Source organism: Elephas maximus, chromosome 5, assembly GCF_024166365.1.
Source record: "Elephas maximus indicus isolate mEleMax1 chromosome 5, mEleMax1 primary haplotype, whole genome shotgun sequence".
Classification (NCBI taxonomy): domain Eukaryota; kingdom Metazoa; phylum Chordata; class Mammalia; order Proboscidea; family Elephantidae; genus Elephas; species Elephas maximus.
The window spans coordinates 124,784,502-124,908,856 of NC_064823.1; the positions used below are offsets into that span (position 1 = coordinate 124,784,502).

General features: G+C 38.7%; 1 protein-coding gene across 4 annotated transcripts; it reads right to left on the reverse strand.

The window, feature by feature from the left end:
• Positions 1–28,375: 28,375 nt before the first annotated feature.
• DTHD1 (death domain containing 1) lies at positions 28,376–114,151 on the reverse strand. 4 transcript variants are annotated; one of them, XR_007517686.1, is made up of 11 exons: positions 113,746–114,151; positions 110,385–111,000; positions 105,631–105,961; positions 101,902–102,081; positions 98,654–98,898; positions 68,465–68,629; positions 66,703–66,992; positions 61,088–61,332; positions 38,843–38,998; positions 34,000–34,057; positions 29,334–29,363 (listed from the first exon to the last, which is right to left on the reverse strand). XR_007517686.1 is itself a non-coding variant. In XM_049886376.1 (10 exons), exons 1-10 carry the CDS (start codon positions 114,014–114,016, stop codon positions 29,062–29,064), a joined length of 2,703 nt encoding a protein of 900 aa, XP_049742333.1. In that variant the 5' UTR covers positions 114,017–114,151; the 3' UTR covers positions 28,376–29,061. The 4 variants fall into 4 exon arrangements, 3 of the variants coding, with proteins under 3 accessions (XP_049742333.1, XP_049742334.1, XP_049742335.1); XM_049886376.1 differs by lacking the exon at positions 38,843–38,998 and having other exon boundaries at positions 28,376–29,363; XM_049886377.1 differs by lacking the exons at positions 29,334–29,363; positions 38,843–38,998 and adding an exon at positions 31,838–32,363.
• Positions 114,152–124,355: the final 10,204 nt, after the last annotated feature.

A 124,355-nucleotide genomic window follows, 5' to 3' on the forward strand; every position in this document is an offset into this window, starting at 1 on the left:
TGGCAGAAATTATACATGTAAAGTAACTGAAATGCAAATAATAAATGTTAGTGATTATTTTTATGTTTGTATCATCTTTTCAATTGATGTCAGGTGAATATGGGTTTTTTGTTTGTTTGGTTTTTATCCTAGTAAACTAACACAGTAAATCTCCAGTTATACAGTGACCAAGTAATTAGAAAGTTCAAAACACTTGTTTTCTTCCCAAGAAACACATAATTTATTTCCAAAATGGTGATTAATGTATCAAGAGGCCCATGGACCTTTTGAAACTTCACAGAAAGATGCAATCAATTTAGCAGTGGTAGTGTTGTTTCTACTTTGTTCCAGCCTAGTTCTTGAATGCTGTTATTGGAATTGGAATACCAAGGCTAAAGAAGAGAAAAGTACCCTAAAGAGGACAGTAAAGCTGGAATGACATGTTCTTGCCAATGTATCCTTGGAAGAGAGAAAAAATATTTGTTGTTAGTACACTTCTCTCAATAAAGGGGTGGGTAATGCATGCGAGAGGGTATGACAGACCCAGGTAAGGAAACCCTTCTAAGTTTTACAAAATTCTGACAAGGCATTGTCATGGGCAAAACCTGTTACAACATCTTGTATATTAGACAAGGGGTTGGATAAATTACTCTGTATCCTTCTAAGCCCTCTGACCAAATAAATGTTCCTCAAAGGTTTTTCTCATTTCAAATACCGAAATACAAGTAGTCCCTGACTTATGATGGGATTCCATTCTGGCAATTTCACCCCAAGTCAGTTCTGATATAAATCAAATACCTCATTTTTCTTTTTAGTTTTCATTATTATTGCCTTTTATTATCAGTATCTTTATAAATCCAATCTTTATTTGTTTTCAGGGGTTGAAAACATTACATATAAACTTTCAGATGTATTTTAATACATATAGGTATGGGTTTTGGGTATACAAAAAAAATACACAAATCATAAAAATTTACTCCAATAATGAAGAAGAGTTGGATGACATTGGCATTTTGCCAGTTGTGGCAATAACTCTACCTGTAGAAGGTTCTGGATCATCTGGATTGCCCCTGGGAATGGGGATGGCATTTCTAGTCAGAAAATTAGTGGGGATTGTCTTTATGGTCTTTTTTCTTTGCGTATTCCACAGTAACATCTCACAGCTTCCTGAATCTGCCTATTGACTTTAGCAAAGTGATCAGCATTTGGGCCCATGTGTTTAAGCAACTGAAGCCCTTGATTTAATTTATAAAAATACCCAGTTAATCCTTTCACCGTAAATTTTTTTGGCAATTTCTTTCCTTTCTTTTCTTTATTTATCTCTTCCTTCTTCAGCATTTCTTTTCTCTTCAAAACCCATTAAGTCCTGATCTGTCCATTTTCCTTCTTTGTGATCTATGAGCTGCTCCACATTAGTGATACCAAGTTCTAAATTTAGTGTTCTTGCCCTATGGATGATTTTTCCACTGATCTCTTCCTTCATATTACCCTGATGAAATACTTCAAACATGTTCGCATAACTCAGCATTTTTTCCACTTTCCCTGCGTGCATTTTCCCTTAACTTCCTCCCAGAAAGATACAATGTTCCAGATACATTGAGGATGGTAAGTATGCTTCATCGTAACTCTAAAATGTGGCAAATTGGGGACTACCTGTAACTTCTTAAATTTGGAGCCATAGCAAGACTGCCAGATGGGAATCAACTCATTAATTTATTTCTTTAATTGTACAACAAATTTATATTGTGAAGTTCCAGAAATTATTCATAGAAACCAAAAATAGGACAAAGGATACATGGGCCCAGATGGAATTTTGTATGAGTTTGCTTGCTGCTCCAGCTGGCTCTTAATCTGTTTGATCCAAACAACAGATTTTTCTGAGCTACCTAAGGTCAGAAAACCCTGGTGGTGTAGTAGTTAAGTTTTACAGCTGCTAACCAAAGGCTTGGCAGTTCAAATATGCCAGGCGCTCCTTGGAAACTCTATGGGCCAGTTCTACTCTGCCCTATAGGGTTGCTATGAGTTGGAATCGACTCGACTGCACTGGGTTTGGGTTTTTTTTTTTATTTTACCTAAGGTCATGAGGTGCTTCTGGTATTGATTCTGTTCCTTTTCCATTTGAAGGATTTTTTAAAAATGTGAAAGTATGGTCCCTGATCCCAAAAAAGATTATGATTTAGGTGGAAAATGAGATATGCACACCTGGAAAAGCTAGCTAATAGTAAATGACTAATGCAAAGGCTTGCAATGCAATGTATGGTTAAACAGACACAGGAAGATAGCTAGGAGAAGTACAGTGAGTACAGATCACTGTGAACTGGACAAGCCACGAAGGAAGAAAGATCTGAGAAGTATTTTAATTGACTAGAAGTCTGAAGGGAAGAGTATATTCCAGTTAGAGATAATTAGCATGAGTAATAGGCTGCAAGGGCTGTATATGATGTGTTTGTGGATAGCGAGGAAAGCAATTGGGCTGATCTCTTATTTGGAATTTTCTCCTCTCAAACTTATGTTTGGATTTTTATTTTAGTTACCTCATGAAAAGCTTTCCAGCTTTTCCAGTGAAAGAATTGGAAGAAATCATTAAAAACAGCCATAGTTTTGTGTAAATTTTTTTTTTTTTCATTTTATGCATGTCACTTGCTTGGCATGACCTCTACTTAAAACATGTACTAGCAGGTGTAAGATAAAGGAAACCAAATTGCCACTTCCTGTCCAGATTTGCAGGGATGCCAAATGTATGGGGAAAAGAGAGTCCGGTGGAAGGAGAATTTCATGTAAAAAAATCTGGCTGTGCTAGTATTCTTATCTATATGTAGGCTCTTCTTGTGCTGTGACATGTCATTTTAATGTGAACAACAATGTACCTTGAAAATAAGTTACTGGTAGAGAATATAGTCAGTGAAATCAAGGTGGGATATTTATAACTTTTTTTTCTAAGTTTTTTTCATCAATTTGCTATCTATAATTATACTTTCCAAAATTTGTTTTCTATTGTACTTACTTTAGTTTTCAGCATAGTATACTAATATGACAAATATATATCAGATTAGTCAATTCACTTAACAACCTTAATTTTCAAGGCAAAGATTGGCTGTGACTCCTTACCCATGTAGTAAAGGAAAAGGCTTCTTCCATTCTCTCCCTGACTCTTTAGTCAAAAATTATAAGTCATCTTCCTGGGAAAACTTAGCATACTCTTCCAAATACAAGTCATAGACAAGTATTTTCAGCCAAGAAATAAAATAAAACTCCAAAAGCATAAGGGCACAGACCAGGGCAAGTCTAATTTTGTTTATTATTATATCTTCAGAACCTAGAAAAGTAGATATACACAGGAGACATTCAAATGATACGTGATGAATGAAAGAATAAACGTATGAAGGCTGTTTGAGAGGATGAACTTTTTTTTATAGTTGTAGTCATAGTATCTAGCACTACATCTGACCCAGAGCTGGTTGGTATCTGGTAGTAACTTAAACGAAAAACTTGAAGGACTGACTGGATGAACAAATGAAATGATCTGCACTGAAAAGAGGCATAGATGGTCAAAAGGATGAACACACTTGTATTTTCTTCTGATGTTTTCTCTAACAGAAAGGAAATCCAAAAATTTTAATCTATATACTGACTCTATCATCCTAATCTCTATCATTCTAACCTATTCAAGTGAATACATTCCCACTTTGCCTCTTGAACAGAGTACAATGGAAGCCCAAGGCTGCCAACTGATGAATGGAGAAGTACTTTCCCTTTGATGCTTTCAAACTGTGCAGGACAGGTCTAGATTTGCATCTGTTACTGCTGCTCATCATGCTAATACCACTGTAGGTACACTCCCAACTTTTCAGTTGCCAAGGAAAGTATCTTGGCAGAGTCCAGGAAGAGATGAATGTGTTTTCAAGCATCTCTCTGGTGTTCAATTGCCAGATTAGTGAACAAAACAGATTTATCATTTCAACTAAGAGAAAAATGATAGAGTGGATGTCCTTCTCCAAAGCAAAGACCACAATCCATCAGTCTCATGTTTCTGCCAGAGCTCAGGAAGAGACCCACTCCTGTTCTTACTTACTTGGCTTCAATATTGATCCAGGTGCTTCACATTGGATAGAAATAATCATTCAATTGTAGTGCCCTTTACAAAGTCAGCCTTATGCTCCCTGTACTTAAGCTCTCAATTTATAGGAAAAGCCTACCCAGAAGTGGCATTTTTTTTATAAATGCATTTTTTATTATTGTTCTTCAATATTTTTTTCTCTGTACCCTGGGCAAATACTTATTGTACTTCTGACCTATCTATAGAAAACCGATGTGGAGGGAGAGCTATGCTCTTGTTAGATACCTTTACGAAACTGAAGGTCTTGAAGCATCCTAATTTAATGTCATATTATCCCATGCCTCCATGACTTTGCATAGGATGATAAGTCTAGGAAGGAAGCCCTTCCCAATCTTGTCTGCCTGGCAAACTCCTTGTGCTTGATTCATGTTAATACCATGTGCATGATCTCCTTGATGAGAAAAGGACTATTTCCCTCATTTCTACCCTTAATACACCTTGCACATCTCTCCCTCTTCACACTTAACACATGGAACATTATATTAAAATTTTTGTTTGAAAATCTAACATTGTGTGTAGGACAGTAAAGAGCGAAGTAAATAATATTTATGCCTGGAATGGATATACCTCTTCTTCTGGTTTGCTTTTATTGTGTGGGGAAAAAGGGAGAGAGTGAATTCAATACAGCTAAGTGTTGAGCTGGATTTGGTTTTTGTTGCTGCAATGCTAACTTTAGTGCAACACTGGCTTTAATATCCTATAGTGTACCTAGGAGGCCTTGTAGCACAATGGTTAAGCATTCCGCTGCTAACTGAAAGGTTGACAATTTGAATCCACCAGTGGCTCTGAGGGACAAAACCTGGTGGCCTGCTTTCATAAAGATTGTTGTTGTTAGATATCCTTGTGTTGGTTCCGACTCATAGTGACCCCATGTACAACAGAATGAAACACTGCCCTGACCAGCACCATCCTCACAATCCTTGCAATGTTTGAATCCATTGTTGAAGCCACTGTGTCAATCCACCTCACAGAGGATCTTCCTCTTTTTTATTAACCTTCTGTCTTACCAAGAATGATGTCCTTCTCCAGTGGCTGGTCTCTCCTGATAACACGTTCAAAGTATGTGAGATGAAACCTCACTATCCTTGTTTCCAAGGATCACTCTGGCTATACTACTTCCAAGATGGATTTGTTCTTTCTTCTGGTAGTCCGTGGTATATTCAATATTCTTCGCCAACACCATAATTCAGAGGTATCAATTCTTTAATCTTCCTAGAAAACCCTAGAGGGCAGTTCTACTCTGTCCTAAAGTGTCACTATGAGTTGTAATTGACTGGAAGGCATACAGCAACAACAACAGTTGTTACCTTGTGCTAAGGATGGGAATTGCTTTGCTGAAGGGATTTTCACAGTGTTCCTGCTCTATCCTCAGAGAGGACCTCTGTCCAAGTTTTCCCACTCCACCAGCAGAAGATTGTTGTTACTTGTTTACTAGGTGCTTGCTAGCCCAATGGTGGTGGGCAGCAGGGTTCTCTGTTGTCCTGATTCTGCCAGAGTCTTAGAAAGGCTCTGTATCACTGCATCTCAAGGGTTTCTCAGTGATCTTATCCTACCTCAGTGGTAGATTTCTTATAGTCTGGACCCAAGAGATTTCCTGTCCCTCCCCAAAATGTAGAGGGTAATTTTGTTTTCCCTTTGCCCAGCCATAGAGGGTCTAAACTAGTGACGTGAGTGTGGCAGAGTTTGTTGCCTGTCCCTCATTGATTTAAGGCTTTTTTCTACTGAGAGAAGGAACCAAGTGAGTTTTCTGCTTTTCCTGCAGCGGTAGTCATTCCCCTACTCCATGACTGAACCATGAGGGAATCCTTCTCTGTTTTAGCACCTGCCCCCAATCTTTCCCACCAACACTTAGTGGAGAGCTGTGCAAAAGAGCCCGCAAGAAGGGGCAAATTCCCTTTCTGTATTCGGCTCCCAGGGTTTCTATACTCTCATATTTACCCACAATCCAGTTGTACCTAGTTCTTATTAAAAATTTTAACTGAATTCTTCTTACCAACTGGCATGAAAACCTCATATTCCATCTGCTCTTTCACAGGTAGATCAGTGCTTGTGGCCTTTATCTCCTTAGATACACATACCTGTCTTTCCATAGATTTCAGATTAGTTGGCTGCCCATGACCTCAGCTCTCTGATGGATTCAAGAAAACTTATGATTTGTAGATTTTCCTGCCTTTTCTGGTTCTTAAGGTGCAAGCAACACTGTCCCCAGCTTTCTACATCCTAAGCAAAAATCCAGAATCCTTGATACATTTTACCATGAATACATAGTAATTTTTCTAGTGTTCATCATATGTACCTGGAATTATCTAATTTAGCACCAATGTTATAAGTATCAGACTTTGGGAAATCCTACCATACTGAAAGAAAAATGGACTGAATATCAAGAAACCTGTATTCTACCTCTGCTTTGCCAGTAATTGGGTGCATAGTCTATGGAAGTTATGTAAACACTCTGGACTTTGAATCACATTGATACCTAAGATCCTTTCCAGCTCTAATTTCTATTATAGTTCAAATTTTTGGTAAAGAAAGGTATATTTTCACTTGTTTTTAGTTGAGTGTAAATTCTTAGCTGAATAGAGGGTTGAAATTAGAATTTAGAGAGACAAGTTTTCCCCGTAACCAAACTACTTCCTGGCAGCAAGTTAGATACTTGAGATATTGCACTAAATGGTGAGTGTTACTTTAGGGAGTGAGGATATTAAATATCCCCTAACGAGCACCTGTGCTTTACTGACTAAGGAGTCCATTAATTTCAACAACTAATCAAGTTATTGGCAAAATGCTGATCCAGATGGCAATCATAGTGATTCTACACATTAAAGTAAAAATGAGTTTTTTTCCCCTAAATAATACCCATAGATCCATACCCTCAGATTTCTGAAAGAACTCTTCAGTTTGTAATTCACGTGAAAATTCAAGCTATACAGAATTTGGATATTTTAATAAAGTAGATGTATTTATGTATTCATTTTATTAATCCTTTTTTTTTTTTTATATCTAATAAAGGGAGCATAGTGCTAAAAGCTACACTTATTTAAGTGTAACTCAATGCCCGGTTAAAGTTAAATGTTCTCAAGATTTCAATTTAAGTTGAAACTTAAGTCATAAATAAAAATTTGTGCTAGCATATTTATTCTTTGGCTTGCCATCTGACTGATTGTCTCCAGAAGCAATATCAATTTTTTCATCTACATTTGTGTCTTCTTATTCTCTAACTATATTTGGTAAGTGTTGACACGGAGTTTGCACAAATGCCAAATATTACATGTTAGAAATATATCCATGTAGGTTTTTTTTTTTTTTTTTAGGTAGGTAAAATACAGGTTTGAAATTGAGCAAATTCCTGAGCTACCATATTAAACATTCCCTGTGGTTTCTAGGTGAAATGTGAAGCACATATCCCTCAGCTTCCAAAAGCAGCATCAAACTTCAGGAGACTTTTCAGATGACCTCAAACCCCTACCCCTCTCTTTTGTAGTCTTGTGTCAAACCCAAGGAATTCCTTACATTGTTTATCTTTTATGTCTTTTAAACAAATTTACTGCAATCAAATTTGTTGAGTGCACACTATGCACAAAATAGTAGGAATATATTTCAAATATTGCACCATACATTTTTGCAATGCTTTATAGAGATGATTTTGAAACATAACTGATTGTTGGAATTACCTGAAAAATCAGAATCTCCACCTTTGGGCCCAGGAATCTGGATTTTTAGAAGCTCCCCAATGTATGATGATCAGTCAGGTTCAACAGTCACTGCTTTAGTGGGGCAGCTCTACTCTGTCCTAGAGGGTCACTATGAGTCAGAATCAACTCTACGGCACTGGGTTTGGGGTTTTAGAGTGTAACAGGGTAAAGAATATTTTGTTTGGATATTTTTTTCTCCTGGTAACATAATCATAATTACACAGAGGGAAATACCTTAATTAATATTTAGGTGTAGAAGGAAGGGGAGCCTCACACCCAAGGCTGGGGCATTGATGTTACCGTTCACTGAGCACCAATTATGTGCTTTAAGGGAGAAGAGAGGATGCTCAGCATTTGAATGGCTTAGTGTATTGATTCCTTTTTTTCTTTGCCACACTGAGTGTTCCAAGCAACCCAGATCTAAGCCAATCAGCCCCTGTAACTCTCCATCACTGCATTTTTCCAAATACTGTGAGGCGAATGTTCTTGATCGTTGTTGTCTTAAGCTGGGTTCTCTAGAGAAGCAAGACCAGTAAAGTGTATAAGTATTTGTATATACAGAGATTTATATCAAGGAAATGGCTCACACAATTGTAGAGGCCAGAACGCCCCAAGTCCATGGTCAGGATAGAGGCTTCTCCTGATTCACATAGCTGCAGGAGCTGGTGAAGCCAAGATTGGCAGGTCAGACAGCAGGGCTCTTGCCCATAGGCTGCAAAGATTGATGATCCCCAGATCAGCAGGCAAGACCACAGGTAAGCTGATAACTCAAGTCCCAAGAGACAGAGGTCAGATGAACAGGAGCTAGCTACAGGATCCAGTGTGAACAAAAAGCCCTTGAAACTTGCCAGAATGTCTGCTTATAGTCAAGGCAGACCACACACCCAAGGAAACTCTCTTTCAACTGATTGGCTACTCATAGCAGATGCCATTATGGGAGTGATCACATATCAAATCTCAATAGGGCAGTGATGACAACATTATATGACTACCAAAATACTGAAAATCATTGCCCAGCCAAGTTGACACACAGTCTTAATCATCATAGTCCACTTGGCACCTATACACATCTCCTTAAACAATATATAACCTCTAAATAAATACATTTATAAAGTCATACCTGCACCTAACATGATTCAACAAACACATATACAACTAAAAATGCACTAGTTCTGTTTACATCTTATATTTTATAAGTGAAGAAAACAAAAATATTTGATGAACGCATACAAAGCAAAAATACTCCTAACAATTACGGTCCTTGTTTCTTCGACTGGTCACTGGGCATAACCAGTATTTAGAATTACCTTCTTCCACCACTCATTCTATATTCCCTTTGCCCTCAGCAAGCACCTCTGCTGGTTGTGGTTCTTTGCCTGGTGAGGTGACCCAAACCTTCATTCCTGAAAGATCTGGGCCATTAGTAGTCATGTCAGAATTGGGTTGCTATAGTTTTCTATTGACTTTAATCACAGGGCATGGTAGTACTAAGAGATCCCTGAGAGATCTCCTCCATGCCAGACATACTCTTCTTTACCTCCATTACGTTATATCAATTTGATTTCCTCTTAATAATCAGGATCAATTACACCAGCCAGTATGGTAATTCACTTCTTTGCCTGTTGACCCAGAGGCATAAGGAGCCCAAAGTGGCCAGGTGGTATTCTTAGCTCCAATTTAATGAAATCAATGATGTGTCTCCAGGTGGGAGCATTCCTCCCCTTGGAACTGAGACCTCTAGTCCTGTGCAGCATAAGGTTTAGAGGACAGGAAGCAAAAATCTTGCAAGTGATGACATTCCCATTTACACCCTTTGATTTCTGGACCCATGAATCCTGGCTATGGGAGAAACAGCACCTCATATCGGACACTAGCTTAGAGCATATACAGCCTCCTGGGGAACACTGCAAGATATTGCACCTAGCTGGTGCTGTAATTGTGTCTTTAGAAGGTCGTTCCATCATCCTATCAAGTCAGCTGCTTCAGGCTGATGAGGAACATGGTAATACCAGTAAATTCCATGAGCACAGGCCCATTGCTGCACTTCATTTGCTGTGAAGTGAGTCCCTTGATCTGAGGCAATGATGTGTGGGATACCATGATGGCAGATAAGGTATTCTGTAAGTCCACGGATGGTAGTTTTGGCAGAAGCATTGTGTGCAAGGAAGGCAAATCCATACCCAGAGTAAGTGTCTATTCCAGTACGAACAAAACTCTGCCCTTTCCATGATGGAAGTGGTCCAATATAATCAACTTGCCACCAGGTTCCTGGCTGTTCACCTTGAAGGATGGTGCCATATCGGGGACTCTGTGTCGGTCCCTGCTGCCAGCAGATTGGGCACTCAGCAGTGGCTGTAGCCAAGTCAGCCTTAGTGAGTGAAAGTCCATGTTGTGGGGCCCATGCATAACCTCCTTCTCTGCCACCATGGTCTCTTTGTTCATGAGCCCATTGAGCAATGATGGGAGTAGCTGGGCAAAGAGGACAAGTGGTTTTCACAAAACACATCACCCGATCCATTTGATTGTTAAAATCCTTCTCTGCTGAAGTCACCGTTTGGTGAACATTCACATAAGACACAAATATCTTCACTCCTTTGGCCCATTTGGAGAGATCTATCCACATATTTCTTCCCCATACCTCCTTGTGTACAATTTTCCAGTGATGTTCCTTCCAAGTCCCTGACCATCCAGCCAAACCATTGGCCACAGTCCTTGAATCAGTATATAATTGCACATCTGACCATTTCTCTTTCCAAGCAAAGTGAACAACCAGGTGCACTGCTCAAAGTTCTACCTATTGGGAGAATTTCCCTTTACTAATTTCTTTCAGGGAGTTCCCAGAAAGGGGCTGTAGTGCTGCCACTGTCCTCTTTCGAGTGGTGCCTGCATATCATGTAGAACCATCTGTAAACCAGGCACAGGTTTTCTCTTCTTCAGTCAACTGATCATAAGGAACTCTCCATGAGGCCATAGGTGCAGACTGGGAGATTGAATGTAATGGGACAGGAGTGGAGACCACAGGCATTTGGGCCACTTCCTCATGCAACTTACTTGTGCCTTCAGGTCCTGCTCAGACCCAATCTTATATATACCACTGCTGTGCATGTCCAAATATATGACTTTCTGGGTCAGACAACACCCAGCTCATGATGGGCAACACAGGCCACTTGGTGACTTGGTGTCCCATTAAGTGTCTACTAAGGCCCAGTAACAAGATAAAATGGTTTCTCAAGAGGAGAATAGTTACCTGCACAGGATGGCAGGGATTTTCTCCAAATCCTAAGGGTTTGCACTATGATTCATCAATAGGAGCCTGCCAAAGATTCCAAATAGCATCTCTCTCTGCCACTGACACTTCAAGCAGCATTGGATCAGACAGATCATATGGCCCAAGTGGCAGAGCAGCTTGCATGGCAGCCTGAACCTGTTGCAGAGCTTTCTCTTGTTCTGGGCCCCACTCAAAACTAGAAGCTTTTAGCGTCACTTGATAAACAGACTGGAGTAGCACACCCAAATGAGGAATATGCTGCCTACAAAATCCAAAGAGGCCCACTAGGCATTTTGCCTCCTTTTTAGTTGAGTTGGTGTTGTAATTCAGCCACTCTTACAATAAGACTCTGGGTTTGGTTTCCGGCAATATCAGCTCTGTTACTATAAGAAATAAGGTTTTCTTTCAAAGCACAAGTGGTAACTTTGAAACCATTTATGTGGCACTTGAGCTTTGACCCTGAAACCCTGAGCACATCTCTTTCTTTCACCAGTTTGTCTAGCTAAAGTGGGACCAACCATCCAGCTTCCTTTTACTTCTCATTGTGACAAAATTGTAGAAAGGTATCACACATCCATTCACTCAGAGCCTTGCCTTTTACCCATGCCTGATCTATTGCTGGTGATATTTTATGTATTTATAATGCCACCTCATGCCATGGATTAGCAGTGCCCTCTTTACAACTGGAAGCAGGGTCATCAATATCTTTAAGACTAACCAGACTTGAGAACCAATTTAGAAAACTCATCCTTACAATTTTGTTTCTCTAGAACCACTCTCAGTACCAAATGTCTTAGGCTGGTTCTCTAGAGAAGTAAAACCAGTAAAGTGTACAAATATGTGTACATAGAGAGATTTATATCAAGGAAATGGGTCACATGGTTATAGATCCTGGAATGTCCTAAGTCTGTGGGTCAGGATAGATGCTTCTTCTTATTCACAGGAACTGGTGAAGCCAAGATTGGCAGGTCAGACAGCAGGGCTCTTGCTCACAGGCTTCAAAGACTGATGAATCCCCAGATTAGCACGCAAAACCACAGGTAAACTGATAGCTCAAGTACCAAGAACTGGAAGTCAGATGAATAGGAGCTGGCTGCAGGATCCACTGCAAGCAAAAATCCCTCAAGACATGCCAGAGTGTTTGCTTATATTCAGTGCAGGCCACAAGCCCAGGGAAACTCTCTTTCAACTGATTGGCTGGCTACTCATAGCAGATCCCATCATGGGGATGAGATAAAATTTCAATAGGGAAGTGATCACAACATTATACAACTCCCAAAACACTGAGAATCATGGCCTTAACCATCACAATTGGTTTGGGGTTAGATTCCTCTTCAGGTACACATGTAGAAGAAGCTGCCATGCTATGACTACTAGAAAAGCCAGCCTGTGAGCAGACAACCTATGATAATTGTGGGTCTGAAAGAATCACTGAGAATTGGTATAAAAGCTCCAATGCCTTATTTACAGGAGAGAAGAGGGTCTACATCTCTCCCTACACATGCACTTACTAGTTGCGTGAGCTGATAAATTCACTTTAATGTCTAAACTAGTTTGAGTTAAATTTTGTCTAAATTAATCTAATCAATTTACTCATTGAATATTCATTGAGCATCAATTATGTGGCAGGCACTGCTCTCAGAACTTAAAAAAAAAAAAATCCACTGCCGTCAGTCGTTTCTGACTCATAGCTACCCTAAACGACAGAGTAGAACTGCCCCATAGGGTTTCCAAGGAGCAGCTGGTGGATTTGAACTGTTGAGTTTTTGGTTGGCATCCCAATGCTTAGCCACTGTACTATCAGTGCTCCATTCTCAGAACTTAGGATATATAAATGAACAAAACAGAGAACAAAATCTATGACTTCTTGTTATTTACAGTTTAATGTCAAAAAACAGGTAATTAAAATAAACATAATTGCAAGATATATATACATGTTACCAAAAACCAAATCCATTGCCATCCAGTCAATTCTGATTCATAGTAACCCTATAGAACAGAGTAGAACTGCCCCATAGGGTCTTCAAGGAGCACCTGGTGGGTTTGCCCTGCCGACCTTTTGGTTAGCAGCCGAGTTCTTAACTACTGTGACACCAGGGCTCCTATAATAATGAAGTTGCCTTGTATTTGCTCACAGTGTTTTCATAGAAAAAGTCTGAGTCTAACATAAAGGGAAGAATTAAGAAGCCTAGTCCAACTACTGAAGAGAATTTTTTGATCATGACAGATTTTCAAAAATGGAAAAATCTAAATTAAATGACTCTTGGGCCTGGAAATTATTTCATGTTCGAAGTCATGTATTATGAGTGGATCACAACTGCCACAAACCCTCACCCAAATCAACAAATAACTCAATTAGCGTATTTGCTGAAGTTAATAAAACTTGTAGAAAACTTTGAAAATAAGGGACTTGAGAGATCATAGAATCAGAAACTCTAGCCATAAACTCTGGGATTTGGAAAGAAGCTTAGGGATCCTATATTTGTTAACATCGCTCATCACTTTCATTTTCTTTTTGCTTGCGTTTTACTGACTGAACATATTTCTAAACTCTACCACCATACTTCCTTACCACCTTAAGCAAATAATTCTGAACATAAACTAGATTTTTATTAATGACTAAAGTTATCAGCCTAGAGAGAGTGCATTAGTCTTCTGTTGTGTGTACCAAATTATCACAAATTTAATGGTTTACAACAACACCCATTTTCAAGCTCGTTGTTTTCATGGGTCAGAATTTGGGCACTTTTTAGCTGGGTCCTCTGTTCACGATCTCATAAGGCTGAAATTAAGGTGCTGGCTAGCTGCGACCTCATCTGGAGGCCCAGCTAAGCAAATATCTGGTTATGATTCCATCAAGTTGTTGGCAGAGTTCATTTCCTTGCAGTGGTAAGATTGATGTCCCCTCATCTGGCTAGCTGTCAGTGGAGACTGCTGTCTTCTCCTACAGGCTACTGTCAGATTTTTGCCGTGAGACTCCACCTCAGGAGAGGAGAATGCTCCTCACCTCAAATCTCTTTTTTATTAGTTTTCCAAAGCTGTGGTAACAAAGTACTGCAAACTAGGTAGACTTAAAACAACAGAAATTTATTGTCTCGCAGTACTGGAAGCAAGTCCAAAATCAAGTCAACAGGGTCAGGCTTTCTCTGAAGGTTCCAGGGGAAGAGACATGTTAAATATGAGATATCTAAGATGATACTCGCCTCTTCTGAGCTTCTGGCGGTTTCTGGCCTTCTTTGGCATACCTTGGCTGGCAGATACATCACTCCAATCTCTGCTTTCATCTTCACATGACTGTCTTGCCTTTGTGTCTGTCTCTTCTACTCCTTTTACAAGAACATCATTCATGTTGTGTTAGAACTGACTCTACTCCAGTGCATGTTAATAAATAACACCATCAAAGACCTTATTTCCAAACGAGGTCACATCCACAGGTACCAGGGGTAAGAGCTTCAACATATCTTCTGGGGAGTGGAGAACACAATTCAATAAATAATATCTTTCATGCTTCATGTCTCTGACTTCCCCTTCTCAGACCAGAGGAAGAAAACCAAACCAACCAACCTACCCAGTGCTGTCTAGTCGATTCCGACTCATAGCGGCCCTATAGGACAGAGTAGAACAGCCCCATAGAGTTTCCAAGGAGCCCCTGGTGGATTTGAACTGCCGACCCTTTGGTTAGCAGCTGTAGCACTTAACCCCTGTGCCACCAGGGTTTCCAGAGGAAGAAGAGGCTCATGTAATTAGGCCTCTCCTCCTCCTCTTCCCATTGATATCAAGTTGATTCCAACTCATAGCGACCCTATAGGACACAGTAGAACAGCACCACAGAGTTTCCAAGGAGCACCTGTGGACTCAAACTGCCGATCCCTTGGTTAGCAGCCATAGCACCCAACCACTAGGCCACCAGTGTTTCCATAATTAGGCCAGGCCCTCGTTAATAATATCCCTATTTTAAGGTCAACTGTGCCATATAACATCACTTAATTTCAGGACGTAGATTCACAGTATTCATAAGCCCAAGGCTACTTTCAGTTGTGCTCATTTTTGTTGTATGTGCAGGAGCTGTTTTTTTTGCCATCATAACACTTCTGGCTTGCATAGCTTGGGATGCTTTGTGGAAGGGGCAATATTCAACTTTGTTTAGAATTTGTCTTAGGACATATATTATTTTAAAATAACGATAATATTATTCTGAAAAAATCACCTGATTATTTTTAAAATAATAAGCCTAATTCAGAAATCAATTTTTAATGTATGGTAGCCATTTCTGTTTATTGACAAACCATAGCAACACCCTGTTCAGAACCTATCAAAATATAAACCAAAAAGCCAAACCCAGTGCCGTCGAGTGGATTCCGATTTGGTTAGCAGCCACAGCATTTAACCACTACGCCACCAGGGTTTCCTTTCAAAATATAGAGGGTAATTATTTAGAAATCATATAAGTCAGTCAATGGCATTTGCTGGAAAATGATGTGAATCCAAAGAACCTTTATCCTATAGTACTGTCAATAGGTTATACTTCCAGTTTCTGTTTGCAGACAATTTCAAAGAAATTACACATACCAGTTCTGATGATAATGGATTGCATTATAATTTTAACTGACTTGATAAAAAAAAAAGCTCAGAAGACATAATGTAAAAAAAAAAAAAAAAAAACATAAAGAGCTCCGTAAATTCAGCAATTTCAAAATATATTTGTCTCTTCCTATCAAAATGGAAGTGGGCATTTCAGAACATTAGAGCAGAAGGTAGCCACAAAATGATGTACTATTACACTAAACTATGCTACCATATGTCAAATTATGCCCTTTACCCTAAAATGACTTCATAAAATTGAAGCAGGGACGGGGAGGGGGGCGAAGTTTTTTGCAAAATAGTTCGATGGCAACTTTAAGGAATTTCTAAGGTTTTGAGCATTTCCTTGATTTTATCAAAGACACAGAGGCCCCCTTGTGGTGGCATGTAGGCATTGCAGAGACCATTTCTAAAGAACTTCAGCTTGTCTGGCAGACATGGCCTTTCAGCTGAAGCAAGACCTGAGTTGCTTCCAGTTGTGGAGTCCCTCAGCCTATGTAAAAATTAACAACAACAAACATATATCTATATGGTGTAGAATATATTACAGAGCATTTTAAATGTTTGTTATTCAGTAAATTAACTTTTAACACACAAAATATAATACAATGTAAATTACTCTTTAAATGACTGACAATATCAAAAACATTGTACAATAGGGTATGTAGTCTATTAATGAGGTCATATTTAAAGGTGTATAATAAGCATCTTATAGGTCAGTCAGTTCTTTGTGATTGTGGTATGCCTGTTCTTACCTAGAGAGGTTGCTGAAACTCTAACTTTGAGTTCCCTTGTAATGCGAGTCCTGGGACAACATTGAAGACAATTCTTTGAAATTCTCTCCCTCAGCTGTTCCAATCCCCTGCCTGTGCGCCCCTCCCCACCCAGCTTAGGCCTTGGTTTGGGAGCAGATAAATTGTCTTAAAAGACAGCTCTGAACTAAGAGAAAAAGCCTTTGTATTCAGCATAGCACAGAGCGTGCTCTGTTTCCTTCTCTTTTCCTCCTTCTTGGTTCTGTGCACCATGAAACATAAAAATTGAAACAGTGCTTTAGAGAGGAGGGAGAATATAGTAGGCAATGTCTTTAAACTTCTCTGTGCATAAAAATTACTTGAGATACTCACTAACAATACAGATTCCTCAAATATACAGTCAAAGACTCTGATTCAGAGGGCTCAGTTGTGGTCCCACGAAATTGCATTTTAACAGCCATTCCAGGTTTGTCTATGTTAGAGGTAGGCCATTTGGTTAGAAGAGTGACTCCTAACCCTGGCTGTAATCTAGAATCCACTGAAGAACTTTAGGAGTCTCTGGGTGGTGCAAAGAGTTAATAGGCTCTGCTGCTAATCAAATGGTTGGAGGTTCAAGTCAGCCCAGAGATGCTTTGGAAGAAATATCTAGTGATCTCTTCCAAAAATTCAGCCATTGAAAACCCTGTGGAGCATAGTTCTATTCTGACACACATGGGGCTCTATGAGTTGAAATCGACTTGACGGCAAGTGGTGAGGAATTTAAAAAATGCTGATTCCCAGGCTCGACTCCAGATGAATTCAATCATAACTTCTGGGGATGGGTCCAGCCTTCTGTATTTTAAGTTTGACTGATAATTCTAATCTGCAGCCAATTTGAGAAGTGGGCTTCAGCACAGGAGGGCCCCATAAGTGTCCCAGCCCAATCAGCCTAAGACCACCATGTCACATCTGAAGTTAGACAAAGTGGGGCTTGTTGACTTTTTGCAATGAGAGAGACTGCACACCAGAGGAACGGTGGGTGCCTCATTAAAAAAAGGCAAACAGAGTTATTTTAGCATTTAGGGGAAGAGCAGAGTTTAGCATTTTCATATGTTCAAAGCAAAGCAGAGCTGTGTGTACAGGGGTCAACGACAGACCTGCCCTGCAAAGTGGACCCAGGGTCCTGTTTCCTTGGCAACATTAAGGTTAAGACAGATGTGCGATGTTGTATTCAAAGACCCTTTATCTGAACCTCTGCATCTGGTTGTAAATCGAGAGTACTTTCCTGTGTCAAAGTGACCTAGAGCCTCCAGGCAAGAAAGGGATATTTCATTCTTACTGTTATGATTTCAAATGGCGAGGTTTCTGATAGCCTATGAATTTTCGAGAACAAAGTTTCTCAGTGTATAAGAAAGCATCGGTCTCTCAAAGAAGGGGGCACTTTACTGTCACAGTGTGCCCTTGGGAGGAATATCGATTCTTGCTAACTTTGCAGCTGCTTTATCTGTGTCTGGTATTCCAGCTGATGAAATGTCAGGCAGATTTTTGCAGTCCAAGGTAATTTTCCTTTCTCCTACATGACACCTGCACCCAATGAATTGTTTCCAAAAGAAAGAATATGAAAAGAAGACTCCAATAGCATATAGGAGTATAGATGTTAAACAAACAAACAAAAACCCATTGCCTTCAAGTCAATTCTGACTACAGCAACCCAATAAGACAAAGTAGAACTGCCCCAGAGGGTTTCCAAGGAGGAGCTGGTGAACTAGAACTGCTGACCTCTTAGTTAGCAGCCATAGCTTTTAACCACTGCACCATAGATACCATGTTATCATGTATTAATTCACAAATAATTATTGAGGACCTACTACGTGCTCATTAGTGAAAATAAGGGAAAACCTCAATGAGATAGAGCAACACAATAGCCACAACAACAGACTAAAACACACGAACTATCAGGAAGATATTCAACCATTTCAAGAGGTGGCGTATGACCAGGAACAGATGGTGCTGAAGGAAGAAGTCCAAGCTGCTCTGAAGGCATTGGCGAAAAACAAGGCTCCAGGAACTGATGGAATATCAATTGAGATGTTTCAACAAACAGACACAGCGCTGGAGGTGCTCACTCGTCTATGCCAAGAAATATGGAAGACAGCCTCCTGGCCAACTGACTGGAAGAGATCCATATTCATGCCTTTTCCCAAGAAAGGTGATCCAACCAAATGTGGAAATTACAGAACAATATCATTAATATCACACGCAAGCAAAATTTTGCTGAAGATCATTCAAAAACGGCTGCAGCAGTATATCGACAGGGAACTGACAGAAATTCAGGCTGATTTCAAAAGAGGACATGGAACCAGAGATATCATTGCTGATGTCAGATGGATCCTGGCTGAAAACAGACTACCAGAAGGATGTTTACCTGTGTTTTATTGACTATGCAAAGGCATTCGACTGTGTGGATCATAACAAACTACGGATAACATTGCGAAGAATGGGAATTCCAGAACGCTTAATTGTGCTCATAAGGAGCCTTTACATAGATCAAGAGGCAGTTGTTCGGACAGAACAAAGGGATACTGATTGGTTTAAAATAAGGAAAGGTGTGCAACAGGGTTGTATTCTTTCACCATACCTATTTAATCTGTATGCTGAACAAATAATCCAAGAAGCTGGACTATATGAAGAAGAACGGGGCATCAGGATTGGAGGGAGACTCATTAACAACCTGCGTTATGCAGATGACACAACCTTGCTTGCTGAAAGTGAAGAGGACTTGAAGCACTTACTAATGAAGATCAAAGACCACAGCCTTCCGTATGGATTACACCTCAACGTAAAGAAAACAAAAATCCTCACAACTGGACCAATGAGCAACATCATGATAAACAGAGAAAAGATTGAAGTTGTCAAAGATTTCATTTTACTTGGACCCACAATCAACAACCATGGAAGCAGCAGTCTAGAAATCAAAAGACGCATTGCATTGGGCAAATCTGCTTCAAAGGACCTCTTCAAAGTGTTGAAGAGCAAAGATGTCACCCTGAAGACTAAGGTGCGCCTGACCCAAGCTATGGTATTTTCAATCGCATCATATGCATGTGAAAGCTGGACAATGAATAAGGAAGACCGAAGAAGAGTTGACGCCTTTGAATTGTGGTGTTGGTGAAGATTATTGAAAATACCATGACTGCCAAAAGAACGAACAAATCTGTCTTGGAAGAAGTGCAGCCAGAATGCTCCTTAGAGGCAAGGATGACGAGACTGCGTCTTACATACTTTGGACATGTTGTCAGGAGGGATCAGTGCCTGGAGAAGGACATCATGCTTGACAAAGTACAGGGTCAGCAGAAAAGAGGAAGACCCTCAGCAAGGTGGATTGACACAGTGGCTGCAACAATGAGCTCAAGCATAACAACGATTGTAAGGATGGTGTAGGACCAGGCGGTGTTTCATTCTGTTGTGCATAGGGTCGCTATGAGTCGGAACTCACTCAAGGGCACCTAACAACAACACCACCGACAACAACATGAAGATAGCACAGGAACAGGCATTCTGTTATACATAAGGTAACCACGAGTCAGAGAAAATTCAGAGCAACTAACAACAACACCTACTACGTTTTGGGCCCTGGAAAATCAATGGTAAACAAAACTCAATCCCTGCCCTCAAGGAACTTACAGACTAGCTAGAGAAAAATACAGATAATGATGCAATTATAACAGAATATAAAAATGTTACCACTGAATTTTAAAACAGAGTGCCATGGATGACTTGGGGACTCATCCAGTCTTGGAGATTAAGGAACCTGGATACTCATTACCCCAATGTTGTGGAAGAAGGCAGTGGGTGACAAAGTTGGAAGTGTAAGAACAAGGGCCTTGGAAACAGTTATCCGGGTTCTAACCCAGGCTCTACCACTGACTGTGTGTCACTATAACTGAGCGGTAGTCTCCTCATCTATAAAGTAAGAATAATAAAACAGACAAACATTTACTGACTCCCAGACAGAGTTCTAAAAGAAATACCTCAGGAAACAAAGGAGAAAAACACCCTGGTAGAGCATGCACTCAAGTGGAGGGGTTTACAAAAAACAAATAATAACCATAATAAATAAGCTCTTTAGTGTGTTATGTGATAAGTGCTGAGTGGGGGAAATTGGGAAGGGCAGTGGAGGAAGCCTAGGAGAGAAGGTGAATTGAGAAGTAACATCTGCCAAAATGCCTAGAGGGAGCACAGGGCACTCAGATGAGGTTAAACTACAGAAATGATGATTAATTAAGCTACAGTGCAAACCTAGGGCTCTGTATCCATCACGAATCTCCACATTTGACCTCACTTAATAGTTTCCTCTTCTTCTGACCTACTGCTCTTCCCACTTCAGGGAGACTGACTTTTTCCTTAGACAAACTTATTGTTGTATAACACAGCTCTGGACCATAACTCAGAGGGGACTCCTCACTGAGAATATTTCTGAGCAAGTCATCAGATAGCAATTGATATTTCTTGCAAACATCTATAACAATTGGAGAGTTTAAGGTGTATAACTCTTTTGCTTGTAACGTTCTAAATTTCCCTTAGGTTATACTGCCCCCTGTCTTTTATGCCCTGCTTCAAGCCAAAAGTTGATGAAATCAGTTACTCTGAATATTCCTTTCTTTGTCCCCTGCGCTTATGATTGGAGCAGGACAGAAAGGATTTTAGTTGCCACACTTACTATGGTGAGGGAGTGCTTCGTGCCCTTGGTGGGCAGATGTCAGGGACCCGAATGTCTTGCAATGCATGAGACAGTCCAGGCTAAGTTTTGGTAAAATATCTCTATTTATTGGTGACTAACTCTCCCAAGGGGCCTAATATTTATGCATCACCAGCGTACTTAAGTCATTTGCAATATGATCTTAACTTGTCAGTCTCTTAAACAAGTCTAAGAGCATTTAACTGATGTCAATATCACATACCTTCTTCATCTCCCATCTCCGTTCCCAAAACCAGTATCTATCTGCACCATTAATATGAATTGTAAATGTTGTTTTTCAGGATAAGGGGTAGGAATAGGGAAAGCCTAAAATAATGGGTAAAATGGAGATGTCCATTCTCCATTCTTCTCCTGAGCCTGGTGGCAGCATGATATGGTGAGAGCCAAACCAGTAGCCTACATTTGAATCCTAGCTATATCACTTGCTCACTTGTGACCTTGGGCAAGACACTCAGTCTTTCTCATCCCCAGTTTTCTCTCCTGTAGTATAAGGAGGTGTACCTTTCTCACAGGACTGTTGGAAGGAATAAATAAGCAAATACATACATGTAAAGGACTCAGCGTAGAGCATGGCTCGTAGCAGGCAATAAACAACATGGTGATCTCATTCATTTACTCTTCCTTTAAACAGAGAACATACCTCTAGGGAGACTGTCTCCTACTCATTTTTGAGTTTCTAGTATTGCACACATTGCTTGCCCCGTTGAATTTAACATTCCTTTAATTGGAATTTAATTATATTTTTATTGTTGTTGATAATATACATAGCAAAACATGCACCAATTCAACAGCTTCTGTGTGGATAATACAGTGACATTGATTACATTCTTCAGATTGTACAGCCATCCTCACCCCCCTTTATTGATTTATATTTTGATACCATAAGCTCTCTGATATCCTGGAATCTGTCCACATGACTGCTATATTATTTCTCTTCTGATACTTTTTTAAAACAGTAAAGCCAATGGAACATACTCGATTCATTATAAAGGTAATACTATAAAATTAAATAAAATAAGCCAATATATTTTTTTTCTTTCAAAAGAGCAATTGAAGATTTTCCAGGCTTACCTAGGATGTAGAATTTCATGTTAGGTGCCTCGAGTTAATTCATCCTTATGTATACTTAAAAATATTTTTTCCTAATCTGATGATTAGAATACTAAATGGCGATTTGACAATGTATATCAAGAGCCTTAAAATGTTCATAGTAAGTAATTGCGTTTCTAGGAATTTATGCTAATGAAATAATTATTATTTATTATTTATGCTTAAAAATTGTCATCTCAATATTTTCCCTTTTTCCGTAATCTATTCCATTTTCCCTGTTGTTGTTGAGAGTATACAAAGCAGAACACACACCAATTCAACAGTTTCTACATGTATAATTCATTGACGTTGATTACATTCTTTGAGTTGTATGCAACCATTTTCATCCTCCTTTTCTGAGTTGTTCCTCCCCCATTAACAGAAACTCACTGCCCCCTAAATTTCCTATCCAATCTTTCAAGTTGTTGTCAATTTGATCCCATATAGATAGATCCTAAAAGAGCATAATGCTCAACGTAGGCATTCTTACTAAAAAATTCTTACTAGTTAAGCTAAAATATTCTTTGGTTTTAAGAAGACTCCAGGGGATATTTTTGGTTTAATGTTTAAAGGTTATCTCAGGGCAAGAGTCTCAGGGGTCCATCCATTCAATATTACTTTACTGAAAAGGAAGGAATCTACCCGAACACACAACAAGAGGGCAAAGGTTAAATCAACTATGGCAACAAATTATTCTACTCTTAGGTATACACCTGGCAGAAATGAATACATATGTTCACCGAAAGACATATGCAGAATGTTCATAAGAGCACTATTCATGGTAGCTCCAAACTGGAATTGGCTCAATTGCCTATCTGTAGTGGAACAGATATACAACTTCTGGAATATACCAGTAAGGGAATATTATCCATTAATGAGAATGAACAAACTCTTGCCACACCCAGCAACATGAATGAATTTCAGCAACATAAAGTTGAACAAAAAGAGCCAGACCCAAGAGTACACACTGCATCGTTCCATTCTGAAAATGTTCAAACATAAGTAAAACTAAGATTACGGTATGGTCATGAAATGGGATATCATGCTGCTATTAAAAACACTTAAAGACATTGGTAAATGCTCACAATTTAAGTAAAAGAAAAATTTAAGCCTCCACATATACTTTATGACCCCCGTTCTGGATAAAAGCGTGTGTTGAAGTTGTTATGGATCTCAATAATAAATATATGAAATCCTCAATTAAGATAATCAGACTGGGCTTTATCTTAAAAAAAAAAAAAAGTGGGCAGGGTATAGGGGAAGCACAAGGGATAGGGCAGTTACTCTGCATAAATAGCAGTGGAGCTGTTATCACTAGTAGACCTGAAGAGACAAAAGGAGGTACAGTTACCAAAACCCAGGAGAGAGTTGTCTAGCGTGGGCCTCCCTGAGAGGAGAGTGACTTTTGAGTGAAGGACTGTCTTAGTTGCCTAGTGCTGCTATAATAGAAATACCAAAAGTGGATGGCTTTAACAAAGCCAAATTTATTTTCTCACAGTAATGTAAGCTAAAAGTCCAAATTCAGGGTGTCAGCTCCAGGGGAAGACTTTCTCTCTCTGTCGGCATTTTCATCAATCTTCCCCTGGACTAGGAGCTTCTTTATGCAAGAACATCGGGTCCACCTGGTCCAAAGGACGCGCTCTGCTCCTGGCACTACTTTCTTGGTGGTATGAGGTCCCCATCTCTCTGCTCACGTCTTTCTTTTATATCTCAAGAGATTGCCTCAAGACACAACCCAATCTTGTAGGTTGAGCCCTGCCTCACTAACACAACTGCTGCCCATCCTCCCTCATTAACATCATAGAGGCAGGATTTACAACATATAGGAAATTCACACAATACCAGGAATTGTGGCCCACCCAGTTGATACACACATTTTTGGGGGGACATAATTCAATCCATGACATTCCATTCTTTGGTCCCCAAAAAATCACATCTTTGTAACATGCAAAACATATTCACCCCATCATATCATAGCAAAAGTCTTAACTCCAAGTCCAAAATCCAAAAATTCCTCTTCATCTGTGAAATCTAGAATACAAGGTATCTGCTTCCAAAGCTGTGATGGCAGAACAGGCACAAGATAGACATTTCCATTACAAATGGGAGAAACTGGAGGGAAAGAAGGGATAACAGGCACCAAGCAAGTCAGCAGAACACATTACATTAGCCCTCAGGCTTTGAAAATAATCCCGTTTTCTGAGATAATTTACACAATGGCCCTGCCCTCCAGACTCTAGGTATTGGCCACACTTTTCAGATTCTGAGTGGGGGCCCCTTGGCCCTGGGCTTCAGCTCCGCCTTCCAGGCCCCGTGGGACAGTGACTCTGCTCCCTGGACTTTAGGCATACCATTCTTCTCATCCAAGTGACAACTCCACCCTTAGAAACACCAGAGGCCATGGCTCCACCCTTTGAATCCCCTGAGGTCCTGGCCATGCCTTTTGAGACAGAGGCAGCTCTGCTTCTTGTGTTCCTTGTCTCCTCAGCTTCTGCTTCCTGGTTTCTTGGCCTCTCAGCTCCTTGGGCCTCATGCCCCCACCTGCCCTTTTGAGGCAAGTATGCCAAAGCTCTGTAACTCCACGGATAAGTACCTGGAGGCACCCCACTCTGCCAGGAAGCCTCCTGTGCACAGGCACTCAGCTGTCTTGCTCCATGGGTCTGCAAACCTTGTCTACTTGTAAGTGCCCAGGGGCGCCCCACTCCACCAAGAAGCCTCCTGCACATAGGCATTCAGTGCTCTGGCTCCGTGGGTCGGCTCCAACACCTTCTCGCACTGGTCTCCTGGTTCTGCTGCTGCTGGTTCTCTGCTCTTGTTGCTTCTCTGTCACTACAGGTTCTATGCTGTGCTGGTCCTCTGCCGCTGTGGCTCCTCTATCCATTCACAGTTTCAAAACCACTTCCATGTTTTAGATATCTGTTAGAACAGCACCCCACTCTCTTGGTACCAAATTCTGTCTTAGTTACCTAGTGCTGCTATAATAGAAATACCACAAGTGGATGGCTTTAACAAAGCTAAGTTTATGTTCTCACAGTAAAGTAGGCTAAAAGTCTAAATTCAGAGTGTCAGCTCCAGGGGAAGGGTTTCTTTCTCTGTCGGCCTTCTCATCAATCTTCTCCCAGACTAGGAGCTTCTTTGTGCAGTAACCCTGGGTCCAAAGGATTGCTCTGCTCCTGGCACTGCTTTCTTGGTGGTGTGAGGTCCCCCCTCTCTCTGCTTGATTCTTTCTTTTATATCTCAAGATATTGTCTCACTAACACAACTGCTGTCCATCCTCCCTCATTAACATCATAGAGGCAGGATTTACAACGTACAGGAAAATCACACAATACCGGGAATCATGGCTCACCCAATTGATAAACACATTTTGTGGGGAACATAATTCAATCCATGACAAGGACCTAGAATGGTAATAATGCACGCACAGGAAGGAAGAAAGGGGACTGGTCTAACTCACTCTCCTTCTCTTAGTCTCCTGCTGGGGCTCCGCATTAGCCAAACCCAAATAAAAGCCAGATGAATCACTGATGTGGTCCATACAGGTCAACCTACGAGACAGGCAGCAGGGTGCACAAGGGCCGGACATTGACATGAGGGTGTTAAATGGCAGGTTTCCAACACGAGATGCACACATCATCCATAGGAATGATTTCTTTGACTACCTAAGGGAGTGAAGATACTGAGGGATGTTCAACCTTTATCTTTTTGTATCTTTATATTTTTTATTGGTATACTAATATATGCATTTATTTTTATCCTGGAAAACAATGTGTGTCAGAGCATGTGTGAAGGGGTGCGTGCATGTGTATGCATCTGTGAGGGTATGTATGCGAATGAGTGTGTGTGTGTACGCACGTATATGTGGAAGTAAGGGGTGTGAGGAAGTGTGTTTGTGACAGTGTATATGATGATGTACAGGTGGATGGAGACTTTGAGTGTAAGGGGTGTGTGTGTGTGTGTGTCTATGAGCATATGAATGTAAATTACTATATGTGTGTGAAGGTTCAGGATGTGTGTAAAGGAGTATGCTTTTGAGAATGTGTGCATGTATAAAAAAAAAAAAAAAAAAACCAAACCTACTGCTGTCAAGTTGATTCCGACTCATAGTGACCCTATAGGGCAGAGTAGGACAGCCCATAGAGTTTCCAAGGAGCGCCTGGCAGATTTGAACTGCCAACCTCTTGGTTAGCAGCCGTAGCACTTAACCACTACGCCACCAGGGTTTCCTGTGCATGTATATGAGGGTATACAATGCATTTGGAATGCTATGATTGTGTCTATCTATAGTGCTATGTATGTGAATGTGTATATAAGAACTGGGAGTGGGGTGTGTTAGGGCGTGTGTAACAATGTAGTCATGTATCTGAGGGTGTACAAGAGGAGGTGATACTGTGTGTGTGTATAGGAGAATGTATGTGTGTTTCAGGTGTGTTCATGAGAGGTATGTGGGAGCGGATGTGTGTCTGTGTTTGCGAGGATGTGGGTATGAGTAAAGGAGCCCTGGTAGTACAGTGGTTAAGCACTTAGCTGCTAACTGATTGGTAGATGGTTAGAAGCCACCAGCCAGTTTGTGGCAGATAGATGTAGTGGTCTGCTTCCCAAAAGATTTACAGCCTAGGAAACCTTATGGGGCAGTTCTACTCTGTCCTACAGGGTCACTATGAGTCAGAACCTACTCAACGACAATGGGTTTGGGTTTTGGGGTGCATGAGTGAGCATGTGTTTGGAGGGATGTGAGGACAAGTGGAATTTGTGTGACAGTGGGTGAGGTATTGTATGTGAAGGTATACTTATATGTTAGTGTGTGTGCATGTGAGCACACATGTGAATGAGTGTATATACAACTATATGCACATAAAGAGAAACACCTCCTTCCAGGAAGAGAAACTGGAAGAAAATACGTCAAAATATTCTTAAAGGAATCTCCAGCGATAGAATGAAAGGACAATTTCATTTTTTTCTTGAAAATTATTGTATTTGTGGCAACCTATGAAAAGCAAAAATCTTGACTAATAAATGTTTCTTAATAGGAATGTGTTTGGAAATTGTTGTTAAGTGCTGTTGAGTTGAGCCGGCTTTGACTCATAGCAACCTTATCTATAACAGAACAAAACATCGCCACAAGCGTTTGCTATGTTTGAGCCCATTGTTGTAGCCACTGTCAATCAATCTCACTGAGGGTCTGCCTGTTTTTTGCAGACTCTCCATGGAATACTGGAAACCCTGGTGGCATAGTGGTTAAGCACTATGGCTGCTAGCCGAGAAGTCGGCAGTTCAAATCCTCCAGGCGCTCCTTGGAAACTCTATGGAGCAGTTCTACTCTGTCCTATAGGGTCGCTATGAGTCCGAATCAACTTGATGGCAGTGGGTTTGGTTTTTGGATATGGCATAGTGGTTAAGAGCTAGGCTGCTAACCAAAAGGTCAGCAGTTGGAAACCACCAGCCTCTCCTTGGAAACCCTGAGGGGCAGTTCTACTCTGTCCTATGGGTTCGCTATGAGTCAAAGTCAGCTCAGTGGCAATGGGTTTGGGTTTTGGCTATACTTTACCAAGCATGACATCCTTCTCCAGAAATTGGTCCTTCCTGATGACATGTTCTAAGTAAATGAAACAAATCTTATCATCCTCACTTGTAAGGAGCATTCCGGCTGTACTTCTTCAAAGACATGTTTGTGTTTTGGAAATTGGAACCCCCCCCCACCTTTTTCGATATACAACCAAATATATACCTAAGTCCCTGACTAATTTGTAGAAGAAAATCTTTATTTAAATTCGGGAGACATATAAAAGCTTAATTTTTCATGTAATTTCCTTAATTTCCAAACATCCAACAACTGAAACTAATTGGTACTGATGTTTACAAGCCAAAGCTCTGCTGGTTTTGCACTAATGACCTTGTGAAACTAATGCAATGCCCCGTTTACATCAAACTGCTTCAGGGAGCTAAAGTGCTTTAGGTTTTCTGAAGATTCAAAGCTTATACAGTAAGACATTAATATGGATTATCAATGGATAGAATGGTTTGGGTAATTTTTTTTTCCTTTAGTTTTTTGGTGTATTTTCTTACAGTATGTGTTTTTTTTTTTTTAAGGATGAACAGCTAAACTTAGATAATAAGGTTTCTCTTAAACTGATTTAAAAAGCAGGTTGTATTCCTAAGTAGTTTAAGTAGGCTCTAATTTTTTTCACTGACACTTCATTTTTCTGCACAGCCTCGTTTCACTAATAATAAAAATATGAAATTATTCCCTAACCCAATCTAAATTTTTATAAAGGGAAAGTTAATGGCAGTAAGTGGCTGAAGTGTTATTCTATTTTTCATATATTTCAAGCTGTTTCCTTAAAGTATCTCATCAACAACAGGTAGGTATCTGCTGTCCGATTTGTTCTGTATTGCCGGTTCCAGGGTATCTACATAATGTGAATACTTTGTGGATAACTAGTTTAATTTTATGCAGGTAATAATTTTTAAAAAGTGATTCTGTATATCGTATCTTTCCTTTTCACTTAGAAAGCAACCTCAGCTATTAAACCGTAAACAGGGCAAACTCTATTACAAACGCTATTACATTTGGGGAAACTCAAGACAATCATGCCTGCAGAACCTATATCGCTGGACCACGAAGGGGCACTCGAAACCAGGAATGCCTTTATTGTCTGATTAGAGCTTTTCCATTTGTCTCAATTGGTTTCTTAATAGCGTATCTATCAAATAGATTTACTTTAACCCATGCTATTTAGAAACTGCTAGTAAAATGCTGACAGGGACAACCTTAAAAACCAACCATGACCATTTTTCTCTGACAAAAGTACAGAGCGACACAACATTTACTCTACCATATCAAATCACTGCTGTTGCTCAGTGAAGACTTTATTTTCCCACTTGAACTTGAGCTCCTCTGAAAGATCACCCCTGCCAATCTTGCGGAGATGACGTGCCAAAAGGCGAAGTTTATCAGTGGAAGTTGGAAGCGATTTCTTCCAGAAGCTAAGAATTTCATGGATCTGTTCTGTGAGATTGTCAGGGTTCTTCAGTTTGATGAGCTGAATGGTGCTGCAGCGAAGAGGGAGGGATGAGGACAGAGACACGGCGTTGTCTTCTGAGAGCTCCTCTGCCAGCCAGTACAGCAAGTTATCCCACAGGACTTCTGTCAGGCACATGTTGAACACTTAGTGTTAGGGGCTATTTCTTGGAGGGTGTGCTTATCTAGCTCACCACACCTGTTTACAGGCTATCCAGGTGCTGTCTGGTTTGGTCTCTGAATGGTAAGCAAATTTGAGACAACCAAGATAGACACTTGAGAGCCTCTGCTGGAGTCACCTCCTCAGGGTACCACCTATTGCAGAGGGTTAGAAACACTCCTCAAATTTTCCCGTGCCTGAGAACCTCCTGATGGCTTGTTAAAACAGTTAGCAAGCCCTACCCCAGAAAGTCTGATATAGCAGGACTTGGGTAAAGTCAAAACTTGACATTTCTCACAAGTTCTCAGATGATACTGATGCTGGGGTCTCCAATCAATAGCTCTGTGTTAAAGAAGGAAACCTTGGTGGTGTAGTGGTTAAGTGCTCCAGCTACTAACCAAAAGGTTGACAGTTCAAATCCACTAGGTGTTCTTTGGAAACTCTATGGGGCAGTTCTACTCTGACCTCTAGTGTTGCTATGAGTTGGAATTGACTCCACAGCAATGGGTTTGGTTTTGGTTTTGGTGTCAAAGGATATTTTTAGGTTCAAAAGGATACTTCCCTTAATTAGTACTAATCTGCTATATAAGTTATGCCAGCAGCTAGTCAATCCTCACTCCCCAACTACACACACAAACTCACCAAGATTCACTACCCAAAGAGTAATTCTATAGAAAGTCTTTTACACCAACATATTACTCAGGCTTCAAGACTACTTGTTGTTTCTAGGTGTGGTCGAGTCCTTTCTGACTCATGGTGACCCTACATACAACGGAACAAAACACTGCCTGGTCCTGCACTATCCTCACAATCATTGCTATGTCCAAGCCCATTGTTGCAGCCACTTAGACCCACAAATATCTCCTATGACTCCTGCCTACTTAAATCTATGATTCCTTCTTTCTGTTGTTATTGCTTTTGCAGTATAATTCAGATATATCACTCTCAGTAAAACCCCTATGCACTACTCTCTCTTCTCCCATTGGCTTCATGGGATCCCACAACACAGCTACTTTTTTCCACTATCCTACTATCTCTCTCTTTCCGTAGACCTCATGGGATCCCATATCACAACCATTTTCTCCCGCTACCTTCCTCACCCCTGTGCCAGGTACCATGATCTAGTGTGAGCGCAAGAATCTATAGTTGTCACCGTTCACGCAACTACTCACTTACTTACATAAATTGGAATCTAGTTTTATACTATGAGGTCACCTTTGTCCTTTTCCTAAGGCTACTCACTTAGGTAAGGAGGCCACACATCTTTGCCCTCCATTGTCACTTTCAAACCAACATTCTGCTACCTCTAAGTGGCATATTCATTTTGCAGCCCACCCTATGTGGGTAAGACCTTCCACTCCTCATTTATATCATCTATCTCCTGCCATCAGCAGGCAGCATCTTCAGCGTCTTTGTTGATAATCATTCATATCCCTGCCCATATAGTTCCTTAATCTTGTCTGTTCCAAAACTCTATATTAGAAACTGACTTTCATGACCAATCTTCATGAATTGTCATCAACCAAAATTATTTTGCTTCCGTGGCCTCTGTTTCTCAAAATTCACTGCTGGCTATAACTACCTAAGCTTCTCTGCTTCTTTTCCTTTGCTCTTGCTTAATACACTATTTGCTCTCATCACTAATATGGCTATTTTCTGATGTCCTCTAGTCATTCAATCAAGGAGCCCTGGTGGCACAATGGTTAAGTGCTCAGCTGCAAACTGAAAGGTCAGCAGTTTAGATCCATCAGCCACTCCACAGGAGAAAAGTCCTGGTGATCTTCTTCCATAAAGATCATAGCCTGGGAAACCTTATGGGGCAGTTCTACTCTGTCCTATAGGATCAGTATGAGTCACAGTCAACTCTACAACACACAACAGTAGTCATGCAATCACTCCTAATAGGTCTCATATTTTGCACCTCCTCGATGGCAGTGGTGGGTTACCCATACTATGTCAATGATTACCTTGCTTCCACCTTATACTGTATTGTCTTTTTTTATCTTTCATTGTTCTCCATTTGTCAATTCCCAATCCTGATTTGCTCACAGAGCATTCAATTTCTGACCTGTCCAGCCTTATGAAACTAGGCTGGATATGATCAACAAACACTATGCTATTTTCCATCATTTGAGCCCTTAAAAGCCTACAAATCAGTTTTAAAATCTTTTTTTTTTTTAACTGTATTTTCCAAAGCAATGACCCTAAACTTTCCCACCATTCCTAAGCTGCGATTTCACTCTCAGACTTTTTCACTCAGTGTCTGTTCCTGCTACCCAGAACCATTGGGCCTCAGTTCTCATAACCTCCCTTCCATTTCAAAATCACTTCTTTACAAAATCTCATTCCTCTGTATCTCCTTCCATACCTTCTTGCAGTGTTTTTCATCAAGGACTTCTCCTTCACACCTGTTTCTTAATTGCTCCCTCCCCACAGGTCCTTTATATGTTTCTTACAAACACTGTCAGTTCTTTCCTTGCTTCTGCTACTATTTCAAGTTATCATCCTCTCAACTTCCCTTCACCATGAAAACTTTTAACGTCTGTTGTAAACTTGACACCTCAGTTGCCTCACTATAAACTATCTTTTTAATTAAACCTTTGATTTGGGGGTAATATACCACCTTCTAAAACTCTATTGCAGCCTTTCTTTCAAACACTCTTAGCTCCTTCCTTGTTACTACTTACAGCGACTGTTTTTCAGTCTTCGTCTTCTCTGAGCCCCACAAAGCACTTTCCTCCTTTCCTTGGGTTCCATGACTCTGCCTCACCTGGTTCTCTTCTTGGCTCTTTTGTCACAAACCTCTTTTCCTTTCACTGGCTTTCTTTCTCCTGACCCCTCTGAATTATGTGCTTACTCTTAGGCCTCTTCAACTCATTCATTAACTTTCACCACCTTCACATCTCCTCTCGGTGAAATATTTCCAGATCTTCTATGCATTTATCTTTGGCTTTGCTTCCCAAATCCTAGGAAATTTGAAACATTCCACTGCTAATCATTTTTACCAGTGTATAGCACAGCCAATTCAAACTCCACATTTCTAAAATCAAAATCATCAACTCTGGCCTTTCTTTTCTTCTACCTGATCCTTCACCCTATTCGTTTTCTGAGTAAATGTGACCACTCAGTTGAATAAGCTAAAATATTTAATATTATTCAAGATTATTCAAGTCCTATTTCTTATCCCCCCACTTCCAAGTTCTATTGGTCCTAACTCTAAACTGTTCCCCCTACTTTCCCACCTTACTGACACAAGCTTAATCACGTCCTATCTCTTTTCTGAAGTATTGTAGGAGCCAAAGTTCATATTAGTATCCCTGTTGTTTTGCTTCACTTTACTTTATCCTCCAAACAACTGACAGAATTTTTGAAATCCTAGTTTAAGCTTGTTGGTCCCTATTAATGAGTCTCTCTTAAGATCCCCCTATTGTCTAAACTTCTTTACTTGGCATTTAAATCTTTTCATAGTTCTATCCTGTTCAAAATGTCTAACTTCATCTGTCGTCACCCTTTCTACAGCAGCACTAATGGTATTGGTCATGAGGGAAGATTCCCATGTGGACAAATATCTCCCAACCTGTGTTTCTGGGCCCTCCAGATACAAGGCACAGTCACCACCTAGAACTCCTAGTACACATGGGAAGGATCATTATACATTTGCATCCTACAGTGGTTATTTACAAAGGTAGCAATTGTGCTTTAATTTGAACATAAAATTCTTCAAAATTTAATAGCCGTTATTAAACTTATTGGGCTTTTATTTATTGCTGTTGGATTTATTTGTTTGTTTTGGGCTAATGTCACAAGCCCTCTCTTTGAAAACAGTTGTATTGTGCTTGAAAAAGTACATAATACTAGGTTTTATTCCCATCCTACTCACTTCCAATGTAGCTCATTAAAACCTACACAAATTTGTGTGCAAATCCACAAAGGTAACCCCTGATTGAAATTCCATGCCATCAGTGGTGGGCCTGACACATTAGTGAAAGAAAAAATAAAAACCACACTTCACTGATCTCTTTGGAGGACTAAGTACTATAATAGTTGATGCTAATAGTGCTAATGTGAAACCAAAATGAATAGTTTCAAAGAGTAAAATAGAATAAAGGTCAAGTTCTCTCCATGAAACACACATCATTGTTATATAATTGAATTATGCATAATTGTGACCAAATGGTAAACATTGTCTTTTTTGTTTTATCTAGCATATCTTTATTTAAAATCTATTGATCTCAAATGTAAGTGTGAAGTGACTACACTATAAGATTTAAAACATAACAGCATTCCAGAACGAACTATGGTTGTCGGTTTACCAAATTAAGCAATTACTAGTTGTGCAAGTAAAATAACATTTAACAAGGTTCATATTTCTTATAGGTTATACCACAACTTTAATTAGTCCCACTTTCAAGAAGTTATTTGTTTTATATGTGTGAGACTTCCCCAAGGACAATTCATTTATTAGGCTGACAAACCTAATAATTGTTTAATTGCAAAGTCATACTTTCTACTCTTTTTCCTCTAAGGATTCACCAATACACATATAAAATATAAGGGAGAAAACAAAACAAATGTAATGAGGACAGAGCAAATATTCCTTACCCAGAGGATCTGTGGAAATTCTTTTGGTACTCTGTGGACGGTGGATTGATTTTTCATGCTATTGGGGAAAGAAGGCATAGAATAAGCTGAAGAAATCATTAATTTGTGAACAAGTTACAAATAAAAATCCATCTGAACTTCACCTCAATTTGAAAAAGTGCAGAGTTGCTTATCTCGCAAAATTAGATTGTGTATTTGTGCATGCATACTCAATAATTGCTTTCATAAGATAAGGCAAAGAATATTAATCCAAATCTGTCAATATAAACAAATTAAAGGATATGTATTAAAATATTAACAGCACTCACATTAACTCTGAATAAACATTTTCCAACTAAAATTTAAAATTGTTTTAAAATCAACTAATATACAGCAAGCTACCTCTAAGCTATAGATATGGCATTTTGTAAAAGCCCTCTTTGGGGGCACACACCTTGCCTCAACACTCCGCAGCGTAACTGGCACACATGGGTACACAAGCAATAGCTTTGTGGATGAATGAGTGAAGGAATATGCATATGTAGTGATGGAATGGCTCTGTATCTCTACTGGGGTGGTGGTTACACAAACCTAAGCACAGAATTATATGAACACATTGTACCAATATCAGTTCTCAGGTTTTGATATTGTACTATAGTTGCATAAGACAAAACCACTGACAAAAATGAAGTGAGGGGTACACGGGATCTTTCTGTATTATATTTCCAATTTCCTGTGAATCTATACTATATCGCAAAATGGAAGGATGATGGAAGGCCCTGTATGTTAATGCATAGCACACTATCTAGTCCATACTAAACACTCCATACAAGTTGGTTGAATCTGCATATCATATTTTGTAAATATTCTGGCCACAGATGTTACATAAACATGGAGTTTTATAAAACTTACCATGTGGGAGTGCATTAAGAAATACAAGTTCAAGTATATTGTATTGTACTGTAGCACAGCAAAATAAAGAGACAGATGCCGTTTTAAAGAGTGTAGCAGATTCTGCCTATGGTTCCCCTCAAGGGACATACCACCTAGATTGTGACTGGAACAAGAGGCATGCATCATGGGTTTTCTCTTCTTTACGTAAATAGTTTTTTCCTCTTAATTGCTCTCTTTTCACAGGTTTCGCATAGAATCTTGGTGCACTGAGTGAGAGTCTAATGTTTAAGTATACGTATTTTTTTTTCACACACATGAAAATTCCAGCCAAGAATTTCATCTGGCACTCAACCACAGAAGCAGTAATGGTGCACCACAGAAGACCCCGGCTCTGTGGACTTTAGGCACTCTCGGTCTACTATGTGTTCTCTTCCTTGATGGTTTTCAGTGTTCATTTTGTCAGTGCATTATTTTTGCCTTGCACACTACCGTTTGAATTTCTCTGGTGCTCAGGGCCCTAAGCCAAACAGGGCAGCCTCTCTTAGTCCTTGTGCAAACTCCCCTCCTACAGTTTTTCCCTAGAAACCTTCCTCAGCAGGACCAGCCCTAATTTTCCCCTACTTTCTGTCTTCTTCCACTCAAAATGTGCCTTCCTGTTACATCTTCTCAGACTCTACTAATTGATAAAGGTGAGTTCATTACCCGTCTCAGGTAATCAATTTTTACATTAATATTCTGTATTTTAATTTGCTAAATACAATTTTTTTTAATGTCACTGCTCAGAAAGATTCTTGGGCAAATCTAAATCAGGCTGTCAAGCTCTCTGTAAACTGTTTCCCTGACACACGTCTACCTTGTATATGGGTGAGTTGTTGCTGTGTGCCATCAAATGGATTCTATAAAGACCCTATATGACAGAGTCGAACTGCCCTAGGGTTTCTTAGGCTATAATCTTTCTGTGACCAGATCCCCAGGTTTTTTTCTTCTGCAGAGCTGCTGGTGGGTTCTAACACCCACCTTTCAGTTAGCAGCCAAGCACTTAACTATTGCACTGCCAGAACTTACATAGGTTTAGTGGGGGCCGATGTGGTAGATATCTCCCAAGGGTATCCATATCAATGTAGAAATAATTCAGATATGTCAGTCATGTCTTATTTATACTGCTAAGCACAACTCAGGCCTCATCTATTTGGAAGTGGTTAAAAAGATTAAAACCAGTGGCAGCCACTAACAGTTGAAAAGGGTATGTATGTTTTGAGTTTTACAGGCCACTGTTGCTAAGGCTCCTACAATTACTGACTATTCTTGCCATCCTGCCTAAATACAACCCTGTTCTTGAATTCTTAATGCTAAGTAAGTCACTTTTACTTGAGCTCATACTTGGGACAACATGATCTGTTGTGTGCAAACTCAAAGAACTTAACTCGGGCACACCCATTATATTACACGATATTATTCCCCATGGTTCCCCAAGAGCTTCTTCTCAGTGGGTCTTTAGGCCACTATAAAAACCAGCTGTGATCAGCCTAGGCTCTGCTTGTTAGACTTTAATCTCTTTGTGCACCAAGAAGGTACCTTATTCTCAGGTAACGCTTGTTGGAATCGTAACCCCTATGCCTGTGGATGTAACCCGTGTGTTATGTTAATGAAGTCATATCAGTGTAGAGTGTGTTCTAAACCTAATTATTTCTGAGTTACAAAAAGAGCAGATTAGACACAGTGTTACAAAAGGAGAAGATTAGTCACCAACATGGGGGAAGATAGACACAGACGATGGAAGCAGATGAATCTACAAGCCCAGGAACAAAAACAGGAAGCTAAAATAGACAAGGAAGGACCTCCCCCATAGAGTCATACCTTGAATTCAGGCTTCTAGCCTCCTGAACTATGAGAAAATAAATTTCTGTTCCTTAAAGCCACTCACTTGTGGTATTTCTATTACAGCAGCATTAGAAAACTAAGACAATGCTTAATATGGTGTTGTAAACGTAGAAGTACAGGCAGTCACCGGGTTATGAACGTTAGACTTACATACAACCAACCCTGTAAAACCTATTACATTAAAAATTTGAGGCACATACAACAGTTCGTGATAACAAATGGGCACTACTTTGTGACACGCATCAAAACATTATTATTATTACTGTATTGTTATGTTACAGATGTTTTAGCGTATCTGGAAGCGTTTCTTTCATTTTTTTATGCATAGAAAAGTACACCATCTTCTAGTTATCTAGTGCTGGTGTAACAAATATCACAAGTGCATGGCTCTAACAAAGAGAAATTTATTCTCTCACAGTTTAGGAGGCTAGAGGTCCAAATTCAGGGCGCCAGCTCCAGGGCAAGGTTTCTCTCTGTTGGCTCTGAGGGAAGGTCCTTGTCATTGATCTTCCCTGGCCAAGGAGCTTTTCAGCACAGGGACCCTGGGTGCAAAGGACGTGCTATTCTCCTGGCTCTTATTTCTTGAAGACAGTCCCCCATCTCTCTGCTTGTTTCTCTCTTTTATACCTCAAACACATAACTGCCTCTAATCCTGCCTCCTCATTAATGTCATAGAGGTAGGATTTACAACATGCAGGAAAATCACATAGATGACAAAATGGTGGACAATCACACAATACTGGGAATCATGGCCTAGCCAGGTTGACATATATTTTGGGGGGACGCAATTAAATCCATGACATACACTATGTACTATACACTAAGACAAACATTTGACTAACTGATGTTAGACATGAATAGTACCTAACCATTTCACCTTACGTACAATTTCAATTTAAAGGCAGACTTAGGAACAGAACTCATTTGTAATCTGGGGACTGCCTTTAGTAAAAAGCATTTAATTTATGGGAAGTTATCTTTTGATTTGAATAATTTCTACCTTCCAATCTTACCATATTTATAAGCATAGGTCAAATTCCACCTCTTTTATCAACTATCTTAGTCCATTATTATTATTATTATTATTTTGGAGAATTTATGCACTATCATACTATGTATCTCTTCATATTGCCTTGCATTATTGGGTTTTTTGGTTTGCTTTTGGTTTATTATTATTAATGCCATTCACGTGCCCATTTTTCTTCCCCAATTAGGTTTCAGCTTTTTTTTTTTTTATATCAGTACTTATATTTAGCACATAGTACTTACATCATGCACTCAGTAAAGACTTGATACCCATGGGAACAAAAGACACTTTAGTGGCACAAATGGTTAAATGCTCTGCTTCTAACCAAAAGGTCAGTGGTTTGAACCCACCCAGAGCCTCCGTGGAAGAAAAGACCTGGTGATTTGCTCTTGTAAGGATTACAGCCTAGAAAACCCTATGGAGTAGTTCTACTCTGTTCCGTAGGGTTGCTATGAGTCAGAATCAACTCAAGGGCACACAACAACAACCCCACGGGGGCCCTCCAGGAACAATCCCAAGGATTGCTATCACCAGAAGTTTAAGATCTGCAATTTCAACTAGGCCATGAGGGCTGCTCAGCAATGCTTTTATGTATCCCTGAGGATGTCTTCCACCATTCCCGACAGAAGATATCTCACATCATTACTACTCTGTGCAAGACCTCTACCACGTGTCTGGCCACCTTTCTCTCAGCAAGTGGTTTTACCTTCTACTTAGTGGGAAAATAAAGCAGTAGTTCTCAAACAGTAGTGTTCCTGTAAATCAATCTTGAAGGGGAAAAAGCAAAAAAGCAAGCTCACTCACTAGTAAGCTCACCCACCTGATATTTTGATTCAGCTGGTCCCAGATAAGGCTACATTTACCACAAGCAAACCTGGTGATTGATGTTGAGGTGTGGAGAGCACACTTGCAGAAACACTATCATTTTACACTCTTAAAAATGTATCTCGATGAATGCATGAAATTTTCCATTATTATGTTGGGACAAAATGTGTGATTCCAATTGCATGCCTAATACTATAGGGATACGGTAATAATAATGAACTCTAACTCATAAATTACCTCACAGGTGTCACACAGGTGACCCAGCTCTCATGTTCATCTCTTCATGCAGAAAATCCAGCTTCTGGTAAAGCCCTCTCCAAGTATTTCTGTTCCACCAGGTTTTACTGCTTCCCCACGATGACTGGCTGGGCAACGCAGCCCTCCACGCTCCTTCTGTGGGACAAGTTACCTTCTCTGTGGCTACCACCATGTAGCACACCATGATGGTTTCTACCCAGAGGTCACTTTTGCTCCTGAGTCACCATATAGGCACTCTTGTTCAACATCAATGGTGCCACAGGTTTGTTCTGCTGCTAGTCCGCCACCAATCTGCTGGGCTCTGACGCCACTCTGACCTACTCCATCTGAGCCACTCTGTCTTCTACTTCTCTTCCAAGAGAAGAAATCCTCCACTGGTGGCCACCCTAAGCCCTCCTGGTGTGTGAGCTTGAGGTAAAATGTGATAGAAAGAAGGAAGCGCCCCGCCACCACGTTACATAACATTAAAGTAGTATTGACTGTGCCCTGATGTGTCACAAAGCCCATTGAAACAGGTCTTTCAGTTTTTAGTTAAAACCTTTTCCTTTAGGACATAGCCATGCATGGGGCTGAATTGGGAGACAGATTTCACTAATAGTTACGGCACTCTACAATGACTACCTGCTGGCCTCTGACAACTAGAGCTAAACATATTACATGTTATAATTTAACATATATTTTTATTAAAGATATATATTATTCATGTAACATAATTATAATAGGTATTTACATATTTTTACTAAAATATGTTTATATATTAAATATATAATACAGCACATCACATATTTACATATAGAAATACATACTTATATACAGGTTTTTTAATTTTATGAAAACCTATGCACCCACCCTGTCTGACCCACTTACAAATAAATTCTTTCAAGTCATATTTCATAGATAAGTTATGTTCAAGGTCAAGTAGTGGACACAAGTTAATTTCTTACCCCAGGAGGCACCTCAGCTTCCATACAATAACTTCCTGGGCTGGTAGAAACTCTGAACCCATTTACAAGGTATGTCTTGTCAAAGAGGGAAATTGATAGCACATATCTTGCTTTGATTTGGGAATTTTCTTACCCACAAAGTCAAATATTCACTTTAAAGAAATCCCTGACCAAAATCATTCCTTCAGCTCCTTGTCTTTCACCAGAAGTGGCAAATCTTTTCTTTCTTGTTTGAAGCTAGGCTTAATAAATTTGCATTTCTAAAGATACTGCTAGGTGGAGGGGCAGAGACTATTTTGTGAACTGATATCCCATGATCTCAGTGAAAGGGGGAGGGCAGTGCTCAGTCAATCATGTTAAGATTAGCCAAGGGTTGATCTCCTAATTTCTCCCTCATCTTCTTTATGGGGCCCTGGTGGCAAAGTGGTTAAAAGCTTGGCTGTTAACCAGAGGGTTGGCAGTTTGAATCCACCAGCTGCTCATTGGAAATCCTATGAGACAGCTCTACTCTACCCTATAGGGTTGCTATGAGTGGGAATCAACTTGACAGCAATGGGTTTGGTTTGGTTTGGTTTTCTTCTCTTTATAAACCCCATTGTACCTAGTTTTTTCAAGGCTTTTGCTTTTTCTGGAGTCAGAATGGTCCTGGTAACACAGTGATTGAAAGCTTGATTGCTCACCAAAGGGTCAGCAATTTGAATCCACCAGCCGCTCCTTGAAAACCATCCTATAGGTCCTATACAGGTCACTACGAGTAGGAAGACACTCGATGGTAATAGCATATAACTGCTCAGAACAAATGTTATGGTCAAATTTCAGTGAGTTTAGATTATTTTTAACAATCTGAAAGTCTCAAAATTGAGCTATTTCAGAGTTACTTACAAATTACTTTCTTCTTGCTTATCTTACGTGACTTTCACAAAAACACTGTGAGAAAGATGAAGCATCTCTTATTTTTTTTTCCCCATGATGTGTGACAATATCAAGTCTCAAGGCACTTAGCTATCCTGGCTGAGACTATGGAGTATTTAAGCGAGAGATCAGGATTTGAACCCAGGTGTGATTGCCTACAAATCTGATGCTTTCCCTACTACCAAGCTGGTTGAGCAAGTGAGCTTTTAGACTTCCTGAACCTAAATCCCACTCTGTTAATTGCTGAATCCTGAATCAATTCATGCCTTAGTTTCTTGAACTTTAAAATGACTATCATTGTGAACTTTGAATAAAACAAACTGTGTAAAGCATTTTAAATGAAATAAAACAAAATAGTAGGTGCTCAATAAAATCACCTAAGTGCTTTTATCACACAAGTCTTGATAGAATTGGACTCTCATTTTTCATAGTTCAGCTTTCTACAACTGTCAAATTCCAATACATAGATGGTTGTCCAAAGATTCATCTACAACTAAAGCTAATCCTGTAAGTATAGCCTTTTCTATAGCAAGGTGTGATCCAACTGTCACCATGACATGATGGCACTGGAGACGGCACTCTTCCCTGTGCTGTCACCTCAGACCTGGGCTCAGATGCTGCTGGCCATCTAGTCTCTGACAGTGCTTTGGTCTGAAAAGAATCTCAATGTTTTAAACTGGGTCAGGACTCACTCTGATTATAATGTGCTCTCAGGGAGCTTAGGATGGTGCTGGAGTTAACAAAGCTAAACACACTTTAGAAACCCGTATGAAAATAGGTGTGAAAAACAACACAGTAGAAACAACTCCCATTATGGCTGACTTAGGACAGATCTTTTGATGATGTCATGTCACTTTGTCTTCTCCCAGTCTAAAAGAATGAACATGGGTCAAATCCAGATGGACAGCAAAGATGATAGCATGTAATTCCTCCGGGTCCCACCACAATAACCCATTAAATTTAATATGAAAGTTGGGAAAGGGGAAGTCAGAAAAATGGTAAGTCCTTCCCACTATCTCATACATATTTTAAAGCACTAATTAGAAACATAAGGAGCTCTGATGGTGCAATGGTTAAGCTCTAGGCTGCTTAGCCAAAAAGTAGGCAGTAGGAACTCACCAGTGGCTCTTTGGGAGAAAAGACCTGGTGATCTGCTCCCGTAAAGATCATCTAGTGCCATAGAGTCAATTCAGATTCACAGGATTTCCAAGGCTGTAATCTTTATGGAAGTTTCTACCTTGGAGAATCTGGGGGTTGAACCACCGCCTTCCAGTTAGCAGGTGCATTTAAGCACTGCACCACCAGGGCTCCTTACCATAAAGAATAAAACCACCCGTAACCATTGAGTTGATTCCAACTCATAGTGACCTTATAGGACATAGTAGAACCTCCCCATAGAGTTTCCAAGGAGCAGGCTGGTGGATTCAAACTGCCAACCTTTTGGTTAACAGCCAAGCTCTTAACCACTGTGCCACCAGGGCGCCACCATAAAGAATACAGCCTAAGAACCCTTTGGGGCAGTTCTACTCCGTCATATAAGGTTACCATGAGTCAGAATTGACTCAAGGTCACACAACAACAATTGGAACCTTAAGAAGCCCTGGTGGTACAATGGTTGAATGCTCTTCTTAACCAAAAGTTGGGTGGTTCGAACCCATTCAGTTGCTCTTCAGATCAAAAATCAACTTGACGGCACACAACAACAATCGGAAACAATGAAATAAAATAATGTCTTTGAATCCTAGAGCAATATCTTATTTTAAATTGTGCCTCAAGGACACTCACAACTATATTGTTATTATTTGGCAAATGTAAAAAGAATAAGTGGTAAGAGTTTGTCCTCTTTAATTTCTTCTGCCTAGATGTTCTTAAGGTATAAAGTAACATGCTAAGGACTTTCTGGTACTTGAAGCACATCTAACATTATTATATAACATATAATATTATAGCTAAACACACTGTAATACAACCAACAAAGAAAATACCACGCTGGCATTAATTATTTTTTCATTTACTCTAAGGCACTATTGCATGAAGAAATTTTCACAGCTAATTATATCTCATTGAAACAATCCTTCTATGCAGAGTTAACCCCCATGCTCCACCCACCCCCACATACTTACTGAAGATTTTTTTGGTAAATAGGTAATTTATTCTGTAATTAGAAGGCATACAAGGGAGAGTGATATGGATAAAAATTGAACAAGGAAGTACATAGTATTTTTCTGTGTATCTTTACCACGAATTTTACAAGAAGTATTTATGGTACCGTAACCAAGTACCATTTTTCACTGCTTTACTCTATATTTATTTTGCACAGAGGCCTCCTCAAGTAAATAATTGCTGTTATTTGTTTAACTTGAGTTTATTTATCATATCATAAGAGTAACTAAATATTCTTGATGTTATAACGTATACCTCATATAGAATTCTTAGTGGTTTTATATTATAACAAGTTAGGTAGAATATTGATCAAAGATGAAATATAATAAAAGGATTAACGTTAATATAAAAACTTTGCTCTACAGTTGCAGGTCCAACTTTACCATAAATCAAGTAAGAGATTATATCAGTATCCCATACGGCCTTACACATGTGAGAAAAAGTATTACCAACTCCCTTTTAAAGATGTCTATAAAGAAGCTCCGGTGTTGCAAGAGTTGCTAACCAAAAGGTTGGGGACTTGAACTCACCCAGCACCTCCATGAGAGAAAGACCTGGCAATGTGATCCCTTAAAGATTGCAGCCAAGAAAACTCTATGGGGCAGTTAAACTCTGTCACATGGGGTCACTATAAATAAGAATCAACTTGATAGCACCTAACATGTCTCTAGGTGACACAAACAGTTATGTGCTCAGCTACTAACAGAAAGGTTGGTGGTTCCAATCCACCCAGAGGTACCTTGGAAGAAAGGCTTGCCAGGCTACTTCCAAAAGATCACAGACATTGAAAACCATATGGAGCTCAGTTTTACTCTCAGACACATGGGGTTGCCATGAGTTAGAATCGATTTGTCAGCAACTGGCTTGTTCTTTTTTGGTTATTTAAAGATGTAACTTCTCTAAAGTAACATGCTTAGTATGTTATAAAACTACTTTTGAATCCCAGACCTGTCTAAAACCCTAACTTAAACAATTGATAATATTGTCTTCAAATAATAATATTAGTTTCTGTTTTAATAATTACCATGTGCCAAGAATTACACTAAGAATTTAAAGTATATAATCTTATTATCTATAATCTTATAACATAGTTGTTGTTATGCCCATTTTACAAATGAGAAAATTGAGGTTTAGAGAAGCAAAATAATTTGACAAAAAACACACACTAACTGATGATATAACATTTAAATTAACATTTGTAAGACTTCAGGTGTTTTATTTATTACCTGTAAGTTAAAACTTTCACATACAGTGGAGGTTGCAATGCAAGACTTTTCACCCAGCCTTTCCAGTACCTCCTATACTATCATCATCATTTAGATATATCAACTTTACTGATCTGGATTTACAGGCAGTATTAGAGGGGGTAATACTGCCTCCAATGAATTTTTAATCATACTACTTATCAACCATGTGACCTTAAGCAAACTACTCCTTCTGTGTCTGTGTTTAGAAAATGAGGATATTAATAATAGTACCTGCTTCATAGAGTCATTGAAAGGAGATATTGAGTAACGCCATTTAATAGCTTTGAGCAGGGTGTCACATGTACTAAATGCTAAAAATATGTTAGCTTTTATTACACCCACTCTTCACTTATCAACATGGTTGGGTCCCAAAGACCAGGTCATTATGCAAAAATTGGCTTTATGTGAAAATTAGGGTAACCTAGGTGAGCATTGCTGGAATATCCATTGATACTGGATGCAAGCCACACACCCTCAATGAAACACCCTTTCCACTGATTGGTTGCTCATATCAGATCACAAAATGGAGGATAACTACATCATTACATCACTGCCAAATTACAGAATTACATAGCTGTTGAATTACATCATTACATAACTGCTAACCCACTGAGAATCCTAGCCCAGCCACATTCATACATAACCTTAGCCATCACAGTCTGCATTACTCTCACTTCACACCTTGGTGTTCATTACTGCCAGACATGCAGTTTTTATGCAAAATAGATAGTAGACTTTTTTACTATTGCTGTAAATGCAAGTATCAGATAACAACAGATGAAGACTGAGTGTATTTAATAATTTTTCTATTAAATTACTTTGTATATTTTACCTACATAATTACATTTTTAAAGATACTTTTATATTTCAACCTTAAGTTGAAAAAGGATTTCACTTTATAAACAGAGACAAAAACTTAAACAGAATTGAAACAAAAAAATGTTATTAAATTCTGTTGTCGGTCAAAATCTTTGAGCCTGAAGCTGCTCTCTGCTTGTTAAAAAGGGAGCTTAGCCAGTATTAGGAAGATGTGAAGCCATACTAATACCAAGCTGAGGTTTATCCTGAAGCATCAGAGAGGATTAAAAAGAGAATAAATATCTCACCATATGAATCCATTTTATTTAAAGCTGGTAAGTGTATTGTTCTAAAATTAAAATATAAATAAATAAATCACCAGCAAATCTAAAATTCGGGATAAAGGAGTATAACCACAGATCTCCTTTTATTTACGGGAAATTATATCTTTCATTTGTAAAAATGTATGGAAAGTGCTTTTTACCTTTTAAAACTATGGAGATAACATTTTGAAGGCACCTGATAAATCACCAACAAAAACAAGGGAGTTGATGGAACTCAACCCAAGTCAGAGAAAGCCGAAATCTTCATCTTACGAAAGCAATAATGGGAGTTATCTCCTTTGCCCTGAAAATGAGCTAAGATCTGATGTCATTACACAGATGAAACGGAGGAACTTACTGGGCTTTTCAGACGTAAGCATTTAAAACCTAGGCAACAGAGGAAGTTGGCACCTATCTCTGGAACTGAAAAACTCCACGTAAACAGAGGATCCTCCATGACTCATGGCCCTGTGGTGTCAGAGTAGTACTGCGCTCTATAGTGTTTGCAATGGCTGATTTTTTTGGAAGCAGATTGTCAGACCTTTCTTTCAAGGTGCCTCTGGTAAACTCAAACCTCCAACCTTTCGGTGGGCAGCCAAATGCATTAACTGTTCGCGCCACCCAGGGACCCCCATGCAAGGTTATGACTGCTCTATTCCAAACCTTAGTTTCAACAGAAAGTACAACCACCCACCAGCTCTTTGAAAGAGCCTCAAAAGAGACAAATGATATGAGAGGCAATATTACATAGTGCTAAAAGCGGTAGATATAAAGCAAGGACCCGGCTTGCTCAAGGAATAGAAGGAGAAGGAAAAGCATATAAGTTTAGAGGAAAGACTTGAGGCCATGAGTTCTAATACAGCCTCTGCCCCCGTGCAGTTGTGTAAGCTGAGGCAAGCAATCTAAACTCTCTTAATAACTGGTAAAACAGACACTGCAGCCCCTACCTTTGAAGTGTGTGAGGATAGGTTGAGATTACATCTATAAACGGTGTGCCCTACACTGAGAACTCAACAAACAGTGGCAGAGACACGCAAACCAAATGCAACGTGTGGACTTTATTTGGACTCTGTTTTTGAATGAATCAACTATAAAGAGAAAACATTGAGTCGTTAGGTGAATGTAGAACACGACCTATATAGTTATGGTTGTTGTACTGTCAATTCCGACTCAAAGTGGCCCTATAGGACAGAGTAGAAGTTCTCCCACAGGGTTTCCTAAGCTGTATATCTACGGGAGCAGATCACAAGGTCTTTTTTCCTGCAGAGCCTCTAATAGGTTCAAACCACTGACCTTTAGGTTAGCAGCTGAGCATTTAACCCCTGCACCACCAGGGCTCCTTGGCTGTATAGTAGATGATATTAAGTAATAAGTGCTAATTTTATTGGGTGTAGTGATAGTATTATGGCTATTTTTTTAAGCTTTTACCTGCTAAAGAAACATACTGAAATATTGATTTGCTTTAAAATATACCAACAAAAAACAAGGATTAGATGAAAGAATGAGAGGAAGTTATAGGTGATAAGTTCATACAGGCTCATCGTATCTTCCATTTTTATGTGCATTTGGAAATCTGCCTAAAAAGGCTTTTTAAAATAAATTAATCAAAGCCAATACCCTCTTGTTGTTTTCTCATAGATACTATTAGTATTATAACCTCAGTGTAGAACTTCCACAAGCCCTGGGCAGAAATGCTTGGCTCATACAACAAAAGGCAGTGCCTTAACTTAGAAAGGCCTGGAGACCAACATAAAGCCGCAGAGAAGTAAGGCAACTGTGAAACAAGATAGGAACAGAGCCCAGAGCAAGAAGTTCTGACCCAGAGGAATCCCTCTGAGGAAGAAATCTTAAGATTAGACTTGGACATGAAATCAGTCGGTTACCAATTCTGGAAGCAATGCAGATCCACACCTACCCAAAGAGGTTTGGGCATCTTTGCTCAGCTCAGCTATTTATTGGTTTTAAATCCATGCAAAGTTTGATGCAGCCAGTTTTATGTTTAATTGCTTCTTAGAAAGTTACTCTTTTTAAGACTTTGATCTGATTGTGCCTTTTTTCAAGGTGAAGATATTAAATATGATTCAGCGCTTGAGAAACTCAGTCACAAAAGAAGACAGCTTTAGTCTCCTTCTAACCAGGTGTGTCAATTCAAGAGACCCCACAGAATCTAAGGAGCTGTGACAGAAGGAAAGGGTGGTCAGGGATGGCAGCAAATATAAAGTGAGCAAGGTCTGAGTCATTCAGGAAATATATAAGGAATACATACATGAGGTAACAAAGAAAAACTGTCAAAAACAGTCTGGAAGAGCTAAATCTGGTTTCTAACTTTATGTCACAAGTTTGATTTTTTTATCCACCACATATGCAAAGCAGTCTATGTACTCCATGGGATTGTGGTGAGGATTAAATGACATAATGTATATATAGCACTTCAAACATGCTTGGCATTTGGCAAGCTCTCTATAAATGTTAATATGCTTAAACTTTGTTCAGTTTTCCAAGTAATTTTGGCAAAATCTGATGCCTTTGACTCATAAATGCAGCTTCACAAATCAGAGGATACACTTAGAATTTGCATAACCTTCAACCTCCACCCTTCGTTGTTTGAGTTTTAGATTATAATCCCAACAGCTTGTTGTTAATACAGAAGGTCTGTCACTATGTCTATTTAATTCTGTGCATAATTCTTTCTAGAATATTCTAATGGATTTTTTTTTTTTTTAATTTCCTTATGGGTCTTTTTTTGTTCATTTTTGTTTGTTTGGTTTATAAACATGAATAGCCTTTCCTGATACAAAGGTTGCTGGGAAAGGCCTGGACAGCCACAAACATCTTCCTCTCAGATCTTGTCAGAGTGCGTGAAATCCCCACACATAAGTCACTTCTTTCAAGTCATGAAAGGCTTCTGCTAAGTATAACTTAACTGGGAAGGAAACAGGTAGAGCTTTTGTCAGCTAAGACTCCAACTTCAATTGCTTTATCAATTTCCCCAGCATGTGTTTATGTACTCATCGAATAATTTAACAAAACACTATTGAATGCATATTAGGAGATAGGATTATAAAACTGAATAAGCTATGCTCCCAGTCCCAAGGAACTCAGTCACAAAGGAGTTAGTAGGATATAATGATTAGGAATGCTGCCATTGGAATCAACAAACTTGGGTTTCAAAAGCAGTTTTGCTTTAGCGATTTCCCCTTGGAAGAATTTTCCTCTCTGTGCCTGTTTCTTCAACCACCCACCTCTTCAGTAGGTAGTTAATATGTGTAAATGTTTTGCCAAGTTACTAGCAGGGAATAAACAATAAGTATTAGTTGTTATTATTATCCTTATTATCATATACATAAAATTATAATAGACGACTTTTTCCATTTCTAGTTGAATCGATTCTGACTCATGACAACCCATGTGTGTCAGAGTAGAACCGTGTTCCAAAGGGTTTACAATGACTGATTTTTTGAAAGTAGACCCCCAGGTCTTTCTTCTGAGGTGCCTCTGAGTGGACTGAAATGTCAGTCTTCCAGTTAGCAGTCAAGCATACTAACCATTTGCACCACCCAGGGACAGACTACCAGTTGGTATATAAAGGGCTTTGGTTACAGATACAGTGTTGTGCATAATTCTGCCTGGGAAATTTAAAGGCTTCTTCTAAAGAGATGATACTAGATCTAAGTGTGGAGTTAGAAAGGCAGCTGTGGGAGAAGTTCATGGGCAAAGACTATGAGGCAGGTAAGACCATAATGCATTAGAGAAGTGAGACCTTAAGTGGAACTGGGGCAAAAGATGGATAGGCTGGAGAAATGTAGCATGAAGAAGCTATGAGGGGAAGTTGTGGGAGTTTTTTGAAGGGCTTTATGCCAGGGTAAGCATTTTGGACTTTGGTTAGTAAAGATTCTAGTACCAAATGAGAAGTTTTAGGAGAAGGGTGACATAATTATGTTTGTTTTGAGAAAAATCACCTTGTTAGTTATGTGTAAAGTAGCCTAAAGCAGAAAAGGGGGCTGGTGATAGGCTTTCAAAGAGAAAGCTGTAGTCATTCATAGGATAAGGCAATATTAGAGGGAGTAGAAATGAAACACAAGTTTAAATAATACTTCCAAAGTAAAGTCAACAAAACACTATATTGTATTATAGAATATTAGCTCGAACCAGAGTCCTGGGAGCCATTCTAAGAAGCCCCTTCTCCACAATTCCTTTATCTCCCAATGCCCTCCTACCTCCCAACCCCACACACATTCATTCTATCACTAAGTCCTATTGATCCCAAGTCCTGAATCTCTTTCCAACTCTGTTCTCTTCTTTCCATCCTTACTGTCATGGTGGTTATGGTGTCATGGAACCCTGGTGGTTAAGAGCTTGCGTGCTATCCAAAAGATTGGCAGTTCGAATCCACCACCTGATCTTTGGAAACACTGTGTGGCAGTTCCCCTCTGTCCTATAGGGTTGCTATGAGTCGAATCACCTTGACAGCAGCTGGTTCAGTTTGTCATGATCTCACATCAAGCCATTACCATCTCTTCAGTGGACTACTTCATTAGCCCCTTATTTTGCTGTTGCTAAGCCTACCACTTTCTAACTTATCCTTATAGACTGCAGCAGTGATATTGCTAACATAAAACTTGATCATCACCCACCTGGTTAAAATTTTCCAATGGTTTTGCCATTACATATAGGATAAAAGATAGACTTCATTAAAATCTTACTGGATACCTACTTCTCCATCCTCAACACTAGCTACATCAATTCTAAGAATTCCAATGAATGAGGCACTTTTTTTATTCATATGCTAAGCGTCTTTGGTTTGAATCCCCACTTTGTACCTGTGTCATGTGTACATTTTCTGTGTCAGGAGAGCAATCTAATTTTTTTTTTAACAAATTTTGACAGAAGGCCCCGATATAACAATGTCAGACATATTTGGTTCACATTAAGTAAGACATTCAAAGCCGTCTATAATCTTTCCCCATCTTCCTTCTAATATCATTTTTCCAAATCTTCAACTCAAGCCAGACTGGTGTATTTCTTGGACTTTCTTGAAACACTTCCTACACCTTGCCACTTGAAATTTTCATCTCACATCGCCCATCTTGTGAGGAACCCATTGCCCCTGTCTAGGTCCTAAATATTGTCTAATCCATCTTGCTTTGTGAAGCATCCCCATGTCACTTCAATCCACAGGGATCACTCCTTTGTCTGATGTGCCTTGCAATTACAATCTCAGCAGTTCATTTGTCAATTTGTCATCATTTCCTGCCTTGTGATACTGCTGTATGCTTTACTCAATTATTATTTGTCTCTTGCATTGTTTTATAACTTTTAAAGTTTATGCTTTATTTCCTGATCTGAATTGTAATTTCCTTGAAAGCAAAGACGTTGTCTTGTATTACTATCAGTTTTTTTTTTTTTTCAGGCCTTACACAATGCCTCACATACAGTACTCATTTAATTGTTGTTACTGTTGTTAGGTGCCATCAAGTTGGTTCCAACTCAACTCATACCGACCCTTACTTACAACAGAAGGAAACACAACCCAGTCCTATGCCATCTTCAATATCATTGCTATGTTTGAGCTCATTGTTACAGCCTCTGTGTCAATCTATCTCATCGAGGGTCTTCTTCTCTTTTTCTGACAGTCTTCTTTAGCAGACATGATGTCCTTCTCCAGGGACTGGTCCCACCTGATAACCCATCCAAAGTACGAGACAAAGCCTCACCATCCTTGCTTTTAAAGGAAAAATCTGACTGTACTTCTTCCAAGACAGATTTGTTCGTTCTTCTGGCAGGCCATGGTATATTCAGTATTCTTTGCAAACCCCATAATTCAAAGGTATCAATTCTTCTGCCTTCCTTATTCGTCGTCCAGCTTTCACATGCATATGAAGCAATTGAAAAAACCATGGCTTGGGTCAGGCGCACTTTAGTCCTCAAGGTGATATCTTTGCTTTTTATCACCTTAAAGAGGTCTTTTGCAGCAGATTTGCCCAATGCAATATGTTGTTTAATTTCCTGACTGCTACTTCCGTGGGCATTGATAGTGGGTCTAAGTAAAGTGAAATCCTTGACAACTTCAATCTTTTCTTCATGTATCATGATGTTGCTTATTAATCCAGTTGTGAGAATTTTTTGTGTCTTTATGTTGAGATGTAACCCATAGCAAAGGCTGTGGGCTTTGATCTTCATCAGTAAGTGCTTCAAGTCCTGTTTAATTTCAACAAGCAAGGTTGTGTCATGTGCATATCATAAGTTGTTAATGAATCTTTCTCCTGGTGCTGAGTCATTCTTCACAAATTTTTTGTTCAGCATACAGATTGAATAGTATGGTGAAAGGATATAACCCTGACACATACCTTTCCTAATTTTAAGCCATGCAGTATCCCTTGTTCTGTTTGAACAATTCCATCTTGGTCATTGTACAGGTTCTGGAATTCCCATTTATCGCGAAGTTACCTATAATTTGTTATGATCCACAGAGTTGAATGTCTTTGCATAGTCAATAAAACACAGGTAAACATCTTTCTGGTATCCTCTGCTTCCAGCCTAGGTTCATCTGACGTCAGCAATAATATCCCTTGTTCCACATTCTCTTCTGAATCCAGCTTGAATTTCTGTCAGTTCCCTGTCAATGTACTGCTGCAACCATTTTTGAATTACCTTCAGCAAAATTTTACTTGTGTGTGATGTTAATGATAGTGTTTGATAATTTCCACATTCTCTTGAATCGCCTTTCTTTGGAATGGGCACAAACATGGATCTCTTCCAGTCAGTTGGCCAGGTAGCTGTCTTCCAAATTTCTTGGCATACACGAGTGAGCGCTTCTATTTTTGGCACATATCAATTGATATTCCATCAATTTCTGGGGTCTTGTTTTTGCCATTGTTTCAGTGCAGCTTGGACTTTTTCTTTCAATACTATCTTGATCATATGCTACCTCCTGAAATAGTTGAATATTGGATAGTTCTTTTTGATAAAGTGACTCTGTGTATTCCCTCCATCTTCTTATGAGGCTTCCTGATTCATTCAATTTTTTGCCCATAGAATCCTCCAATATTGCAACTGGAGGCTTGAATTTTTTCTTCAGTTTTTTTCAGCTTGAGAAATTCTGAGTGTGTTCCTTGCTTTTGGTTCTCAAACTCCAGTTCTTTGCACATTTCGTTATAATAGTTTACTTTCTCTTCTCTAGCAGCCCTTTGAAATCCTCTGTTCAGCTCTTTTACTATCACTACTTCCATTCACTTTAGCTACTCTACGTTCAAGAACAAGTTTCAGATTCTCTTCTGACACCCACTTTGGTCTTCTTTCTTTTTTTTCCTTGTCTTTTTAATGACCTTTTGTTTTCTTCATGTATGATGTTATTGATGTCATCCCACAATTTATGTGGTCTTCATTCATTAGTGTTGAATGCATCAAATCTATTCTTGAGATGGTCTCTAAATTCAGGTGGCATATACTCAAGGTTGTACTTTGGCTCTCATGAACTTATTTTAATTTTCTTCAGCTTCAGTTTTTTTTACAATTGATGGTCTGTTCTGCTTTCAGTCCCTGGCCTTGTTCTGACTGATAATATTGAGCTTCTCCATCATCTCTTTTCACGGATGTAGTTGATTTAATTCCTGTGTATTCCATCTGGTGTGGCCCATGTATATATTCACCATTTATGTTGTAGAAATAAGGTATTTCTAATGAATAGGTCGTTGGTCTTGCAAAATTCTGTCATGCAATCTTACACATCATTTCAATCAACAAGGCCATATTTTCCAGCTACTGATTCTTCTTTGTTTGCAGTATTTAGATTCGAATCACCAGTAATTATCAATGCCTCTCGATCACATGTTTGATCAATTTCGGACCCCAGAAATTGATAAAAAATCTTCAATTTCTTCTTCTTTGGCATTAGAGATTGGTGCATGAATGTGAATAATAGTCATATTATCTGGTCTTTCTTGTAGGCGTCTGGATATTATCCTATCATTCACAGCATTGTATTACTTTAGGATAGACATTGAAATGTCTTTTTGACAATGAATGCTATGTCTTTCCTCTTCAATCTGTTATTCCTGGCATAGTAGGCCATATGATTGTCCAAGTCGAAATGGCCAATACCAGCCCATTTCAGCTAACTAAGACTTAGGATATCCATCTTCATTTTGACAATTTCCAATTTTCCTAGATTCATACTTTGTATAGTCCACATTCCAATTAGTAATGGATATTTGTGGCAGTTTCTTCTCATTTTGAGTTATGCCACTTCGGCAAATACAAGTCCTGAAAACTTTATTTCATCGACATCATAAAGGTCAACTCTGCTTTGAGGAGGCACCACTTCCTCAGTCATATTTTGAGTGTCTTCCAACATGAGGGGCTCATCTTCTGGCACTATATCAGACAATGTTCTTTCTGCTGCTATTCACAAGGTTTTCACTTGCCAATTTTTTTAGAAGTAGGTTGCCAGATCCTTCTTCCTAGTGTGTCCTTGTCTAGAATCTACCCTGAAACTTGTCCATCATGGGTGACCCTGTTGGTATTTGAAACTCCAGTGGTATAGCTTACAGTATCACAGCCATACACAAGCCACCACAGTATGACAAACTGACAGATGAGTGCTGGAGTCATTTAATTAGTATTTGGTATTTGGAGTGTTCATAGATATATATACGGAAGGTAAAAATATTATGAGTTCATGAGCTAGAAAATAGTTTGAGTTAGTGAACTTCATTTTTAACTTATTACATGTTACAATTTTAAGAGATATAATGCAAAAAAGGTTCCTTTTTTAGTTATTAAATATCCTCAGATGGGTGAGAATATATGTATTTCTTTTGTTAAATAATTCTTGAAAGCTCTAATGGTTAATTTCATGCCTCAACTTTGCTAGGCTCTGGTACCCAGTTGTTTGGTCAAACCCTTGTCTAGATGCTGCTGTGAAATTGTTACCTGTGATTAAATCAGTTGGCTTTAAGTAGATTACCCTCCGTTTTAATGTGAGTGGGCCTCATACAATCAATTGAGGGCTTTAAAAGCAAAAAGGGAGTTTTCCTTGGGGAATATCCTGCCTCTAGACTATAAATAGGCATCTTGCCAGAACTTTTCCACTTTTTTCTTTCCACCTCCTGATCTATGGATTTTGAGATACAAGACTACAGGAATCTCCAACCTGTCACCTGGCCTACAGATTTTGGATTTGCTCTCACGTGCAATCACATAAACCAACTCCTTCTATCTATCTATCTGACTCTCTATCTAATATTTTACTGATTCTGTTACTGGAAAGAACCATAAAATAAAAACCATATGACAATACAGTACTCAGTTCCTCATTTAGTTACCTCTCTTTTCAGCAGAAAAAACACTTTCCCTTTTATGGATAGGGCATCAAGGACGAAGAAAAAGAAGGAGGGGTGAATGAAAAAAGAGGAAGAAGGAGAGAGGGAAGGTAAAAGGGAAGAGGGAGAGCTGGAAGGAGAAGAAGAAGGAAAGAGGAAGGAAAAAAGGGAGGGGAAGATGAAAGGGAAATCCCCATGAATTCACTATTCCTACCCCCCTCCCAAAAAAAACGTGATTTATAGAGTTTTTTCCAAACATCTACTTTTCTAACATGCTCTCTTAATAACTAGCATTAGGGTAGTAAGTTATGTTTTCTTTTTTGATCCCTAATATAATTTTATAAAGTATTGCAGCTGAAAACCATAAGTGAAATTGAAGTGCCTGTGAATATAAAACTTTTAAATAGCTGTGACTCTTCTCATTTATTTATCCAATATTGTTCTTTGGGTTTTCATATGGTTAGAAGAAAAATTATATAGAAAAAAGCCATCCGTGGTGATGCAGGGAGTTGGCAATGAAACTCCACAGTGACGAGAAGGTGGTAATTCTGACAACATGAATCTCACGCTAGCATCTGCACACTTCCTCCATTTGACACAGCAAAAGTTATTTAATGTGGTGAGAAAGTAGGTGTTGAGACAATATCATTGTTTCCTAGAAATCATGTGTCATGAGTTAAGATATATATAAAAAAGGGGGAAGTTCAGGCTAAGCAAAACTTGGGTCACCAGATGGCTTACATAAATATCTAGGTTACCTATTACTGGGAAACGGCAGCCATGAACAGACTCCACCCAAAATGGCCGTCAGACTTGAAGCCCTTCTTTCCTTCAAAGGAAAGTCTCCAAACAGAAAGTATTAATAAAAGGCATTCAAAGTCCAAGAGCGCACAGATAAGCGAGGGCACAGATAGTATCAATGTGGAACAATTCCAAAGGCACGAAAGAGACATTTGCCCCAATTCCTCCTACCTAAAAATCTGGGGAGTTTGTTAAAACTTGCCCTGTTACTGTCAAAGTACAAAAAACACATGCTGAAACTGAATTTACTCGAACATTTTAAGAAGGGGAATGTTTGGGGCACAACTTAGGAAAGATTTAGAGGCAAACCATTGTTCTTTTCACCCATGCAATATTGATTATGTGGCATTTTCAAGACATCATATAGAAATGTGAAATACCACCAAGACCCTACCTATCTTTCAGATCTCATCACATTTCTCTGCTCCTCGTTCATACGCTTAGCCTTGATGGCTTTCCCTTCATTCTTGACTAGCAGTTCCTTCTCATCTCAGAGTCTCAGTGCTGACTTTTCCCTTCACTGCAATGGTCACCTGGCCACACAGGCCAATGGGCTTCTTGTCATTAGTTGGTCCTCAGCTCAAAAAGCATCTCCACAGAGAAGCCTTCCCTGCCCATCCCACCAATTCTGTCAATCCTCTGGTACTAATTTTTTTGTATTTTTATATGCAAGGTTTTTTTTTAATGAATTCATTCATTCATTCAACCAACATTTACTGAGCATCTAACGTATGCCAATAAGGCACTGGTGGTTTGGTGGTAGAATTCTCACATTCTGTGTAGGGATATGCAGTCAAGAAGAATTGATGCCTTTGAACTGTGGTGCTGGCAAAGAATATTGAATATACCATGGACTGCCAAAAGAACAAACAAATCTGTCTTGGAAGAAGTACAACCAGAATGCTCCTTAGAAGCAAGGACGGGAAGACCATATCTCACATACATTGGACATGTTATCAGGAGGGATCAGTCACAGGAGAAGGACATCATGCTTGGTAAAGTAGAGGGTGAGTGAAAAATAGGAAGACCTTCAATGAAATGGATTGACACAGTGGCTGCAACAATAGGCACAAGCATAGCAACAATTGTGAGGATGGTGCAGGACCAGGCAGTGTTTTGTCCTGATGTGCATAGGGTCACTATGAGTTGGAATGGACTCAACAGCACCTAACAACAACAACAACAACATGTAGAAGTCCCAGGTCTAATTCCCAGCAGATGCATCTCATGCATAGCTACCACCCATCTGTCAGCGGAGGCTTACATCTTGCTATGATGCTAAACAGGTTCAGCAGAACTTCTAGACTAAGAAGAACTAGAAAGAAAGACCTGGTGATTGACTTCTGAAAATCAGCCAATGAAAACCCTGTGGGTCACAAAGGTCCAATTCACTACCAATCATGTGTATGGCACCGAACTGGGCAGCATTTTATTCCATTGTATATGTGGTCTCATAAGTTATGGACCAACTTGAAGGAAGTTAACAAAACAAAGCAACATATGCCAGGCACTATTCTAGATATTTGTGATTCAGAAGTGAACAAAACAGAAAAAGATTCCTGCTCTCATGGAGCTTAGAGAGCAGTCCTGCTTGGACCCTTTCTTGTCCCCCAATTTCAAGTTGAACCAAATCAACTCCTTAGCCTGTCACTTAAGAGTTTGTAGAATCAGGCTCTAAATGGTTGATATGAGAATATTCGAATATTCCTTCAAGTCAATAGTTCTTTCCAAACTAATACGAGCATAGAACTCCCCCCATTCATCCAATCACAAATATTTAGAGTGCTTACTCTGTGCCAGGCACTGTTCTAATCATTGAAGATATAGCCATGAGCTGGATAGATAAGGTCCCTTTACTCATGGAGCTTGCTTTCTCAAGAGGCAAAGGCAAATAGCAATATATGAACAAATAAACACAATGATTTCGATTAATGATATGTGTCATGAAGCGACCCCAAGTGTATCAGAGTAGAACTGTGCTCCATAGGGCTTTCAAAGGCTGAGTTAGGAAGTAGATCACCAGGCCTTTCTTCCAAGGTCCCCCTGGGTGGACTCAGACAATCACCTTTTTGGTTAGTAGACAAATACGTTAATGATTTGTACCATCCAGGGACTCCATCCTTGGCTGAGATCCTAGCTTTATTTGCTAAAGAGGCAATATGACACTGTGATTCTTAAACAAGTGGGCTCTTGAAACACATTTTCTGGGTTTGAATCCTAGATCTGCCTGCCATTTATTTAGCTATGAAAGCATGGTCAAGTTGCCTCAAATTTCTATGCCTCAGTTTCCTACAAAATGAAACCATTGATAATCCTCACAGGATGTGAGGATTAAGTGATACAATGCATATAAAGCAATTAAGAACAGTTAATGGCCCATGAGAACTTGGTATAATTGTTATTATAATAATTGTGAATTCCTGCTAAGCCAAACGGATTTTACAATGCCCTGTGCCTACCACTTCAAGTCAAACTCATTCCATTTTGTCAGTCTAACATTCTTTTTTCTTCATTTCCAATGATCAAATTCCTAATCACCTGAGGAAGCTCAAATAAAATGCCACAACCGCAGCGAAATTTTTACTGATTTCAGCTTTTAAAAAAGTCATTTCCCTTCTCTGAACAGCTGTTAGTATATGTTTATACCATTAGTATAATTAGTTACCCTCTTTTAATGTAATTTTGTGTACATGTTTTCCATATTCTAATAAATTATAAATTCCTTAGGGCAGCACTGTTCAATAGAAGTATAATTTGACACACATATGTAATTTAAAATTTTCCAGTAGTCATGTAAAAAAATTTAAAAAACAGGTGAAATTCATTTTAATAGTATGTTTTATTTAACCCAATATAACCAAAATATTATCATTCCAACATGTAATCAATATAAACAAATTATTAATATGATTTTTTAACTGAGTCTTCGAAATCTGGAACGTACTTTATACTTAAAGCACATCTCGGTTCAGAACAGACATATTTCAAGTGCTCAAAAGCCACTCGTGGATAATGGTTACTCTGGGAATAACAAAGCCTTAGGACATGTGTCATCCCCCTGTTTTCATAACACCTTGCACAGCATGTTATCTGTTACAGGAGTTCAATAAATATTTGTTAAATTAATTGCTTTACTCATTTATTTATCATCGGTACAAAAATCTAAGCCCATTTGAAAACACATTTCTGCTTCTCATAACCCGAAAGGTAAAAGCGTGGAAAAATTATTTTGACTTTCTTTAAAGAAAAAGAGGTTTGCCCTCTGTCTGGAGCGATAAAATGAATTTGTCTATTATATCTATTATTAAGCATACAGTTTACAGCATTAACAAGACACAAACCACAACCAACAACACACAAACCCCAGAAGATAAGCTAGATAACTGGGATCTTCTAAAAATTAAGCACTTATGCTCATCAAAAGACTTCACCAAAAGAGTAAAAAAGAACCTACAGACTAGGAAAAAAAAATTGGCTATTACAAATCAGACAAAGGTCTAATCTCTAACATCTACAAGAAAACTCAACACCTCTACAACAAAAAGACAAATGGTCCAGTTAAAAAACAAGCAAAGGAAATGAACAGACACTTCACCAAAGAAGACATTCAAGCGGCCAACAGACACATGAGGAAATGCTGGTGATCACTAGCCATTAAAGAAATGCAAATCAAAACCACAATGAGATACAATCTCATCCTAGCATTACAGGCATCAATCAAAAAACCAGGAAATAACAAACTCTGGAGAGGCTGCAGGGAGGTTGGAACCTTATGCACTGCTGGTGGGAATGCAAAATGGTACGACCATTTTGGAAAATGATATGGCACTTCCTTAGAAAGCTAGAAATAGAAATACCATATGATCCAACAATCCCACCCCTAGGAATATATCCTAGAGAAATAAGAGTCATCACATGTATAGACATATACACACCCATGTTCATTGCAGCATTGTTCACAATAGCAAAAAGTTGGAAACATCCTAGATGCCCATCAGCAGAAGAATAGATAAACAAAATGTGGTACACGCACACACAATGGGATATTATGCAATGATAAAGAACAACGACGAATCTTTGAGGCATTCCATAACACGGATGATTCTGGAGGACATTATGCTGAGGGAAATAAGTCAAACACAAAAGGACAGATATTGTATGAGACCATTACTGTAAAAACTCGTGAGAGGTTTATACAGAAAAAGAGGGAGAGGAGGGATAGGGATGGAAAAACACAAAATAGGCAATAGATAAGTGGTAACTTTGGCAAAGGGTAAGAGAGTACACAATACTAAGGAAGCCAGCACAACTTGTGTAAGGCAAGGTCACGGAAGTTCCCTGGATACATCCAAACTCCCTGAGGGACCAAATTGCTGGGCTGAGGGTTGTGGGGACCATGGTCTCATGGAATATCTAGCTCCATTGGCATATCATAGTTTATAAAGAAAATGTTCTACATTCCACTTTGGTGCATATTGTCTGGGGTCTAAAAAGCCTGTGAGCAGACATTTAGAATACTCCACTGGTCTCACCCCTTCAGGAGCAAGGAAGAATGAAGAAAACTAAAGATACAAGGTAAAGATTAGTCCAAAGGACTAATGGACCACGTCTACCACAGCCTCCACCAGACTGAGTCCAGTACAACTAGATGGTGCCCGGCTACCACCACTGACTGACAAGGATCACAGTAGCAGGTCTTAGACAGAGCTGGAGAAAAATGTAGAACAAAATTCTAACTCAAAAAGAAGGACTGGACTTGCTGGCCTGACAGAGGCTGGAGAAACCCTGAGAGTATGGCCCCCAGACACCCTTTCAGCTCAGTAATTAAGTCACTCCTGAAGTTCAACCTTCAATCAAAGATAGGATAGGCCCATAAAACAAAACAAGACAAAAGGGCACACCAGCCTAGGGGCAGGGACTAGGAGGCAGGAGGGGACAAGAAAGCTGGTAATAGGGAACCTAAGGCTGAGGAGGGAGAGTGTTAACATGTTATGGGGTTATTAACCAAAATGTCATAGAACAATATGTGTATTAACTGTTTAATGAGAAACTAGTTTGCTCTGTAAACCTTCATCTAAAGTACAATAAAAAACTAAAAAAAAAAAAGAATACAGTTTGTAAGTACTAAACCCTGGTTCACTGAAAGACATTGTATATATAGTAATAAGATTTATTTATTAGTTTGTTTCACAAGTTTAGAGAAACAATTATAATCCTACTTTCTGATAAGAGTAAGAATTTTAGATAAGAATAAGTCATAAAGCAAGCATGCAAGATCTGGTATAATTGCTAAGTAAATCTGAACAAAAATATTCTAATACTGTCATTTCCTTCTCAGAACATGATACGTCCTTTAGGTAATATGCTCTAAAATGATATCCAATGCTTTCATAAATGATTTTCCAGCTACTCAGAAGCACCTACAAGAAAATGAATGATGTTATATCTACAGTCATTTGCAACATACTGTCCAGACCAGATCAGCTTGAACTGCCCTTGTTAGAATAGTTGATACGAGAGGAAGTGGAAATCCTAGTATGTATTCTACCACTACAAAATTGACCCTATCCATTGTTTACCTTTATTCTTATCTTTTTTTTTTTTAACCTTATATATGCCTGCTGTATTGATTGTGGGAGAGAATTATGAAAAATTAACACAATATGGTAACTTTTTTTTTTTTTTCTAGTGAAACTAGGGAAGTAAAAAAACTCACCTTCGGCAAGCTCAATGGTAATTTGCAAACTGGCAACTGATATTGGTTTTCGTTCAGAGTGAGAGATTGATCCAAGTTAGGGACTATCTTTTCTTTAGGCACTTTATAAACTTCAACAGCTCCCTTGTAATGAGGACAGCTATAGTTTCCAAATTCATCCACCTCTTTGAGTTGGAGGTCCAGTCTGGGTTTTCTCTGTACGTGAAAAATAAGTCTGTAGTCTTTTCCATAATCCTTCCCATTGCCTACATAGAAGCAAAATGCATGTGTTATTATTAAGGCATACCACTTTCTCTTAGCTCTTTTCTTAAAATGCAAGTAATAATTTCATTTGTTAATACAGCTAAATCTTCCTTGTGTTTTAATACAGCATTGCTTCTTCTCAAAACATGACCTGACAGCAGCAATAGGCTGAGGCCATGTAAATTATAAAAAGATTCCTTGTCTATAACTGGACAACCTGTTCTCTGTCTGCGTCTAGGTATATTTTTTAATTTCTTTTTCTATTCCATTTTGCAGTAACAAGAAACTACTGGAAATTTTCAGTTCTTTCAATATTTAGAAAATGGTGAAGCAGAAAATTATTTTTGCCTTTCAAAAGTTATCTTTTTCCCTTTCCCCTAACTATTCATATCATATCGAACACTATCATGACCCCACAATAGACATTCTAAAACTGCACTCTGCAATATGGTAGCCACTAAAAATATACCCCTGTTTAAATTTAAAATAATTCAAGTTAAATTAAATTAAAACTCAATGTATCAGTCACTCTAGTCACATTTCAAATACTCAATAGCCACATAGGGTTAGTGGCTACCTTACTGAATAGAGCAAATAAAGAACACTTTCACCATCATAGAAATGGGTACTGCTATTCTGGAAATTACAAGAGAAACAGTTACTGGATTCATGTGACTGAAATTTCCATGTAAACCTGGTGGAGTTCCTCAAAACAATGAAAGATAAATGTCTTCTTAATTCCCCACTGAAAACACTGGGGCTTTGCTGAACACGGAACCTTTCTTTTGTGGGAGTTTTACTATGACGGTTAGGATAACCCCTGATGACTCTATTTGAAATTGCTGCTCTTCCACCTGCTTTGAGACTTGCTATATTCTTTACCTGCTTTATTCTTTTCTTTTTGTACTTTTTGCCATCTACTAAGCTAATTACCTTATCATTGGGGAACCAGAAAAATCCTATGAGAACCACAGACCCAGAGTATTTCTATACTCTAACCCATTCTCTACCACCTCTGAGTCACTAGCTTGGTTTATTGCGAGGCCCTACTAACTCACCTCCTTGCTTCTAGCACTGCCATAACAGTCTATTCTCAACACAGTTGAAAACAAGTTCAAATCATGTCACTCCTCTATTGAAAACCCTTCATGTTTCCCCATTTCACTTAGAATAAAAGGCAAAGTCCCAGCAATGGCCTACAAGTCATGATCAGTCCTCACCTCATTTTCTACAGCACTCTTCTCACCTTCTTTGATCAGCCATCCCAATCTCCTTGCTGTTCCTCAAATACACCAGGCACACTTTTGCCTCACCTCATTTGCACTTGCTAATCCCTCTGCCTGGGACAAAGTTCCCTGAGGTCGGCTTATGGCTTACTCTTGCACCTTGTTTGAGCCATTGGTTAAATGTCACCTTCTCAGAAAAGATCTTCCCTGATGACTCTATTTAAAACTGATGATGAGTCTCTGCCATTCACTCTCAGATTTCCTATATCCTTTCCCTCCTTTATTCTTCTCTGTTACACTGTTCATCCTCTGTTAAGTAGTACATTTTATTTATTTATTTGCTTATTCTTTGTCTCCCACCACTAGAATATAACTGTATAAAAGCAGGGAGTCTTTGGTGAATGAATAAAAGATGATCATTCTAGCATCTTACACATATATCTGGAAAAATCACTTCCCTGGGTCAAAGGGTATTTAAGTCAACTTTAGACACACAGACTGCAATAGAGCATTGCTGGTTGTTACAAGTGAAGCTAAAATTTATACAATTTTGTAAAGTACTTCACAGCACTTTCCGGATTTGGGGTGTACCAGGGGCTTGGATGTCATGCAACAGGAAGCCTAAATGCTAAACTGAGAGCTCTACCCTAGGGAGCACATGCTATCTTGTAGCCAGAAAAATACCGAAAACCAATAAAAAACTAAGAGATTTTGGCATTTCTCAAAGGAAAGTTGTCTAAATTCACTAATTAACACTTAAGTACTTTTAATGACCCTTAATACTATAATGTTAAGTCCTTTCCTATTCCTCTGTCGTCATTCTTCCAACAAGTACTCACTGAGCTCTTTCTAGCTACCAGGCACTGTCCTAGGTGCTGGATTTGAGTGGTGCCCACCAAAGGAACAGACCCTCTCAAACATGACTGTAGTCAGAGAAACTGGCATTGGTCAAACAATTAAACAGATAAATAGAAAAGTGTATCTATGGTAGACCCTGAAAAGGCATGTTGTTATTGTGTGCCATCAAGTGAATTCTGACTCATAACAAACCTATATGACAGAGTAGAACTGCCCCATAGGGTTTGCAAGGAGCAGCTGGTGGATTTGAGCTGCTAACATTTTGGTTAACAGCCTGAGCTCTTCACCACTATGCCACCAGGGCTCCTGAAAAGGTATAGTAAGGACTAACAAACATAATCAAGGAGAATAGAGACAGCTTCCCTGAACCTAATTATTGAGGTGAGATCTGAAGATACAGTAAGAGATAACTTGCGGAATGGGACAGAGAGAATCTTCCAGACAGGGCTCTGGCTGCATCTCTTTGATATTCACAGAGACTACCCCAGGTCCTAATGGAAGGACAGGGTATCAACTTATTACTGAGGGTCTTGTTACTCTTTGAAGTGTTGAAAAATCCACTGAGGCTCCAGATCTGAGCATGGGCTTCTAGATATTGTGGATTGAATTGTATCCCCAAAAACCATGTGTTGATGTCCTGGCCCTTGTACCTGTGGATATGATCCTGTTTGGAAATATATTTTCTTTTGTTATGTTTATGAGGTCACACCAATGTAGGGTGGATTCTAAACCTAATCACTTCTGAATTATAAAAAGACCACAATAAACACAGCAAAACACACGGGGGAAAGACAGACTCCATGCAAGAATCTTCTACAAGCCAAGGAATGCCAAGGAATGAAAGACAACCCAGGGCTACAGACCAGGGTTGCTGGCAGCTACTAAAAGCTGAAATAGACAAGGAAGGACCTCACCCTAGAGCCCTTCTAAGCTGTGAAAAAATAAATATCTGTTATTTAAAGCCACTCCTTTGTAATATTTGTGTTAACGCAGCACTAAGTAACTAAGACATTAAGGAAAACAAAGCAGAAATGATCCTGGCATTCTTCCTGACTCATGTTCCTTGAGTGAAGATGAGTTCTTTTCCACCCCTTACATGGGGAACTGCACAGGTGCTGGCCATCTCAAGGCACTCTTATTTTTGTAGGCACTCCCCACTTCTCATTACAGGCAATAGCACATTTAGTATTACTGCCTATGAGAAGAATAACAACTCACTCCTATTTAGGGAAGTAGGTAAACACAGCTGGCTGTCCCAAGTATTACAGGAAAATCATTTGTATCATTCGTTCGGGTGGGACACATCCGGTTCTTGACTATCTCTCATGAGAAAGATTGTCCCGCGGTGTGCACTGTGGTTTCTGCTCCGGAAGCTAAATAGGAAGAAATCTCTTCCGCCCTTCCTTCCTCTCCTTCCTGTCTCTCCCTGTCCCCTTTCTCAGATACCTTTGCACTCACTAAGTCACGTCAGCTGGCTCAGATGAAGAAGATCCTGAATATAGAAGTGGAAGAGAGACTTCAAATTGGGGTACTTTGTGTCCCACTTATTCCTGAGATACCAGAAATAGGGCAGCCTGGGCTTCAAACCTCATCATTTTGAAGCAACAAAGAGCCAGTGAGTTTGGGAGGCCATTTCCTGAATCATGGAGAATATAGGTAGGCATCATTCCATTCTGTGGGATACACATTAGTTTTTAAATGAATAGAGACCATTATTACAGCTATAGCTAGGCCTCCAGGACCAGAAATCCCCATAAAACCAATTTCTGAATCCCCGCCTCCCCCTACACCCCACATTTACACGCACACCTGTTAAATTCCACTGAGCCTCATGAGCAAGTTAAAACCCAAAGCCCACTGCCCTCAAGTTGATTCCAACTCTATAGGACAGAGTAGAACTGCCCCGTAGAGTTTCCAAGGAGCGCCTGGCAGATTCGAATTGCCAAGCTTTTGGTTAGCAGCCGTAGCACTTAACCACTACACCACCAGGGTTTCTGGGGGAAGAGTTAGAGAGAATTAATGTAAAAGCAACTGCTGTGATGGCAATTCCCTCAAAGACTTTTATCTTCTCTTCCTGCACACAGCTGTTTTCTCTCCATGTTCTCCTTTCTCCTCCTTTTCTTCATATCTCTTCTACCTCATTCCTACCCTCACTTCTCCCACCTCTCATTCTTTCATATTCCTTCATTCTGCTACTTTCCTTTGGCATTGCCTTCTATTCATTTCATCCCTGCATATTTGTTGAGGGCCTTTGATGTACCAGGCACTGTGCTAGGCTAGGGGAGTACAACAAGACAGACATGGTCACTGCTCTCAGGAAATTTACATGAGGAACATAAGTATATGAGCAAAAATTAAGTAAACAAATACAAGTAAAATAACTTCAAAGTGTGACCATTTCTATAATGGAAACAAAATGAGTACTAGATAAATATGGGGATGAATGGAGGAGGCAAATTAAGATAAAGTTGTCAGGAAAGACTTCTCTGTCTTAAGTCGAGACTTGAAGAATGATAGATGGAATTAGCTGTTAACAATTGTGGCAGGAAGAGCATTACAAGGAGAGGAAACAGTGTCCTGTGGCCAAAATGAACTTGGCCCATTCAAGGACTATATAAAAATAATTATAATAATCATATAGACTTATTATAAGATATGAGGGAAAGAGTTGCTTGAGATAAGGTTGGAGGATTAAATGGAAGCTAGAAAATGCAAGGCATTGTAGTCCATGATGAGAAATTTGACTTTAATTCTAAGTAAAATAAGGAATTTTTTAAAGGATTTAAGCAGGGAGGGAAACCCTGGTGGTGAAGTGGTTAAGAGCCACAGCTGCTAACCAAAAGGTTGGCAGTTTGAATCCACTAGGTGCTCCTTGGAACCTCTATGGGGCAGTTCTACTCTGTCCTATAGGGTCGCTGTGAGTTGGAATCTACTGGATGGCAATGGGTTTTTTTTTTTTTTTTTTTAATCAGGGAGGATGACAGGATTCCCCCAGAGATTCTCTCTTACGGCAATACAGAAAGTGGATTGGACCCAGCTGGAAGAGGGGAGGCCACGTAGGAGGCTATCACAGCAGTTTCAGTCAGAGGTGAAGGTGTCCTGGGCTAGTGTTTCTGCACGGGAGAAAAAGATGGACAGTGGACAGATTCTTGAGGGCATGTGGGAAGGGCTAAAAAACCAAAAAAAAAAAAACAGACCCGTTAATTAGTAATTCAAGTTTAGCAAACTCCTTCTGAAGGTTGTGACTTGTAGCCCATAGAGTATAGAAGGAGATTTTCTTACACTTACTTGAAGCAAATATGTTTCCAGTAAACCTTAAAAGCAGTTGCTCTCCTTCTCTTAACTGCAAACAGTGAGAAGGGTCTGGAGGACCACTGAACCCTCCCAAGCGCAATTGTTTAAGCTCCTGGTTTAAATCCTTATGAGGCACCGCTAAAATAACCGCTCTGTGTGGATTGTCCTTCTGGTGATTCATTACTATGCAGGCAGTGGTGCAGAGTGTGGCTTCCTCTAAAGATTTCACAAAAGAAACCAGGTGACTACTGTCCACAACGGAAGAGAGGTGAAGCACAATAAACCTGTATGGGAAAAATACAGACTCAACAACATCCGGCATTATCTGATAATACCCAAGAAAAGAGCCATTATCATCTAAACTCCCTGCAAAATCAAGCATTCTGATGGCCAAATGGTTAAATTCATTAATGACTTTAGGGAAGCTCTGGGCAGTTGCAAACTCAGCTCAAATCAAATTAAGTTGTAAAACACATGTCCTTAAGCATAGAAATCATCTAGTTTCAGGTCAGTTCTCAAATATGGCAATATATTTTAAATTGTATGTTTAATTAGCATTTTCTTGTTAGTTGCCAGTTGATCCTGACTCATGGTGACCCATGCGTGCAACATATAATGCTTGCACAGAGTTTCAAGACTGTGACCTTTCAAAAGCAGATTGCCAGCCTGTCTTCCAAAGAGCCTCTGGGTGGAGTCAAACCATCGACCTTTTAGCTAGTAGTCAAGCATTTTGCCATTTACACCACCCAGAGACTCCTAATTAAGCATTACCAAATAATATTAGATCAAAAGATAGAAGAGAAAAATGACCCAAGTAATCCATTCCCTCTCAATAGAATACAGAATACATGTCATCACTATGTGTCTCTTGTCACTGTCTGGTAAGGGCATTATGATGAACTCCTTTCCCTGGAATGGACCACTCGTCCCCCAATTCTCTTCTGAAGAATTTCTCTTGGCCTATGGGGGCCCCCTTATCCAGGGCAGCCAGGCACCCACAGGCAACCACTGAACAGTGAGGGTTAGAAAGCCAAACTCCTTGGCAGTGCTGTTGAAGCTCCAGAGTTTCCCTAAGGCGATCAGGATGAAGTTAGGCTTCAACCGAAACTATATTTTTGCCTAATTTCTTCCCTTGCCCTATTCGGTCCCTTCATTCCCTTACAGAATTCACCTGAGGGTGCCTTTCGCTAAATCACAGAAGCGTTCGCATCTCAGATTCTGTTGCTAGGGAAGCTGGTCTAAGACAATTGCTGATGTAGATCCTCCATTATGAAATCAAAATGCTATCTTTATATGTATGATTGCCCGATCTTTATGAGTGTCTATTCCTCATGAACCTTAAAACTCTTCTCATAATGCTGTCTAGAAAACACGGAAATGAGGGCACTGAAATAAACTGAGTTTTAGATACATAGCTATGAGATGAACACAGTACGAACAGTTAATTACTGTCTCCATGGAATTTCAGAAATGAAGGCGCTGTTTTAAAACTATTTTGGAGTTGGAGAAAGCCTGTAAATACAAATCTAAGTTATGACTGGTTCTCAAAAGCACTTGTTAAACTGTCATGAATGAAATTGGAATTAGCATATTCATGGCAGTTCTGGTTTGCATTTTAAATACATCGGACTCCTCATACTCCTATATCAGGGATATAAATCTAGTCTCATGATTCCAGTTCTGTAACATCAATTATGCACTACCAAAATACAGTATTATCAACCTTTATTGTTTACTATTTTTTTTATTACGTTACCTCTCTAAGTGTTCGAACAAGTCAAATGATACCAAGCCACTCTGCATGGTTCTCACCACAACGTCATCAAGCCCAAACCAACCACCGTCTCGGCTTCTGAATCCTAGTAATTTCAAAGATTCACAGGCATTGCTCCCAGGTTTTCTTACGGAAACACTTTTTCTCCTATATAATGGTAGCAGAAGAGAAACTGGTGAACTTTACTTAACATGAATCATATTAAATGCATTCATTCTCTCATTAAATGAGTAATCCGGTAACAATTTATTAAGCAAATACTACATGCCAGTCGTTATGCTATGCACCAGGAATACAAAGATGAGAAATTCAGAGCCCTTGCCCTACAGAAGCTCAGTGTATTATAGCATTCCCTTTACTACCCAAAAGGTTGGTGGTTCAAACCCACGCAGAGGTGCCTGGGAAGACAGATCTGGCAGTCTGCTTTCAAAAGGTCATAGCCTTAAAAACCCTACGGAGCGGTTCTACTCGCACACATGGGGCCGCCATGAGTCAGAATGGACTCAGCGGCAGCTAGCAACAACATCTAAATATAGCACGAATTAACCTGAACAATAATTAAATGAATGTACAGTTGTTTAGGAATAGAAGGAAGTGCTCAAAGGAGCTCGCAAAGTGCAAATACTGATATTCAAGATGGGCTATGGAGAATGAGAAGCATTCTACTAGTGGCAAAAGAGGTTAAAAAGGAACACACAAAAACATTTACAAACTTGCTCATGTAAACCAGCACAGCCAAGAATGTTGTTATTGCATAATAGTTAAAACCACAGATTCTGAAGCAAGACTACCTAGGTTCAGAGCCTGGGGCTTGTATGAGACTAATAATAGTACCTACATCATAGGATTTAATGAGTTAAATATTTGTAAAGCACTTGTAATTGTATAGTGACCTGTGAGAACCAGAATTCGAGAGGACTACCTTCTTTTTCCGGGTCTCACAAGCTTTTCACCTTTGACAGGGTACAGTTCCACCACTTTTCTATCTCTCATTTTAGTGGAAAATATTTGAATTTTCCTTCTCTTACAGGTTTCCACCTTACACAGGTTCTGGTTTTCACAGGTCTTACTGTAGTATTAATGGCATTAAGGAGCTTGGGTGGTACAAGTGATTTGCAATCAATTGCTAGCCTAAAGGTTGGTGGTTCGAACCCATCCAAAAGCTCCGCCAAAGAAAAGATCTGGTGATCTGCTTCCATAAAGATTATAACCAAATAAACCTAATGGAGCAGTTCTACTCTGTCACGTGGAGTTGCTATGAGTCAGGGGCCAACTTGACCACACCTAACAACATAAATGGTATTGATATTCTCATCTTATTCCTACAGCAGACATATCAGTCAGTTAACTTTTCTTGTCTAACCCCCCTCCTTGCTTAACCCACCCTAGTTAAAGTCCCTGAAAGAGGCAGTTATATGTACCATGTGACAATTGCCCACAATCAGATCTGGTTTGACTAATAGTAAACCAATTTCTAAAAGCCAGCCAATTCATTCTTTCCCTTTGGAATTTTAATTAATAGGCCAAGAGACTGTAAATTGTCATGATCATTTAGCTGTCTGTGGTGCCCTTTCGTAACTGTTGTTAGGTGCCGCCGAGTCGGTTCCAACTCATAGTGACCACACGTACAACAGAACCAAACACTACCCTGTCCTGCACCGTCGTCACATTTGTTCTTCTGCTTGAGCCCACTGTTGTAGCCAATGTGTCAATCCATCTCTTTGAGGGTGCTTCTCTTTTTCACTGATACTCTACTCTACTAAGCATGATGTCCTTCTCCAGGGACTGATTCTTCCTGGCAACATGTACAAAGTATGTGAGACATAACCTCGCCATCCTTCATCCTAAGGAGCATTCTAGCTGTACTTCTTCCAAGACAGATTTGTTTGCTCTTTTAGCAGTCCATGGCATGTTCGATGTTCTTTGCCAACACCACAATTCAAAGGTGTCAATTCTTCTTCGGTCTTCCTTATCCATTGTCCAGCTTTCACATGCATATGAGGCGATTGAAAACACCAGGGCTTGGGTCAGGTGCACCTTAGTCTTCAAGGTGACATCTTTGCTTTTCAACAGTTTAAAGAAGTCTTTTGCAGCAGGCTTGCCCAATGCAATGCGTCTTTTGATTTCTTGACCGCTGCTTCCATGGGCATTGATTGTGGATTCAAGTAAAATAAAATCCTTGACAACTTCAATCTTTTCTCCACTTATCATTATGTTGCTTATTGGTCCAGTTGTGAGGGTTTTTGTTTTATTTATGATGAGGTGTAATCCAAAATGAAGGCTGTGGTCTTTGATCATCAAGGGTTTCAAGTTCTCCTCACTTTCAGCAAGCAAGTTTGTGTCATCCACATAGCGCAGGTTGTTGTTAATGCATCTTCCTCCAATCCTGATGCCCTGTTCTTCATAGAGCACAGCTTCTCAGGTTATTTGCTCAGCATACAGACTGAATATGTATGAAGAAAGGATACAACCCTGATGCACACCTTTCTGACTTTAAACCATGCAATATCCCATTGCTCTGTCCAAATGACTGCCCCTTGATCTATATACAGGTTCCTCATGAGCATAATTAAGTGTTCTGGACTTCCCATTCTTCGCAATGTTATCCATAATTTGTTATGATCCACATAATTGAATGCCTTAGCATAACCAATAAAACACAGGTTAACATCTTTCTGTTATACTCTGCTTTCAGCCAAGATCCACCTGACATCAGCAGTGATATCCCAGGTTCCATGTCCTCTTCTGAATCTAGCTTGAATTTCTGGCAGTTTTCTGTCAATGTACTGCTGCAGCCACTTTTGAATGATACTTCAGCAAAATTTTTTTATTGAATTTTAGATGAATGTTTACAGAACAAAATAGTCTCTCATCAAGCAGTTAGTACAAACATTATTGTATAACATTGGCTAACAACCTCACAACGTGTCAACACTCCCCGTTATTCACCCAGGGTTCCCTATTACCAGCTTTCCTTTTGCCTCCTGCCTTCCAGGTCCTGCCCCAGGGCTGGTCCACCCCCTTAGTCTTGTTTTGTTCTATGGGTCTGTTAAATCTTTGGCTGAAGGGTGAACCTCAGGAGTGATCTCATTACTGAGATGAAAGGGTGTCTGGGGGCCATACTCTCAGTGTTTCTCCAGTCTCTTTCAGGCCAGCGAGTCTGATCTTTCTTTTTGCGTTAGAATTTTGTTCTACATTTTTCTCCAGCTCTGTCCAGGATCCTCTATTGTGATCCCTGTCAGAGCAGTCAGTGGTGTTAGCTGGGCACCATCTAGTCGTATTGAACTCAGTCTGGTGGAGGCCATGGTAGATGTGGTCCCTTAGTTCCTTGGACTAATCTTTCCCTTGTGTCTTTAGTTTTCTTTATTCTTTGGTGAGACCAGTGGAGTATCCTAGATGGCGGCTCATAGGCTTTTAAGACCCCAGATGCTACTCACCAAAGTAGAACATAAAACATTTTCTGTATAAACTATGATATGCCAATGGAGCTAGATATTCCATGAGACCATGGTCCCCACAACCCTTAGCCCAGCAATTCGGCCCCTTATGGAGTTTGGATGTATCTATGGAGCTACCGTGACCTTATCTTGTACAGGTTGTGCTGGCTTCCCCAGTATTGTGTACTGTCTTACTCTTCACTAAAGTTACACTTATCTATTGTGTATTAAGTGTTTTTCCATCCCCCACCCATCCCCTCCCTAGTAACCATCAAAGAATGTTTCTTTCTTTATGTAAATCTTTTCATGAGTTTTTACAGTAGTGGTCTCATGCAGTATTTGTCCTTTTGTGACTGACTTATTTCACTTAGCATAATGCCCTCCAGATTCATCCATATTATGAGATGCTTCACAGATTCATCACTGTTATTTAGCATTGCATAATACTCCATTGTGTGTATGTACCACAGTTTGTTTATCCATTCATCTGTTGATGGGCATCTAGGTTGTTTCCACCTTTTTGCTATTGTGAACAATGCTGCAACGAACGTGGGGGTTCATATATCTATTCTTGTGATGACCATTATTTCTCTAGGTTATGTTCCTAGGAGTGGGAGTGCTGGATCATACATATTTCCATTTCTGGCTTTCTAAGGAAGCACCATATCAGTTTCCAAAATGGTTGTATCATTTTGCATTTCCATCAGCAGCACTCTGTTTCTTTATGGGTGCATTTAGGCCATTTACATTCAGTGTAATTATTGATAGGTGTGAGTTTATTGCTGTCATTTTGTAGCGCTTTTTTTTTTTTTGTGGTGCTAACATTTTCTTTGTTCCTCTAACTCTCCTGCGCTGAGTTCCTTTTGTTTGTGGATTTCTTTTGTTTTTGTAGATTTTATTTTTATTGACACTTTATGTTTTTTTTCTTTATTTTGATGAGTAGGTTTGTTAACTTGATTTGCGGTTACCTTGAAATTTACCCTTACCTTCCTAGGTTTGAACCAATCTATTATTGGTTCCACCTTGCCTTCCTCTCTATTAGTAAGTTCTATACCTACACCATTTATTCCCTTTTTTATTGTTCTGATGTTGTTGTCATTTATAGATTAACCTTTCTGGTTCCCTGTTGTAATTCTTTTAGTTTTGGACAATCCTTGAGAGTTCATTTCCTACATTGGTATCTGGTACAATCTTGTGTCCTACAGTCAGGCTGTTTTCTGATATTGTTTGTTCTCAGACCAAAGGATACCCTTTAATAATTCTTGTAAGTTTGGTTTGGTTTTTACATATTCCCTTAATTTCTGTTTATCTGGAAATGTCCTAATTTCACCATCATATTTGAATGAAAGTTTTGCAGGATATATTATTCTTGGTTGGCAATTTTTTTTCTTTCATGGTTTTTTGTATGTCATCCCATTGCCTTCTTGTCTGCATGGCTTCTGCTGAATAATCAGAGCTTAGTCTTATTGTTTCTCCTCTGTATGTGACTTTTTGTTTTTCTTGAGTTGCTCTCAAGATTTTTTCTTTGTCTTTGGCTTTAGTGAGTGTGATTATGATATGCCTTGGTGTTTTTCTTTTGGCGTCTATCCTATATGAGGTTCATTGAGCTTCTTGGATGGTCAGCCTTTCGTCATTCACGATACGAGGGAAGTTTTCTGTTAGCAATTCTTCAGTGATTCTCTCTGTGTTTTCCATTTTCTCTCTCTGTTCTAGAACTCAGATCACTTGCAAATTTTTGTTTTTGACTGTGTCCCACATAATTCTCAGGGTTTCTTCATTTTTATTCATTCATTTTTCTGATTTTTTCTTACAGTTGTATCCAAGTGTTTGTCTCAATTTTGCTGATCTTGTCTTCCATCATTCAGACCTGCTCCTCAGCCTTTCTATGACACTGTCCAATTCTGAAATCTTGTTATCTTTTGGATTTCTAATTGTTTTTGTATGATTTCTAGTTGTGAATTTATTTTAGAATTTTGTTCCTGAATTATTCCATTTTTTGTCTGTACCTTCCATGAATTTGTCTGCCTTTTCCATAAATTTGTCTATCTTTTCCTCATTTTTGTCTGCGTTTTCCTTCAACTCTTGTCTTGGATAGCTTTGAATGTTAGAGATTTGGATCCCCTGTCAGATTTTTCTAGTGCCTTTTCTTCTACTGGAAAGTCATCTGGTGTTTTATTTTGGATGTCTACTGGAAACATCCTGTCCTTTTTTTTTTTTTTTTAATGTTTTGATATTGTCAACTGTCTTCAGGGCATTCAGTATTTATTTTCTTTGTTTCCTGATTGTAGCTTTGTTTGTTTCATCCTGCTTTTTTGTTTCATTTGGTTATTTCTGAGCAGGCATGCCGTGCATTCTTTGTGGTTTGCTCGTCTGTAGTCACTATACTTTTCACTTCCTTGTCCAATGGGCAGGGCCAGTCACTCAGCTATGGTGCAGGAGGGCACATCCAGCAGAAAGGGAGGGACTGGGATGGCTTGTTTGTGGCATGTACTATGGCTGACATGGTGGGCCAGGAATCAGTGCTGGGCAGGTTCCAGTAGGCCATAGGCTGTGCCTGTGTTGCTCAGAGGTATGATGTTCAGTGCACAGTGCAGATAGGCAGGAAAAAGGGGTTGGGGGGGAGGTTGTGGTGTAGGTAGCTAATAGGGGCATGCGAAAGAGGAGAAAGGAGAGAAACAGCAGCCAAAAACAAACAAACAAAGGGAAAATAAAAAAGAGTGCTAAGGGATCTGCCGTTGGAGTGGAGAGATGAGAAACCAAGAAATGCAAAAGGGAAAAAAATAAAATAAAATAATAACTAGATAAAAATTTAGAAAAGAAAAGCCCCCAGGAGTCCCACTGGTGAGGCTGCAAAGACCGAGGAAGTGGTTCCCAGGCTGCGCAGTATAGCCTGGGTAGAGGGGGTATACATGTCACACAGCACCAGGAACTCAGGAGACAGGAAAAGAAGGTAAGTATAGAGAGACGAGAACTAAGAAACGAAGAAAGACAGAAAGGGAAAAAGAGGGAGAAAATAAAGAAAGAAGAAAAAGAAAAGCCCTGAGGGATCCTATCTAAGCAGCTGTGTAGATTGGGTGAGTGAATCCTAAGCTGTGCAGTTCAGCCTGGCTAGAAGGGGCTCCCAAGCCATGAAAAGAAAAAAGAAAACAAACAAATGAAACACAACAAAGCAAAACAAAACGAGCAGAAGCCAAAAAAAAAAAAATCCACGGGGATCCCACCAGCATGGTGTTGCAGGCTGGGGGAGTGGTTCCCCAGTTGAGTGCGGCTTCACAGCCGTTCAAGAAGTAAAGATGGCACATGGAGCCAGGTGTTCACGAGAAAGGAGGAGGAGGGTTTAGGAGGCACAGAAGAAACCAAAAGAGATGGAAAGAAGCAACGCCACCTCAGGGGGCCAACCAGTGTGTGCAGGGTGAATCCAAGCAACCTGAAGCTAAAGCAGTTGCCTCCCAGCCAAGAGACTGCAGCTCGAGGGAAGCAGAGGAGGCTGAGGAGGGGAAGAGAAGAAGGGTGAGGGTCAGGAAAACATATATTGCTTGTTACCGGGTGTTCTGTCTCCCCATACTCTCTGTCCACTGATTTCCAGTGTGGGTGGGGCAAATCCAAATGGCAAGAACGTTGCATTTCCCAGATGGCTGAACCACTGCAGCCATCCAGGAAGCTCAGAGGTTAGAGCAGCAAGAAGAGGATGGGGGTGGGAAAGTGTATATTGCTGGTTACTGGGTGCTCTGTCTCCTGCTGGGAGCCTCATGAAGCTGGTTTCCTGTGTTCACTGTCTCCTGATCCCCAACAGGAATCCAAGATGGCGGATTCATGCTGCATTAGCTTGAAGGGGCCCTCCACACATATCATTCCTCACTCTCTGTCCTCCTTCAGCTTCTTACATTTCACAGGTAAGGTTCCAGAAATGACGTTTGTCTCTATTTTACTCAGTTTTTTGGGTCTTTGCTGTAGAGGGACTGCATGGTGCTTCTGTTTGTGATGCCTTGTTGGCTGAAGTTACTTCAGCAAAATTTTATTTGTGTGTGATGTTAATGATATTGTTTGATAATTTCCTCATTTGGTTGGATCACCATCTTGGGAATACACATAAATATGAATCTCTTCCAGTCAGTTGGCCAGGTAGCTGTCTTTCAAATTTCTTGTCATAGAGAACTGAACACTTCCAGTGCTGCATCTGTTTGTTGAAACATCTCAGTTGATATTCTGTCACTTCCTGGAACCTGGCTTTTCACCAATGCAAAGAACATGCTCAGCATTTCTCAAGCCGAAAGAACTGAAGAAAAAAATTCAAGCCTCAAGTTGCAATATTGAAGGATTTTACAAAAAAAAAAAAATATTAAACAATGCAGGAAGCATCAAAAGAAGATTGAAGAAATACACACAGTCACTATACAAAAAAGAATTGGTCGATGTTCAACCATTTCAGGAGGTAACATATGATCGGGAACCAATGTTACTGAAGGAAGAGGCCAAGCTGCACTGAAGACATTGGGGAAAAACAAGGCTCCAGGAAATGACGGAGTATGAACTGAGATATTTCAACAAATGGATGCAGCGCTGGAACTGCTCACTTGTCTATGCCAAGAATTTTGGAAGACAGTTACCTGACCAACAGACTGTAAGAGAAACATATTTATGCCTATTCCCAAGAAAGGTGATCCAACCAAATGGAGAAATTATTGAACAAATATCATTAACATAGCATGCAAGCAAATTTTTGCTGAAGATCACTCAAAAGCAGCTGTAGCAGTATATTGACAGCTAAGTGCCAGAAATTCAGGTTAGATTCAGAAGAGGATGTGGAACCAGGGGTATCATTGCTGATGTCAGATGGATCTTAGCTGAAAGTAGAGAATACCAGAAAGATACTTACTTGTGTTTTGTTTACCATGCACAGGCATTGGACTGTGTGGATCATAACAAATTATGGATAACATTGCAAAGAATGAGAATTCCAGAACACTTAACTGTGCGCATGCCAGACCTGTACATAGACCAAGAGGCAGCTATTCAAACAGAACAAGGGGATATTGCGTGGTTTAAAATCAGGAAATGTGTGTATCAGGGATAAATTCTTTCACCATACTTACATTCAACCTGTTGCTGAGCAAATCATCTGAGAAGCTGGACTATACAAAGCAGAATTTGGCTTCAGGGTTGAAGGAATACTTGTTAACAACCTGTGATATGCAGATGACACAACCTTGTTTGCTGAAAGCAAACAGGGCTTGAAGTACTGATGAAAATCAAAGCCCACAGCCTTCAATATGGTTACATCTCAACATGAAGAAAACAAAAATCCTCAAAACCAGACCAATAAGCAATATCATGACAAAGGCAGAAAAGATTGAAGTTGTCAAGAATTTCATTTTACTTGGATCGCCAATCAACACCCATGGAAGCAGCAGTCAAGAAATCAATTGATGCATTGCATTGGGAAAATCTGCAAAATACCTCTTTAAAGTGTTGAAAAGCAAAGATGTCACTTTGAGGACTAAAGTGCACCTGACCCAAGCCAGGGTATTTTCAGTCACCTCATATTTTTTTTTTTTTTTCATATGCATGCAAAAGCTAGACAATAAGTAAGGAAGATCAAGGAAGAATCGATGCCTTTGAGTCATGGTGCTTGTGAAAAACATTGAATATACCATGGATTGTCAGAAGAATTAACACATTTGTCTTTGGAGATGTACAGCCAGAATCCTCCTTAGAAAGGAGGATAGCACAACTTTGTCTCAAGTATTTTGGACATGTTATAAGGGGGACCAGAAATCCTGGTGACATAGTAGTTAAGTTCTATGGCTGCTAACCAAAAGGTCAGCAGTTCGAATCCACCAGGCTCTCCTTGGAAGCCCTATGGGGCCGTTCTACTCTGTCCTATAGGGTTGCTATGAGTCAGAATTGACTTGATGGCAATGGGTTTGGTTTTTTTGTTGTCAGGTGGGACCACTCCCTGGAGAAGGACATAATTTGTGGTAAAGGGTCATTGAAAATGAGGAAGACCGTCAACAAGATGATTGATACAGTGCCTGCAATAATGGGCTCGAGCAAAACAACGGTCACAAGGACAACAGGGGATTGGGTAGACTTTCACTCTGCTGTATGGCTATGAGTCAGAACCAACCAGACAGCACCTAGAAACTACAACAAAAATTTATATGAACCCAAAAAAATTTCTCTTTGCTTTTACTTTTTTGTCATTATAATCAAACAAATCCTTAACAATATAAAAATCAAACTTAGACTATAATTAATATGGTGATAGATACAACCCCCATTCAAATTATTCAGTGGAATCCTTCTTTGTCCCAGTTTTTTAACAGCTCTGCAACTGAACTCTTCCCTTTTATATGCTATTAACAAACTTTGACAACTAGCCTTGTTTATCAATGAATAGAACTGCTCCATAGCGTTTTCATGTCTGTGATCTTTCAGAAGTAGATGGCCAGGCCTGTCTTCTGAGGTGCCTCTGAGTGGCTTTTGGCTAGTAGGCGAGTTCATAAGTGTTTGCACTACCCAGGAACTCCCTAGGGTCATGGTTTTACAGGGTATTCCAGTTAATTGGCCTAATATATATTTTTTAATGATTATGTTCTACCTCCTGGGTCTTTGTGTAGTGCCTGGGATCTTAAAAGCTTGTGAGCAGCCACTCAAGGTACAACAATCAGTCTTTATTTGCCTGGAGCAACAGAGGAAGAAGGGGAATAAGGAATCAGAGGAGGAACTGGAATGCATGGCTAATTGCCTCTATAACATGAGACCAGAAGAACTGAATGTGGCCTGGCTACCATATCTGAATGCTTTGATGAAAGATTCTGTAGAAGAATCCTCACTCAAAGGGGATAAGTTTCAACAGAATTTCAAATTTTCATGGAATTCAGAATTTCTGGAGGCATTGAGGCTGGATGACCCCCCAAACTATTGCCCTGAGGTAATGTTTAAACCTTAAATAGCAACTGTCCCATTAAGCCATCTTTAAACCAAACAACAAAAAAAATTTTTTTTTTTAAAAAAAACAATAGTTTAGCTTAATTAGTAAAGAATGTCTGCCTTGAGCATTGTGCTTAAGAATTATCTGTATGTGTTCAAATAGGCAACAGCAACTTGAAAAGGTTAGATGAGAAGTTAATGGTGGTGAAATAATTTGGAAAAGGATAGCGAGAATGGTTGCATAGCTTCAAGAACACAATCAATGTCAGTGAATTGTACATTCAGAAATTGTTGAATTGGTGTATGTTTTACTGTGTATATTTTTGCCAAAAAATAGATAATATAATCAACCTTTATCAAAACAATTGTTTATCCAAGAATAGTCAAGACAAATTTTTCTTGCAACTCATCTAGACAGGAATAAGATCTCTGAGGACAGATTAAAATACATATGCTACTCTATCTCCAGGAAACCCTGGTGGTCCAGTGGTTAAGTGATATGTCTTTTAACCAAAAGGTCAGCAGTTTGAATTCCCCAGGCGCTCCTTGGAAACTCTATGGGGCAGTTCTACTCTGTCTTATAGGGTTGCTATGAGTTGGAATCAACTCGATGGTAATGGGTTTGGTTTTGGTTACTCTATCTGCAGGATAAATAATACGTAATGCAGATTTTGACAGGGAATCATATTGCCAAAGTTCTTATATTATTATTTTTAGAATATTTATTTTGTGATAACTAGAAATAATAACTAATGCATAGTTATTTTGATGTGAATGCTATTAATATTTTAGGATTAACTTTTTCTCAGAAACCTCAGAAAATATTCCAGGATTTAACTTTTACATAAAAGTCAAAAAAATGACTTTTAAGTTAGTCATTAAAGTAATGAATTTAAGTAGTATAATGTACTTAATGAGCTCTTAAAAATAAAGATTTTACCTGTTATAAGTTACACATGTTGATTATAAAATTATTTTAAAATAAAAAAGTAAATAGAAGAAAGTACATGCAATTGCATTGCCTAGATCCAAACACTATAATATGATGATAAATTTCTTGGAGGTCTTTTTTTTCTCCTTTTAGTTTGGTTTCTAAAGTAGTAACCATATGATAAATAAAATTGTGTATCCTGACTCTAATATTTATATGATTATCCTTTGTGATAACAAACCTCTAAAACTGACATGAAGTCTGAATTAAAATTCCATTTTGTTGCAGGCTCCTGCTTCTGCAATCCTGAGAATGCAACCTCAACTTCTTCCTATTCATATGGATATGGACTTGGGCCTCTGGCTGGAGAGGATCAGAAGACCCTGACCCCTATCAGCCATCTTGTTTAACTGGCCTGGCTTTTGACCCAAGATACTGTTGTTATTAGGCTCTATAGAGTTGGTTCAGATTCACAAGAGACCCAGTGTACAGCAGAGCAAAATACTGTCTGGTCCTGCCCTATTTTCACAGTCTTTGCTATACTTGAGCCGATCATTCCAGCCACTGTGTCAATCCATCTTGGTGAGGGTTCCTCTCTTTCACTGACCTTCCACCAAGGTTCCGCAAGATGATTCATGTCAAATAAGGGTGAGGATCAGGAATGTGATTGTAAGAGAACAAGTTTACTCAAGATACTCTAGAAAAGAAAGTTGCTGGTGACATACCCACCTTGTGACCATGTGATCATCACATACTTCCCTTCATCATCTTTACTATAAAACACACGCCTCTCCCTCCACGCTTTGGAGCATGTGGTAAATTCCTCTCTGCTTCGTGCTTCCCCAATTTGTGAAATGTGTTACCCTCAATAAATCTTGTTTTTTCTTTAACAGAGTAAGCATTCTTACTCTTGGACACTTTGAATATTAATTTGAGTGCCTTTAATCCCTATCTCACCACTGAGAGAAAATTTCTCTCCTGACTCAACTATCTTTTTTACTATAGACCCATAAACCCCTGGAGCCTTACCCAGTCCAAGGTTTCATTAGTTTCAGTTGTAATCATCACATGGAGAAAAACCTGCAACACCTAAGCAATCTGTGCATGGTCCCCATTCTCCTTTGCTTTGCTTCATGCAGTTGAAAATGAAATCCCTCATAATCTGATGTCATACAGCTCTGTTGGTGTAGTTATCAGCATATGCCACTATTCCAGTGGTTTTTCAAGGTGTAAAGAGGAAAAATAAACAAACTCTTTCCTCACTGTTATACTTAGATGTGACTCTTATTTCATCATAAATATTACAAAGATACCGCACTTAAGCATACCACTTAAGCATCTTGCCCCAATCCCAACACGTATATAGCTGTTTTTCCAAAGGATTATCTACCATGCTAGAACTTTCCATCCTCTGCCCCATATTTTGTCCAGAGTCTGCTCTATTGATGAGCCTGGGGAACCCATTCAAATTCTCTTTTCCTTTGTGGTATCTTTTCTTGCCTGCTAACTTCAGAATGTCTACCCTAACCCAGTAGAAATGCTTCTATGGTGTTCCAGTGGGGGCGGGGGGGGGAAGGGCTGTGGAAGTGATAATTTCAGTTGCTTTTCTCTCAGGAGGCTCTGTTTCCTCTGCAAATTTTCTCTTCCATCCTCAGGGATAACCAGTTCTATATATCAAGGAGTATACAGATAAGATAGACTTATTTCTAAGACTCTTATGAGTAGCAGAAACCCAAATCAATTTTAATTAATTATAAAATGAAGAAATTATAATACTGATTTGTTAATGGAACAAACATGGAAGACCCCAGAAAAAAATTGAATCAGAGATTTATGTGTTATCTTTAATTACTTCTCCACTCTGTGTATGTTTTCTTGCTTTTCCAAGTGGTAGAAAGCATGGCCACTGACAACTCCTGAGTTTTATGCACTAAAACATAAACTACCAAAGAAACTAAGCTTTCTAGTCCTTGAGTCAAGTAAGTGTTCAATTTAAGTAGGAGTAGGGACATTGAAGAACATAGAAGCTCCAATTAGGTCAACATGAATAAATCTTTCTAGTCCTTGAGTCAAGTAAGTGTTCAATTTAAGTAGGAGTAGGGACATTGAAGAACATAGAAGCTCCAATTAGATCAACATGAATAGAAAGGGCAATTTCCAGGAATTCTGGTGTAATTCCCAAATAATGAGGTGGCTAGACAAAGCAGTAGGTATCTGCATCAGGCTAGCTTTTTTGAGTTAAGTGCCATAGTACATCTTTTCCAGACAAATGCCTTAATATTACATAATTAAAGGACACGGAAAAGATTTTCTTACTGAGATAAAAGAGATCTTCTCCAAGGTATCTCAATATTTTGTCTCTTCAAGTGGAGATAGATGTTACTAGGAACTTATCAAGGGTACTTTTTTTTTTTTTTTTCAAAATGAAGTTAAATTCTCCCTCACCTGAAATTCTAATTTATAAGTAACATTATATAATGGTAAGTATAATGGCATATAATAATTTTAAATTATTTCCAGTACACTGTCACTGAATTTAATTAGAAAAACCATTTTTCTCAGTGAACATTTGCTTCAAAGTTTTATCAAAAGAGGTCTGCCTATAATAATATAAAACTTGTAGATCAACACAAAGGAAAATATGGAGTGTATGATTTTGCTGTCTATAAATTTATTATTTCTTTCTCCAGCTAGATCTCTAAAATATTTCAAATTTAATACACAAAGCACAGAAGTATAAATAAAAATTTGAGAATAAATAATCTCAAAGCCCTCTTATTTAAGGAAAAAATAACTAGATAGCTACAACCTTGCTTTTTGATACATATTTTCACTATGATGACAAATTCCTTACAACACTGTAATTTATATATAGAAGCATGCAACTCTATGTGATAATTAAGTGAGCAGAACATGGAGCGGTGATCCTTGAGAGCCTGGCCACTTGGGGAAGATGAACTTGAGACCTTTACTAAGACTTTCAAGGAGGCTAAAGTATTCCCAGGTAATTAGTGCCGGTTCTCAGCAGAGGCAGAAACAAATGCCATCTAGAGAAAAGTAGCTCTATTTCGGCCTGCAGAAATCCCATGTACACATGCTCACAAACAACAGTCACCAAACAAATATGAAAGTAAATAGAATGAGTGACACTCAGCAGAAGCAATATGCAACAGATATAAACACCCCAACAACTGCATATTGGAATTAGTAAATACAGAATGAAATGCCTATATATGCAAAGTTTAGCAAAATAAAAGACTCAAAACCAAGCCCACTGCCATCAAGTCAATTCAGTCTCAAAGCGACACTGGAGGACATAGTAGAACTGTCCCATAGGGTTTCCAAGACTCTAATCTTTATGGAAGCAGACTGTCAACTCTTCTCCTGTGGAGCAGCTGGTGGGTTCCAGCCACCCACCTTTTGGTTAGCAGCTGAGTGTTTAAGCACTGTGCCGCGAGAACTCCATAAATAAAAGACAGCATGACAAAGATACGTAGGCAAGAAGAGACTATCAAGAATGAGAAACAGAAACAAAAGACAAATTTAAGTTTTTTTAAATTTAGAAATACACGCCAAAAAATTAAAAACACATTTCTAAATAGCTCATGGCTTAGCAAAGAAATCATATTGGTAATTAAAATTTAGCTAAAAATGGACAAAGCTGAAGTATCATACACTAAGATTTGTCAAACTAATGAAGACAGTCCTTACAGAGAAACGTATTCCTTTGGTGGTTTTTATTAAAAAAAAAGAGAGAAAAAGTTAAGTACCTACCTGGGGTTATTAAGAAAAAAAAAGAAAAAGACAATAGAATAAAACCTAAATAGTCAAGGAAGGATATAATCAAGATTAATAGAATAAATTAATTTTAAAGCAAAACATTTAACCAAGTAAACCTTTAGCCAAAAATATCCCCTGAAGTCTTCTTTAAACCAAATGTTCGTTTAAAAGAACTATCTATATGAATCAAATCAGGGCTTTGAACCAGTTCCAAACAGTTTGGAACAGTTATTAATTGCCAACATAAATGAATAATATCCATATGCCTACAAGGAAGGCCAGTTAATATGACTACTATTCAAATTTATGCACCAACCACTAAGGCCAAAGATGAAGAAATTGAAGATTTTTACCAACTTCTGCAGTCTGAGATTGATAGAACATACAATCAGGATGCACTGACAATTATTGGCTATTGGAATGTGAAAGTTAGAAACAAAGAGGGATCAGTAGTTGGAAAATATGACCTTAGTGATAGAAATGATGCTGGAGATCACATGACAGAATTTTACAAGACCAAGGACTTCTTCATTGAAAATACCTTTTCACCAACGTAAGTGGTGACTATACACATGAACCTCACCAGATGGAACACACAGAAATCAAATTGACTACATCTGTGGGAAAAAGATGGAAAAGCTCAATATCATCAGTCAGAACAAGCTCAGGGGCCAACTGCAGATAAGACCATCAATTACTCATATGCAAGTTCAAGTTCAAACTGAAGAAAAGTAGAACAAGTCCAAGAGAGCCAAAGTATGACCTTGAGTATATCCCACCTGAATTTAGAGACCATCTCAAAGAATAGATCTGACGCGTTGAACACTGATGACTGACCAGTTATGGAACGACATCAGACGAGTTGTGGAATGACATCAACCATTATCCATGAAGAAAGCAAGAGGTCATTAAAAAGACAGGAGAGAAAGAAAACACCTAAATGAATGTCAGAAAAGACTCCAAAACTTGCTCTTAAATGTCGAGTAGCTAAAGCAAAGAAAAAAATGATGAAGTAAAAGTGCTGAAGAGAAGATTTCAAAGGATGGCTCAAGAAGACAAAGTAAAGTATTATAAACCAAAACCAAAAGGGAAGAACATGCTCAGCATTTCTCAAGCTGAATGAACTGAAGAAAAACTTCAAGCCTCGAGTTGTAATACTGAAGGATTCTACAAGGAAAATATTAAACAACGATACACACAGTCACTATACCAAAAAGAATTAGTCAACGTTCAATCATTTCAGGAGGTAACATATGATCAGGAGCCGGTGGAACTGAAGGAAGAAGTCCAAGCTGCACTAAAGACATTGGCACTAAACAAGGCTTTAGGAATTGATGGAATACCAGTTGAGATGTTTCAGCAAATGGATGCAGCACTGTAAGTGCTCACTCATCTATGCTAAGAAATTCGGAAGACAGAGAGATCCACATTTATGCCTATTCCCACGAAAGGTGATCCAACCGAATGCGGAACTGTTGAACAATATCATTAATATCACACGCTAGTGAAAATTTGCTGAAGATCATTCAAAAGAAGCTGCAGCAGTATATCAACAGACAACAGCCAGAAATTGAAACCCAATTTAGAAGAGAATGTGAAACCAGGGATATCATTGCTGATGTCAGATGAATCCTGGCCGAAAGCACAGAATACCAGAAAGATATTTACCTGTGTTTTATTGAGGTGCCCTGCTCAAAGATGGTGGCTGAGTTCACCACTTTGAATAACTGTTACTCTCCACAGTCTTGCCAAAAATCCAATCTCCTGTCTCAGGCTCCTGAAACTTTCAGGATCCATGAGGGAGATTTGGATTATTGGAAGGATTGCATAGAGCTAGAGGAGCCCTAGTGGTGCAGTAGTTAAGAGCTGGACAGCTAACCTAAAAGTCAATGGTTTGAACCCACCAGTTGTTCCAAGGGAGAAGGATGTGGCAGTGGCTTCTGTAAAGATCACAGCCTTGGAAACGCTGTAGGGCAGTTCTACCATGTCCTGTAAGGTTACTAGAAGTCAGAATTTACTCACCAGGTTTGATTTTTTTATGAAGAACAACACTCATTCAAAGTGGCGTGCTCAACCACCATCTTTGAGGCACTGCTGTTTGTTTACTAAGCCAAAAAGAAACCAAACCCATTGCTGTCCAGTCCATTCTGACTCATATTGACCCTATAGGACAGAGTAGAAGTGCCCCATAGGGTTTCCAACAAGTGCCTGGTGCATTCAAACTGCCAACCTTTTGGTTAGCAGCCATAGCTTTTAACCACTATGCCACCAGGGTTTCTGTTTGTTTACTACTCATGTCAAAATCGTAGGGGCAAAAGATTTGGTTGTTATGCAACATATACACAGCCCTCATTTACTGTGGCAATTACTGAACTGTTCTGAATCGTTTTGAACCAGTTTGAAGCCCTGGATCAAATCGACCACTACAGCTTGAAAGGTTAGATTGGAAGCTTAGGGGGCAGTGAATTTATGTTAATGGTGGAGAAACAATTTGGAAAGAGAAGGTGAGAATGGTTGCACAACTTGAAGAATGTAATCAGTGTCAATATGTACATGTAGAAATGGTCAAAATGGTGTATGTTCTCCTGTGTATATTTTCAACAACAACAACAAAATTATAGAAAAAGCAGAAGCACGTAAGCTTTTATTATAACTGATCAAGAATAATAGAGAAAAAATGTAAAATAGTAAGAATCAAAAAGATGTATAACTACATATGTAGCAAAGATTAAAATTAATAATAAATGCAAAAGAATAATTTCCTAGAGAAATATAACATCAAATCTGGTTCAGGAGAAAATAGTCTAAACAGTCCAAAATTATCAGAAAAATTAATGCAGTAGTTAAAAAATCGTCACAAGAAGAAAAACCCAGGTTTGGGTAGTTTTACAGGTATGTTGTACTAAACTTTCAAGGAAGAAATCACTCCAACTTCAGACAAATATCCAGAGAACAATAAAAAGGTTGTGTTCTTCAATTCAGTCTATTAGGCCAGCAGAACTTTGGTACCAGCGCAGACAAGGTTGCCACATTAAAGGGAAATTATAGGCTAATCCCACTCATGAATGTAAAAGCAAAAATCCCAATCAAATATGCATCAGCACATCAGTTCAAAGCCCTAGTGGCAAAATGGTTAAGTACTCGGCTGCTAGCCAAAAGGTTGGTGGTTTGAACTCACCCAGCAGCTCCCTGGGAGAAAGACCTGGCGATCTGTTCCCGTAAAGATTACAGCCTAGAAAACCCTATGGGGCTGTCATATGGGGTTGCTGTGAGTTGAAAATTGACTCAATGTCACCCAAAAACAATAATAAATTTAAAATAATACATCATGACTAAATTAAAATATCCAAGGTCTTAAATGGTGTTATAGCATTATAAAAATCTATAAATGTAATTCACCCGATCTACTTAAAGAACCACATGACATCTCAATAGGTACCTAAAACGTATTTTAAAGCCCAACACCCATTGCACTGAAAAGTCTTAGCTACTTAGGAATGGAAGAAAACTTCCTTAATCTGATAGAAGTATCTACCAAAAACCCACAACAAATATCCTTCTTAAAGGTGAGCATTAGAAGAATTTTCTTCAAAAACAAGAACAAAACAAGGATGTTCATTATCACTAGTTCCATTAATAAATACCAGATATCAGTCAGAAAAATAAACTGAAAACATGATTAGAAGGGTAAACAAAATTGTCTTTGCTTGAAATTGACATTTTATCTTAAATAAAAACTTTAAAGAATTTTCAGAAGAGATGTTAGAAATAATAAGAGACTTTAGAAAGGAGGTGGACCCCAAGGTCTAAAAAAAAAAAAACATAAAAATTCACTACATCCATGTATATCCCCAACAAACAGAAAACAAAATTTAAAAATGCCATTTATGATAGCAACCAAAACTATGAAGTGTCTAGGAATAAGTCTAGCAAAGCATGTACAATATGTATGTGGAGACATAACACTTCATTGAAAGACTTTAAATAACTAAATAGAGACATGTATTGTAGAAAAAGGCTCAATATGGTAAGGGTGACAGTTCTTCCTAAACTTACCTACAGGCTAAAGGCCATTACAATCAAGATCTCAACAGATTCTGTTCTTGTGTAACTTGACAAACTGATTCTAAATTTTATGAGATGGGAAATGTTTAAGAAAGTTATGGAAGAGAAGAATAAGATGGGCAATTTGCCTAAAAGATATCAAGACTTACTATAATGCTGTAATGATTAAGACAGTGTTAAATTGGCTCAAAACTAGAGAAGAAAAAAAAAAAAAAAACTGACCAACGGAAAAGAATGGAGAGCCCAGAACATGGATATTCGTTATATGACAGAGGAGGAATTGCGGATTGATGAGAAAAGAAAGAACCATTCAAAAAATGATGCTGAGATAATATGTCATCCACAGAGAAATACATTGAATTCCTACCTCTCACTGTATGCAAAAATCAACTGATGGATTGAATTCTTATGAGAAAATAAAATTTTTGAAATCAAAGATAATAAAGAAAAACCTTTTTATAACTTTAGGAGCTAGAAAAAGTTTGGACCAGTTCACAAAAAGCACTAAAAAGAAAAATGAGATAAATTTGGGAATCAGTATGAAAACACAGGCTACTAACTGGCAAATAATTATCATTGAGAATATGATAGAAATCATATAAACAAATGTAAAAAACAAACATGAAAATGAGCAAAGAAAGTAACAGATATTTCAGATAAAGAAACACAAATGTCTAATAAAACTTATGAAAAGATGTCACCTTTGTAGTAATCAGAGCACTGCAGTATAAAACCACAGAGATATATTTTACACCTATTAAAAAAAAAAAAAATTTTTTTTTTTTAATAGGTGTAAAATATATCTGACAACGTTCAAAGTTGGAGAGAATGAGGAGCAATGGTGGTGAAATTATAAATTAGTTCTACCACTTCACAAAAACTTGTAAAATTGCACATGTGCATGCTTTATGACCCATCAATTCTACTCCTAGATATATACCAAAAAAAAAAATACTTGCACAAAGATAGCATGAGCCAAGAACAAGCATAATATCACTATTTTGAATAGCAGACTATTCAAAACAACCCAAATGTCCATCATTTGTAGAATGGATAAAGAAAATATGTAGTCACACAACAGAATATTATATAGAAGTAAAAATGAACATATCATGCCACAACAAGCTTGGATCTTAGAAACACAATTGTAGGTGAAGAGTAAGTTGGATACCATTTTTATAACCCTCGAACTTATGCAAAACCAACAAGATATTGTGGAGGGGTGAATATTTAAATATGTATTGTAAAACCATAAAGTAAACAAAAGCAAAGAATAGTGGTTAGCTTTGATAGGCATGAGGGGTTATTAAGGTAGGAGGCAGGGACTAGGACAGGGAAGGGCCAAACAAGAAGATACAATTGTATTGATAAGGTCCAATTTCTTAAGTCACATGGTCACTTTAATAGTTGTCCATTTTATTATTATACACTATAATTTACACATATTTTACAAATATCCTTGAGTGTAACTCACACATTACCTTCAAAAAGAATCATTTTAAAACTCACAGGCATTATAGAGAAAATTTTTCATGGGCAAAACCATTTACCCACCTAACTCTCTAAAATATTTCTCACATAATACGGAATAAGTCGTATTAAACAAATTCATTTTCCCTTTCATTACTGTTGAGAAATCTTCTCTGGCTCATAATGAAATAATTCTCATCATTTCCTCAGAAATTATTCAGACATGAAGGAATGTAATGCAATAAAGACCTTTTTATTCTTAATATTCAGACTATGTTTTGGCCCCAAATAGTTTTTTCTATCTTAGGAAGCATGGATTGTTTCATTACGTTTCTGTTTCCATAGAAAATGTTCAGCTGGCTTCATTCTTTGATGAAAGAATGTTAAATAAACAGGTAAGATGGGTTACAATTTGGTTGTTTGATTCTCTACTGGATGAAGAAAACACTTCTACCATATCTGGTGCATATTATGGCATACTAATTTAGCATTGTCATAAGTATAGATGAATTATTAATATAATTTACATGTTTAAATATTTACTCATTAATTTATTTAGTTCACCTATTTTTTTTTTTTTTTTTTTTTTTTGCAGGGGGAAGCCCTGGTGGCACAGTGGTTAAGAGCTCAGCTGCTAAAACAAAAGGTTGGCAGTTCAAAACCACCAGCTGCTCCTTGGAAATCCTATTGGTTATACTCTGTCCTGTGGGATTGCTATGAGTCAAAATTGACTCGATGGCAACAGGTTTGGGTTTTGGAATATGTTGTAATTGTACTTAATGATGATAAATGGAAAAGGGAATAAAATAATTGCACAGTATGGTATAGGTGTCACTAGGTGCCAATAGATGGACCTGGAAATCTGCTGCTGATAAATCAGCCATTAAAAATTCTGTGGAGCCACAGTACAGGGGAAGTCAGCACAAACGGACTAATCCAAAAGCAAAGAAGTTTCCTGAATACAACCAAACACTTTGAAGGACAGAGTAGCAGGGGCAGGGGTCTGGGGACCGTGGTTTCAGTGGACATCTAGGTCAACTGGCATAAAAAAGTGTATTAAGAAAACTTTCTGTATCCCACTATGGTGAGTGGTGTCTGGAGTCTTGAAAGCTAGCAAGTGGCCATCTAAGATGCATCAATGGGTCTCAACCCACCTGGAGCAAAGGAGAATGAAGAACACCAATGAGACAAGGAAAATATGAGCCCAAGGGAAAGAAAGGGCCACATAAACCAGAGACTACCTCAGCCTGAGACTGGAAGAACTGGATGGTTCCTGGTTACCACCAATGAATGCCCTGACAGGAAACACAACACAGAAACCCTGATGGAGCAGGAGAAAAGTGGGATGCAGACCTCAAATTCCAGTAAAAAGATCAAACTTAATGGTCTGACTGAGCCTGGAGGGGCCCCAGAGGTCATGCCCCCTGGACTCTCTATTAGCCCAAAACTAAAACCACTCTCAAAGCCAGCTCTTCAGACAAAGATTAGACTGGACTATAAGACATAAAATGATACTGGTGAGGAGTGTGCTTCTTAGCTGAAGCAGACACATTAGATTATGTGGGCAGCTCCTGTCTGGAGGTGAAATGAGAAGGCAGAGGGACAGGAGTTTGTTTAATGGATGTGCGAAATACAGGGTGGAGAGAAGGAGTATGTTGTCACATTGTAGGGAGACCAGCTACTGTCACATAATAATGTGTATATAAGTTTTTATATGAGAAACTGACTTGAATTGTAAACTTTCATTTAAAGCACAATAAAAAAAACAAAAAAAAACTCTATGGAGCACAGTTCTACTCTGACACAGGGGTGCTATGTGCTGGAATCAACTCAGCAACTGGTTTTGTTTTATGATATAGAAAAAGCACAAAGAGTAGGACTGGCACACCGGGAGAAGCAATCAAACCCTTCTGGAGATCTTGACATTAAAGAAGAACTGAACTGAAATTCACAAAATGAGTTAAAAATTCCACAGGCAAGTGTGGTAGAAAAAGGATCTCCTAGCAGAGAGATCATGTGCAAAAGACAAAAAAAAAAAAAAAGAGATTTCCAGCAACTTGGCCCATTAAACTGATGGCAAATGGCCATCTTCCCACCACATAGGAATGCTGAACAAAAAAATCACACACGCACACACACACACACACACACACACACATAAAGTTAGATGATTTCAAAAACTGGAAAGAAAATGTAGATCTGGAACAAAAAGAGATATGAAAGCCAGAATTTTCTTCCCTCCCCGGAGAACTTGATGAACTGGTTCTATGGAAGCCTTCTCCTCCCACCTGTAACTCCCAATCACACACACACATGCACACACACATACACACACACACACACACACATGCACACACACACCAGGCACTATGGACTGGGGTTTAACATCTACTCTCGGACATCAGATGCAGTTGCCAGCTGCACAAGGAAAGGAAGGAGCTTTAATTAATTCAGTCATAAATCTGGGATTTTAGAAGGGCCACTTTGGCCATGAAAGAGGGAAATAGCAACTAAAAGTCCTTTGCCTACTGGCCCAAGAAATCGAATAGGAAGCACACAAAATCTATTTTGGGTTTGGGGGGAGGGAGAAGATGATGTTTAGCTCTGGTCAAAAATTATAATCAGTACTTGGAAATGAACTTCTAAGGGTGAGAGTCAAACAATGGAGTTAGTATAACACACAATATATTAGATTATACCATGATAATAGATATTGTTGTTGTTAGGTGCTGTGGCGTCAGTTCTGACTCACAGAGACCCTATATACAACAGAACAAAACACATTCCAGTCCCATGCCATCCTCACAATCATTGCTATGTGTGAGCCCCTTGTTGAGTCCACTGTGTCAATCCATCTCATTGAGTATCTTCCTTTTTTTTGCTGACCCTTTACTAAGCATGATGTTCTTCTCCAGGGACTGGTCCCTCCTGATAACGTGTCCAAAATAAGTGAGACAAAGTCTCACCATGCTCCCTTCTCAGAAGCTTTCTGGCTGTACTTCTTCCAAGACAGGTTGGTTTGTTTTTCTGACAGTCCATGGTACATCCCATATTCTAGGCCAATGCCACAATTCAAAGGTGTCAATTTTTCTTTGGTCTTCCTTATTCATTTTTCAGCTTTTTCACACGTATGATGTCCTATAGGGTCTCTATGAGTCGGAATCAACTCGACGGCTGTGGGTTTGGTTTGGTTTTGAAGTTCGTTGAAAACACCACGGCTTGGGTCAGGTGCACTTAGCACAGCTTTGCTTTGTAACATTTAAAAGAGGTGTTTTGGAGCAGATTTGTCCAAGGGAGTACATCATTTGATTTCTTGACTGCTTCTTCAACAGATGTTGATTATGGATTCACATAAAATGAAATTATCGACAACTTCAATATTTTCTCCGTTTATCATGATGTTGTTTATTGGTCCAGCTGTGAGGATTTTTATTTTATTTATGTTGAGGTGTAATCCATACTGAAGGCTGTGGGCTTTGATCTTCGTCATTAAGTACTCCAAGTCCTCTGCTTTCAGCAAGCAAGGTTGTGTCATCTTCATATCACAGCTTGTTAATGAGTCTTCGTCCAATCCTGATGCCTCGTTCATCTTTACATAGGCTAGCGTCTCAGATTCTTTGCTCAGCAAACAGATTGAATAAGAATGGTGAAAGGGTACAAACCTGATGCACATATTTCCTGATTTTAAACCACACAGCATTCCCTTGTTCTGTTCAAACAACTGCCTCTTGGTCTATGTACAGGTTCTTCATGACAGCAATTAAATGTTCTAGAATTCCTATTCTTTGCAATGTTATCCATAATTTGTTATGATCCACACAATTGAATACCTTTACATAGTCAATAAAACAAAGGTAAACACTTTCTGGCGTTCTCTGTTTTCAGCCAAGGTCCATCGGACATCAGCAATGATATCCCTGGTTCCACGTCCTCTTCTGAAACCAGCCTGAATTTCTGGCAGTTCCCTGTCAATATACTGCTGCAGCCGTTTTTGAATGATCTTCAGCAAAATTTTGTTTGCGTGTGATATTAATGATATTGTTCTATAAGAATGGAGCATTTAGAGGAAGATTGATTAACAACCTGCAAGATGCACATGATACAACCTTGCTTGCTGAAAGTGAAGAGGACTCAAAGCAGTAGTTACTGATGAAGGTTAAAGACTGCATCCTTCAGTATGGATTATAGCCCAACATAAAACAAAAATCCTTACACTAAACCAATAAACAACATCATGATAAAGGGAGAAAATATTGAAGTTGGCAAGAATTTCGTTTTACTTGGATCCACAATCAATGCCCAAGGAAGCAGAAGTCAAGAAATTGAAGGATGTATTGCACTGGGCAAATCTGCTGCAAAAGAACCCTTCAAAGTATTAAAAAGCAAAGATATCACTTTGAGGCCTAAGGTGCACCTGACTCAAGCCATAGTATTTTCAGTTGTCCCATATCCATGTGAAGCTGGGCAATGAAAAAGGAAGACTGAAGAACTGATGTCTTTGAATTAACGGTGTTGGCAAAAGGTATGGAATATACCATAGACGCCAGAAGAACAAATCCTTCCTGGAAGAAGTACATCCAGAATGCTCATTAGAAGAGGGGATAGTGTGACTTTGTCTTATGTACTTTGAACATGTCAGTTATCAGGAGGGACCAATTCTTGGAGAAGGACACGATACTTGGTAAAGTAGAAGGTCAGTGAAAAGGAAAAACCTCAATGAGATGGGTGGACACAGTGGGCTCAACAAAGGTCTGAAACATAGCAAGCATTGTGAAGGTGGTGCAGGACAGGGCACCACCTTCAAAGGATTTAAAAAAAATCTTTTATGATTTTTTTTGTTTTCGTCTCCGATGATACCTATAATTATTAGGTTACATCACTTCCAGCTGAGTCCTCATCATACCTTGGTCCCTTTTCATCTCAGCTTATTATTATTGTATCTTATCCTGTTTGTCATTCTGTCCTTTTCATTGGTCTGTCCTCTTCATTGGTCTGTCCTCATGACTTTCTGTTTTATTTTTTCGAAATTATGTCTACTGGATGCTACTAAACTTACAAAAATAGATTTCTGTAATGTTCTTCTGGTAACTGTAATTCTCATTATTTAAATGGCTGTGGACTTTCAGGATAAAGTTCTTTCATTTTTTGTACAGTTTTTCATTGTTGTTTTTTCCAGATCTTGGTATTGATTTCTTTTTTTTAAAGGCACCATGTAGGATTTTTGTTGTTTCTGTTTTTTGCTTATCCTTGAATGAATGCTTGTCCATCCCCTTTCAGTTTGGGAGTCAGTTGAATCTCTTTCTTAGATTTGGAGAGCAGATTCACATGCATAATTCCTAAATCAATTCTCCATGTCTAGCAGTTTTCACCAAGTATAATTCTTCAGTATCAAGGTGTGACTTTCTTCTACCTCTGCTGACTGGCTTTCCAATGCTTCGTATCAACTGAGTGTGTGGAGATGTGCCACCTCCAACTTGTATTGTTATTGGGTTCTTATAACATTTGCCTTCATCCCTATATTTGTAGGAATTTAATTTCCAACAATATAATATGCTGCCTCCAATTTCTCTCTATACCCTGCCCTGTTATTTCTGATGAATGAGGAAATATATCAAAGAGGACAAAAAATAACAAAAAAAGATCTGATCACTATGAAAAATGATACTGTGCACTGCAGATGTAAATTTATGTTCTCATTGCTATATATAGACTATGGTATCAGACCTTGGAGGACAGGCAAATTGCTTTTCCCATCATCTTTCAGGCCAATGGCCCTTCTATGTTTTATGACATAAAGTACATATCAATCACAAATTTTTTTTATTAATCCTGTGCTGTGTGCTTTGTAAACAATAAAAATTCTTACTAGATTCTTGCAATAGCTTACCAATCAGAATCAATTTTTAGATTTTTTTTAAGTCCTTATTTTTTAAAATATGTATTTTTATTTTAGTTGGATACTTGGGAGAGGGTCTTTTTTTCTTAACATTTTGTTGTGCTTTAGATGAAAGTTTACATAGCAAATTAGTTTTTCAATCAATGATTTTTATATAAATTATTTCATGACATTGGTTACAATTTCCTCAAGGTGTCAGCACTTTCCCAGTTTCCTCCCTGGGTTTCCCCATTTCTGTTAGTCAGATTTCCATGCCCCTCTCTGTCTTCTCATCTTTGGATTTAGGTTAATGTTGCCTTTTCGGTCTTGTATAGTCTATTGTTCTAAGGAGAACATTCTTCATCCCTGTTATTGTTTACTTTATAACCCAGTGCCATCAAGTCGATTCCGACTCATAGCGACCCTACAGGACAGAGTAGAACTGCCCCATAGAGTTTCCAAGGAGCACCTGGCGGATTTGAACTGCGGACCCTTTGGTTAGCAGCCATAGCACTTAACCACTACGCCACCAGGGCTTCCGTTTAGCTCTGTCTATTGTTTGGCTGAAAGATGGCCTCCACAAGTATCTATGGTTTCAAGTTAGAAGGTTATCTTAGGGCAAGAGTCTTGGGCGGGGGGGGGGGGGTTCCTCCAGTTTCTTTCAGACCAGTAAATCTGACTTTTTTTTTTTCTTTAATTTGAATTTTGCTCTACATTTTTACCCATTCTTATTGGGATCATCTATTGTGATCTGAGTCTGAGTGGTTGGTAGTGGTAGCCAGGCCTCATCTAGTTCTTTCAGTCTCAGATTAGAGGAGTCTGTGGCTCATGTGGGCCATCAGTCCTTTGGACTAATTACTTCCTTGAGTCATCAGTTTTCTTCATTCTCCTTTGCTCCAGGTGGGAAAAAACCAATAGTTGCTTCTTAGATGGCTGCTTACAAGCTTTTAAGACCCCAGATGCTACTCACAGGCTAGGATGTAGAACACTATCTTTATAAACTGTATTTTGCCAATTGATCTAGATGTTCCCTAAGACTATGGTCCTTAGCTTTCATGTCCAGTAGTTCAGTTACAATGTCTAAGTAGTTTCTATAACTATCCCCACTATACATGCTATTATGTATATTAGTGTACACACAGTGCTTACAAATATGTATGTAGAGATATCCACGACCATACCTATACTGGGAGAGGATATTCCTTAATCTATCAGATTAATACATTTTAAAAGGGAAGGAAATTCTGGAATTTCTGTCTTTAATCTTACTTTGCTGTGATAAGAACACGGATGAGCTAGACTGCCATCTATATATATACACACACAACCTTACTTGCTGAAAGTGAAAAGGACTTGAAGCACTTACTAAGGAAGATCAAAGACTAGAGCCTTCAGAATGGATTACACCTCAACATAAAGAAAACAAAAATCATCACAGCTGGACCGATAAGCAACATCACGAAAATACTGACGCTGTCAAGGATTTCATTTTACTTGGATCCACAATCAATGCCCATGGAAGCAACAAGAAATCAAATGGCTTATTTCATTGGGCAAATCTACTGCAAAAGACCTTGTCAAAGTGTTGAAAAGCAAAGATGTCACTTTGAGGACTAAGATGCACCTGACTCAAGCCATGATATTTTCAATCTCCTCATATGCATGTGAAAGCTGTACAGTAAAAAAGGAAGATGAAAAAAAAATTGATGCCTTTGAATTATGGCATTGGTGAAGAATATTGACTATGCCATGGACAGTCAGAAAAAGAAACAAGGCTGTCTTGGAAGTACAGCCAGAGTGCTCCCTAGAAGGAAGGATTGTGAGACTTCCTCTCAGTACTTTGGACATGATTTCAGGAGGGACCAGTCCCTGGAGAAGGATATCATGCTTGGTAAGTAGCGGTACAGAGCAAAAGAGAAAGACCCTTGATGAGATAGATTGACACAGTGGCTGCAAAAATGGACTCAAACATAGCAACAATTGTGAGGATAGCACAGGAACAGGTAGTGTTTTGTTCTGTCGTACATAGGGTCGCTATGAGTCGGAACCAATTCTATGGCACTTAACAACAACATATATACAGCACAGCCCAGTATTCTACTGTTGCCAGCTTCCTGAATTGCAAACATAGTGAGGAAGAGAAAATGCACTCTTTCCGAATTTCTATCTTTGTAGCCCTGTAATTGTTAAGGTTGTGTGTCAGCTTGGCTGGGGCCATGATTCTCAGTAGTTTGGCAGTTGTATAATGATGTGATCACCTCCATGATATTTGATAGAATGTGATCACCTCCATGACAAGATCTGCTGTAAGTAGCCAAGCAGTTGAAAGGGAGTTTCCTTGGAGGTGGGGCCTGCCTGCAATATGGGTGGACTTTTCTAGCAAGGGTCCTGGGCTTTTGTTAGCTCTGGATCCTGCAGCTGGCTCCTGTTTTTCTGACCTCTGGTTCTTAGAACTTGAGCTAGCAGCTTAGCTACCATCTTGCCTGCAGAGCTTGGGATTCATAAGCCTTCACAGCCTATGAGCTAGATCCCTACTCTCTTACTTGCTGATCTTCAGCTCACTAGCCCCTGTGGTTACACCAATCAGGAGAAGCTTCCAGCCTGACTCACAGACTTGGGATATCCCAGCCTCTACAACCATGTTAGCCATTTCCTTGATAAAAATCTCTCTGTCTCCCTCTCTCTCTATATATATATTTATATGCTCTTACTGGTTTTGCCTCTCTAGAGAACCTGGCCTAAGACAAGCCCCAAACCAAAGAAATGATGGCTCTACAGAGTCATGGTTAGACATAGAGAAATGTAAGTCCAGACGAAGATTGTACCACTTACTAGTTATAGGAACTTGTACAAGTTCTTACTCTCATTGAGCTTCAGTCTTCTCATTGATAAAAATGAAGTCGAGATGACGTGATTAGATGAGCTAATATACATAAAGTACCTTGCACATATTAGCTCCTCAATTAATAATACTTATTATTTCAATTAAGTGTCTGAAGTTGTATCTCCCTCTTCTGACATTTCAATCAAAAAAAAAATTTCCCTTCAGAATCAAAGAATAGAAATATTTCTACTTTTCTGTGAAGAAAAAAAGATAGGTACTAAGTGAAAAAGATAGGGAATAATGTCAGGGCTACTATCATTCAGCGTACCCTATTTGTTGCTAACAATTTATTTCTGGTTTCATTTTGTTCTGGGAGGAAACTTAACACACACACGTATACATAAAATCTTATTGGTGGGAATTTTCTATAATTGTAAAAATTGGGCAAAGAAGGAATTTATGGCAAAAACAGATTGAAACTAAATTTGTTTGGAGAACAAAACATTACTACCTGTGATGTTGCATAAGACTGTTACTACATTAAGGGAACACTTTAAAATACAGAAATTAAAATCACCATCTTCCTACACTACAATACACTACAATTTTGTAATTACTACATCACAAGTTCTTTGAAAGCAATGATTAATTTTTATATCTTTCACGTCTCTCATTGCATAGCAAACTTTGAGATCCTTTACGGCTAAAATCATTATCTTTTGTAGGTCCACAATATTTTATTTCTAGACAAAAATTTATAATATTTAAATACCAGACATTTGATTATATATTTTTAAATCATTTAGGTTTCTTTTCTGACCATCAAGTCAATTAGGGATATTAGGATCTTACTCACCGTTTGAGGTACAAAGGAATGATCCTATTCTTTGTGACGCTAGCTGTACCTTTATGATCTATCTCAGACCCCAGATTCCTTTTATCAGAGTGTGGACAGCAAGGTAGAAAAACAGTGATTGGCTTCTGAAACAGATGTGTTGACGGGTGCTGAACATGAATCAGTGGGCTTGTAGATACAACTGAGTAGGAAGTATCTTGCTTTGTTTTTAAATATGCCACCAGAGCAGAGTCAACTGGTTGAACCTAAAAAAAGAGAGAGAAAAAAAAATATGTATACATATATGTATGTATTCTCATATTTTAACAATGAATGCAAAATATCAGCATATTCTTAAGCCAATTTTCTGAAAATTTATACAACTCTTCCTTTGAAGTTTATTCCCAACCACCCTAGACAATGGCACCATAGCATCTCTTGAAATACTAGATCTAAAGTCCTTTGAATTCATTTGGCACTCATTTCTTACCTTCATATTTATTTTCTCAAACAGGGGAGGATTCTATATGATGCATGTTGCCATCAAGTTGAGTCTGACTCATAGCGACCCCATGCATTGCAAAGTACAACTGTGCTTCATAGGGAAGTATATTGCCAGGCCTTTCTTCCAAGGAGACTCTGGGTGGGTTCAAACCACCAACATTTTCGTTAGTGAAGTGCTAAATGTTTGAGCCATTTAAGGACTCCTAGAGTATTTTAGAGTATGCACAGTGCCACAATATTAGAGATAAGCAGAGAGACAACTGCTACTGGGTTGACTCCAACTCATGGTGATCTTCTGTACAACAGAACAAAACATTGCCTGGTCCTACATCATCGTCACAATTGCCAGCATCTTCAAGTTCATTCATTCACTATGAGTCAGAATCAACTTGACGGCAGTGGGTTGGTCAAGTTCATTGTTGCTGCTACTGTGACAATTCATCTCCTCAAAGATCTTCTTTGCCATCATAGGCCCTCTATTTCACCAAGCACAATGTCTTCCTCTAGCAATTGATCCCTCCAGATGATGTGCCCAAAGTGAGTCAGACAATATTCTGTTTTGACCCATAGAGTTTCCACTGGTTAATTTTCAGAAATATTCCCAGGCCTTTCTTCCTAATCTGTCTTAGTCTGGAAGCTCTGCCAAAGCTTGTCGCCCTGATGGTATTTAAAAGACCAGTGGCATAGCTGCCACCCTCATAGCAACACACAAGCCACCACAGTACAACGAACTAACAGATGGGTGGTGGATCCCAGTATTAATACCAAGTATATGAAAATACGAGGTCTGTTGGCACAGCAGTTAAGAGCTCGACTGCTAACCAAAAGGTTAGCAGTTCAAATCCACCAGCCATTCCTTGAAAACCCTATGGGGCAGTTCTACTCTGTCCTATAGGGTTGTTATGGATCAGAATCATCTTGACGGTACAGGTTATATGAAAACAGATTCAAAACATAAGGATGCCTACAGGACCATGATCCTACTTGGAACATACATATATGTATATGTATAAACCAAACCCGTTGCCGTTGAGTCAATTCCCACTCGTAGTGACCTTATAGGACAGAAAACTACCACATAGGATTTCCAAGGAGCAGCTGGTGGATTTGAACTGCCAACCTTTTGGTTAGCAGCTGAGCTCTTAACTACTGCACCACCAGGGCTCTCTCTTTCTCACTCTCTGTCTATATATATATATATAAAAGGTTACACATATATGCATATACATATATATATGCATATATATGTAACCTTTTTTGGTGTAGTGTGCATTACATATACACAACTATAAGGGCCATAATTGAGAAAGGTGGGAAAATTTGAACGTAGACCATATATTAACACTGTAATATTTAAGAGTTCAGCTGCTGACCAAAAAGGTTGGTAGTTCAAATCTACCAGCTGCTCCTTGGAAACCCTATGGGGCAGTTCTACTCTGTCCTATAGGGCCACTGTGAGTTGGAATCTACTCAACAGCAACAGGTTTGGTTTATTATTTTATTCATGGTTAATTTCTTGATTGTAATCATTGTATTATGGTTGTAGAAAAGAATGCCCTTAAGAGAATGTGCTGAAATTATTGGGGATGAAATATCTTGATGTCTGTCTCTAATGAAATCTCAGACATGTAGAGAGAAAAAAGATAAAGCAAATGAGTCAAAAGTGGCAAACATTGGTTATCAACTTAAATCATTCTGAAGTTTGAATATATTCAAGATAAAAAATATTTGCACACTATAAACCCTCACGGCCTATCTTCTATTATACTTATTAACAGTTACTGATTAAATTTACACTGAGGTCTTAGTTAAATTGTATAGGGAAATTGGCCAAAGCAATACTCCATTAATTTATAAAAGAACACAGCATTTGAGCCCCTTTTAAAAAAATACTTCCGAAATCCGGGTTCTCTGTCCTATGTTATAAATAGCTGTGAAACACTCTTAATTGTAGGCAACAAGATGACCTAGAAAACAAAATAGACACTTTACATAATTTCTAATTAGAACTATTGTTAGATCAAGTGATCTTTAGAAACTAGAAAAACAAGACTGTAGTCTCATAAGTGTTTCCTCTCTCATAAGTATGGCTAGTAATAAAAGTGAACATATTTTCAAAATTGAAAAGTTTATGGAAAATAATTATGAATAAAATATTCATAAAATGTTTTCTACGTAATCATCACTTATCAATTACAGCAACATACTGGGGGAGATAAACAGGAGTGCATGGGCGAAGAGTTGAGGACAGAAGGACAAAGATTATTTAAGGAAATAAATCCTCTATAATTGACATTGCCATACTTCATACACTCTGAGTAATGTTTATACACATTAAGTCCTTATTCCAAAAGAAGAGCTAATGTTTCATAATTAAATATAGCCAATTATTCACCATCATAAATATTTCAATTGATTGGCTTCATTCTTGTCATTCTCAGGTAGAAATCTTATAAGAATACCCCAATGTCTGTCATCTGCTCTATTATCGGTAGGTGCACAGCATATGTTTTTGTAAATAAATATCATAAACTAAGAAAAACAAAAATAGGTACAGAAGTCTTTTAAATAAGGCAGGTATTTATTTTGGAGAATAAGAATCTATATACTCAAAATTATCACTGTATCACTATCTGCTAGGTCATTGCAAGTATAAGAGAAGAATACATTATATTGTTTAGTGTTTGTATCCTCTTCAACCTTTAGGACCATGCTTAATGACCAAAAATATCTATATCTAGAACTCACCAATTTTTAATATTTACCTTTAATTGTACAAGCACTGGCGAGCTGAAAACTCCTGGAGGGTAATTTAAGGATATCCGGGAATCCATGCTTGGTTTAAGAGTAAGGCCTTTCTTTGTTACTGTGAAGGACTCTTTCTTTAAACAAGACACAACAGAAAAGATGCCCAGCTTGTAAGCTTTCACTTCAGCACAGGTTCCCTGTATGGATTAAAGGACATTAAAACAAGCTACAATGTCGTTTGGTGGGCAATACATTGCACACTCTGTGGACTCTGAAAAAAGTATATATTTGCTGTCCATGTATTCTCTCACTATTTGGAGTGATTCCAATAACTCAGAATGTAGGATCCTTTCATGAGATTAAGGTGGTATTGTTTTTAGCGTCTCTGGAGTCGGCACTGACTCATGGTGACTCCATGCACAACAGAACAAAATGGTGCCTGGTCCTGCACCATCCCCATCGTCAGTTGCAGATTGAACCATTGTGATCCATAGTGTTTTCACTGGCGGATTTTCAGAAGTAGGTCTCCGGACATTTTTATTCCCTAGGAATTGACTATGGCACTGGGTTTTTAGTCCGTCTTTTTTTTTTTTTTTTTTATTCTGGGAGCTTCCCTGAAACCTGGTCGGTATCCTAGCAACACTTAAGCCTCCACTGAGATACAAGTGGTTGCTGTGCTTGAGGTCCATTGGCTGGAAATCTGAACCTGGGTCTCCCACATGGAAAGCAAGAATTCTACTACTGAGCCACCACTACCCATGAGATTAAGGTAAAAATAGATAATTAGGTGTTTCTCAAATTTGTACTATATAATCGAAGCGAGAGAAATATATTTCTAAATTTAAATTAAATTCCCAAAATTTATATGTATAGCAATCACAGTCAGTGTTTTCACAAGTATGAATTGCTTCTTGAATCCTAACTTCCTTTAGCCAGAATGGACTTTACATTTCTTTATGCAGGATAGTCAATATTGTATTAGGGAATTCCAAGGACTGAAATGTCATCATTTAGGTAGTTTACTCAAATGCCATATCGCCTGTACTGTCAGCAAATTTTCCTTCTGAGAACTCGTAATCTCTTTGGGTACTGAAGTAAAGTCATTTTCTCTATTTTTCTCCTTTGTAGAGTGGGAGCAGATGACTGCAGAGAGACATATTTGTGTTTCTTTTTATACCATGACATTTAAATTTGAGGTGCATAGATGTAGGCAAGTATTCAAGCTTTTTTATCACACAAAAGGGAACTGAGTGCATAAATGAAAACAAAATGATCTACACATATAATCACCAAAGCTTAAAATGAGGAGGAAGATTTAGAAGTAATTTGGTCTATTCAGGCTTCCCCAAACACCAGCTGGGCTCCTCCCCAGCATGAGTGGATAATCATGTACACACATACAAAAACATTTCAGGGACAATCACACGGAAAAAAAAAAAATCTCTCACTTGAAAGCTGACTAAGGAAGAGATTTCACAATATCACTGCATGAATCTATTGTTGGGAAAATTCAGGGCATGATGAATGTTCTGAATTGGCTGCAGGGAAAAGGTCTTCTGGGAACTGCTCGTGGTTGTCATGCTAAAGCATTTAGACTACAGTTAGCAGCAGGTGCTGGGAAGCCCATGGAGTCCTGGTGGTGCAGTAGTTAAGAGCTTGACTGCTAACAAAAAGGTCAGTGATCTGAAGTCACCAGCCACTCCTTAGAAACCCTATGGGGCAGTTCTACCCTGTCCTATAGGGCCACTATGAGTTGGAATGACTCAACAGCAATGGATTTTTGTTTTTTTTTTTTTGGTTTTGGTTTTGGGGAGCCCATAAGTGTTTTTAAGCAGAGGAGTGTCATGAACAGAACTCTGACGATGGTTTCTTTGACTCCAGAATTAGAATTCTTAAATAAATGTGATATGACTCACATAAAAAATTTTGGAAGGGATTCAGAATTTAAATTTTCTTAAACTAAAAATAGGGAGAACTACCATTAGAATACTAAAGTAAAGAGAAAAGTAAAAGCCCTTATTTTTTTTAGTCTAGGCAATGATTCTCTTATTTTTCTTTTGCTTTGGTTATCCACTAATCTATTTACTAAATACCTTAAGTGCCCATTTCATGAAAGCACATGTGCTGTAAGCAGTTTTTGCTTTTATGACAGTCAGATGGACTGGCCAAGATTAAAAAGCTGCACTCAAGGGCAGCGCTGCCAGACTATTACAGGCTACCTAGACTTAATATAAAAGATATTAGTTGCATGAATTGGACCAAGTAATTAGAACAGGCTTAACTTTCATATTCAATTATATAAGATTTTTTATAGCTCAGAGAAGATCCAATTCAGAAACGGGAGAGTTGTATTATAGTTCTACACACATCGAAAATTTTATATAAAGCTGAAAAGACAAATATTTTAGTAGTTTAAAAATGTGTTCATTAAGGGTGGTAACAAATTTGGAAATGGGCAGTGGTGACGATTGTACAACATGGTGACTATAACTAATACCACCGAACTGTACACATAAAAGTGAATGAAATGGCAAATATTTAGTGGTATATATTTTACCACAAAAAAAAAAAAAAGAGAGAAAGTTCAGTGGCCTGCAGAATTTGCTAGATGTTAATTCCCAACAACTCTATGCTGAGCTTTATAATTGCATATATTCTGTCTTCCCACACTACGAATTCCCAAACTTTGAGAGGACCTCAAAGTTATTACAATAAAGCCTACCATGAAAAATGATCATTCATTTATCAAAATGATAATGTATTTATTTATAAGCTTCCTTTTATCTTTTTACATGTCATATCTCACCTAATCCTTACAAACCTATCAGACGGACACTATTATTTTGTTCATTTTTCAGATGAAGACATTGGGTCACATCAAGGCTACATAGCTGGTTCAAGTTCATATAGCAAAAAAAGTGTGGGAACCACATTTCAGTCCAGCCAATCTACCTCCAGAGCCCACATCCCACTACATATGCTGTTTTCAACATGATACCATTTACAGATTTAAATAGCTCACAGGCATACACACACACACTAAATACCATTTACAGATTTAAATAGCTCACAGGCATACACACACACACTAAATACCATTTACAGATTTAAATATCTCACAGGCATACACACACACACTAAATACCATTTACAGATTTAAATATCTCACAGGCATACACACACACACTAAATACCATTTACAGATTTAAATATCTCACAGGCATACACACACACACTAAATACCATTTACAGATTTAAATATCTTGCAGGCATACACACATACTTACTTTTTTATTTTTATTTTTTACATGTATTCTCAATGCAAGAATGATAATAAATAAATAAATAAAAGCTACTATCATTGGGAAATTCTAACATTTTTAAATTTAGACTGGAGAGCCATCACATTCGAGATGTTAGTCTCAAGAACAGAACTAACTGGGCCAAAGAAGTCAGTTTTGTTTTCCAGGTGTAAAAAATAGTATTTGCTAGGTCCTATGTTTTTTATGCCCAAGTTCTCCATTTCAAACTCTGGTCAATAATTTCTGTCCTTTGATTTTCATGGATGGTAAAAAAGCACTAATGTACTCTCATTAATTAATTAGATTTACTATCAACCCTTCTATTTTTTTTTTTTTTTTTTTTTACCAATGAGCAGTTCTATGTACACTGCAATCTAGTAGTCTGAGTAATATTTAGAAAAGGAGCCAAACAGCAAATGTTAATGTAGCCAGGGAGGTACCAACCTTATAACTTCCTCTTGGTCCTTCCAGTGAATTTGGTGTTAGGTAACTTGATCGAAGGCTTATGTCAGACACTTTCACCATGATGTCTCTGTAGTTTCCCCTGTAACGTGCGGTAAATGGAATTGCAATGCCTATTGGGAATGGGATTCTCTTTTCCTGATCTGAGCACTCAATAATGATGACATTGCTGACCAACTCTTCATTTTCACTCACTATTAAAGAGCTCATGTTATTAATTATTTGACATTCTAGGTGCTGTAGAACATATGACGGTGCCGTAACATAGCAAGACACCTGTGGTCCAGTTTCATCATTCAGCACATCAAGAAACCTGCAGGATAAAAAATGGATGTAATTTTTAAACTTCTTTGTTTTATGTACTGTATAGCTAAATACTTAAGAGCACAAACTCGAGATCCACATTGCCTTGGTATGAATCGCAGTTCTACCACAATTCTGCTGCTTACTGACTCTGTGACTTTGGGCAACATACTCAACCTTTCTGTGCCTTGGTTTCACCAACTGTAAAACGGTGATAAAATAACATCTATCTCATAGGAAAGCCAAGTGAATTAAATGAACTATTATACATTAAAAACTTATAAAGTAGTGCCTGGCAAGTAAAAAAAAAAAAAAAAAATTTTTTTTTTTTTTTTTACCAATAAATACATAGATAGGTAGAGAAATAAATAAAACAACCAATCCTGTTGCCGTTGAGTCGATTTTGACTCATAGTGACCCTATAGGACAGAGTAGAACTGCCCCATAGGGTTTCCAAGGAGTGGCTGGTGGGTTTGAACTGCTGACCTTTTGGTTAGCAGCCAAGCTCTTAACCAATGTGCCACCAGGGCTCCCTGGCACATAGTAGGTATTATATATGTTAACTACTATTAGTGTTATTACTATTATTATTTAAGTGGTTTATTCTTTCCTGTTTTGATCACAACATGAATCTGAAGATTGCTGAGGCTTCTTGATAAGCCAAGTACTTAGACCTGAATATTTCCCTAAGTTTGGGGGGATGGTAAACATGTATATGATATTGAAATTGTCTAAATACATTAGGTCAAGTTATAGTATTCATTTAAATTTTAGTAAAACCTATAGATGTACAAAAGTACTTTCAATTTATGATTAATCATAGTAATTAGAAATAGAATATTTATAATCCTCAAAAAATCAATTCAAAAGCCTTATTTTTAACATTCATTTTCCAAAATTTTAGAGTCTTATAGATTTGAATTTGAAATCAATTACTTACTCTTTGTTTGACCTGAGACGTTGATAATTACTATTCAAATAGCTAATATTTTAGTGCTTTCTATGGACCAGGTTTTAGGCTACACATTATTTCATTTAATCTTTACAACTATGGTGTCAGGCAGGTACTATCATAATCACCATTTTACAGATAAAGAAACTGAGACTTAGAAAATTTAGCTTGCTAAAGATCATACAGATGGTGAGTTGTAGAACCAATAATTGAATCCATCTATCTTTAACGCCAAAGCTCAAATTCTCAAATATAATATCTTACCTCCTTAATCATTCCAGGGCACTGATTTCTTTATACATCACAAATTGAAACCAATACCTAATCCAAAATAGTGTGATGACTGAATAAGATAACACATTTAAACCTCTTTTTATGGATTGAATTGTGTCCCCCCAAAAATCTGTGACAACTTGGCTAGGCTATGATTCCCAGTATTGTGTAATCGTTCCCCATTTTGTGATCAGATGTAATTATCTTATGTGTTGTAAATCATAACCTCTATGATGTTAATGAGGCAGGACACAGCCTACAGGATTAGGTTGTATTTGTGTCAATCTCTTTTTAAATAGAAAAGAGAAATAAACAGAGAGGACAGAGATCTCCTTCCATCAAGAAAGAAGAGCTAGGAGCACAGCATGTCCTTTGGACTGGAGTCCCTGCTCTGAGAAGCTCCTAGACCAGAGGAAGATTAATAACAAGGACCTTCCCCCAGAGCTGATGGTGAAAGACAGCTTTCCTCTGCAGCTGGTGCCCTAAATTAGAGCTTCTGGCCTCCTAAACTGTGAGAGAAAAAAATTCTATTTGTTAAAGCCAACTACATGAGTATTTCTGTTATTAGCAGCATTAGATAACTAAAACACCTCTCATAATAATGGGTTAGCATAAAATAGGTACAAAATAAATGTTAGATCTCAACATTAAAATTATCAACTTGAGTTTCTTCTCTTGTTACTTCTCATTTTACACCACTGACATGATTGCAATATAGGTAGTATCAATGAGAAATAAGAGGATCTACATAAAACATAGCACTAATAACTAGTTCTAGAATAATCAGGTTTTGACCGGTTTTCAACCATTAGTAAATTGAATTTTATAGTGCACATAGCATAAAAATCTAAAATATATGTTGAAAATGAAAGATTCATTTACTTACACTTACAATTCTGAACTCATAAAATGAGAAGGAATAGAACACATCCAGCTTATTGTTCTGCTGGAGTATTCTCTGATGACGGTGATAATAGCGGTTCAGACAATGAGAAACATTGTTTAAAACAAAGGATGCAGTGTCACAACCTTGTATATCTTCAAGGATGACTCCTCCATGGTTACCAAGGACCCGTTCCCTAGAAACCAACTCAATACCCTCTTCTTCCAGAAGGCATGTTTCCCAACTGACAGATGAAGTAGGGCAAGGGGACCTGTAAATGGTTCCATTCCCCTTGATTCATATCACATAGGTCTAGTCCAGGCCCTAAAAAAACCACATCTTTTTTTTCTGGTGTTGTTTCCTCCTTCAGTCTGTATACACTAGGACAGCTACAGTAAAAGTAATAGGCTTGCCTTTCAGAAAGCTACCCAGGGAGAAATCACAACAGACTCTGAGCAAGGCTTTGTTTATGACACACATCTTTTATGTGGTATGATAGCTTCCTAGCCTGAGGGATTACAATGAGTAGTCATCTTCTTAAATATGCAAGCCAAGCACAATTGGTTTGAATACCACCAAGAGGAAATCAGCAACTAGTGAACACCTAAAGGAGGTGTTAGAGGGAGTTGTTTAGGCAATGACTCATTAGCTGATGCTTTGAGTCATTTCTGAATGTTAGGGATATGAAATATTATTGTTTTTCTCAAATGAAATGTGTAACCACATATTGACTGCTTTAGTCGTTGTTTTGCAGAGGCAGTAGTTTTTTCAGATCATGGAGGTCTTTCATGAATTGAATGCATTCCGATGAAGTCCATAGAATCCTTTGGATTTCCAAGCCTGTAGGGACATCACAAATAATTGAGCCCTACCCAACCCTTTCATTTTATAGATGGGATAAGCCAAGGTCAAGGTAGGCAAAAGACTTGTCTGAGATTGCAGATTCAGTTAGGGATGTTTTTCTGGAAATAGTATTCTGCATCTGAAAGAGCACCACACATCAGGGCAGAGAAAGGGGGGAGTGAGGGATGGTAGTGATTGGGAGGCGGGGAAAGTGAGGGCTGTTGAGGATGAAATAAACTAACATACTAACATTTAGCTGAGTGAGAACATCTGCAAAGTGGCATGGAGCTCAGCCTTTTACATGATTTTCTCTTTACCAATTAATCCCAGGAGACATACATTATTTCTACAAAAAAGAGAATGAGGCTAAGAAATGAGTCAAGTTACTCAGGGCCACAGAATTAGTATGTAATAAAATAAAATTTAAGTCTTTCTGATTTCCAAAGACAATTTTTTTTTTCCCACTATTCCTCATTACCTTCTAAGGGTATGGAAAAATGTAATTCATGAATATTTTATTTTATTTGAAGAAATAGGAAATTATTACACGTTTGTATAAGGGACCCTGAAAACCCGTTACCCTTGAGTTGATTTGATCCTGACTCATAGCAACCCCATAGGACATGTAGAACTGCCCCATAGGGTTTCCAAGAAGCACCTGGTAGATTCAGACTGCAGACCTTTTGGTTAGCAGCTCGAGCTCTTAACCACTGCGGCACCAGGGATTCTGTATAGGGAAGGTTATCTATGAAATAGATCAGTCTTTCTCACTTTTTTTAAGTCATGGGCTCTTTGAGAGTTGAGGAAAACTCTGGGTCATCTCCACAGAGATAAAATAGGTGTGAAGATATACATTCAGTTTTAAGAACCTCTCAAAGCTTATCCATGAGCCCCTAGACTTCTGCAAACACAGGTTAAGAATTAATGATAATTTGCTGGAGAGTGTAAATAAATCTGAAGACAGAAAATTCTCACCTCATTTCTGAACACACTGCAGCCTCTTAGTTTTGACTAATTATAATTGATAACGTAGTGTCTTAGAAAAGCATCCATGTTCAGGATAATTATATATTTTAACCACTTTCTTATCTAGTTAGGAGCCCTGGTGGCTCAGTGGTTAAGGTCGGCCATTCAAATCCACTAGCCGCTCCTTGGAAACCCTATGGGGCAGCTCTACTCTGTCCTGTAGGGTCATTATGAGTCCGAATTGACTCAATGGCAATGGGGTTATCTAGTTAATTCCTCCCCCCTTAAGGAAACATTTGTTTGCACCCTTAAGATATGAGGCAAGCAGTATTAGTAAGATCAGCCACACGTATTTTTATGGGATAGTTTAAGCTGAATTATTGATTTATAATAACTTCTGGAGATATGGAAAAGACATATAAAATTTTATCCATGTATAGATACTGTGTGTATTAACTACAAAAACACACCTATAAATAGGCATATATAATCCCCTCTCCCGTTGCATTTACTTACTCCTTTTCCATTATGTTATTCTTTTCATTTGCACTCTCTGAATCATTGGGAAGGAGACTAGTCACATATTTATTGAAGCTGTCATGTGTTATTGAATATGCGGTAATCTCTTCTCTTTGGCTTTCTGAGATCTCTTGAATTTCTCTTTCTGTTGTCTGGATTATGTCATGAATCTCTTCCTTGTTGCCATTTATGTTCTCAGCGGTCATGTGTTCTACTTGTTGATCATCTTTATTTTCTGCTTTATCTGGGAACATTTTGTTCTGTGAGTCTCCTTGTCCTGTTACATTTCTATTCAATGATGTGTTGTTTTCTTTTTCCATTAAGTCTGAACTCGTATGTGTTTTAATTTTTTTTATCTGGACTTGGTTCATGTAATGACTTTCCTCTCCATTTGTGGGGGAAAGAGCAACAGTCTCTATAACATTTAGCTCCCCTCTTGTAGCAATGTCTGTTGCTTTGATATCTTGAATGACGGACATTGTCTGTAGTGGAGTACATTCATCATGCATGCTGCATAAATTACACATCTCCTTTTCTTTTTCCTTTAAAAGTGTAGCAGCGCTTCCCAAATACTCGCTTATTTTCATGAGGCAGTCTATGAAAGTAATGATTTCTGCACACATACACAGAGAAAAAAGAATAAATACAAAACTAAACCCAATTATATTTCTGTACTGACATGCAAAGAGGTATGGAAAGATAACCTCAGAAATCAAAAAAAGACCCTTACCAGGCATTGAAGCTAACCTCTTTCTTGAAGAAGTCATTTTTACAACCGTCATTCGTTAGTGACAGATCTAGGAATTAACGCTTCTAGGAATTAGGGACAAACAACTTTTTAAGGTTGTTGTTGTTAGTTGCCATGGAGTCGATTCCAACTCATAGAGACCTCAAGTGTGCAGAATAGAACCGCTTCATAGGGTTTTCCAGGTTGTGACCTGTTGGAAGCAGATGACCAAGCCTGCCTTCCAATGTGCACCTGGATGAGTTCAACCCATCAACCTTTGGCTAGGAGTCAAGTGCTTAGCCATTTGTGCCACCCAGGGGCTTCCTTTTTGATAGTCCATAAAACCCAAACCCGTTGCTGTCGAGTCGATTCTGACTCACAGCGACCCTATAGGATAGAGTAGAACTGCCCCATAGAGTTCCAAGGAGCATCTGGCAGATTCAAACTGCTGACCTTTTGGTTAGCAGCCATAGCACTTAACCACTACACCACCAGGGTTTCCCCTTTTTGATAGTAGCAAAGAGTAAATCTAATTTCTCTTGCTCACAAAAGTGCTTTGAATATTTGAAGTATCACCATGGCTCCCTGGAGCCCTAGTGATTCAATGGTTAAGCTCTTGGCTGCTAAACAAAAGATCAGCAGTTAGAACCCACCAGGCGCTCCTTAGGAGAAAGACATGGCAGTCTGCTTCCATAAAAATTACAGCCTCGGAAATTCTATGGGACAGTTCTACTCTGTCCTGTAGGATTGCTATGAGTCAGAATCGACTTGATGGTGATAGATATGACTTACCATAGGACTCTTCCAACAGAAGTTGGTATCTCTCTCAACCATTCCTCATTTGGTATGATTTTGAGAACTGTTTTTTCTCCTCTGGCTGTACCATATTTTATGAATGATACACTTACAGTGTTGGTCCTAAAACTTAGCTGAACACTCCAGATTAGGTTTGACTAGCAGGAATATCATAACTACATTATTTCTGCTGGCATAGATGCTATATTTTATTGAGTGGTTTTTTAGCTACTATGAAAAATTGAATTTGGTTTACACTATGCCTCCTGCTGAACTTGTGATCATTGACAATTTTCAAATTAGTCTTCCAAAGAATAGCTCTGATCATACCAGTTCTCTGATCAGGACCTGCAGTAGTTACTCAAGGACTCCTAAATCAAGTCAAACCTCTTCACTCTGATGTAAACTCTCACCACAGTCATATATAATCTCTCACTTCCAGTTCCATTTTCTTATATGTTCATTCCTCTTCACATAGCTGAGGCCACCTGATGACCACTTGCTGGCAGAGCACCTCTCCAATCTTTAAAATACAATCTGAACTAAGGAAGATGTGATTTAAGGCTCCATAGCTCAGAATGCTTAGACTCATCACCAAATAATCTTTTCACTAGTCTGGGATTGTCTTTGGGCTTTCATTCTGACAACTTGTGTTTTGTTTTCTTTTGGTTTTGTCTTATACCAGAAGCCCTGTCTTTATTTTGATCTCCTGTCCTGGTAGCTGAGTTCTTCTAGGACCATTTTTAATGCTCCCCAGAGACTAAATGCCTTATTCTGAGTTCCAGCTGATGGGCTCTTTGTCCTGCTACCTTTGGACAGATTTCCCTGATACGTACACTCTGCTTTCAAGATTCAGTTGCTTATCCTATCTCCCCTGGATTCTTGATTGATGGGACCTACCTGCTTGACTTGATACCATGTTACCTGCTTGACTTGATACCATGTTATTTAGAGTTAGATTTTATGATGTCTCATACCTTCCTATCTGAAGTAACTCTTGTTGTCTGACATCATATTCTTTAGATGTCTTAGTGTACGCCTCAGCATCCATAGTTAGATATAGTCCCCCAAATTTGCCCCACCTTGTTGTGCATGTGTGGGGGAGTCCAATTCCATGTTTTAGACTACCCCAGTCCTCCAAGTATGTATTTTTGCAATAATGAGCTCATGCTCAAATAAGTCTAGAGATAGAATATTCTACTACAGTCTAGAAACGCTACTTTCTCTGCCTAAACTTGATCTATTCTTGCTTGTTTCTAAGCCTTGAATCCTGCTAATAATACCTCTGCCTGTAATGCTCTTTCAAGGCTCCCAATTTCCAGCTGCATAAATCCTGTTCATTGTTTAAGCTTCAGTTTGAATATCACATGTATTCTAGCAAGTTTTTCTACCCTAAAAGTGGAATCTTGCCTGATTTTGAACAAATAGGACATTATCACACATCCCCTATTGCTTCGGCACCCTAGTGGCACAGTGGTTAAGAGCTACAGCTGCTAACCAAGAGGCTGGCAGTTCAAATCCACCAGCTTCTCCTTGGAAACCCTATGGGGCAGTTCTACTCTGTGTGATAGGGTCGCTATGAGTCAGAATAGACTCAGTGGCACTGGGTTTGATTTTTTCTATTGCTTCTGAAGCCCTGAAGTATTTCATTCATATGTCTCTGATGGCAGTGGTCTCAAGTCCCTTGTATTATTATGTATTTGCCTTATCTTATTTTTCCCTTATGCCCTGTGAGAGAGACTCTGTCTTAACCTTGATAGCATGCTTCTCAGTGCCCCTCAGACTGGTACTCAATTAATATTTCTTACAGAAAGAATAAATAAGAGAAATACTTGCCTTGTGTCCAGATACTTCGATTCTCCTTGTCAAACTGTACCTGCAGTTGCTGGCAGGTGGAGTGCAGGGTCCCTGCAGTGTGCTCCAACAGCTGGTGAAGGGCCCCAATGAGCTCTTGACCCAGAAAGACCACTGTGGTTAGCCAAGTGGCCCCACCATCCTCCTTATAAAGGTCATCCCCTAGGAACGCCTGCTTTAGCATCAGGTTTTGTCTCCAAATCTGCTTCAATATTTGGCCTAGTTTACCTGAGCCCATGTCTTCTGTATCCATTTTATGCTCCAAAATTGGTATGCTTCTTTCTTGCCAGCAGAGCCTAAAGGTTTAGCAAATTCAAACTTGGCAATGCTTATTTCTCCTAAAATCCAGGAGATGATCCAAGTCTGCTAGCCAAGCACTTTCCCACAACATAATAGTTTATTCAGCTTGTTGTTGTCCAGTGAAAAGTTACTAGGTGACCAAAGAAGGGGCGTTTCTGCACCCGGGTGCCATTGTGTACAGAATAGACTAATCACACAATCCAACTCTCCACGTATGTTTTACAAATGCAATATACTTTGGAAGTCCCAAATATTTTTCAACTTTTGAGCAACAAAATTTGAATTCTGTGGCAGGATGAGAAGTTTACTAATCAAAGGTAAACTGTTTTAACAACATTTCTAATAAGATCCCTATGTGATACTTATAAATATATATGAAATGATATGATGTCTGGGGTTTGATTAAAAATAATCTAGGAATCAAGGGGGGAGGGTATAGGTGAAATAAGATTGGCTATAAATAATTGGTGAAGCTGGCTATGGTTACATGTGGGTCTTTATAGTTATTTCTGCTTTAGTGGAAAGAGCTTAAATAAGAAAGAGTCCTCTTCGGGTGCAAAGCCCATTACTATGGGTTCGAAAACCAAAATTCATTGCTGTCAAGTGGATTCTGACTCATAGCAACCTTATAGGATAGAGTAGAACTACTCCATAGAGTTTCCAAGGAGCAGCTGGTGGATTTGAACTGCTAACCTTTGGTTAACAGCTGAGTTCTTAACCACTGTGACACCAGGACTCCTACTATTGGTTAAAAAAAAAGTAAAGACTTTTTTTTTAGGTAAGTATAATTAGAATCTTCTTGTAAGGCAAGTCCGTGATGAGATTGAGATAGGCAGTTGGCTTCTTTACTCTTTGATAATTTTGCTCTAATTGGATAAAATGCCCCTCACTAAAAGAAAACAAACCTGAGCAGTGGTTTTCTCTGAACTAGCAAGGAGTCTTTACCATGTATAATTAAAATTCTGATACATCAAGTTCTCACCCACTGCTGCTTCCACGGTCAACACTTTTCATATGGGACCACTGCAACACAGAACTTGATATGGGGGTCCTAGGGGTGTGGAGAGGAAACCAGAACAGCCTCCTTCCTCCTTTCTAATCCCCTTCTTCTAATACAGGAGAACACAGCACCAGAGGGAAAGGGGAGTACATTCCAGACAAGCTCATGTTCTCTCAGACATACTGGAATGAAATAAAAGCTTTCCAAAGGGGAGCTGGAATTCTTCCCTCCCACAGGCATTGCATTATCTCATCTTAAGCACTGGGGTTCTTACAGCTACATTCATGGCACCTGGATAGAGATATTTAATGGCTAGATGAGGGAAAAACAAACTCAGTGAATAAAAAAAGAAAACCACAGGTATCAATAATGTCCAAGCCGCTTCTGTTTCGAAGAGTCTGAGGGAAAGGAAAAAGAAGGGGTTTTCTTCTCTACCAGAAATTTAATTTTTCAGTAAATAAAAGAAAGCTGGACTTTTTTTTTTTTTTTTGAAATGTGAGCCCATATCACATTACAGGTCACGTGGCTTTAATCCTTTCCAGCCTTGTCTCAATATTGAAGACTTTCTGGTTCAGTTTTATTTTATTTTTTCTCTAATTTCTGAAATATATGTGTGATTCTCAATAATTTTAATGAAAATGTACATATGGCTTTAATTCACTGCTAAATTTGTAAACCTTATACAGCATTTATTATGGGCCAGTGCTGAGGAGAGTACCCTCTAGGGCTTAAGAGGGAGTAAGACAAAAAATAACCAAAAAAAAAAAAAAAAACTAAACCCTTTGCTGTCAAGTCGATTCCAACTCATAGCGACCCTACAGGACAGAGTAGAACTGCCCCATAGAGTTTCCAAGGAGCTCCTGGTGGATTCGAACTGCTGACCTTTTGATTAACAGCCATAGCACTTAACCACTATGCCATCAGAATTTCCAAAGACAAAAAATAGGTTATTAAAATACAGTGTAGACTTTGTTGAGAGCTATAGCAATGATATGAACAAAAAGTATCATAAAAGATATGAGGAGTAAAAAATTCATTCTGATTAGCGACCTGGGAGATATTTTAATTAGGAGTTAAAGGATGAGAAGGATTTGAGCAGACTAGAAAAGAGAAGGAAGGAACATTTCATCATAGGAAATAATATGATCAAAGGCACGGATCATGAGATTATACAGTGTGATAAAAAATGGGGAAGTATAGCTTTAGAGTTGTTATTGTTAGGTGCCTTTGAGTCCTTTCTAACTCATAGGGACCCTATGTATAAGAGAACAAAATGTTGCTCAGTCCTGTGCCATCCTCACAATTATTGTTATGCTTTAGCCCATTGTTGCAGCCACTGTCAATCCACCTCGTTGAGGGCCTTCCTCTATTTTGCTGACCCTTGACTTTACCAAGTACGATGTCCTTCTCTAGGGACTGGTCTCTGCTGATAACATGTCCAAAGTATGTGAGATGAAGTCTTGCCATTCTTGCATCTGTGGAGCATACTGGCTGTACTGCTTCTGAGACAGATTTGTTTCTTCTTCTAGCAGTCTGTGGTATGTTCAATGTTCTTAACCAACACAATAATTCAAATGCATCAATTCTTCTTCAGTCTTCCTTTTTCATTGATGGCTTTAGAGTTGGCTTCAGTTAATGAGTCTGGGGAAGTGGCAGGACATGAATCTAGTAATTGTGGAGAGTCAGGATGAGAATTTAGAATTTTATTTCATAGAAAATAGGGAGATGTCTGTGCTGCAGAGATGCAGACAGTTTAGATGGGAGAGACACAAGAGTTAGAGGCTTGGAGACCAGAGCAGCTGCCTGTGCAGGAAGAGAAAGGTGCCTTGAGAGGGGATTTGAAGTAGAGTAGATGAACTTAATAAATCATCAGAGAGAGGGAGAGGACTAGAAAGCATTGAAAATCCACTGATTCATTTATTTGAGGAATATTTATTGGCCACTGGTACAAAAATTGTGCTTGGCAATGAAAAATGACTAAAATTTTTATGTTAACTGACTGAATAGATGGCAAAACCATTAAATTAGGAAATTTAGGAAGAGCACTAGACTTGATAGGTAGATAAGTTGATTGATTTCTGACTTAGAATTTGAAATATCTGAGGACAATTCTTTAGGATGGGTTAGAAGTTTAGAAGAAAAGTCAGAATAAGATTGGCATATTTGAATATCATCAGCAAATAGGTAGTGAATGAACCCCTGGAAGTAGAAAGATCAAAGGAGAATTTACACTATTCACTTTTCGAGTTTTGAATAAAACTGATAATGAGATGCTGAATTGCTAGGTTAATATACATCTATTCTCTTCTAGATAAGTGAGAAAATCCTTTCTCATGGGAAGAAAAAAACAGTTCTTACCCTCAATGACACTTGCTGTCCTCAAGTCTAAACTTGCTCTCTGTCTGGCTTCTCAAGAATATGTAATATTTGCAAGTGAGCCTTACCGTAGGTCACATTGCATTTACTTGTTCAAACAAGCATCTGCATGTTTCTACATCTTGTTTTCAATTAACTGATGTCACTAACCACGGAAAGAACTGACATTTGCAGTCAAGACTTGTGACACCCACAGAAGTTAACTGCAAAAATTCTTCTGGATGGTTTTAATGTTTGATTAGCATCTTCATTGTTGCTACTTGTCATTAGGACTCCTTTTACTTTCTTACTGAGAATTCTGTGCTTCCACTGACATTAGGGGAATGAGTATGCAGTCTTTGATTCACACAAAGCATTATATGGTTGAAAAGACAATAAACAAGATACCAAACGTACAAAAGTGGGTAGAGATAAGTTTCGGGTAAATAGGCTCTTCACTTGTTTACTACCTGAAGATATAAGACTCTGCAAGTGGTTAAGTGCTTGGCTGCTAACTGAAAGGTGGGTAGTTCGAACCCACCAGATGTTCCATGGGAGAAAGATGTGGCAGTCTGGTTCCATAAATATTACAGCCTTGGAAACCCTTGGGGCAGTTCTATTCTGCCCTACAGGGTCACTAGGAGTTGGAATCCACTAGATGGCAACAGTTTGTTTTTTTTTTTTTTTTTGGTTTTAATAGGCTGGATAAAGATGACAACAACAAAGTTCTGAAGTTTAATAAAATGTGTCATTTTACCTGCAATTTATGGTGGGTAGTAGTGGATAAATTAGATAGAAGCAAAAGAATTATGAATGTTTGAGATACTATGAGTCGATGTTAATAGTTCTATTATCTGATTTCGTTATTTTCTTTGAGCTCCTATAGTTGCCTACATCCAAGACATATTTTCTCTGTTTAAAGCAACCTAATACAGCTTGATTGCTGGCGGAAGAAGAAAGAAAACCCATTTTGTTTTGCCTTTTTTCTTTTTTGCTTTTCCCAGTAACCCTATAACACCAGGAAATTACAAATTAAATGTCAGAATTGCCAATGTGCTTATCAATTTTAAAATGTTTTTAAAAGCAAGTCTTAAAATTCAAAGCTAACATTTCTGTTTAAACAAGGTAGATTAAATAAACATTTGTAAAATTCCACTAAACAGTTAAAAAAAAAAAGCCATATATAAGCTTCAATCTTGGTGGTGCAGTGGCTTAACTCTGTTGCTAACCAAAAGGTCAGCAGTTTGAACCCACCAGCCACTCTGTGGGAGGAAGATGTGACAGTCTGACTCCGTAAAGATTCTGCTGGGTCCTATAGGGTCATTGTGAGTTGAATTGACTCATCGGAAATGGGTTTGGGTTTTCGTTTAAACGTCAATGGACAAAAAGAATGGGTGATAAAATGACAGACAAAAATGTCAACAAATTTTTGGAAGATGAATGCAGATGAATAAGTGGTTATGAACTAATCAAGCAGAGAAAGCTGAAACCTAAATAACTATATGTGGAAAATAGGCCAGTTCTTGCCATAGAATCTCAGCATCCTGGGGGCTGGAAACATTACGTGCCTCTAAAAGTGGGAGTGAAGGCTGGAATTGTAAGCAGAAATTTTGGTTGATAGTCTGTTGTAACAGTTAAGCACTTGACTGTTAACTGAAAGGTTGGTGGTTCTAACCCACTCAGCAGCTCTGCAGGAGAAAGACCTAGAGATTTGCTTCCATAAAGAGTACAGCCAAGACAACCCTATGGGGAAGCTCTACTTTGTCATGTGGGTTCACTATGACCTGCAAATCGACTTGACGGCACACAACAAAAAGTCTGTTTTGAAAGCAGGTAGCTTGCTAGATCCCTTTCTTCTGCTTTAGGCAGTCAGGCAACTGCCCATCTTCCACCCAAGCAGACACTAGAGTTTTTTTTGTTCAGTGATGAAACTGTAGCAGATGAACTCCAGTGAGGTATCATGCTGACAAAGGTTAAGTGAAAACTTGCACATTAAATATGGTGAGTTTCCTCTGCATTTCTCTGCTAAGTTCCCAGAATACAGGCTGGCAGGCATAACCTCTCAGGCAGGAAATTGGGGATTTTCTCCTTGGAGTAACTGAACAACCCAAGGGAAAAACCTACCAAGACTAAAAATTGCAGATCTTCCCCAAAATCTAGACATGTCCTGGCAAGTTATTCAACAGTAAAAACCCCAGTCATAAGACCTACTTTGTATATAAGGCTACCAAAAAATTCGTCTAATGCCTCATTTTTAAACATGCAGTAAGAGTCATTTGGATCAGGCATTTAAGAAACCTGTAATAAAAAACTAGAGACTAAAGCAAACAAATGTAAATAACCAACTGGAGAAAAAAATAGAGCCAATCCAGGGAACAGAAGAAAATATCAAGTAAATGTATAATTAACATCCTCAGAGTCCAGAATAAGAGAAGATAGTGCACCCACAAAACAAATTCTTGTGGATTGTCTAAAAAAAGAAAACATTCAGACAATGAGAAAAACTTCCAGAAATTAAAAATATGACAGCAGAAATTTTAAAAACTGGTATAAGTTTATAAAGAAGTAGATAAGGAAATATCCTCGAAAGTGAAACAAAAGGACAAAGATACACAATAAGAAAAAAAAATAAGAAAATTAAAAGTTCAGTCCAGGTGGTCTAACTAATATGAGCTCTAGAAAGAAAAAAGAAAGGGAAAGATATTAGCAAAATATATATATACATATATATATAAGAAAGTTTCCAGAAATCTAGGACAGAATACACCAGCAAAAAAACAAAACAAACAACAACAGAAAAAAAAGTAACTGGAAAGGCAGAGCCAAGATGGTGGAATAGACAGGTGCTTCCTGCAAACCCTCTTTACAACAAAGACCCAAAAACACAAGTGAAATGAGTATATTTGTGACAAGCTGGGAGCCCTGAGCTTCAAAGGCAAGCTTAGAAAATGAACTGAGGGGCAGGGGGAGAAAGAGACCATTCAGAAGCGGAGAGGAGTTACATCATTCCGGGAGCGGCGGCAGCAGTGGACTACTATTGGCGTTTGGCAGCAGTTTCCTCAGGGAGAAGCAGCCAGCCATACAGCCTACTCACACCTCCAGAACGTGAGAAGAAGGGAGCTCTCAGCAAAAGCTAAGTACTTGTGTATATTTTACCGCACCCCCGCCCCACACCCAACCAAGCTTCAGCGGCTGAGTTCCCTGACCTGAGATAGGCACTGTTGAGCACCTACAGCCATCCTCCCGACCTTGGGGAAGGAAAAAATTTGCAATTGGGGGGAAAAGATAATTTACTAGTTCCACTAACCAGGGGAGCTCAGGACAGAAGCCACTCCTGTCTAGGCACAAACCCTCCATGGACCTTGAGCACCTTTCCCTTCCTCATGGACCTCTGTGGGCCTATTAGAGAATAGGCTCTTGCTGGCAGACTCCAACTGTTTCAGCTGTGCAGTGGAGAGGTGGCTGTTGATGTTTGCAATTGCTTTGCCTATTAAACAAGGTCCTCACCTACCCACATCAGGGACCTAAGGGCTGGCAGCTCCAATCAGGTCACCCAGCCACCCGCAACAGGGGTCCAAAGATAACTGGTACCTCCCAGTCCTTACAACCAAAAACTTTGGGTGCTCATGGTCCGTCTGCAGAACCCACCCACCTGCACGGTCTAGAGAACAGGGACATGCTTTCCTCAGAGACACTTGGGGGTTGGCTTTCAGCCCCCTGCCTTCTTCAGAGCATGAACCCCTGCTGCAATCAGGTACCAGTATATATGCCAATCACTCCTGCCCCTCTAAAACTGTAGGACAGAGCCTGTACCACACATTTGATGATCAGCTACCTGGAAACCTGAGCTGAATTCATACAAGAAAACTGAATGGACTCCTAGACTGATATACCAGGTAATAGCTCTAGCCATCCGGGAAGAGGACATCAGAGCTCCAAAGGCAAAAATAATCAAGCTTGCTCACTCAAGCAACCCATAGGGGTATACCAAAACAAAACAAAGCAAGAAGCTACAACACCACAAGCAAGCATAAATTAATACAATAACTTATAGATGGCTCGGAGACAACAGTCAATATCAAGTCACATAAAGAAACAGACCATGATCACCTCAACAGACTCTCAAAACAAAGAATCCAGGGATCTTCTAGATGCAAGTGCATTCCTGGAATTACCAGGTGCAGAATACAAAAGTCTAATACACAGAACCCTTCAAGATATCAGGAAGGAAATCAGGCAATACGCAGAACAAGCCAAGGAAAACAGATAAAGCAATTGAAGAAATTAGAAAGATTATTCAGGAACATAATGAAAAGTTTAATAAGCTGGAAAAATCCAGAGACAGACAACAATCAGAAATTCAGAAGAACAACAATAAAATTACAGAATTAGACAACTCAATAGAAAGTCAGAGGAGCAGAATTGAGCAAGTAGAAGCCAGAATTTCTGAACTCGAAGATAAATCACTTGGCACTAATATATTTGAAGAAAAATCAGATAAAAGAATTTTTAAAAAATGAGGAAACCTTAAGAATCATGTGGGACTCTATCAAGAGAAATAATCTATGAGTGATTGAAGTACCAGAACAGGGAGGGATAACAGAAAATATAGAGAGAATTCTTGAAGATTTGTTGGCAGACAACTTCCCTGATATCGTGAAAGTCGAGAAGATATCTATCCAAGATGCTCATCGAACTCCACATGAGGTAGATCTTAAAAGAAAGTCACCAAGACATGTTATAATCAAACTGGCCAAAACTAAAGATAAAGAGAGAATTCTAAGAGCAGTGAGGGATAAACAAAAAGTCAACTACAAAGGAGAGCCAATAAGAATAAGCTCGGACTTCTCGGCAGAAACCATGCAGGCAAGAAGGCAATGGGATGACATATTTTTAAAAACTGAGGGAAAAAAATTACCTGCCAAGAATCATATATCCAGCAAAACTGTCTCTTAAATATGAAGGTGAAATTAAGATATTTCCAGATAAACACAAGTTGAGGGAATTTGTAAAAACCAAACCAAAACTAGAAGAAATACTAAAGGAAGTTCTTTGGTTAGAAAATCAGTAATATCAGGTATCAACCCAAGACTAAAACACTGGGCAGAGCAACCAGAATTCAACCCAGACAGGGAAATAAAAAAAAAAAAAGCAAGATTATTTAAAAAAAAAAGCTCAAGACGAGGTAATAGCGATGTCATTATACAAAAGAAGGCAACATTAAAATAATAAAAAGGGACTAAGAAATGTAATCATACACCTTCCATATGGAGAGGAAGATACAGCAATACAAAGAAATAAAAGTTAGGTTTAAATTCAGAAAAATAGGGGTGAATAATAAGGCAACTACAAAGAAGACAAACCATCCTACTCATCAATGTAAAATACAAGAAAAAAATAAAAACTCAGCAGAAACAAAATCAACAACAACAAATTTGAGGAAAGGACAATATATAAAGATAATCTACTCAGCACATAAAATTAAGTGGGAAAAGGAAACTGTCAACAACACACAAAAAAAGACATCAAAATGATAGCACTAAATTCATACCTATCCATAATTACCCTGAATGTAAATGGACTAAGTGCACCAATAAAGAGACAGAGAGTGGCAGAATGGATTAAGAAACAAGATCTGTCTATATGCTGCCTACAAGAGACACACCTTAGACGTAGAGACACAAACAAACTAAAACTCAAAGGATGGAAAAAAATATATCAAGCAAACAACAATCAAAAAAGAGAGAGAGTGGCAATATACTGACAAAATAGACTTTAAATTTAAATCCATCAAAAAGGATAAGGAAGTACACTATATAATGATTAAAGGGACAATACACCAAGAAGATATAACCATATTAAATATTTATGTACCCAATGAAATGGCTGCAAGATACATAAAACAAACTCTATCAGCATTGAAAAGTGAGCTAGACAGCTCCACAGTAATAGTAGGAGACTTCAACACACCACTTCCAGTGAAGGACAGGACATCCAGAAAGAAGCTCAATAAAGACACGGAAGGTCTAAATGCCACAATCAACCAATTTGACCTCATGGACATATACAAAACACTCTGCCCAACAGCGACCAACTATACTTTCTTTTCTAGTTCACGTAGAACATTCTCTAGAATAGACCACATATTAGGTCATAAAGCAAGCCTTAGCACAATCCAAACCATTGAAATATTACAAAGCATCTTCTCTGACCATTAAGCCATAAAAGTGGAAATCAATAACAGAAAGGGCAGGGAAAAGAAACCAAACACTTGGAAACTGAACAATACCCTGCTCAAAAAAGACTGGATTATAGAAGACATTAAGGATGGAATAAAGAAATTCAGAGAATCCAATGAGAATGAAAACACTTCCTATCAGAACCTTTGGGACACAGCAAAAGCCGTGCTGAGAGACCAATTTATATCAATAAGAAGAAAGCACCAAAATCAAAGAATTATCCCTACAACTTGAATAGAAAGAGAGCAACAAAAGAAACCCACAGGCACCAGAAGAAAGCAAATAATAAAAATTAGAGCTGAACCAAATGAAATAGAAAACAGAAACACAGTAGAAAGAATTAACAAGACCAAAAGCTGGTTTTTTGAGAAAATCTACAAAATTGATAAACCACTGGCCAAACCGACAAAAGAAAAACAGGAGAGGAAGCAAATAACCTGAAGAAATAAGATGGGCGATAGTACAACAGAAAAAAAAAAAATTTTTTTTTCTTTTTTCTTTTTGACCCAACTGCAATTAAAACAATCATATCAGATTACTATGAAAAACTGACTCAAACAAATTTGAAAACCTAGAAGAAATGGGTGAATTCTTAGAAACACACTACCTACCTAAACTAACACAAACAGAGGTAGAACAATTAAACAGATCCATAACAAAAGAAGAGCTTGAAAAGGTAATCAAAAAAATCTCAGCAA

Bases quoted from the DNA above. Each gene is read 5' to 3' on its own strand.
- DTHD1 (XM_049886376.1), bottom strand. From the start codon at position 114,016: ATGGATACAGAAGACATGGGCTCAGGTAAACTAGGCCAAATATTGAAG. The intron at 111,001-113,745 runs GCAAGTATTTCT...GTATGTGTGCAG, and splicing joins TCGAAGTATCTGGACACAAG to AAATCATTACTTTCATAGAC. The intron at 102,082-105,630 runs GTTGGTACCTCC...TAATCCATACAG, and splicing joins GACCAAGAGGAAGTTATAAG to GGAACCTGTGCTGAAGTGAA.